Source organism: Ziziphus jujuba, chromosome 8, assembly GCF_031755915.1.
Source record: "Ziziphus jujuba cultivar Dongzao chromosome 8, ASM3175591v1".
Classification (NCBI taxonomy): domain Eukaryota; kingdom Viridiplantae; phylum Streptophyta; class Magnoliopsida; order Rosales; family Rhamnaceae; genus Ziziphus; species Ziziphus jujuba.
In genome coordinates this window covers 10,949,656-11,086,482 of record NC_083386.1, presented here as the reverse complement: position 1 = coordinate 11,086,482, position 136,827 = coordinate 10,949,656, and the positions used below count along the sequence as shown (strand labels likewise).

Here is a 136,827-nt window from a genome sequence, read left to right as displayed (position 1 = left end):
TAAAAAAAAAAAACAAACAAAATCATCAGTGACTAGAAGTTTTTGTTTTGTATTTCTTTTGGAAAAACCTATGTTTAAGATTGAATAAATTTGTGGAAAAAAGTTTTGATCTTTTACATTAAAATTAATCGATAAATACCCTATGAATTCGTTTTGATAAATATATAAAATCAATGCTAATTTTCCTAAAACATGGTGTGTAAATCTAATTAAAATAACAATAAAAGGTCTAAATGTAATTTGACCCCTATATAAACGGGTTTAAATGCCACCTTTTCATTGTTTATGGTTGACACTTTTTTTTCACTTTTTCCCCCTCATTCTCTCTCTTTTATTGTGGGCTGGCCCTGTGGGCCATATGTAATCAATGGGATTTGTCAAAATCCAAGCAAAATTCCATTAAAAAAAACAGATGTCGATCCAATGAAAAATTGTTCCCAAATCTGTGGCTACAAATTTCTCACGATTCAGGCTATGATATTTGGTTAACAAGAACGTATAGGTCAAGTTTTTCTTCTTCTTCTTTTTTTTATTTTTATTTTTATTTTTTTTTATTTTAAATTTTTTTAATGCAATCTTGAAATACAGAAACATTATTAGAGATTGTCTTTTAGTATAAAATAAGATCTATTTTAGATTTTAAAGAAAGAAAACAAAGACAACCTTGAGAAAAAATGGTGAAAGAAATAATGCAATTGTATACTTTTCAGGTATTGTTTTCAAGACAATTTCAAAATTTTTATGATGTATTATTTTGCTTACTTCTCTGCCAGTCATTTGCAGAACATACGGACAATTATTTGGTATGTCTCCCTTTTTTTTCTTTTTATTTTTAATTTAATACGAAATTCGATTTATTGTCTGACAAATCATATATAGTTGGTATTAAAAAAAAGTTTCAACGATGTTTTTATTAAATTCATGCCAATAAAATTTTATTAACAATTTTATAGTTAAAAGAAAAAGAAAATAGAACTTGAAATTATAAATTAACCTTCTATATGTGTTGCATATATATATATATATATATATATATTTTGGGTTAAAATTTTCTAGCAATACATTGTGAGTTGGGTTCAATTTATATATACAGACATCAAATAATAATAATAATAATAATTAAATTATATAATAGACGACTTATTAACCAGTTAATGAATAAGATAAAACTGTCACCTCCCCACGCTTTCATTTCACAGAGAAAAAAAAAAAAAAAACAAAAAAAAAAAAAGATCCCATGACTAAGCTCCATTCAAAAGCAATCATACAAATATCTCATTATGTAACACAAATATTTTAATTACCCTTGCTATTTGACAAATGCGTGATGTGATATACTTTGTCCAAGGCACTGAGCCCAATCAAGTCATTTTCTGGATTTGAATAATTTAATTATTATTATTTTTTTAGATAAAAAATGTTGATCTTTATTAATGAATAGATTTATATTTTTAACTCAAAAATCAATTTTTTTAATGTATGGTTAAACATATTTAAAATTTTGTACTTTCTCATGCCATCTTTCCTTTTTCTACAGTTTTAAAATTTTGTACTTTCTCATGCCATCTTTCCTTTTTCTACAGATTTAAAATTGTGTACTTTCTCATGCCATCTTTCCTTTTTCTTACTTTCCGGTTGTTTTCCTACTCTTGAGTGAAATTATTTTTTAGCCAAAAAAAGGAAAAAAAAAAAACTATTTTATGATGGATTCTCAGGGAATAAACATATAAACATATTAGTCAATTAACATGATTATATTATATATTCAATACTAAATTACCTATGATATCAATTTTTAAAAACAACTTCTAAAATATAAATTCAGTTTAATTAATTAAGTTTAACTATTGTTATAATAGTCTTTAATATAATATTATCATGTCATGAATACCTTTTTGGCCAATAAACAACATATGTCGTTGTTAAAAGAATATATCAGGGTCCTATATTTCACTGGCTTCCACTTCGACTTTGATTTGGTATAATTTATTTGTCTAGTAATATTATTCACATATATATGAAATCTTGAATTTGAATTATTTAGCTTCAAATATACGATAAAGACAATACAGTTCGAAGAGTAATAATGACCATACATTCTAATGCACAAACAATTTCAATCAAACTCAAATAAAAATTTTCAAATCTTTTTTATTGCTTTATGAATTGTCATGTTAATTGTTGTCATAATAAGTCATTTAAGAGAAGTCGACTAAAATGTCACGTTTTGTGCCCTTTGAATTGTAAAAGCAACTAAGCCAATGGAATATTTACTATAATTGACTTAGAGAGCTTCTTAATTCTAATTTTGTTTCACCTAAAATGTTTCTATACGAAAATTCTTATAAAAATAAAAGAGAATAATAAGTAACCCTATTAGCACTCTTGCTTGACTGAAATGTTAATTTTTGAAAGGATTAAAATTTTAAACTTAATGTTAGCATTTAAAGTTTGTTACTTATAAACTACTTATGCATTCAATTCTTCCAAACGCTAGCATTCCTTGTTCAATTTCTCTATCAAAATTATGTTCCTTATAAAAGCAAGCGTTTCTTATGTTACCAAATTTGGATATTTTTTCACTTTTAGAAGTCCTAACTTGAATAATGTCATAAGCTACAAATGGCTTTTACTCTTTGTTATTATAAACGTAGGCATGTTCTATTGGAATAATAATTACATGTGGATTTGGCATAATAGGGTAATTCATTTCTTGGGCTTCTATGTTTCAATGATGAGATTGCATAATTTGTTTTAAGTGATTTTTACAATGAAACCATTCGAACTCACTGTTTTAATGTTTTTGTTGACCTATTAAATCAAAAGACCGTTGTTACCAAATTCTTATGTAAAATTACAGCAGGTTGTATTATCTATCAAGAATCAATATATGATGAAGTTTTCCATTATTTATTTACTTTTATTTGCTATGTTGCTGCAATTTAAATTTTATTTTTTTCGGAATTTACCAAATTTTCACAACAATATTATGAATCCACTTTGTGAGACATATATTTGAAATATTGTTTGAGAGAGATTTGGTTTGTAATTAGATAACCAATTGTCGAAGCGACTTGATAGAAAATAAATAAAGTAACTTTAATTTTGCTCCTTACAACTTAATTAATTAATTAATTAATGATATTCTTAATTATCTCCTAAGTCAAATAATTTACTTTAAATATTATAATAACTTATTATCATGTCACTAATATCTAAATATTACGTGTTATAGTTTTTAGAAGCTTATTGTTGATCAAGATGGAACATATGCCAAATATAATTTGGAAAAAAACACGTATATGTAAAATTTCTAAGTGTGTGTGTGTAGCTGGTGGGGTTAAAATTCATAATTAACGCCAGAAGAAAGAATAAACCTCTCAAAGAGACCAAATTACACATAATAGGTGCATTCGCACAAGTTCTTGACATAAAAAGGGTGATTGTACTTGATTTTTAAGTTTACAATAAATCTTGATTAAGCATATCTTATTTAGCATAATTTTTACTTTTGCCTTTGCTTCTTCTATTTTAAAGATATTTTTCAAAAAATAATTTTTTATTGACTTTAAATATAAATGCTTTTAAAGATAGGAATTACCTATAAAAATTATTCAAACACTTTTTGAAAATGTGCCAAGTTCGGCAACTGTTCTTAAAAAAAGTTTAAAGTGTATAAGAATCTAGAATTAATATTTTTAATACCTCTAACAAAATTAATGTTTATAAAATATATCACATTTAGACATTGTTTCTTATTGTGCAAGATTTACAAGTTTATGTTATTAAATAAAATAATGGTTAGAAACAATAAAATAAAATAATGGTTACCAAAAAAAACAAACAAATAATATATTTAACTATTTTTTTCAATTGTAAAAATTAGAGAGAAATTTATTTATTGGTAGATGAGCACGTTATAGTTATTATTAATATCACTATTATTTTGGTCAGTTAGAAGCAACTTTTTTAGATGGACAAAACTCGCATCAAAACGAACAACGGTATGATTGAAAGGATGGCCCACACAATTCTTTGAGGTCCTCAGGACATCGTCCGAGAGCACAATTGGAAAAACGACACGTGGCTACACATAATGATTGGACATTGGGTTTGAAGTCTACGCGTGGCAAAATATGGTAGCAGACACGCCAGCACCTACTCATAGCCTCTGGAGTCCGAGAAGAACCTGACCTTCCAGAAGCTTCCGGGGAACTCCTGGCTAGCAACGAACGAGACATCTACCGGTCCATATAGCGCCACGTGTCCAATAAACCCACGTGATCATCCTACGTGGCACTTCCATTTTCTTGAAAATGATACGGCCCCTTTTTTATGCCAAAGCCAGAGCAAAGAGTTTAGGGCTACTTTCCAAGAAACGCACTCTCAGAACAACCAAATCTCACCAAACACACACACACACACACACACACACACACATTCACTTTCTCTTTCTCTCTCTCCGAACAGAAAACGCAGGAAAAATCACAAAAAGAAATTCTTTCTCTTTTTTGTTTTTATCTTTTGTTTTTCTTTCCATTTTCTTTTCTTATCTCGGGTGTTTAAGCGCCATGTATGGCGATGGGAATAGAGATGAGGAAGTGAAAATGGAAGAGAAAGAGAGTGCAGAGAGAGTGGTATACATGTGGGGTTATCTTCCTGGAGCTTTACCTCATAGGTCTCCGCTTTTATCCCCTACAGTCGTACGGACTCCTGCTTCTTACTCTTGGAGGGATGTTTGTGGTGGAGGTTGCGGTTTCGCCATGGCCATTTCTGGTGCTTTTCTCGATCTTTGACTCTCGGTGATTATGATTATTATTATTTTTTTCGATTGTTGACGAGATTGTGGATTTCTCGAAATTTAGAATGCTGTTTGCTTGGGTTAGTCGATAGGAGCAATATGCATTCAATGGCTTTTTTATTCCTCTCTTTGGTTGCCGTGATAATGTGGTAAAACAACAGAAAGTAAAAGATGTCTATCAAATGTCTCCAGTTGATTTTTCTGATTAGGAATTTGATTAAGAGTCAAGAGAAAATAAGTTGTTTTCTCTCTCCCTGTATCTGGTTGACTTGGTGGTTAAATTGCTTTAATTAAAGTTGCCTATTTGTTTACATTTTAAAACTGTTGAGATTTTTAATTTTATTGGACTTGAGTTTTTTTTTGTTTATTTGTAAAGCTTACCCTTTAGGCAATACCTGAATCCTTGAAAAGTTTGCTTTCTGAAAATTTTTCTCTGTTTTATTTATCGAGGGAAATAACTTGCGTTTTTCGTTTTTTCGTTTTTTTGTTTTTTTTTTTTTTTTTTTCTTGTTGAATATGTTAGTATTGAGTAATTTAGTTTCTTCTATTGAGTTAATGCTACTGAAACAAGTGTTTCCAATTTTTGGATAATCTGGTAGTCTTACTTTTATTAGGCTGTCTGTATATTTGCATCTTGTAATCTTGAGTTTAGCTATTTCAGTATTCATCCTCCTCTACGTGGATTGCAAAGTAAATTTGTTTTTATTTTCTTTTGGTTTTTCCTATCAGAGTCTGGGAAGCTCATTACATGGGGTTCGACAGATGATCTAGGTCAGAGCTACGTCACATCTGGGAAGCATGGGGTAGTGCAGCACTATATAATACTGTCTTTTATTATTATACTTATTTTTTGAAAAGGAAAAACTTACAGGTGTTTTCTTAATTTACTTTCCAGGAAACTCCAGAACCTTTCCCCCTCCCAACTGAAGCTTCTATACTCAAGGCTGCAGCAGGTTGGGCCCATTGTGTAGCAGTTACAGGTATATTAATTTCCTTATTGAATATTTGGTGAAAACATAGTTTCCTTAAGCTAATGAGTGAAGAGAGAAAACTTAGGTACAATGCTAGTCATCTCTAGGTTGTCAAATGCATCCAAGTGGTAGTTAATTGGACTGACAATTAAGTTCTTTAAGATATGCCAAGGGGTTGCAAACCAATTATACAAGATATTTATGGTAGAATCACCTTGTTCAAGTGGTAGGTAACTGAAATAACAAACAAAAACAAATTGATCCCTCTTTGCTTGTTCTTTAGTTAGTATTGTATTTGCTCTCATTCACCAAGTTTGATGGGCTTTATGCAGACAGCGGAGAAGTTTACACATGGGGATGGAAAGAGTGTGTTCCGTCGGGTAAGGTCTTTGGAGATCCATCTGTGGTAGGAAGCTTTGAAAAGGATGTATTTGAAAGGCAGAGCTCTTTCTTGACAGAGCAAGGTAGTTTTATTTAGCTTCTGTCTTTCTTGAAAATGACAGGAAATTGTAGATTTCTAATGTATCTATGCTTGTGGTGCAGTTAGCCCTCGCTCTCAAGGTTCACGTTCAAGTGGCACTATTGTTTCTAGTACTGATGCTAGAGGAAGTGGAGAGGAAAATACAAAGAGAAGAAGAATATCTTCAGTAAAGCAAGCAGCTGAAAGCTCATCAACTGGGGATGAAACTCTCTCTGCATTGCCATGTCTTGTGGCGCTGACCCCAGGAGTTAGAATAACTTCAGTTGCAGCCGGCGGACGCCATACTCTAGCATTATCAGGTAATTGACTGCGTACTTGATAATTGTGGTCGCTAAGCCACAATTTTGATGCATTGTCTCTTTGCATTATGGTGGTGTCACATAGGTTGGTATGCAGTATGAAGTTAGAAGCTATGAAGATCTATTATGTAACGCAAGACATATGATGTATGCTGATTTTCCCAAGGTTTCAGATATAGGACAGGTGTGGGGTTGGGGCTACGGTGGTGAAGGACAGCTTGGTTTAGGCTCCCGGATACGCATGGTGTCCTCTCCTCATCCCATACCTTGCATTGAATCCTCTGCTTATGGAAAGGACAGATCTGCAACAATGTCTCGAGGAGGCACAGCTGAGGGACCGGGTTACAGAGCTCCTGGAAGTTACGTGAAGGGGATTGCGTGTGGAGGACGACACAGTGCAGTAATCACAGGTAGATCTGTAATTTCATCTTTGTTTTTGTTTCTTTCTTCATCTTTGTGTATAACAACATCAACATCATATAAGTTTTTCAAACCTTTGCATAAGTACATAGCTTGCAACCCATTATCAAGGTTCTTAGGTTTTGGAATTTTGGGCAAAAACATCCAGGCAGAGTGAAAGGCTTCAATTTTTTGTCCTCTAGTGCATTCACTAACGACTTGTATACTGGGATTATGCGGTTGACAAAATATGAATTGTATATGCTATCATGTAAAATAATTAATAAGCGTACTAAGAAAAATTAACAAATCACTTCGAGAAGGATTTTTAAGGCTCATGAATTGATTGAAAATGGTCCCAGAGGGACAGTCCAGTGGTCATGAATCATCTGTCACAACTCAGGCTAAAGGTTCAATCCTGAATTTTAAAAAAAAAAAAAAAAAAAAAAAATTGAAAATGAAAAAAGAAGTTAGATGTTACCTTTAATAATGTCCTAAAACCATTGATCTGATTGAAATATACAGTTAACAATTCTTTTGTCTAGAAATAATTTCTGAACTTATTTATACACGATGACTTGTAGTATTAGGATACTAACTTGAGAAATGGAGTTACTAATTTTTATTTTTATTTTTTAATTTTTTATGAATATTTCACATAATAATAACAACATTTATCTGAATCAGATGCTGGAGCACTTCTTGCTTTTGGATGGGGGCTCTACGGACAGGTGAGTTATCATGCATCTGTGATTTCTCAAGTTAATTGATTCATCCTCTGCAAATTCTACTTGCCTTGCTTTATTCAGAATCTCAAAATGCTTTTTCCTCTCTGCTATTTTTGCTGCATTTCCACAGTACCTCTTTATCTCTGTCTCTGTTTTGGATGGCTTACTCATCCAAGCCTTAACTTTGACCTTTTTTTAGAGAAATATTCACTGTTTAGGTTCTACCATTTCATTTGGCTATTGTTTAATTAGTATATAGAATTTAGTGTATTTTTAGTATGATATGTGTTTTTTTTGTGGATTTTTTCCGTTCAAAGTTCCTTATTGATACTGCTTTCTTAGTTTGGTATACAATTTTTGCTATGTAACAAACTAGATGTGTAAGTTAATTTGTACATTTTGTTAATGTGGACAGAAGTTTGTTGCTTTAATTTGTTTTCTAAGTGGATAATTTGCTCACTGTTGTTGCTCTAAATGGAGATTCATTTATGTGGAAACCTATTCCAGGTGTCCTATCCATACCAACCGACATTTTTGTTCTTGTAATACTTCTTTAACAATGCTTTTGCACATTATATATGCTTACCACTCCTATGCTGATGAACATTTTCTTCCTAATTTGATGACTTTCAATGCTTCAATATGCTGTTTAACTCTTAATAGGGTCAGTCTTAATTATTTTGAAAGTTTGACTCAGGTATTGATTGGCATATATTGATCTCTTCTATACTCTGTTGCTCATTAGAACCTTATTTCCCAACCTTCTCAATTGATGCACAGTGCTTCAAGCAAAATATCATGAATTCTTGCCTGATTCTTGCTAGTAATTCGTTCTCCTGCTCGCTTAAATTCTGGCTTGTTAAACTTATAGACCATTGTTTAGATATTATGCAATCAATTTTCCTGATAATTGGTTTCTTGATTGTGAAGCCGTTAAGGATGATTAGCAAAGGAAACTCATCCATTATCGCTTCAGAGCTTGCAAACAGATTCCTAATTATATGCTCTACTTCTTCGACTAGCATGTTTGACTTTTTAATCCTTTTGTCCATCCCTGACACTTCCTGGAGTTTCCCTACTATTAACCATTCTTCAGGATCAACATGTAGGTAATGTAGAAATGGTGGAGAAAAAGCAGTGATGTTCAAGATGAGGTTCACTCAACAAGGGATAAATCTATTCTATTCCTTTCTAATGTCAACTTTCTCACACTCTGTTGGTGACTCTATGTATTTGGATTATCTTGATAAAGGAGTATAACTGATTTTGTTGTCATGTTGTTTTGGTCAAGTGTGGGCAAGGAAGTACAGATGATGAGTTAAGCCCGACTTGTGTATCTTCCTTACTGGGAATCCGTATTGAGGGTGTCGCTGCAGGACTGTGGCACACTGTCTGTATATCCGCAGATGGTGATGTTTATTCATTTGGGGGGAATCAGTTTGGACAGCTGGGAACTGGAGCTGATCAAGCTGAGGTACACTATATATTAATCTGCAATTTAGCTTGACTGCTTTTTTCCTTTTCCAGATTAGAGGCAACAATGGTGTCTTTATGCCAGAAATCTTAATGCTACCAAACATATGATGCTTTAGTTTACATTTGAAATTGTTTTCATTATAATTTGCCATGCCCTTACTATGGGATGTTAAAGTGGGTAACCAAGTTTACATATGTTGGATTAGTCATGTTTCATCAGTTCTCTGAACTGTTATTTAATATTTACTACAATTTTGCGAGGCTGCAACATAACTGTCAAGTTGACAATTAAATTGGGATTAGTTGATTTTATTGCAATTAACTTGAGTATTCTTGATTTTTAAACCAGACTCTACCGCGACTTTTGGATTCTCCAAGTCTGGAAAATATGCATGCAAAAATTATATCTTGTGGGGCTCGTCATAGTGCCATAATCACAGGTATGTCTAATTTATGCCAGTGCCTCTTAGAATTTGAGTGTGGAATTACTTTCAGTTGACTAAATGTTAAACCTTGGATTTACATCAATTTAATGCCAATTCTGATACTTGTTATTCTTGTTACTGCTTGAAGCGGATGCCAAAGTTTTCTGCTGGGGTTGGAATAAGTATGGCCAGGTAATATTTATTCTGACAGATAAATAGACCAGGACACCATCTTTGTACAAAACAATTTTTCTCTTTTGCTTCTTATATTAACAGTGCCTTGGAAATAGACACAGCAAATTTCATTTCCCATTATTTTAGTTCTCTCATCTTGGTACTTTTTCGGACACATTGATACTTAAAAAATTGTCTTTGTATGCACTTGGCAGCTTGGCTTGGGGGATGTAATTGACCGCAACATTCCTTCTCAAGTTGTTATCGAGGGTGGTATCCCTAGAAACGTGGCTTGTGGTTGGTGGCATACCCTTCTTCTATCAGAATCACCTACTTGAGTTCCTAATAATCCAAGAGGCCTTGGCACAGTTTTGTTAGGTAGCTGTTCTTTGGACTGGTAAACTAGGATTTATATGTATATGTAGATACAGTAGCTTCTATACATATACATATTTGCATTTGCATCTGCACATTCTTTAGTGGTTGAGGTCCACCATGACAGTGGCTCAATCACGAACACCGTTGCAAGAATGAAGCATCGGTTTGATATGTGTATATTTTTTTTAATCTTATGCACTTTGTACTCTTTGATGTAATCAGATGCCTTTAAAATGCTCAGTAATCTTTTTAAGTGCTTTAGCAACTCTGGAACTTTGTGCTGAAAGTGTTACTTGGCTTGTGTTGTTTTTGGATCAAAGCAAAGCGAAGAATGGTTGTTTTTCAATCAAAGTGGAATGAAGCAGAGAATATATAATAGATGTTCCTTATTTCTTCAATGCATTCCTACAAAGAAATGTTGGATGGAACTGATGATTTCAGATTCCTGGCAGCAAGAGGTTATAAATCCAGTATTCGGAACTGTGATTTGATATTTATAATCTGGATGATGCAGCTACGAGATAAATTTATACTAGGCTTTGATTATATTACTGATTTTGTTATTATGGTGGCGGAGGTTTTGATCTTTGTCCCTATTTAATTCCATGTGATTTAAAAGGGTTGCTGGTAGGCAACAATTGTTTCAAGGTTCATATAATAAGATTTCAGCAAAGAAAGAAGTGATATAGTATATAGTATTGGAGCTCCACATGGATTCTTCATTTTTTTTTTTTTTTAAATGTTATTTATTCCTATTGGTGATCATTAGAGAAAAAGATATATCCTACAAGTTCATTTTATATTTAAAATTTTTGTTTTTAATTGATTTAATAAAATATTATATTATGTCTTCATTGATAATGATAAAATATATATATATATATATATATATTTTTAAGAGATAAGTCTTAAGTGAATTGTTTTCCTTTCAAACATTTAAAACATTTTAGGCAAAGGATGTAGAATTGCAACTTTACCTGCCTATCCTCTTGTCGCCGCCACAATTATAGAAAATGAAGACTTTTTTATGGTCTTCTAGATGTTCCCCTATAATAGTAGAATCTTTGATAAAATAATGTCGCTCTCTTTTATTTCCTCTAGTTTTTCCGTAGGGATTTAAAATTTTATTTTTCGTAGCTGTTATTTGTCGGCTTCTTTTTCTTTTTACTTTCTCTAAAAAACACGAGGGCTACAACTCCCAAGTGGTTGTAAAGATGTGTTGATACGTAGGCAATGACTATAAGGCCATTACATAGTTGACATTTTGGGTATGCAAGTTTTTCCAAGTTTGGTGCTTGAAATCTCTTTCTAAGAAATATATAAAAATAAAGACTGAAGATGATGATAAAAAATGAATTCTTAAAATTATCTAGTCATTTTCTTTTATACATACATATATATATATATATATATATAAAGGGGTCTATCGAATAGGATATTAATAACAATAGTACCCTTCAAATCACATGTTCTAGAATGAGATCAAAAGTTCACATGCAAGTAACGCGGATTTTCTCTTAATATATCTTCTTCTTCTTCTTCTTCCTTTTTTCCTTTTTTATTTATTTTTAATTTAAATTGCAAACAGCTCATTAATATGTTTCCAAGACACTCGATCTTAAATGCTTCCTTTTAATTTTATTTTCATCCGTTTATGTTTGCTAGAAAAATATATCATTGCACTTATTCGTCAAAGTATTGTTATTCTTAATTTTGGTGAATTTCATTCTTAATTCTTTATTCTTTAATATTTCTTCTTTTTTGCTTCGAAATCATCAATTTTTTTAATAAACCAGAAAATTAACCAGTAAAATTGGATTTACAAATTACAATAAAAGAGATGGTCTATACTTAAATAGAAAAATATGTTTTGTCAATATTTATAATCATGCTTTACATACCAATACCAAATGTAACACCACAGAAATGGAAGTAAGCTATTTGTTATTAATATGGGATCCATGCTAATATGACTTAACATTAATTGGTATACTTTTAATTGGATTTGACTTTTTTGAAACTAAAAACCAATAGGAAACATAAGGGCATAATAACATTTTGTTCATTGTTTTTGATTTTTTAAATTTGAAATCAAAATCATCATTTAAGGAAACAGTAATTTTTGCACTATAAAAACCCATAATATTAATCAATTAATGATCTTCCAGTCAATATGGATTAATGTAGTCCATAGTTTTCGTTATATATGTCAGAATCCGGAGTCAATGGTAAGATTATGCAAATGGAGAGGGCAATAACAGCAACTCATTACACTAGTCAATTTTCAACAAACAATATTAAGACAGCATCATCTGGAAGAGAAATTAAAAACAAAATAAAAAAATATCCCTACTAGAAACACAAAACTTGTTATTATTATTTTTCCTTGAAAATTTTAAAATTTTACAAATTTTTTTGGCAGCCAAAATTCAAACTTCAACTTTAAACTCAGATATAAAAATTGAATATGACTTTTTTCGCTAAGTTACCACTGCAATTGGTTTGTTGGGAACTGAGGACCATAAATACTGGACTTTCCACAAAGATCTTTATAAAAGGTAAATAGAAGCTTCCAAAAAGAATGAGGTCCTTTCGAAACGACAAACAAGTTTGATCAAAAAAATTCAAAACCTTAATTTTTAAGACGCCCAAAAACCAAACGACCAAAGCGACTCCTCATTTCCTTCTCCACTTGAACTTCCCTCCTCTCTCTCTCTCTCTCTCTATGTCCGATGGCACCACCGAAACTCCTCCTCTTGGCGGTGGCGCTGCTAACGTGCGCTGGGTGCGCATTCCCAGCCAAGCACTGTCCCAACTGCGGCACCACAGCTGTCCCTTATCCCCTGAGCACCGACACAACCTGCGGCGACCAGTCGTACAAGATCCGGTGCGACTCCGGTTCGCAGCTGGTATTCGATTCCCTCAACAATTCCTACCCGATCACCTCCGTCTCTCCCTCATCCCAGCGCTTCGTGATCCAACCGGCGAGCCTCCTATCCAACGTCTGCGTCACGTCGGATATGGTCCACCAGGGCATCCAGCTCAATGACTCTCTCCCTTTCAACGTTACCAGCAGCAACACCATCATCTACCTCAACTGTACCGACTCCATCCTCCGCTCCCCTCTCAACTGCTCCTCCTCCAGCCTCTGCCACACCTACCTCAACCGCTCCGACGAGGCTCCTGCCTGTGACGCCTCCCCCATCTGCTGCACTTTCAGAGCCGGCGGCTCCTCCACCTCCTACATGATCCGCGTCAGGGAATCGGGTTGCAGCGCTTATACCAGCTTCGTGAATTTGGATCCCAACCTCCCGGTGGATCGGTGGCCCGAATCCGGTGTGGAGATCCAGTGGGTTTCTCCGCGCGAGCCGCTTTGTGGGACCCAGTCGGACTGTGACGAGGACGGCGGCGGAGGGAAATCCACTTGTGGACCCGACCCGGTTGTCAATGGTGTCCGGCGGTGTTTTTGCAACGCTGGGCTCGTGTGGGACCCGATTGGAGGGTCCTGTGTGGAAAGTAAGTTGTGTAGTGTGTAACGCTCTTTACTTTTGGCGGGTCAATATTTTGACTCTTTTATAATTGGTATTCGACCTTCTGAAACGTTGACTTTATTTTTTCTAGATGTTACGTGTCAAGACCCTGGAGGTTGCGATTCATCAAACAAGACAGCACTCATAGCAGGTAATTTCTTCCCTTGTTGTCCTTTTTGTTTTATAATCGGATTCTTTGTTCATTGTCTTCTTGGTCAAAGTCGTCTGTGTATTTTTAGCTAGACCAGTAAAAGAGTCGTTGGGGTCATTAATTCATGATCCAATATGAAAGTGATTGATATGCTTATTCGACTATTTTATTAAATTTGTTTATTTGATTTTTTTTTTTAAATAATCTTTTACACGGAAATAGAATTTTTGTCTCTTCTGTTTTCTTTTCTTCTCTTTTCTTTTTTCTGAATGTGATAAGCATTTTAATTTTTAATTATTTGTGTATTAGTATCTTGTAAATGCCATCATGGTAATATTTTTTTTGTCTTCATTTTTTTATTTTTGTCTTAATTTTTTATATTGTCAATGAATATAGCCTCTATCTACGGTCTTCCAACTTGCAACGAGAAAGACATAATGATATTATAAAGTGCTTATAGCTGTCGTATTAGTTTTTAAATTATTAATTGAAATTTCATTCATACAATATTTCACTTGTACACATCACCATAGCTTATATATTATAATGATAAATAATATTGTGTTTGTCAAGTTAAATTAGGACCCAATATATTGTTTTATTTTTCTTTTTAGGAAACCCAACTTATATTTTAAAAAGAAAAATACTTCATGATTTTGTAACTGAGGTGTGCATGCGAAATATGGATCATCGTCTTTCAATATTTCTTTTCGATTATTTTTAATGGAGATCAGTGGAGACTAGACGAACACCAAAATTCCTGAGTGCATAGCAAGCTGAATACTTCATTATTTTCTACTTAATTTCTGTAGCAAAATATCTTATGCCAATTATATTGTTCACTACCGTAGAACCTATATTTTAATTTTTTATTTTAATTTTTTTTTTCATCGATGAAGTTTGGTCATTAGGGGTTGATAATATTCTTCTTAAGATACAAATTTCCTAAAATATCTAACAGTCTTAATAAGCATTGATACTATGCAGGTCTAGTCTCCGGGCTTGGCACATTACTTATCGTTGCAACCATTGCCATTCTACTCTACAAACGCCACAGACGCATCAAAGAAGCCCAAGACCGCTTGACCAGAGAGCGTGAACAAATACTCAACGCCAATGGTGGAGCTAAAGCTGCAAAGGTCTTCACTGGCAAAGAGATAAAAAAAGCAACAAACAACTTCTCTAGAGATCGCATACTCGGTGCCGGTGGCTATGGTGAAGTCTACAAAGGCATTCTTGAAAATGGAACTGTTGTGGCTGTCAAGATTGCCAAGCTTGGAAACACCAAAGGCACTGACCAAGTCCTCAACGAGGTCCGAATTCTCTGCCAAGTTAACCATCGGAGCCTCGTAGGCCTACTCGGTTGTTGTGTTGAATTAGAGCAACCCATCATGGTCTATGAGTTCATTGAAAACGGAAATCTCTTTGATCATCTCCATGGAAAAAGACTACTTTCCTGGAAAAACCGTCTTCAAGTTGCCTATGACACTGCAGAAGGTCTTGCATACCTTCATTTTTCAGCGGTTCCTCCTATATACCACCGAGATGTGAAGTCTAGTAACATTCTACTCGACGAGAAGTTGAATGGAAAGGTTTCGGATTTCGGGTTATCTCGGTTGGCTCATACCGATTTGAGTCATATCTCGACTTGTGCTCAAGGAACTCTTGGATACCTTGATCCTGAGTACTACAGAAACTATCAGTTGACTGATAAAAGCGATGTTTATAGCTTCGGAGTTGTGTTGTTGGAGCTGCTGACATCTCAGAAAGCAATAGACTTTACTAGGGAAGAAGATGATGTTAACTTGGCAGTTTACGTGCAGAGAATGGTGGCGGAGGAGAGGCTGATGGATGTGATTGATCCAATGCTGAAAGAAGGAGCCAGCAATTTGGAGCTGGATACCATGAAGGCATTAGGGTTCTTGGCAGTTGGTTGCTTGGAGGAACGCAGACAGAACAGACCTTCCATGAAAGAAGTCACTGAAGAGATTGAGTACATTATGAGCATTGCCACATCAAAGGTTGTAGAAAACTAGCTTATTGTACTGAGTTTTTCCTAGAGTCAGGAAATGAGAGGTATTTTCCATGTCATAGAGTTTTTGTTTTGTTTTGGTTTTCTACGTGTGGTTGTAAGTATATGGATGCATACCTAGGTTCTCACTGTAAAAATTAAAATGCAGATTTTTGTAAAATCGATGGTTGCGCAGATTTAGATTTACGAGCTATTCTTTTCACCTTCACCTGCATCATTTTTCTCCTTAAATTTCTTTATTGGGCCAGTATGACAATGCCCAACCAAACTAAAATTTAGCAGTCTTGAAAAAAGAACAGTAAAATATTAAATATGAAAATATATATATATATATATATATATGTATTTAAAAGACCATATAAATTGCAATAAAACCTAAAACTTTCTTACTAATTATGTATTCATTAATTATCAAAACTACTTTAAAATAATAATTATAAATTATCAAAGCTATAACAAAAATATCAAAGCAGCCACAACTTTTAGGCTGGAGCAACACATATAGTAATCAAAGTCTAAATGCAAATTTACAGGCTTAATTACATCACTACCACCACAGGACTTCTAGAAAAAATAAGCGAGAAATCCAATGGGCACTGTGAAATTTCTGTTATGCGCACATCCATCACTTTTAGAGCTCTCTGTGTTTCGGAGGCTGCCAGAAACTGCTGTAGCTTGATTACTCAGCATCAGAAAGAAAAAGGTTCTGCATTTCGAATACAAATGTCGTAGTTATTTCTCTGTAACAGACCTTAAATATTTCTTCAAACTTCCAGGAGAATTAATAACAAACCAACTGATATTTTATACTAGGAATGCAAAATTCAGTTATACAAGTTACAGGTTGTAGCCAAATTCACGAGACAGTCAGAAAAATTGTAATGTAAAGTTGACATAAGTGGTAATTTTACATAGAACGTGATCTAAGCAAGTTCACCTTTGAGATATGATAAGAGTCACAAGTCCAAATTTCTTGAAATGAGTTTGTCCCCCTGTAGTGTAATCTTCCAGCAATCAACTTGAAATATAAAGACAGAAACCTTTTTCGGAACAACTGCAAATTGGACACCAGAATGAAATTAATTAATTATCAGCATTTTAGAATAAAAGCTCAAATTGAAAAGATATGCAAAAGATTAAGCAATTCTCATTCCAGAACCAAAAAAATGAACTCTTAGTTTCAAACTTTCAAATGTTTTTTTCACAGCAAGATGACAAAGGGAGACAGCATTTAAAAGACTCAAGCCAGGACCCTGTAAGCTTACTGCCCATCAGACACAAAAACTAGTAGAAACCAAAGCATGCAATTAGACCCTACTGCATATGTAATATGATAAACTAAACAAAATTTATGCAAGCGCTTGGCATCCAAAAAGACAAATTAGACTCCAATTCATATGTATAAAGTTATATGGTAAACTAACCAAAATTATGAATTCCAACTCATGTTTAAGGTTATAAATATCTTTTATATATTTCAAACTTTTGCTTCACTCTCATTACAATTTACCTAAAACATATTTTACCAAAAAACATTAGATAACTCATGAACCCATTTACAGTTTTACACCACCTCAGTTTTGTGAAAAATAAATGATTCCTCAAGGAAAAATTATAGGTCAAGAAAAGCAAACAGAAAATACATGAACAAATTGAGCCCTTAATATCGACTTTTACATCCTGCATGATTACAACTTACCACGCAAATGGAAATTCGATGACAAGCCAAGGTTTGTTAAAGGGATTTTCCAAAAAACGCACCATGAAATCATAACATTGTAAGATGTTCAAATTTTTAAATCAATCAGGCAGCAAACAAATTACCTTTGAATTTATTGTCTTGAGTAATAATTCCTAGCGTTTCGGCTGTTTCTCGAATCATAATGCCGCTCACTCCAGTTAAACTAGTTATTTTACACTCAGCAACTGCCAATAAATAACATAAAGAATATGGTAAGTGATAAAGAGAGATGAACACATCTTTGAACTACATTTGTTCATTTGCTTATTTATTTATTTATTATTATTATTATTATTATTTTCTGTATGTTTGAAAAATATGGTATATTATTGACTCTGTCCATTATTGCAAATGTCTAGAGAGTTTTAAAGACAGACAACAAAAACCAGAAAAAGCTAGAGTTCCATTAAAGAGTTTCCACGGAACAACTGAACATAAAAAAGAATTCTCCCACAACAAAAAGCTATAAAATTTACATCTTCAATGCTAATATAACAAACAGGAAATATTATAACCTGAAATAATTGCACCATGTAGATCTGCATCAAGGAGACATTGAGCCAACTGATCTTTCCTGCAAGGTTTGATAGAAGTGTAAATACAGAATTAAAAGTGCACTTATCAATATATAACAAAAACATTAACACTTATCCAAGGGAATTTTAATGATTATGGAAAAACTGTACGGTTGCAATATCAAGCAAATTAAAAAATTTTACCCTGTTTTTTTCAGAAGTTGAAAAGTGTAGTCTTTCCACATCTCATGCATCGGCCTAAAATGATCAAATCTGGTGGTTCAAATACAATTTGACAAGTATTAGATAAAAATAAATTGAGATATAAGAATATAGCTTGGTAAAAAGATCATAAATATAAAGGACATTGACATTTGCAGCAGTATAGGATTAAACACACCTACAAAGCTCTGGAGGCAAATCAAAAGACCCCTGTTTCTTGTGTTGTTTCATGGACATATGCCTTTTGGAGCGCTTAGAATGAATCTTCAAAGCCCTGACACGAGAACCAGTAGATACGCCACGTCCTTGTATGCAGTTATCCAAGTGAATCCACTCGTCAATTTTCTTGCTTCTGGACCCTTGCATGTACTTTCTAGCCCAATCACCATTTCGGAGAAGCTCATGCAAAATCTTATCCACTTTGCTTTCTTTTCTATTAGAAAGCTGGCAGTGCAAGAAGCAGGTGTGAAGCTAAGTATCTAAGAGTTCATTCAAACACTTTATAGTGTAGTTCTCAATTTTTAATGCAGCTTTGATAGTTTCAATTCAGCAAAGCATATAAGGACTTACTTGGACATTGGTTGTCAGCAGATTTTCATGGATAGGTTGAGAGAGCTTCGCGTAAGTCGGATCATTGTTTTCAACATCTGCACGTAACACATTAACAAAAGCCATTGTTGTCTTCAAAATTACGAAATTACAGACACACATAAAGAAACAAAGACAGACAGAGTCCCCTTTTCATTTTTTATGAATTTACAAAAACATATTTATGGCACAAATTAGGGGTTATCTATTTACCCAAAAAAAAAAAGAAATATATATATATATATATATATATAGGGTTTATGCACAGTCCACAAATTCATCCAAAACAAAATATCATCTTTTTTTTTTTCCTCCATCAAATTCAAACTATTAAGCATACACATCGTGCAGGAATTAAAAAACTAAAAAGGAGGTTTTGGAAGTAAAAAGATAACCTTTTCGTGATGGGGTTTTGACTGATGAATCAGATGAACGTGAAGTTGATGGAACAGAGGAAGAATTTGTAGGATTAGGTTTTTTGGCATCTTCATTATTTAATCCAATTGGTTTAATTTTCTTGTTTTGCTGTTGAACAAGTTCAGCTTTTGCAGCTGCAAACCTTCGCTCTAAGGCCTCCAAAGTGCGCTTCCTTTGATCTTGACCAACTGTATTTGTAGCCATTTGCCAACAAATTGCTTTTAAGGCCGCAGGTCATCGCCGTCCGTCGTGCAGAGAAACGCCGGTGAGAAGCTTCAAGGTTCAGACGTTTAAGACCAAAAAGAGTGAAATTCCCAAATTCAATTAAGGGTTTTTCTAGGTTTTAGATCATCTTGTGTTCGAGGGACTATAGTAACATAGTTCTCCAACCAATCACAAGCATTATGTATATTAAAAATATTGAAAAAAAAATCATATTCTGTTTAGATTTATCTATTTTCCCATATTAAGATCATATATAATATACTTTTTCACCTTCTTTTTTTTTTTTTTCAATAATAGGTTTGAAGTCATTTAATTCTCTTTTTATAATGTTTAGGCTTCAAAATTGTTAAATTTTATTTATCAAATAATAAAACAAATGATGTAAGTATTATTCTATTAGCTTGTTGTTTATTTTATATTAATTTCTCCATTAGTAGATTAATACTACATTATTTGCTATATAAATAAAAAGTTTTTTTATTAATAATATCAAAATTATTAAATATTTATTAAGTTTATTTATGTAATAATATTTAATTGATATCATTTAATTCATTTGTGTGTTTAAGAAATTACTTTTTCACATTTAAGTCTTATAAATATATTAATCAATAATATTTTAATATGTATTGTTTAATAAATAAATTTGATAAATATTTTAATTTTTGTAAATATTATTGTTTTTTATTATTATTTAAACACAAAAGATTGCTAAAGCAAACCATTTTTTTTTTGGGTCTAAATAGATGGAAAAATTAGAGAGAGGTAAAAGGTTTAAAATTCTAGAAGCATGTATATATTTGTGCTTTAATTTAGGAGGAAATTAAACTCCATGATTAGCAACATGATCAAGAGGACAAAGAGGAAAAAAAAAAAAAAAAGAAAGAAAAAGGGTTACAATTCCCTTTGTGTTAAACTGGTGAATAAAAGATTTTTTTGGATGTTTATACTCCTTGAAGCGGTTAAAACTCAGATTTCAAACGATGATCATGATTTTCAAGTTTGAGGAGAATAAGGTAGGTCGTCTTTGTTATGCGTTTAGAGGTAGGTAATGACGGAAAGTAAAGCCTAAAATTCTTGACCCAAAGAAATCTGTTATTTGACCTATTAAAAAAGGCCCACTAATAAAAAAACCCCTATGGATGTGGACAATACAACTGATCAAATTAAAACCCACTTTTGGCTGTGGCCCAAATCTGTTAACAATTAACTATTTTTTTTATTTATTTTTTTCTTTGTAATCGAAAAACACTGAACAAAATGAGTGTTTCAGATTGTGCACTTTCCTAGTATGTTTAAAAAGTCAAAATTCAAATGATCAAATGGTTGCCTGGTTGCTATCCCATTTCTTGAATGATTTCTTCATTTGGAACTAAGGTACCTGGTCTTTGTCTCTATAGCTAATGATTTTGATTATGATTGGATGTTTAGGCCTAAAATCATTTCACCCATGAAATTTGACCCTCTCATCCTTCTTTCTGAGAGAGGAAAAAGAAACATATTACAAAACAGATTTATAGTTCAATTCCATTAAAAGTTAGGATTTTTGTCACCAATTGCCCTTGTAGTTTTAATTTTTTTACACTTTACCCTTTGTAATTTTGAATAAGTATCAACACCTTTTAAAAATTTGTAAGCAATGGAATATCAATTGAAACCTCTACACAATGATATTTTAAAAGCTAAATTATATTGAATAAAACATATTTTTCGTTTTGATTATACCCCTACTCAAAAGAGGCCATTCTTACGATGAATACACTTTTTTTTAACATTTAGAAAATTACAGTGGTTTTCAAATAATGCTGTATTATTTTATAAATTTTAAAAGGTATTGATGCTACTTCGATAATATAAAAAAGATAAAGTGTAATAATATTCAAACTACAAAGGGCCTTAATGTCAAAAATTCTAAAATTTTGTTTTAGCAATTATGATCATTTTGCTTCTATAAGGCTGATTTGTCTACAAATATTGTGTGGTGTGTGTTTGAATGTTTAACTTCTTAGTATCTCAAAAATTAATTAATTATAGGGTAAGTTTTTTGTCATTATTTTTACCAATCGTAGGGTAAGTTTCAAAGGGATAATCACAGATATAAGTACTTAATTGCTCTATGGATAGAAAGTATTCTTCGTTAATCATAAAACCTTTCAATTGATTTCTCTCGTCCATCTTACTTGACCTACCATAAGGTAGCCAGGGAGATCAAAGAGGTTATGGTGCTCTTTTATTCTTATTCTTTTTGCTTTGTAAAAGTTTTATTTTTTCTAAAAATTGTGAAAAATAAATAATGATAATAACAAAAAGAGGGCTCTTTGCCTGATTTAGAAAGCTGTCAATCTACTCTTGGGTAATACATTGCAATTTTGACTCATGCACGTACTCAAAAAAGCTCTAAATTTGTTACTTGAAATGCAAACTTTAAAAGTCTCATATTCCAATTCCTATTTGGTATAATACCACTAAAACGGTGACGATGAAGGAAATTTTCGAAAAAAATTAACAAGTTTTGGCCGCCCAATGCCTTAAAAAAGGAGCATTAACAAGTATATGACTTGCCATTTTGTCAAAGCTACCCAAAAAGGTCAACGCGTATAGTTTGGTTATTTCCAAATAGGCTTCTGGAAAAATGAAAAAGTAAATACCAAAGACGGGCCTTCTTGACCACCATATAAAATAAAATAAAATAAAAGCTCGTGGTTTTGCTATGAAAACCGCAGGCGTTTTATTTATTAATTAATTAAATTATTTATTTATTTTTTAAAGTCTGTTTATCGTGTAATTTACAAAAGAAATAGATGAAGCGTGTATTTGAAATAAACAATTTCTTTTTTTTTTTTTGGGGGGGGGGGGGGGGGGGGGGGGAATGAAATAAAGAAAATAATAAACTTGGAAAAGAAGTATGTTTATTGGAATAACATATATAAAATTTGAAAAGCAGGTCCAAAAGAGTAAGAGACCGAGACGGAGTCGAAGTCGGATGTAATGCGTTGGTGCTAGATTCATGCAGCATTTAATTGCTGCGTGTAAAAGACCCAAACATATAAAAAGCTTTGTTTTTGAGGCATGCCAACGGTTTATAAAGCTTAAAAACAATATGCAACTTGTACATGCGTGTTACATGCAACTGTATAATCTATTGCTTCCACAAACTGTTTTAACTGACAAATATTATGTGTTTTTTTTTAAGGAAAAAAAAAAGAAAAAAAAAAGAAGCAATATGAGATTCGATTTCAAATTATTGCACAAGAAAATAATGATTTTACTATTAAGTTTTCAAAAAAAAAAAAAAAAGTAAAAAAAAGGTGTTAAATTGAGTGATCCATTACTTTTGACAAATCATTTTATTCATGGTTCGTCCAACCGTTCACAACTATTTTATATTAAATAAGTTGCAATTTCTAAATTTTTTAAATAATTGATAAAGAATCCCAAATATACTATATAACTAATTTTTTTCATTAATTTGGTAGAATTTATCACACAATACGTCGTAATTTAATTTTTACTTTTGTCAACGAAATCTTGTAGTTTTTATTAAAATAATTTAATGACAAAATCACTATTATTTTCAAGCAATAATCATAAATTTGAATCTTCCTACATGACCCTGAATTGGTTAAGAAAATACGATTATTGTATTGATTGACCATTTAATATAAACCAGGCACAAGTCAATAAAATAAATTAATAACATGTCCTTTTGCCTAAATGTTGGTAAAGGTCATAGAATTTACCAGAAAAGTAATAATAAAATAAAATAATAACGCTCACAGCAATGGCAAAAATAAAATGAAGAACATTTTATTTTATTACGTCATGCCTATATGTTTAACCTTGATCTTGTGAGCAAGTCACATATTATATTTTATTATTTTATTACGTCATAAACCTTGGCCTAGATTACATAAAATTATAGAGTAGATCTAGCATTGAAAGCAGGTCAAATCCCATTGGCCTTTGTTATTAATAACAAAAGAAGGTTGCATCTATAAAGGAATATGCTGTGGACCCCACGATCGCATATGTACCCATCCGCAGCCAGTTGGCATTTCTTGTCCCTTTTGAAAGCAACTATTCTCATACTTCTCTCTTTTTCTATCTCACTTTTTTTTTTTTTTTTTCCTTTATATATATATATTTATTTATATTTTAAATGTCTTGTTTCTTTTCCCTTGAAACTACTTTCACTTTTCTTTTTTTTTTTTTTGGTTCCCCTAGATAAATTATTTTCACTTATTTTTTTTTTTAACAATGTCTACTCTATATTCTTATTCTTATTTTGTTCTGTAAATTCTTTTAGCGAACTTCATTATTTGTGTTTAATAAATAATATTATGCATTAAATAAAATAATACCATGATATTTGATTGGAAAATGTTATTTATCAATTTTTTTTTGGGTAAATAATGTTATTTGTTAACGATTATTAATAAACTTTATATTTTCACATGGCAAATTGAATTGTTCACTACTATAGTTCACTTTTTCTATACAAGTTTTTAGATGTTAAAAAAAATATATTAAAAAATATACAGTACTCGAGTTCGTACTCCCCTCTCATAATAAACAAGAACAGTACATATAGGTTCCACGTGTGTAAGTAAGAGAGGAATACAAATTTTGGGAAATATTAGAAATTTGCTCAATTAAAAGGATCATTCTAGCATTGCCATATTAACAGTAATTCTTAGTAATTACATCAAAAAATATATATATTTTAAAATGAACACAAATAACAAAATATATATATTTATATATATTACTTTTACAGTGAATTTTATTAGTGATTATGTCAATGGTGATAAATAGTAATAATAATATATTTGATGTCTCTTTTAACTTTTTTTTTTGTCAATAAATTTAAATTATAAATTTTTATTAGGATAACAAAAACTAATTATGAGTGGCTCATGCATTAACTCAAAGCTAATTTTTAATTACTCATTGCTCTTATAACACTAATTTTTTGCATGTCGCCTTTTCATTTTCATTTTTTAATTGTGTAATTACAGGGTTGTTGAGCAATCTCAATTCTCAACCTAGCTGGCCTCTCGAAGCATTAACATTAGAAATTAGAAATGGGAATATTTTGTATCACGAGTCGAATATGTTATTAAATTGGATAAGATTTAATGGAAAGTAGTTAATTATAATTTAAACCTGTCTATGTGTTTGTTGCAGATCTTGATTCTTGTTCTTCTAATGCTATCTCTCTATATATCATTTTTTATTTTTTATATTTTTGAGTTTTCCACTTTTAAGTCTACAAATTAAAAGTATAATTAAAGATTCATTATCTGTCTAATAAAAAAGAATTTCAATGAGTTTTTATGTTAAGTTTTAATATAAAAACAGATTTGACTTGTATTGTATTAATTTAATTCAATATATTATGCCAATATATAAATTTTTAAAAGATAATTTATAGAAAAATAAATAAAACAATAAATGCTGGTAGAAAAAAAAATAAATAAATTGTTGAAAAATATTTTAAAATTTTATTATTTATTTTAAAAAATATTTTTTATCAATAAATAAATTGTTTATTGTAACGAGTGGGATGCTATAAATTGCATCCAGCTTTTATATTTGAAAAAAGTAATTAAAACCAAATATTTTATTTGGGAATATTTAAAAAAAAAAAAACAAAAAAACAAAAACATATAGATTGAAGTCATAACTTTTTTTTTTTTTTTTTTGGGGTTATAGACTGAATCCATAACTTTAATTTTTTATTATACTTTTGGATTAATTCTTTATAATATTAAAAAATGTAAAGAAAAAGAGAAACTTCAGGTTGACTGTGACGCAACCATTATCACAGTCAGCTGTCACGCGATTCATGCCTCTTTTATCTCGACTCTTTCGTGAGTCCACCCATTTCTTCAGCCCATAAAAATATAAAAATCTCATTTTATTTTATTTCTTCCACGACAAAATTTTGTTTATATAAATTATAATTTAATTTTTCCAAACTGATAAAAAAAAAATAATAATAAAAAAATAAACAAGGTAGGTGACACAGTCAGTGTCACAGCCATATATGATTGGTAGACAATTAGACCCCCATCCACATCTCACTGTCCTTATATATGCCAAATAAATCTCCATGGTACTAATCTATCCACAATACGACGACGACAAAATTACGAAACAACCCCGAAACTACACCCCGAATTTCCAAACGAAGCCTAATTAGCGGAAGTGAACCGGTTTCTTCCGCCACAGACCAAAAGAAAGAAAGAATACGAAACATCTGCAAATTAATAAAAAAAAGAAGAAAAATAAATATTATTATTCATTAATTTATTATTTTAAAAATGCGCCAAAAACCACGGTGGTTAAACCGCGCGTCTGTATAAAAACCCCACGCATGAAGTTTTTTCCTTGACCAACAACGTTCTTTGCACAGCTCAGACCCCGACGGAACGGACCGTTAGGGTGTTTGTTATACTCTCTCTCTCTCTCTCTCTCTCTCTCACACCCCACCGACGACCCCGTTTTGACTGAGCGATCGGAATTTTCTTTTGGTTCCAGCTTTCGATTCAACTTCGCAGAGAGCTTTTGATTCGGTGAGATCCGAGGAAATTCATGTCTTTTTGACTTTTTTTTTCTTCCTTTGTTTTTTCTTCCATTTTTCTCTCTCGGATTTTCTTGATCCGTGTGCGTGTGGAAAAAAAAAGCTTTTTAGATTTTCTTTAATTTGTCGTTTTGGGCGGGTTGAATTTCACAATGTGGTTGTGGTTTTGTTGCTTGGGATCGCTAATTACTATGTTTATCATATATTTGATATGTTTGGACTATTGTCCAGTTTTGAGTTATGAGTTTTCATAGTGAATTACTTGTGCTTGATTTGAATTTTTGTTTTAGATCTGGTTAAAGGTTTTTTTATTTATGACTTGTTTTATTTGATTTTTATAGCTATGTGAATGTCACTTCCTATTTAGCTTGGTTGAGGCTCTCTGATTTATGTTTATGATAAAGCTAATGGCTTTTTTTCTTCATTGGCTGGATTGTATTGATTTCATGTTAGCCAGAAACCCCCCATTTGATAAAGATAAGGCTTTTTGTGATTTGAACGATGAAGGATATTACACGTAGGCGATTGAATGAATGGAAACATAAGGTTTTTTTTGAATTTGTCAAATACAAATGAAAACTTTTTTCTTGGGTTGACTTTGTTTATTGAACGCCCCTGAAAACAAAGTTCTTGTCTAATAGTACTCGTAATGCTCTTGTGGTTGAGATATCAATGCTGCTTAATACTATTGTCTTTGTCCTATAGAATTTGCAGAAACTGAGTAAAATTTAGTCTCCCTCCTTGCTATTTATGATTTATCTGATCATTTTCTACCTCCTGTGAATATATGAATTGATAAAAGTTGTCGGTTACCATTAAATCAATAATATAAAGAGAGCTAGCCAAACCAAACCAAATGCGGAAATATGTAAAGTGCTTGCTTTTTGTCAAAAACGCCCCTCTGTAATATTGGTTAAAATTTGCTTCCATCTTTTTTTTTTTTTTTTTTTTTTCTTTTTTCTTTTTTCACGTTGGAAATCCATAGAAATGTTGTACCTTGAGGAAAAAGGAAACAAAGTTTAACTTTACATTAAATTGGTTGAGTCCTTCTAGACCATGTTTAAGAAAGATAATTGAAAAGCATTTGGTATCTACTTGAAGCAAGAGTCATCTTGCTTGTAGGCTCTGGTTTTGGTTCCATATGCTTTATCAAGTAACCGATTATAAAATGTAACCGCTTTGTCGTTCTCATTAAAACCTCCAGCCTGTGGTGCAGCTGGAATTGTTGCCGCTCCTAATACCAGCAAAACCATTTGGGAGGATGTTCACTTTTTCAGCATTGTGATTTATCTTTTGACACACGTATGAATAATTTGTTTTCTTCCCCTGTTTCCGAGCTTTAAAGCTTCTGGTCTTTCCTTCTACTTTTGATATAAATTGGTGTTCCTTCCATTTCTGTGATTGCCATAACTTCCGTTGCAATCAATACCTGTCAGAGCAGGTTAGACAGCCTCTCCCTAGGATATGAGCACTAGTTACTATCATTTTAGATCTATAAATATCTGAGTTCTAATGTGCATCTTTCTTTTTCTAGCATGCTTAGGAGAATACTATTGTATTTTCTTCTTTTGCTGTTTTTGAGTGGATTCTAATATTCTGACTCTCTAGTATTATCTGCTTTTGCTGTTTTTGAGTGGATTCTAAGATTCTGACTCTAATAATCAACAGGAAAAGCAAGGGGCAAATCAAAATGAAGGCACTTATTCTTGTCGGTGGATTTGGAACACGTTTGAGGCCGTTGACACTCAGTTTTCCCAAGCCACTTGTTGATTTTGCTAACAAACCTATGATCCTGCATCAGGTAAAATTATGATCCTGCCCTTTCTATAGAAGTCCAATTGATGTTCATATTGACATGAAAATTTTTCTTTTTATTTTCTTTTTGTTTTCTGGATTCTATGTGTACCCTCTAAATATTTGAAAGCAGCCCTTTCCATTTTCAATTTTGATACCCACAAATGAGAAGCATATCTGTCAAAAATTTGTAAAACCATGGTGCTAAAAAAAGTTGAACTACTTGATCAAGTATGATTGTTTGGAAGTTCCACCACGCTCTTTTAACTATCCTTGTTGTGAAACGTAACAATGAACCAAATGCATTGATAATATTTTTGATCTATCTGTTCACAAATCCCCTTCTTTTTGTGTGTGGTTTGGGTTGACATTTTGTGGTCTTTCAGATAGAAGCTCTTAAGGCTATTGGAGTCAGTGAAGTGGTTTTGGCTATCAATTACCAACCAGAGGTAAAGTGAAAACCCTTATTTCAATATAAAATTCGTTAGCATTCAAGATTGTTGCTTTTAAAGTTTGCTAAACCATTCCTTTTCGTTGCTGCAGGTGATGCTGAACTTCTTAAAGGATTTTGAGACGAAGCTTGGAATCAAGATTACATGCTCTCAAGAGACAGAGCCGCTGGGCACAGCTGGTCCACTGGCCCTTGCTAGGGACAAATTAATAGATGATTCTGGTGAACCATTTTTTGTCCTCAATAGCGATGTTATCAGTGAGTATCCACTCAAGGAAATGATTGAATTCCACAAAGCCCATGGAGGAGAGGCTTCCATCATGGTGACTAAGGTAAAACCTGAATTGAAATATTTATTTTAAATCAGACTATGAGCTTTTTTGCTTCATAGGCATTATGAAACTTTTAGGCAAAGGTATTGGAACTAATGTCCTGTTATTATGTTAGGTTGACGAGCCATCAAAATATGGTGTGGTGGTTATGGAAGAATCAACAGGGAAAGTTGAGAAGTTTGTAGAAAAACCAAAATTGTTTGTTGGCAACAAAATCAATGCTGGAATTTACCTGTTGAATCCCTCAGTTCTTGATCGAATTGAACTGAGGCCAACCTCTATTGAGAAGGAGGTCTTTCCAAAAATTGCTGCAGAAAAGAAGCTGTATGCAATGGTTCTACCTGGGTTTTGGATGGACATTGGACAGCCAAGGGATTATATCACGGGCCTGAGACTCTACCTAGACTCATTGAGGAAGAAATCTTCCTCAAACTTGGCCACTGGTGCTCACATTGTGGGAAATGTTCTGGTGGATGAGACAGCTAAAATTGGGGAGGGATGCCTGATCGGGCCTGATGTTGCAATTGGTCCAGGTTGTGTTGTTGAGTCAGGAGTTAGACTATCTCGTTGTACAGTAATGCGTGGAGTCCGCATCAAGAAGCATGCTTGCATTTCCAGCAGTATAATTGGTTGGCACTCCACTGTTGGACAATGGGCTCGTGTAGAGAACATGACTATCCTCGGAGAAGATGTCCATGTGAGTGATGAAATCTACAGCAATGGAGGTGTGGTTTTGCCCCACAAAGAGATCAAATCCAGCATTTTGAAGCCGGAAATTGTCATGTAATTGTATTAAGATGGTAGAATCTATGTAGGGAGGTAGTAAGTTAATTGTGTCTGAAATGCGTCTGTTCTTTTTTTATTTATTTTATTTTATTTTATTTTTCTCTGCTTCACAGTTTTAAAAGTCAGTTTCTGGTGGTCTGGCTGATGTGAGTTACAAATGTTGAAGGGTCAAGTGTCCTTTTATGAGATCGTTGTTGTGAAATGTGTAATCTTTTAGTGTATATAGAGAAATAAGTAATCAGTTGGTTTCTCTCTGATATTTCTGTAATTTTATAAGGTTGAATTTCCTTTTTTTTTTTTTTTTTTTTTTATTTTTTTAAATCAATGGAATTTATAATTTTGGCAATTTTAAATTGTTTGGTTTGGTCGGTGCAACAATATTTCGTGTTGGTATCTGTACCATCTGTAGAAGATTCCCTTATCATGTGTCGTTAGCTTTGCTTATGAATATATTTATCCACGTCATCTAAACTCAGATAAATCAGCCTCTCATTCTTGTGTGAACTAACACAGCGACGGGGTGATATTGGATTCATTCTTTTATAAATTTAATATAAAATATTTCATCAATTTGAATAAAATTAGAATAATTCTCTAAATATTTCCTTGGGTACACACACACACACATACACATATATACACTAGTAGGTACACAATGGGGCCAGAGTAGTGATTATCAAATAAAAATGAAGAGCAAATTATCCATAAAAGTAAATAGGTGGCCACTAACTAAACACATAATTGCCAAACATAACAAATTCAGAAGTTGTTACAAGCTGCAACATATGAAAGGCCACAAATCAGTGACATGGGTTGCTTTTACTTTTACTTTTTTAATGGTGGAAAATCCTGCAAAATCTGTACAATGATCTTGTTGATGCCAAAGTGTCTACGCAGTGGGCAGATTAAAAAGGAATTCGATGCAAATAATAGTGATTATTTAATGTATTATTAGTTTAGATTTCAAATGATGTGACATGATAATTAATGGATGGAAAATGAAAAAAGAGAGAGCAAATTGAATCATAGGGTTTTCAATTTTTATTTTTTTTTAATTGTTGCCTTTAATATTGAATCAAAGATCTTCTTTTTTATTTATTTATTTATTTTTGTATATTGGAATTGAGAAATTTAAATTCTAAATTAATATCTAAGTAAACAATAAATTTATCATTAAGTTGTTCCTGTTGCGACTACAAACAATACTATGTTGCTTCATTTTTTAAGCTTGAAAAAATATGAAAAATTCTTTTTTTGAAAAAAATATTTTCTTGTTCATCATTGTTTAATTTGTACCAAATTATTCCCACTTTAATAGGTAATAAAAATATTAACAAGAAAGAAAAGCAATTAATTGATAGAGATTAGCATCTTAAGTTGTGATAATATGTGGAGCATTAATTGCCTTGAAAAAATTTATGTGGGTTAGCTCTTTACATATCTTAATCTGTCATAATTTGTTGACAATCAACAGGTTTTAATTATCACTTAGTGGATGGAAATGTTCCGTGTTAAGATTGTTGACACTTTCAGCTGGTCCATATCCTCCAAATATCGCTGGGATGAAATTTAAGTGGTCGAAAGCGACACAAAAAAAATGAAATCATATTTAGTGCCAAAAAATAAAAATAAAAATTGTGGCCCGCCATGTGAGATTGCCACTATTCCCACAAATTTTTATGATAAAAAAGGATGACGGAGAAGAAGAAAAATTGTTACTTGACGGTGCAATAAACAAATTGAAGCCCATGCTGACTTATTAGTTTTGATAGACTGAAGCCAATCAGCCATAATATGATGATTGGTCCTTGGTGGTTTTGGGATATATATATATATTTATCTTTTTATTGATTTTTCTGTTTGAAAAATAATAATATCATAGACATTGAGTTAATTAATTAAAAGTTTTTTTTTGGTGAAATATTTAATTAAAAGATTAGATACCAACTAATGTGTCTCTGTATTTTCTTTTTTCCACTCCATTTAAGGATAAATGTTAAGAGACCTACATAAAAAGTTGGTGTCCTTAAAATAAATAAAATAAAATTCCCATCATATTAAAAGCGGTTGTGTTGTTGTTTTCAGTCCTTGAACAATCATGCTAAGAGTGTTGAATAATTGTTTATCAAAAAAATAAAAATTTATTTTAAAGAATTCAATAATTATATGTATAGAATTGACATTGTGGAGTAAGTTGTCGGTAACACATATTATGCAATATATCGGGAGATATGTAATAATAATTTTTTATTATTGTACGTTTTATGTGATATAATGTGTTTTGTCTATCATTTAGTTGGTAACTTTTTTATAATAGCACTTTTAATTATATGTAATATAAATATATAATTTATAATGTTGTGTAATGTTAAAATTAAATAATTAATTCTTATAAAAAAAAATTGGTAAATATTTAATTATGAATTATTTGTTATAACAGTTTTTTTTTAGCTGGAAATATTTGTTATAACAGTTACGCATAAAACTTTTCTCCTCCGCAATGGGATTGTCATTATTATAACGTTTATATGCAAGATAGCTTGGTGGAGGTATCAAACAACGTTGCCTGTCTCTTTGTGGGACTTTGGATCAAGAGGTCCTCTCTTTAAAATTTAATTTCAGGCATGGTTGCCTCATGCACCACCACAACATATAGTGTGGAACCAGATTAATTGACCCACCTGTTTCATTTTCAAACGCACAAGTTTTATGAATCTTCAAATTCACATATGTATAATTTCACCAATATATATAGGGTAAATCTATGATACGGTCCATCCAAATACAGATCTATACTATTGATGACAATTTAAAAAAAAACTGTTGTTAATGCTGTTATCTATATAACAATATTAACAACGATTTCAACGATGCGAATCCGTATACAGACAGACTACATTATAATATTGTCCTATATATATGTGTATAGATATATACAAGTTTTAAACCATCAAGTCCATTTATCTTTAATTTAAAAAAATTGAAGACTTGAAATATGTGCATGATATTTAATTAAGAAGAAATATTTTTTAAAAAAATTAAAATACTTTAGTTAAGATAAATTTATAACAAATGTAAAATAAAGGAAATAAAAAATGTGTATAATTTTAAAATGTAATGCTACCATAACCATTCCATACATTTTCCTATGAACCAATCATCAAATATGTAATGCTATTTAGAATTAATTCAGGACACAGAAAGTAACTATAATATTAAAGAAAATATATGTCCTATCTTCTATATTAAAACAACTGCTAGAATGGTACAATTTACCAAAACAAAAAAAAAAAAAAAAAAGAAAAAAAAAAGAAAGAAAAAAACTGTTTGAATGGTACAAAGGGTAAACCATTACTCCCCTGTCCCTTGTCACGGTCACTTTTGGTGGGATAAAAACAAAATGTTTAATTGGAACCTTCCTATTGGAAACAAAATACAGCTGTTTCACATAGTAAACATACTATTCGGAAAGCTACGAAAGTAAAAAGTGTTTTGACAACACACACTAACACGTAAAAAAGTTCCAAACCCTCGTGAGTGGAATATTGTCTTTCCCCTTGCTTTTCTTTTTTACAAGTTTGCCTCAATTTCTCTTTTGGGTTCATGGTCAGGCCCACACTTGAACCAAGGATCAAAACGATATTAAGCCCACTTTATACAACAAAGGTAACAATACTACAGGCCAAAACAATACTACAGGCCCTTTTTCCGTTGACATGATTGACTTATTCAGTACCATGCCGACATGTGTGACAGGTTCTCATTTTCTTAGTTAGGTTGTGTGCAACGCAGCTCACTTGGTGAAAAGGAAATGTTATGGAGCCTAGCAACCCAACAAAATCTGAAAACGATATTCTTCAACAAAACTCTTATATTTTCAGATGTAACAAATAATTACAGGGTAAAAATGAAGAATCTGAAGTTTGTGAAGTTGGTGTGAATTGTCATTCATACAGCACCCAACAGCCAAAACATGACAAGTGAGGAAACAGCAAGGAGGAACCATGAGATAAAAGCCAAAGCTACAGAAAGTTGGAACTTCATGCAAGGAAGATATGGAGGTCTAGTGCAGTAATTCAAATCTTTGGAATAGAGAACTGTCACTCCAGCTGATGAGCAAGCAGCTGCCAGCGATAGAATAGCTGTCACCTGCATTTTAAGGTTTTTGTCAAGGCATTAGTAACTCACTACACATTATGTACTCATATTTTCCCCCCCTTCCTAGCAACTGCTTTCCATGGGGGAAATAAAGTAATGAGGAGAAGTATTTAACATTGAAAAGAAAGAAATTAATTACAGTTGTTGTCAACCACTCTCGGAAACAATCAAACTTGGTAATTACTAATTTGTGCATTAGCATGATAAGAGATTAAACTCCATTTTTATGTCATCATTAATCAACTACGGTCATATACTATGACTTGTGAACTATGCGGTATTGCAGAAAATCTGTCTTTTAAATAGTTGTGCAGAATCATCAGTGTTCTGTAGCTGAATAAACAATTACCATGAAAAATGTTGATATTGCATCTGGATTTTAATTAAACATATACCACCACATTGTTTTGAATGGAAAAATTAAGATTCTGGAATTGCTGTGTAAGGTTTAGCGATGGCCATTTGCATTTGAATAGAAGCTGCATCTAACTGCTTTTTTCCATATATGATAGCCATACAAATTAGTGAACATTACTATCAAACGGGTGCATGTGTTAGTTTGATATACATGATTGTGCGACCCCCTAATAGCTTAAGCTTTTCAGATTGGAATTGACATAGCATTAGAGCTCTAGTTGTTGGATTGATGTCGTGGTCATTTATTCTTTTGCAAATGTAAGACCTATGATCTGTCAACTTACGGAATGGACCTAAAAGTGAAAGGGCCATTGACTAAGAATTTGCGTCACCTTTTTTTTTTTTTTGAGAATTTCAAATTATCTCCAAATCCCTATTATCCCCATGACTTGAAACCATACTCTCATAGTATAGGTAGAGGTGCTCAACCACTAAAGTTATCCCCTTCGTCAGTGTCTGTATTACCTAAATATAAATTTTTAACACATTCCCTAAGAGCATAACATTCGGGAATCCACAGTAGCATAAGAATTATAACCAATTTAGCAATTTTACAAGGGTCTGGGAAAAGAAAACTATATAATTCCAAATTGTAAATAGTTTTAGCAGTTATGCATTATTCTGTGGTTGAACAGATTTCCTAACCGGTTGTTCAACAGTTCTACTCAATCAGCAATGACGTACACATGACCTTAAAGTACATAAATTCCCTGATTTCACGCAACATATAAAAATGACTTTAGGCAGTGTAGAGAGATTTACCCAATCACCAACCACGAACAGGCTCACTAGAACAGGGTTCTGCAGGCTTCTCTTTGACCTCAAAGCATGCAAGTCGAGGCATGCAAGTCCAAAACTCCATAGAACTTGAAGTCCCATCGATGCAATTAAATAGCTGGATCCATAAATGTAACTACAAGTTAATACAAGTACCAAAACCTAGAAGCAGAATAGAGTTCGGGGGCTATTTATGGTGGAATTGTATAAGAAGAAAAATAAACTATCAGCAGCAAGATTACCTGTCTAATAACTAAGTTCGGATATAAATCTCTCCAAGAAAAGAGGCCGGATATAAGTATCTCCAAGATAATTAAGTTCAAAATGTTCTGTTTCCTCGAAAAATATAGAGGAATTGGGCATACAAAGATATTGTATGGAAAATATAGGTATAACAATCAAGCAAACAAAGGCATAGATTAACAATACATCAAAATTAGCAGATAACTACTCTCTTTGAATTTTGTCAAGATCTAGTTTACACTTTTCTAGAAAATTGAACAAAGTGTCAGCAACTGCAATTAATTTTTTTGTATATATAGGTGTCGGAATATGCCATATGGGACATTACATGATAAGAATGTTAGTTTTCCATCATTTCATACTCTAATAGTAACATATCTTTTAAGGAGTGCTTTATTTGGATGAATATGACAACCCCCAGCCAACCATGAAAAAAAACAATTGGATTGATACACTTATCACGTTTAGGTTCTTACGATGCAAACTAAAAGTAGATTTCCATGGTTTGCATGAATTTAAGAAGCAAGGGATGGCCATAAGAAAAGCTAATCTAGTCTTTGAACTGTGCAAGTTAAAGGAGATACTTTGACATCAAAACATAGGTTGTGACGATTGAAAGTATGAAAACCCAACATATACCCAAAAGGGATCTAGGAAGAAAGATCTACAATTCAAGCAAAAGATAGTAAATTTAAAACAAGAAAGAAAACGTATGAATTCCGACTTTATAACTTTCAGGTCGAAAGAATGGCCAGAACCATTATATTTCAGAAAGCTGGAAGGCTTGAAACATTGAGCAACCTAGATAATACATTAGTTCCCATTAGCCCAGTGATTGGATAATTGGCTAAAATGAAATTTTGAAACGCATTAGGACATCTGTCAGTAAGTCGACCTGGGCCGATTCAGCAGATTTTGAGATTATCGACCGATTTGCCATATGACCTCAAAATAACAGGGTCAAGTTCGGCCAGTGAGGCAATGAAGTTATGTCATGTGTAATCGCTCAAACATTCACAACCCTCTTGCTTTTTCTGATGGTTTCATGAGACAATTGCTACAATGTATATATTTGGCATCATACTTACGATTGTAAATCAAAGAGTTCAAGATAAAAAAGCGACTGAAATACATAGCACATATTAATTCATACTGACAATTGCCCACCATATCAACAATCAATAAAAGTAGGACCAACAGTAGCAAGCTTTTGTGCACGCCATCAACAAAATAACAAGCGGAGTAAAATCTTAAAAATAATAATAATAAAGAAGAAATAAATAAAACATAACGATATGCAAACCCAGAAGAAAACCCATAAAAATAAGAACAAGTGGCAATGGGTAATGAGGAAAAATTACCAAAAAGCAGTAGAGTTGAAGAAGCCATGAGCAGAGACCATGATTCCAATTGAAGCAGCAGCAAAAGAGCACTGCCCAATTCTGAGTGCCAACCCACTCACCTTCCCTGGGCTCCCAAACAACTCCTTCATACCTTTCTCTCTCTCTCTCTCTCTCTCTCTGTCCAGACCTCCCTCTGGGCTCTTGCTTCGATTACCCTTCCAGAAGGGAAAGAAAGCGCTCTATGGATGAAAAGCCTCTCTCGCTCTCTCTCTCTCTCTCTCTCTCTCTCTCTCTCTCTCTCTATACCTTTCACAAAAACCCCAGCATCAATGCCATCTCTTCAAAAGAACCCATTTTTGTTTTTTTGAAGAAGAAGCTCTTAAATGTAGGATTCTTACAGATTCTGAAGGGAATTTGGGAAGATCTTTGACTAGGCAATTTGCAAATGGGAATGTTCTTAGCTCTCTTACAAACTTTATACGCATATCATAATAATAAAAATTATATAACTATTTTTATTTGTTTTCTCTTTTTCTTTCATATTATTTATCTGGGCCTTGGGCACAATACTGAATAGCAAAAATGTTTTGACTTTTTTTTTCTTTAATTTTTCGTCATTTCTACTAAAATATATATATATATATATGTAAATATTATCAGAAGATCTATTTATGTATGAGTTATAAACCGCTCCTTTAATTTTTTATATAGAAATTTAATTTTTAAAAAATTAAAACTGATTTAAATATAATTAATTACTAATTAATATATAAATAAAATTTTTATTAGTGATGATAAATATCAATATTGTAATACTAAACATATTGAGGCTTTTTTCTTTTTTGTAATTTAGAAATACTTGTTTAAAGAAACAAAAACTCATTATCCAAAATGAGAGAAACAAAAATTCTATAGAAATACGATAAAAGTAGAAAGCCAAAGACTCCTTGACAAAAATTGACAAAGCCACTTTCTTAAATCGGAAATGAAAACGATTTTATATTTCAATTCTTTTTGATGAAAATTTTATATTTCAATTCTATTAATTAAAGAAAACAAAAGTATTTTCAATAAATATTTTGTGTAAAAAGTAAAACTTTGAAAAAGGAAAAAATTGGAGTCCGGGAATAAAAAAAAATTTCGGATATTCCAGAAAACTTCGAAAGGTGAAAAGGGGAAAATAGTGAAATGTAAAAATCTTATTGGTTAATGAAGTCTCTTGCAGGATATTGACCGTAGAGAATCCGAGTCCCCAAACCCTGTATAAAAAACTTTTGGCGCTTTCGGAAAGCCCTAAATCCCTGTTTGGTTGTCCCCTAAAACCCTAAACCCTTCTGTCTCTCTCTCAGTTTCTCTGCAACTCGAAAAGGAGAAAAATGAGCTTCGCTTCCATTCTTCGCAAATCGGCCTCCTCCTTCGCCCCAGTAGCGAGTCGACTCGCCCAGGGCGGCCGGAGACATTACCATTATGCCCTCGTCACTGCCATTAACAACTCAAATCTCTCTCACAAGCAGTTTATTAGCCCCCTGGTTCCCTACTTCCATTACTCCTCTGCGTCGAAGAAATCTAGCTCGGATGAGTCTCTCGTCCGAGTCATCGACTCAGAGATCCAGTGCGCCGCCGAGTCCGATGATCACGAGCGGGTGAGCTTTCTTATTACTATTTACTTCTACGTTTTTTTTATTTCTTGTTTGCTAAGCCAGTTTTTCTCTTCATTTTTGTTTAATGGGTTGTTTGGTTTGTGAGAAAATGTAAAGGAAGTACAAGGAAAATGAGGGTTCAGAAGGTTTTCTAGGTTTCGTCAGTTTGTATATGAAAAAATCTGGAAGGATAAAAAGTTAAAAACTTTATTGCATTTTCGCGATGTGGTTGGCGGATTAAACTAGAAAAAAGTTTAATTTTTTACGTTTTTGCAAATGGATTTATTGGGCATTGAGTGATACGAGGTACTGAACTAGTACCTCATCACAGTTGTGGGTTTCAGAAATTGACACACTTGCAGTTAGGAACGGTTAAGCTTACTGTGAAATAGTGAGCCTTTTTTGGAAGAGTGATGCAGTTTCAAATTTCGTTTTCAATACATTATCAAGTCTGTTTATCAGTTAATATTGTCACAACAAGCAAGTATGGAGGATTATATTTGTTTTTCCCATCGAAGCTGCATTAACAAGATGATTGTCATGGTTATTGTTTTTAACAGGTTGAAGAGGTTCCAAGTGGTTTCCCTTTTGAGATCCTGGATAATCCTGGAGTTCAAACTGTAACTCTAAAGAGAACATATCAAGATGAAGACATACATGTCGAAGTTCACATGCCTAATCTAGTTACCGGAGAAGATGAAGATGATGACAATGGAGATGAAGATGGTGAAAAGGCTAGCCAGTCTAGCATTCCACTGGTTGTTAATGTCTCTAAGAAGAGTGGACCTTCTCTGGAGTTTAGTTGCACTGCTTACCCAGATGAGATTGCAATTGACAGCTTGATAGTAAAACAACCAGAAAATTCAGAAGATCAGATTGCCTATGAAGGACCTGACTTCCAGTAAGTCAATATTATATTCATTTTTACATAAATTATTTGATTATTATGATTTGTTTGTTTTTGGTAATATATTTGAATGTTTTCTGTTTTTGTTCTCCAGTGATTTGGATGAGAATCTGCAGAAAGCTTTTCACAAGTACTTAGAGATTAGAGGAATCAAACCCAGTACAACAAATTTTTTGCATGAATACATGATCAACAAAGACAGCAGAGAGTACTTGGTGTGGTTGAAGAAACTTAAGGAGTTTGTTGAAGCATAATTAATTTTGGTGGAAAAAATCTCGAGAAAACAGACATCTGAGTAGTTACTGGAGATTTACTGTTCATGTCTGGAATAAAGAAGTTACATTTTATTGAGAAAAGTTGTTCCATTAGAGCTTTTGAAGGATTGCTGTTTTAGAAACCAGTTTTGATAGTGATTTTCTTTATTATTACAATTTTGTGTTTGGAATCCAAGAGGCAATCATAATCGTCAAGTGCATTTTATATCTTACTCTTAATTCTTGAAATTCTCTGAGAGGAGTAAAGATCTCCATTTTAAACAGTTTTAGATGTGCAGAGGGGAATGAAGCTGGTTATATAGCACAATTTGCTAAGAGATTTTTGAACCAAATATATTTGTTTTTGCTTATCTCAGAAAAAATAATATGGTTTTAAAACTTTTGAGTGCCGAATGAATCATGGACACATTCGTGCATTTTCGCGAATCCACCATTTCAATACTCGGTAAATGCTTGAATCATGGCCTAAGAGCCGGTACAAATTAGTGCCTTTGCATTCGAGGGCAAACAAGCAGTGATTAAATAGCGACTATTATCCATACCAGAAGGAAGTGTTTCATAAATTATTTCACTATCACTACTACATCTAAAAATTGATGAGACAATCCATTAAACTTGCCAAGTATGTGCTACATTAATATTAAGAATAATAATAATAGTAATAAAAACAGCATCACCCAGCTGAAACCATCTTTTCTCCAATTTCCCCTTTAACCGAGTGTCCCATGAAGGACAAGGTACGAAGGAAAGCTCAATTGTGACTGTGATTTTCCAAACATAGGGACTCAAGCTCATTTGTGAGACTCAGGGGCTCAATTGGGAGATTCTTGTGGGTATAAACTAGTTCTTTATCACCAGCCACTACATGACCACTTCCTCTAAGGATCCTGCCATTGCAACAAGGGACAGCATTAGTTCTCAACATTTAGCATTAAAAACTATCAGATTCCTTACTAAGAAATTAAAATTTTAACAATTATATATAAACATATTTTATCTACCAATGCCTTGATAGATAGATGCTGTCTAAAAATGAAATCATTCTAACAAAATTCTGCTGGATTTTAGATCCTTTTCTATGTTTTTTCTATAGAACAAAAATGTTAGTAATCTTATTAAAACTATTAAATAAAATACCAAAGTGCAAAAGCATCAAAATATGAAGTTTTATATTATAAAGATGAAATATCAGCGGTAATTACCATCGGGTTGTTAACAGTCCTTCAACTCCTACAGGACCACGGGCATGAATTCGACCTGTGCTGATCCCAACCTGCAAGGCAATTGAAGAGTCAAATACAAGAAATGAACGTTGACAAAACCGAGCAATTTCCAGAATCACTATTAAGCAAAATTATACCTCTGCACCAAGTCCAAATCGAGCACCATCACAAAATCTTGTGCTAGCATTGTGGAAAACAGCAGCACTGCCAAAGTATAAAAGCCAATTTACATTACTACCCAAATTTTAGCATTCCATCCTGTTCAAACAAACTATTCCTTGACAACCAATTACTGAGAGAACCTAGCTATTATGTCAAAATCGTATTTAATTACAAATCCAACAAAACAACAGATCACAATTACAGAGGCTATCAAACTGACAAATTTTACATTCTGGAATAAGAGAGATCATGCATTATCACCTATCAACTTGACGTAAAAAAACTTCCACAGTTTCTTTGTCTTCTGCAATTATACAATCAGTATGCGCACTGTGAAAAGCAGGAAAAGCAAGAATAATCATCAGACAACTTCATATATAATTTAGAATTACATAGCCAAATGTGCATTTCAGAAGAAAGAGATTTGACATTAACATGTTTCATCTCCAAAATAAAAACGTTAACATATTTCATCTCCAAAATAAAATGCTAACATGCCTTCCATGTTGATGTATATGATCAATTGCTGCATAAACATCATCGACCAACTCAACAGTGCAAGCCATTGAATTGTACTCATGATGAAATTTACGTGCCTCTGGAATGTTCAGAACGGAACTTGCTCTTGGTCCACCAAATATAGTAACACCTGCAAAAGATAACACTATCAGCTGTACCTTTGTATCCTTCTAGTGGCATGTTTCACTAAGGAGACATGATCAAAGTTCCACAAAGATGAAGGTGAGTTCAAAAGTACTACGAAAGTTTTGAAATCATGCAAGCCTGAATTGGAACTAACTTCTCTCTTCCCTCTACCAACTACTATTTTCCAATAAATGGGGAATTTGTAAGATAACCAGTATTAGAAGGAATAATCTGGAAGTGAACTTAATAGGGCATCTTAGCTATCACTAAAAATTTGGTCTTTTATAGTAAAACGAAAAAAGTTTTAAAAAGCTAAATAAGCAAATATATTAGGCAGAAGTGTAAATTTTGGGGCACAGTTGCACCTAAAGGAAACTCAGTAAGATTTCTCCACACACAATGGGACATTTGAATGACTTACGTAGTGGCAATCCAACAGGTTGCTTAAAATATTTTCTACTAAATGAGGCCAAACGTAAAAATTATTATTGGACATAATAATCGAGTTGAAAAGGTGAGCTTGGGCAGATTTTAGAGGGGTTCAGAATTAGCATATTCAAAAAATCTATTAAACCATTTTTGAGCCTATCTAGCTATTTTAAGCCCTCTTACACTGATTTAACATTTAATTCGACATAACTCACTCCACCTTGGAAAATATGGCTTCGGATGCCTCTCCCTAATTGATAGTTTGCAAGGCCCCAAGGCTTTTTGAGTTAGAAGCTTATAAGGGAGGGAGACGAAGGAGAGGATGGAAGGGAACAAAAAGTTTGGAATTGGCAACATTCAATAGGGAAAAATTTTACCTTCAACACGAAGATCAACAATAAGCTCATCAAATCCACGGCTATGCATTAGATCCTTATGGACAAGAAGTGTTTCCTGAAATATTAAAAAATAAAAAATAAAAAATAAAAAATAAAATAAAATAAAATCACAAATAATGAATAACCAAACATAGTGATTAGGTATGTCCAAAGATGCTAAATGTTTGAAAACCATAAAAGAAAATGTTCAGTAATTGTAAATTAATAAATAATTTACCATTGCATTACAGGCTGCAGGATAATCTACTTTTGCATCTAAAACAATTTGCTTTGCCATAGCCATGTTAGCAGACTTATCAACATAGACATGGCAGATTCCATCTGAGAGCAAAAAGTGCCATTTTTTACTACAACATGAAGCATCATGTTGTACTAGGAAAAGTATATTACTAAACGAAATGCCACAGCCTGTACAATTTATATCCAAGTAAAGCAATGAGTTCAATTCATCTCACCAGCATGACCAAGAACAGGAATCTTGGTTGAGTTCTTGATTTGAGAAACCAGCTTATTACTGCCTCTTGGGATCACAAGATCAATCACATCATCAAGCTAGCACAAAAATGTGAATCTTGAGTTTCAATTTTTTTTTCAATATCAATAATCAACTTAAAGAGCAAAAATAAAGTGATTAGTTATTATTCTTCGCTATAATCACCTTTAGCAAATCAGGAATCTCCTCCCTTGAGGTCACAAGTCCAATTAGCTTTCCACCAACGCTATCTGGGATGGCTTCAGTAATAACCTACAAATTTAAGGATAAGGGTGAGTTGCAGAAATGGTTTCAATGCTAATGTGGAAATAAAGATTGATTTGATGCTACATTCCAGTATATTCAGTATTATTTAGTTTGAACAACATTAGAAACCTTGTGCAGTATAGCATTTGATCGCTTGGCCTCCTTTCCCCCCTTCAAGAGAAGCCCATTTCCACTACGTATTGCTAATGAAGCTATCTATTCAAACAAACGAAACATGGACCAATAATGAGAAAAAGAATCCAGCTTAGAATAGGTGGGGGTAACAGAAAGTGGGAAGGAAAAGTGCAGAACAATAAATTACCACAAATGATAGTTAGTAGGATCGAAACAATACTAGACAAACAACCATAGCTCTTATACCATGTTAAGTTACCATCAATCCCAAAAGCTTAAGCTATTACGAAGCAGGCCTAGCTATGAAAATGATGTCAATACAATAAACAATAACAAGGAAAAGAAGGCTTTTTCCTTTTAAAATTTCTTATAGGAAAAGATATTCTATTTTTATCCTACATTTTGTCATCGTCCCCGAAAATTTAAGTTGAAAGAAGAAGAGAACAGTTGACCATAGAGAAAGCAATATCTAGATGACCCATCCATACAAACCATACCATATAAAACATTTTTATTTTTCAAAATGTGGCACTTTTACCTGTACAAGTGCATCAGGACGAGACTCAAACACAACCAGGAGAACGCCCAAAGGACTTGATGTTTTCTCTAAGATAAGTCCATCTGCAAGCTATAACAGAAAGTAGTCATAAGAAAAATCACATATTAGCAATAATAAGCACAAAAACAAATTTAAGTTATGGAGGCAAAGATGGAAAATGTAAAACCTATTTTAGGTGCAGATTTAAGAAATAAATAAATTATATATTTGGAATTTCATTTAATTTTATTAGGGAACTTGTTTCCTGGTTTAGTTTCTTGTCTTATTTACAGTTATTTTCTTTTCCTAATTGGTTGTGCAACAATAAAAAGAGTTCTTTAAAACCCTAAGAGGTAGACTTTGAATGAATGATAATGAATGAAATTAAGATTGCCTTTACTACAGTGTTTTTCTAGTATTTGTTCTCTCTAGGATCCTGCATTACTCAGTATCTTGCTTAGAACCCACTTTATTAGAACCCTTGAATTGCTGTATTTAGACTATTGACTGATATCCAAAATTTATTATCCTATACCCTTCCCTTACCTGAGTTTTCTTCAAAACTTGACCAATTGGGTCTTCCATGTTTGCAAGTACGCGAATAGATTTTGCAAGGCCTGAAATCTGTCAAGCATAGTAAACTGTTTTAGAAACAACAAGTTAAGCAGTGACACCAGCTCTGATAAACAACAACACTTGGTCCAGTTAGCATAGTATCCACACGTGGCAATATTTGTTTAGAGATAAGAAATGTCGAACAAGAACCATAAGGTAGAAAGCGAGAAGAGAAATAAAAAATAGATGAAAATAATCAATTCATCAGACCTTTCTAGGCCTTAGAAGCAGCCGAGCTATCAAGGATTTTTCATATCCTGCCTGCTGTGCAGCAGCAACATCAGCTTCATTTTCAACACTAATCACTTTCTCATTAGCTTCTAGTGCATCAGCTATATCGAGCAAAATTTTTTTCCTGTCTTGAGAAGACAAGGCCTGTAAAACAAGAAATTATCACATTACTTATTTGCTGAAGTAGAATGTATACTAGAGTTTTTCCTTTTTTTTTTTTTTTTGGGTGAATAAATGTATACTGAGTTATGGAGGCAAAGAGTGTCCAAAAAGATAGAAGAAAGACAATATAGATCACAGAATAAATGTTGAGTTGAACACATTAAGCAACATCACACTACCTGAAGCTTTCTGGAACTTTCCCTGGCTGCAACTGCCATCTGGTGTGAACTAATGTCTTTGAGTGGGCCCCATAAATGTGCATCGTGATGGAAGAGGGTACCAATACGCTGTCCTTGAAGGACTTTAATGATATTTTCAGCAGCATACCCACTTCAAAAGGTAACAATAAACAAATTATTACAGAAGTATGCACATTGGGCTCAAATAGAATATCAACAACTACTAGCTGCTGGGGGGGAACAAACACCCACCAACCACTCAATCAACCAACTACTACCTGCTAAAAGTTCACCGTGGGTTTCAAGTTAGAATATGACATATTAGATTTCTTGAAGTAGAAACAGGAGAAGAAAGAGGCCTGCATCTTTCTCAACCCTGAATTAATTTATACAGTAGGATTTCTTTTACTTGAATAACATCACTTTATCACTCACTGTAAAACTGAAGTTAGTAGACAACTTTTATTATTTATTTTACTTGAATTTTTTAAAAGAAAATGGGATTATAAGAGGGGATTCAAAAAAGTCAGAAGTTCGATGTAACTTTTATCATCTTTTTTCCCTTTAAACAAGAAAATTTGATTAAATTAATTGTATACTCTCATGTGTGAAAACTTTATTAGACACGTAGTTATTCACATGTAAGCATATAGCGTGAGATTATACCTGGTGATAACAACAGGGATTCCAGCATCAGCTGCATTAACAGCAGCTTTAACTTTTGCGGTCATACCCCCTCTTCCCACCCTTGATTTGTCTCCAAAAGTAATTTCACTTTGATGCTTTTCCTTAACGTATGTATGGATAAGCTTTGAACGTGGGTCACTTGGAGGACCGCTGTAAAGACCCTCTACATCACTCAACAGAACAAGAAGATCAGCCTTCAAATCTAATGCCAGTAGAGCCGCCAAGCTGTCATTATCCCAAAATATACCAGAAGAATCCTGCATATTGTGTCCATATCAGACCAGTGAAATGAGTGTATTCTACAGTGACAAAGTAAATAGTTGTTAATGGAAAAAAAATTAAGATTCTAAAATAGAAATTTTCATCCCCATATGCACAAGAAAGATATGAATTCTAGATTTCAATAAAGTCAGGCCAAGATAATATGATTTTTTACTGTAAAGGTAAGGAGATATACAGTCTTCTTCTCATGCTCCAAAATGGCATTCCAGAATAGGAAAAGTGCGTAGGGACAGGTATGTGCACCAGTATTTGCTTGTTAGGAAAAAAGCATAAATATATCAAAACAACCAAATGCCTTCTTATACATGGACCTAATAAATTAGTTTAAGTGCCCCCCAAGTTTGAATTTTGGGTTAACAGGTTAGTTGATTTATAGTCATCAGAACTCTACAGCAGCCACAAAAGAAAAAACATTTAAGCCAATCAAATTCACCCAAAAAAAAAAAAAAAAAAGATTTAGAAAAATTGGTCTGGATAATGGAAAATCACACCTTCATTACCACAAACATTTGGCATCTAATCAAAGTAGTTAGTTTAGTTTATATCCAAGAACTGATATAGCATAATTGTTTGGTTTCCAAACATAAAATCCTTTGAATTCTTATCTTAGAATGGCAAAAGTTTTGATGGAATCTTTTTCATACCTATAATTATCTTATAACCTTGTAGGCCGATTTCAACAGCCATTTTTTAACTTAGACATTCCATTTCTCAACGAGAAAATGATAAACAGCATGTTTAAGATTATCATTCCCACCACAACAAATAAAGCAGAAATAGGCAAGTAACAGACCTCGTACGGAGCTTTTCGGGTACTCACTGCATCATTTTCATTAAATACGGGAATAACCTTCAAGGACAATAATGACTTTACAGTATCATTCATTTGCCTTCTGAAATCTTTATCCATAAAGTCATGATCAGTTACAAGAAGCTGAGCTGATGTTAAATCAAGCTGGGAACAGGAAAAACAAGTAAGAAAGTAAACAAAAGAAATGTATTTTACTATTTAAATCAAACAATAGTCCCAGTACGAATTTAATTATAAATTCCAATCTACTTATGAGGGCTCTAATGAAGTTCTAAAACAGACAAAAACGGACACCATAACCACCTGACTGAACAATGTATCATAGAGAGCCATAAGACTATTCTGTCCTACAGCAGCACATGCTTTCCCATCAATTTCAACTTGTGGTTTTTGGAGATCAGCAAAACTGCAACAAAGCTATAACTATTAATTCGTTTTTGAATTTTTCAGAAGAAAAATCTTCACAACATATGTATCTTAGGTGATCTACAAATTATAAAAATGGCAGCAATGACAATCACAAAGGAACAATGAAAAACCTGCTGTTAACCAGTTTCCTGTATCGAAGCCTTTGGCGACCAAGGCCGACAGCACCTGATGACACCATAATGACCTCATATCCTTGAGAATTCAATTCCTTAATCTGGTTTACATTTTCAAATTCCAAATTGGTAATTATATTTTCAATAAAAACCGTACAAGCTAGCTAACCTCACACATGATCCACTAAATTACCTGCTCACAAAGCGCACCCACCCTTCCAAGCGCTAATCTTCCATCCTTACGGGTAACAACTGCAGTCCCCACCTTCAGTAATTATAGCACAACATAAAAAAATTAGTCACACCAACATTTGCAATTTAATCCAGCTTTTTAAGGTACAAAATTAGGATTTTCTTACATCATTTTTTGTTTACTTTGAGTCCCCCAAAAAAAAAAAAAAATTAAACATTAGAATCTTTTTATGCTTCATGATTTGGTTCCTTCATAGAAAAAAGTCAAGCTGGGGAAATGATGGGAATATACATTATCATTTGCCTCTTCATCCACCAATATACTTATTCTCTTGGAATATACTCAGAATAACCAAAAATAAAGGAAAGCGAATACGAGTTTCTCTTTATTTCTTTACTTTTTCTTTCATAAAATATCGAAAAAGATCATGCTACTGCTAATAATTCTTTCTTCAAAAAGCCAAACAAATATCGGATATGCCATTTGAAATAGACAACCCCCATTAAGAAAACAAAAAAAACTCAGAATACTATCTAAACCAAGAAATGCTCTGCTTAACTGACGAGAAAACGCAGGAAAACAAACCAAAATTACTACATCCAATCAAATAGTTAACGCACTCACAATTTTCCCAGTAAACAAACACAAAGAGCACTTGGAACAACATGGTCAAAATCAAAAACAACAATTTTTTTATTTTTTTTTGGTAGCTTTCCAGCTTCCAAGTACATAAATTTCAAACGTTATCTACTAAATTCACCAGGCAAATTAGGCATTTCAGTAGAAAATGAGAGTCTATTTGAATCTACCAAATAAAAATGAAAGAGAATAAAAAAAGAGTAAAGAGAGACCTTGACGACGATTCGTTTAACGTCTTTGACAAAAGCTCGAGACCGATCCATTTCATCCATATCGGAGACAGTAAATGCGGCGGCGGCGGCGGCGACGAAGACGACGACTTGGTTCAAAGAAATATAAGAAAAAGACGGCGACTCAGTAGGCGCAGCTGTTTTTCTTGTTTAAATATATATATATATATATATATTTTAATTTCCGAAAGATTCAGAAACGTTGCAGCTGATACTGCCGCTTCTTGGGCCTTGGAGGAGGATACTACTAATAAAGAGAGAGAGAGAGAGAGAGAGAGACACACACAAGGTGAGGTGAGGACGTGGAGGGAAAAAAACAAAAAACAGATAATATGACAAAGGACATTTTGGGAATATGAAATATAGACGTGGTGGATGGTTATTGGATATCTGATAAAATTAAAAACGGTGTTCGTAATAGTAAAATTCAGAAAACAGATGGACAGATATTAGAGAAAAAAGAAAGAAGAGAGAGAAGTCTGTCTGGTAGAAAGATACTAACGCAGTCCAGCTGCACGTTTGTCTTTTTCAATCTACAATTGAGGATGACACGTGTCACGTGAGAGGTCCATTTATTTAAATTTTTATTATTATATTTTTTTTTATTGTCTAAAATGGAAATAATGGAGTAGTGGTAGTAGTAGGCGGCGAATGGAATGGGCGTGCATAAAATTGATAGTTTGGGTGATTGGTGATAGATCCGCGTCACATATGGAGGTTGTGGGTTGGTAGAGACGGTCTACCTCCGTCTTTGTCAGCTTTGATAGAAAATGACCAAGTTAATAAGTCATCTCCTTATTGAATTACCCTTTCTTGGATAAATTAAAACATTTAGGTTTTAGGGGAAAAAAAAATGAAAATAAAAATAAAAGATTGTTCTAGACTAATTTTTGTACTATACTTAATATTTCCACTTTGCTGTACAATTTTTTTAAGAGTTTGCTTGCTTAATTTCAATATTTATTAGATTTTAATTTAAAATTATTTTTATTCATAAAGTGAAATGAAATCAACTGAGATAATATAAAATTCGTATTTTACTATATATTTTATGAATAAAAATAATTTTATTGTGGATTCAATTAATGAATTTTCGTGCTATGTGACCATGAATTCGTTAATGATTTTTTTGGTCTGGTGACCAATTTAAATAAATTTTTATTAACAAAGTGTATGTCTAATCTAATTAAATTCATTAAGTGAAAATTGCTAGAATACAAATTATTGATAAAAAGAAAAAAGTGAAAAAGGTATCATAATTTTGGTGCAAAATGTTTCTAAGTCAAAAAAATTATTATACATAATTATTGCCTTTTTTTTGTTTTTTTCCCCTTATGATGACATGGGCATTTTGTCTTTAGCTGGTAAATTGGTGCTGCGTTGGCAAATAATAAAAGATCATTCACCGTCGAATCTGGCTTCACAACGTCCAAGTCATTGAATAATAATGTTGGCAGTTTAATAATAAAAGGAAAGGAAACGGGTCAAACTCAGTAGTTCCCACCGTTTTATCGCCTATTGGGAACGGAGAGAAGACATGATCTGAGCCACATATGTTGTGTACAACGCGTGTCAGATATGATGCTCTTCGTCAGTCGGTGTCTCGTGTCCGATGTAGAAAGCTTGATATACAACATAAAATTCTTTACGGGTTCGCCAAGTATCTTTATAATTGATGTCCGTGATGTATTACCTTTATATACACAGTTACATTCATGATAGTAACAGTTAAATAAATACGAATCATTTGATGGACATAAGAAGGCAAAATCCAAATTTCTATTTTTTTTACAAAAATTAAATGCATAATTGCATCATAAAATGGGATAGTCATATGGCAATTTTACACTTGGAAAGTTGGAACAGATAATGCAGATTGCGATATCTGCTTTACAGTTTTTCTTTGTCCACTGGTATAAGAAAATCGAATGAGAAACTTTGTTTTATGTAATCAATACATGGACAGTATGGAATCACAAATCACTATAAGCGAAAACCTAAATTATTATCTTTGTACGTTATTTTACCAAAAATAGGATAATTATTAAGGATGGCAATGGATCAGATTGGATCGGGTTTTTAAAATCCAATCCAATTTAATTAGGTGCGAATATGCTTAATCGAATATCAAATCGGATCGGATTTTCAAATTTTATACCCTAATCAGGTCAGATTGTGCTCTGATAAATCCATTCGGTATCGTGGTATGCTTGTGAAAAATACGATAAATTCATTTGAATTTTATAAACATTCAAACCGAGTCAGGAAGGGTAACTCGTCAGACCTGATCAGATAAAACCCAACTAACAGAGGAATCCGATATAATGAAGATGGATTTTTATTGGATCGGATCCGATTTATCAGGTTCAGGCATGCCCAACCGAATTGCCATTCTTAATTATTATCTTGTAAGTCTGCTCTGCTACGCTTTATTTTGTCATTTGCATATGCCTGCATACTGTTAGATTTATATTGCGTGTGATAATTGAAAAATCGCAAATGAATGTGAAAGCTTATGATTGCGACAAAGACTACAGGAGTGCTGAAAAAATTTTCCTACAATATCCTGTATGCTCCACTGTTTGTTTCCCTCGTTTGCGAAATTCATGCATTTTTTTCACCGATCAAATTAAAGTTAATAGAAATCTAATTTTTTTAAAAAATTAATAATTTTTTTTATTTAAATATTTATTATAAAGTAAAAAAATATAAAAACAGAAAATTAAATTTCCACCAACATAAAAATATATATAAAAAAATTATTCTTATCTCATTTTAAGAATCTCAAATACAATAATTTTAATTTTTTTTACAATATATATTTATTTTTAATTTATTATACAATATTAAATTTAATTACGTATCTAACTTTTTCACCAACAAACAGAGAAAAATTAATTTTTAACAAACTAAATTCTGAAAAACTAAATTTTAAAAATTAATTTCTCTCCCAACTTTAACACTTTCCAAATGCAATCTTGAGGTAAAGCCGTGTCTACTACTGCAAAGGATTTAATAAAAAAGAAAAAGAAAAATTGCAATCTATCTGGATACAATCTTTATATACAAAACCAGACTCAAATAAGGAATACTTAGCCAGGAGGAAAAAAAAAAAAAAGGTTCTCCCCTCGGTTAGTGTTTTTTTTTTTTTTTTTTTTTTTTTTTTTTTTTTTTTCTCCTTACAAGCTTTTAAACAGACAAGACAAATACATCGTGTGGTATTCATCAGATGCTAAACTCTTTAGATTTCTTTTTCTCGCATTGCATGTTTCAGGCTCTTCACCAGACTTCGGTGCAACCAAGTACGTAATCCCAACATAGACGTCATCACTTCGGGACAAATTCTACTCTAGTTGGTTTCTCAATCCAATACCTTAGACAAATTCCATTCCAGTTGATACCATTGATCAAACAGCACCCTTGATCAAATAGCCCCCTCAACCCCCCAAAAAAAAAAATAATAATAATAATAATAAAAAAAATTAAAAAAAAATCCAAAGTAAAGAGAAGCTGCTGAAATTTCATACTACACAACCCAAGCTCGGTGAGCCTTCATGGAAAGAACCAAACCTTGATGAAGACTGCCAAAGCTAATTGCAAGAAGCATGCAGCCACCACCACTATTGTAACATCATTCTGTTGTAGTTTTGACTTCAGGTTCGTGGAAACAAAGCAAGCTGAGGCAGCTCCACTAACGATTATAATGATCCACCGGAGAATCTCAACCGGAATCAGCAACAGAAACTGAAGATATTTCAGAGTCATGTATCAGATTATTAGAGGAATATAGATTATAACTAATGAACATAAAAAAAAAGTCCATCTCCTTTTCTTGATCATAATAATTGATCACCATGGGAAATGCAAGGGTCCTATAGCCAAATGAAAGGTACGTTGATGATCACAAATGTTTCTCGATGTTAAAATAAAGAAGATGCAGAAATTTATAAAATTTTAGTGAAGTTAAAAGCACAGCAGGATTCGAAGTTCCAGTTAAAGCATATTTGGATAAATAGATTTTTGTCTTCTTAATCAGAAAATTTTTTGCCTTTTGTATCCCAATCATCAAGCCAATTCCAAATGGGATAGAAAAAGATTAAGAACAAAAAGACTAGGACAAAATAACAGAAGGAAGATACTCACAGAGGCCAGAACAAAAATGAAGAGAGAGTATCCCCACATACACCAAAACCGAACAAGATCTGCATATGAACCCATATACTGAAGCAAGAAATAAAATGCCAATGGCACCACAGCTGCATAACCATAGACAGCACATGCTGCTGTATTTATATAGCCGACATTAAAGCTCCAAGAAGAAGTTTTATCAGTGTGCTTTTCCATGAGGTAGGTCGCACAGTTTCCAAGAGAAGCAAGCACAAATACCAATGTAGTAGAGATCCAGATTAGCCCATAGCTAACATAAAAAATACACCGGGAAGAACAAAAATATTAGACATGTCAAATCAAATTGTAAATATTAGAAACCAATATCTTTAGCCCGACAGTCAGGACCCACATGCTTCTTGCAGAAATATATAGTTAATTTTAAGAAATTCACCAGATGGGGATTTCCAGATCAGGAGGAAAGAGAAAGGGAATTGCATATTTATACCTTTGTTGTACATAATAAAACTCTAACAGGCTTAGCGGAGTAAAAGTGAATAAAAGCATGAGACTGACAGCAAACTAGAATGTAACAGCTTATACAAGACAACCAAACTCTTCAAAGCAATGAAAATATTTGCAGCATATCTTCACAAATCACTGGGAGCTACATTCATATTTTCCTTTGAAAACTTAAAGCTATAAAGTTCAGACAATACTACCCTAGTGGAAAACATTTACTAAAAGATCATCATGAAATATGCTCCTTTACAGATTTACTGCCTGGTTCACTTGCTTATACATTCCTTAAAGCCAAAAGAGTTTTCACGAGCCATACTTTTGCACCCATACGCACAAATGAACAGAACTGTGTGGGAAGACACCACATTGGTCCAATTGGAGATACTTATCGACATTTCTAAATTTATCTTTACATCCCCAATATAAAATTTTAATTTAGACTTTATTGCATCAAAGCCCCAGAACTTTTCCCATTCTTACACTTTAGTTCCTTTTTTTAATTTGACAAGAACCACCTAAACTTCATAAATTTTCAGCTACAGTCTAGCTCTTTTGTCATTTGGCAGTGCAAAAAATTACTTCATGCCATTACCAAAAGCTTATATGTGATTTTTACATGCCTCCAATCAGCTAAAAATAGGGGCTAGTGACTGGAACAGTTTAGGGGGTTTTGACCCTTTAGTTTTAGGGCTTTATAATTTCCCACTTTTCTATCACCCTCAAGGATATGCATCATCCTTTACCATAATTTTACAACTTTGCAACAAAAGTTGGAATGTTTGACGAAATAGCTGTCCACACAAAATGTTTTCATACAAGTAACTAAAGTATGTTAACCTGCTATAATATATATATTTAAAAAGAAATGAAAGGATAGAAAACATGAAAATGAAAAAGGAAAAAGGAAAAATAGAACTCACAGGTCAGGATTAGCATCGATCTTATCAAAAAAATCGCCACTGGTGGGATGTAAAGAGCTAAGCAACCTGTTTATGACAATATCTGTATCCACATTGAAATATTGTGTGTATGATGAGATACTAAATACTCCCTTCCAGTTGTTTGCTGGTTGTTGTTCAAACCCTTCTGCTGGATACAAAGAAAAATAGGTCATTGGACATGAAACACAGAAAGCAGTAGGCGGTGGACATAAATGCATTGGAATGAAATGACAAATAACTTAGCTCTAATTTTTATGACCAGTAATTCTGTTTGAATCAGAAATAAGCATTCAAATAATTATCTAAGTTAAATGTTAAGCCTCTGATACAAATATAAGTTCCTTCACTCAAGAAGACTTAGAGAAGTTTCAGAAAGCCAAAAGAACCTGCCAACTGAATATATATGCAGCTTGGATCAGATATCTTACAGTAAGGTTTATTAGAAAGCAAATCTAACATCATATGACTTTGTGAGACAAAATCTCAGATAAGGAAAGAGAACTCTATCACTCGTCAATTCTATGACTGTAAAACAGAATAAAACAGAAGACATAATTAATAAGAACTTTCCCTCCAATCTTTCTGCCCAACTTCCCCTTTCCCAACCAACCAAACAAGATAAAAAAGAAAAGAAAAGAAATTATCTATTATTCATTTTAAAAATAATTCCATGAGGATGTTAAGTATATAAGTTTTCTCACTTGGTAATAATGATTACATATCTCCTCCTAAAAACCCACATAAAGAAAACCTAGAGAACTATGGTGGCAAACCACCTCAACACGGCTTTAAATTTTCTCATGATTAATTGTGCAACAGCATTCTACTAGTTCGAATATCAATCCAATTTTGACAATACAAGATTTGTAAAACTTCTAAACTGTACCAAATTACTCTTAAAATTTTAAATTGACTCAACATTTTGCAAGTCAGTTTACAATTCCTATTCAAAATATATGGAAAATCAGAAGGGAATCCAGAAATTTAGTCATGAAGCCCCAAAAAATTATATATATATATAAAAAAAAAAAAAAGACAATTGAAATCATCAAAAGTAAAGAGTGATAACAAATTATTTTCTCCATTTGTTTCTTCCACCTTAACTCATGCCTATCGGCCAAACTTCTTTGATGGCTGTACAGTTTACAGCATCTCCAAATTAAAAACAAATGGAGGTAGAAGCAAGGTGATCTTTTAGAGGACATATCTAGTTATGGTGCTAAGCTCTACTTTTGACAAGGTTGATTAAAAATTTTGCAAACATGCATGAATAGTTAGTTTTTATCATGAAATAAAATTTTAAAAAAGATATACAGCAAGTCATAAGATTAATTCTTGCATCAGTCAACAAAATGGTACCATTTCATCCACTCAAACCATAGAGCCTTATCTAGACTCACCAAACCTCACATTTCAAATTAATTGATATCCATTACAGTTTTATGTCTCCGTATAATTATGAAAGGAAGAGAAAAATGGCTTCTGCCTTCGATGCTCAATCTCAAGTAGGAATAAGAAAATAAACTAAGGTTGATAAACATATTATAAGGAACCCTTATTACTACAAAGTAAGTTTAATAAATGAAAGAATATCAAGAAATCAGTTCCCTTAAAGATCAACTAGTTTTAATTTTTTTTCCAGCACAAAATATTTCACAAAAGGATAATAATAACAAAATTTTATCTTTTTTTTCTTTTTATATATATATATATATATATATAATTTTTCTGAATTGCAACCCAATAAACATAAGTTCTTGCTACATCTAATAAAATTATTATAAAAAAAAAAAGAGAGAAAAGAATTATCTTTGATAAGAAAATGTAATACATAGAAATTAGTTTATTCATATATGATACCACTTGGACTTTGGAGAGTTTGATAACCCCGTCCTCCTCTGTCCCCTCCATTAGTTGGTGGGAATATTTGCATATTAGCTTCAGGGACTGCATATGAACCAGGACACGAATATTATAAAGTACAAAACAAGAAAAGGCCCAGGCTAAACTACAACTATGTAAAAGAAAAACTGAGCCATTAAAAGAACTAAAGATTAAACCTCGTACCCTCATAGTTAGTGGTATTCTTTTCTTTTTCTTCATTGACAACAGCCTATCCACAAAAAAAGTTGCAGAAACATAAATTACTCGTTCCAGATAATAAAAGGACTGGTTACATACATATGAGCACTTCAAGCAAACTTGGTATAAAGAATAAACACGCAAAAACTTACCAAATGGATTACTCTTACAACTAATTAACTACTCAGATATGGTTTCGTTACAAATGATATCAGCTAACTGAAAACTTTATTTTCCAAAACAGGGGCAATAGTTGCACACGATTGCAAAAAATAATAATACGTTAAAATATTAAATTTCTTTCTAAGAGGAAACCAAAATCTCTCAATTTTCATGGCTAAACAACTTCAGCTAGAGACAGAAATATGAGCGTCTGATTTGAACTTTCATTTTGTCAGGGATGTAATTGCCTACATCCAAGGTTGGGAAAGGAGGAGAGGGACAGGAGAGGTTATACGATTGGAACGAAAACCCCCAATTTTGCACTCACCCTTAGGACAAAAACGTAAACATTATATATATATATAGCCAAACCAAACACCAGAATGTAATTACTCAATAAAAATAATAATTAATTAATTTCCTAACTCATCATTGTCCACTTTCTATAATCCTTAGCTAAAATTCAATCTTTGAGGTCATTGAACATAAAAGGATAATTTATGAGATGCCAAAAAGCCTAAAATGTAGAAAAGCCAGACATTGTATTAAGCACCAAACAGCACAAATTACCCAAACAGTTCACACTTCTTTCACAGCCTTTCCTTCCTTTTCTCAGAAAACAAACAGAATCGAAAAAAATTCATAGATGTTGGCCAATCTCGAACACTACATTTGACAAGATCACAAGACCAAAAAATTAAACAAAAATCGTTACACAAAAAACAGAAAATAATACAGAAATTCAATCATATTTATACTCAATTTACGTGACGATTAAAAAAAAAAAAAAAAACAAAAATTAGCAAATGGAAGCGGCACATACAGGGACTGAACCGAGCAAGTGGCTGGTGGGAAGGTTTGTGTTGTACTCGTCCATTGAGAGGCAAAAAATTCAAACAGAAAGACAGAGATTGAATGCTTTTGTAGCTCGTATAAATCAGAGACTCATTGTAGATTTCACCTCTGGAAGAGATTCGATGCCTTGAGCGAGCCTGAGATCCTTTTTTTTTTTTTTTTTTTTTCACTTCTTCTGGATACGAGCCCTAGACGTTGCTTTTTTCGTAACTTGGAAGCAACAAAACAAAGGACGAGAAGAGAGACTGACTTGACTGGTATGGTTTTCGTCTTCGAGCTCTGTTGGAAATGAGCCCTTTTTTTAATTTTTTTTAATCCCACGCGCCAATTTTAAGGAGATTGTGGATAACGCGTTTCGTTTACTTCACACCATGGCTCACGTGGACGGATGATTGCTTTTTCCGAGGTCTGCTACCCAGTAAGTTAGTAACCAGACTGGCCTGCAGGCTTTTTGAGTTGGGCTTAAAGTTAGACAGGTAGATATGATTCGCAAATACTGGACCATATGCTCCAAATTGGACCGCAACCAAAAACGGAAAACAAAAAGCAATTGTCTGAGCCCAGGTTCGAACTGGGGACCTCTAGTGTGTGAGACTAGCGTGATAACCAACTACACCACCCAGACAGTTGTTGTCAAGTCTTTTAAGATGTTATTAAAATAACTTCTTTCCTTAAAAAGTTAAAATGTTTTCATGCGAACAATAATCTGGTCAAAATTAAGCCAACTTGAAGATGCTTATCATATGTATAATAAAATTTGATGAATGGATCCATAATTATCAAGATTGAAAAATTATAGTTAGTAATGGCCAACAGTGGAGAGATAACGACCCTAGTAAAGAAAACTTCATGGCAACTCTCCTTGATATGTTCTGACAGTCATATATGATGGTATATATCATATGGAACAAGAACTTGAATCATCACTATTCAGATGTCTGTATAAAATTTGAAAATAATGGTTGAATATAGACACAACTAAAGTATGATAGGCAAATTAAGATGCAAAATTATAGAGTTTGTCAATATTGGGAAAAAAGTTTCAATATCGAATGTTTCTGATTATCTCTGGATAAAAGAAAATAGAAAAAAAAAAATATGATTATATTGAAATGCAAAGAACAAAAAAATATAAAACTTCTGATACCTTAACGAACAACTAAGAAAAATAAATATAAACAATGCTAAAAAAAAAAAAAAAAAATCTAAAGCTAACAAATCAGGCACATAATTAAATGACTGGCCTAAGGGTGGGATACATGTCATTTTTCATCTTCCAATCGCCACTGTAAATATTGGTATAAACAGTCAACCGGTAACAAATCACTATTTTTTTCTAATGGAGGACAATCTCTGGAAAGGTTTATAAAATGTGTTTTAAATTCAATATGGGAATTTCAGTATGAAATTACTGATTTGGTTGGCTAAGGAATAAGTTATGAACAAAATAATTTCCTTGAACCATAGGGAGGTTTGGACATCGATTCTGGTCGTAGTAGTGGATTTTATTTTTTATTATTTTTTATTTTCCTTCATTGGGCAAGCATTAATCCTTCATTGGGCAAGCATTAATCGTTGGTAGTTGGGTCTGGCCTCTACAGTTTCTCACTTTTTTCACTTCAACCCCAAAAGCAACTCGTAGCTGACCGTTGCCGAAACCTTTCTTCAACCCTTTCTAAACTCATATACGGAAATTCTTCTTCCGTCCAGTACAAGGTTCTATTTGGCTTGTTGAAAATGTCCATCGCCTTCTTCCACCTCCTTCTGTATATCACTCTCTTCTCTTCTCTCACCATTCGCTCTTTCCCAAGCCCCAACTCACCCTACCTTTCACCCAAAATAATCTTCCCAAATTACCAAAACATGCTCATAAACTTCAAAATCTTCATTTACGAGCCAAACAGCCCCTTAACCTTCAAATCTCCAGCAGAATTGCTCTTCTACACCTCTCTCCGTAATAGTCCCTTCGCAACCCGAAACGCACAAGAAGCTCACCTCTTCTTCGTCCCATTCTCCGCTGACCTATCCACGCGCTCCATCGCGCGTCTTGTCAGAGGCCTCCGCACGGACCTTCCTTACTGGAACCGAACTCTCGGCGCCGACCATTTCTACGTCTCCTGTGCCGGAATCGGCTACGAATCTGATAGAAACCTCGTCGAGCTGAAGAAGAACTCCGTTCAGATCTCTTGCTTCCCCGCGACTCCAGGTAAGTTTATCCCTCACAAGGACATTTCGCTGCCACCGCTTGCGACTCCCCACGCTCCTCACGCGCCGACCAACGAGACTGCGAGTGGGAGTTTTCGTTTTCTGGGCTATTTCAGACACACCGTCGGTACAGAGTCAACTCTGGCGAGGGAATTGATTGGCGATCCCGACTTCGTGATCGAATCCGAACCGTCCGATGAAATGACTAACGCGGAGAGATTATCGAGCAGTAAATTCTGTTTGTTCGACTATGAAATCGACATTTCCGGGATAGGAGAGGCTTTGCGTTTTGGTTGTGTGCCAGCGGTGATTACTGACCGTCCGATCAATGACCTGCCGTTCATCGACGTGCTGAGGTGGCAGGAGATCGCGGTATTTCTGCGAAGGGGAGGTGGGGCCAGAGAACTGAAGCGCGTGTTGGACGGCACGAGTCAGGACCGGTACGTGCGGATGAAGGAATTGGGTGTGGTGTCCAGTCAACATTTTATGTGGAATGAATCACCGGAGCCGTTGGATTGCTTCAATACGTTGATGTATCAGCTGTGGCTGAGACGACACACTATCAGATACGTTCGCAGAGAATGAGATCGGGTTGTGGGACCGAGGTTAGGAACTTAAGTGGGCCCGGTCAAACCAGAATTATAACTATTGCATTATTAAAAGTGGACTTTTTTTTTCTTTTTTCTTTTTTTTGATGGGAAAAAATGAAGTCGACCTTAGTGGATCCCAACCATTGATAATAGGGCTCAAATTTCTTGGAAACAGATGGCTTTGGCCATTTATAAGTAAAGTTTAGAGATAGTGACGTTAAAATTGGGATTATTTTTTAATATTGGGAATGAGTGAGACATTCAAACTTGAAATTTAGTACATTGTGTTTATCTTCAATGAAACCATTAAATTGGGATTATAAAACCTCATATAATGCATTTTATCATCATTAAAAAAAAAACAAAAAACAAAAAACTCAACTTATAATATAAACTTAAACAATCTATATAGACCCTACACAATAAATTCGATCATAAATAAGTTTTGTCTGTGCCACATCATATTTGGGATGGTTGTATGTAAGTTTCTTTCTGGTCATAAAGGAGAAAGAACAGCTTCAAACGCACATCATTTTTGTAATGATTGCTTAAGTGTTTTTTTCTTAAGAAACAAATAGCTTAAACTGGTAAAGAAAGAAACCATTATTAAGGCATTAAAAACCCAATATGGTTCTTTTATTTTTCATTCTATATCAAATAATGATTTATTGGAAATTTCCCAACTTTTATTTTTTTAATAAAAAAAATGTTTTCAACGTTATATAAACATGTGTTAATTAATAATTTTACTTTAAATTGGACAATAATAATCCTTAAAAATTGCTACCTTATACATACCCGTTGTACCTTATAAAATCTTTTTTGGTAATGTATCTTATAAAATCTTGGTTACTGGTACTTTTGCTACATATATATATATTTTTTTTATTGGGTGGTGAAAAGTTAGTGAGCAAAATGGGAATACTTTTGCTACTGAATATATATATATATATATATATTTTTTTTTTTATTGGGTGGTGAAAAGTGAGTGAGCAAAATGGGAAATACCTTTGCTACTGAATATATGTATATATATATATATATATTTTTTTTTTTTTATTGCGTGCTGAAAAGTGAGTGAGCAAAGTGGGAAAATATTAAAATATTGGAATGCGACAAGCGCTTTGTCTTTGGTCTAAAAATATATGACTATGATGTTCCTCGTCTGATACGAAGACGATCCAAGTCCCTCACCTTTCAACCCTTCAAATCCAATCCCATCATCTACGCCGAAACCAAACACGCACACACACTCTCTCTCTCTCTCTCTCTCTATATATATATATATATATATATATACATAAAAATATACTCTTTACTTGTTTCAGGTCCAAGCTAATTCGCCATGGCCGAAGGTATTAACCTTCTCATCGTGTCTATCTTTCCTCCATTTCATTTTCAATTGAATTCTTGCTGTTTTATTTTCTTATTATTCAATTTGTTACTCGTGAAGAAATTTACATATATATATATATATATATATATAACATTGAAAGCTGTTGCTTGATGTGAAGGTGGCAAAGGGTCTCCATACGAAGAGGCATTGGATGCTTTATCGTCTTTAATCACGAAACGAAGTCGTGCCGATAAGAGCAACAAAGGGGATCGATTCGATGTGCTCTTTGATTATCTCAAGGTAATTTTTTGGTTGGTTGGTGGAAAGAAATGCTAAAATTTTTTAATTTTCTTGGAAATGCTATGTTTGATGATTCAAAATTCTGTTTTGAGCTGCTGGGTATTATATATATTGTTTTGGTATTTGTTCTGAGATAATAGATGCTGGATTTGGAGGATGCAATTTCCCAGATGAAGATTATCCATGTAGCTGGTACAAAGGGAAAGGTATTGAATTTCTATTACTGAACAAAGTGAAAATCTGCTTTTCCATCTCTGAACCAAATGTTGCTTGCCCATCTTGTAAATGCTGTTTCTGAATCTGTTAAGTGTTAACAAGTAGGTGTACTGCTTTGTTGGACTGGGCACAATCTTACTGCTGCTGAGTTGTTGAACTTTTGGGAAATTCTGCCTATTGTAAACTGCTTAAGCATTGCTTTCCACTTTTATCCATCGTGCTCTGCAGATTCTTTGACCTTATAAATGATTTTTCTTAGTTAACAAGAATAGTCTGTAATTGGAATTCTCTGGTAATATCTTAGTTTTAGTTTTACTTAAGTTGACTGTCCTACTTTGCAAATCTGGTTCAAAAGTTACTCATCGTCGTATGAACTTGTAGTTTCTTGGATTGTATTAAGAAATAATGTTACTTGTCCAACTTGTCTGTATATGTTATGATACTGATTACTCTTCTCCCTGGGGCATGAAAAGGGATCTACCTGCACATTTGCAGAATCTATACTACGTAATTGTGGATTCCACACTGGACTTTTCACATCCCCTCATCTCATTGATGTCAGAGAAAGATTCCGATTGGATGGGTGAGTTTTGTGCAAAGCATACATAGCTTCATTTTCAAGCAAAAGAAATTAGGTTCATTATTTTCTTTAAAAAACCAGCTTAACTAGCAAAAATTTCTTGTAATGTTTTTGTATTTCCAAGAATAAGGTCTTATGAGTGCTTGATTAGATGCCGTATAATTTATAGTGGGTTCATTCAAATTATAGAATTTCAAGTTCTTTGGTAAACAATTCTAATGCTTGTCTTGAATCGTCTAAGTTCTTAAGTAATTGGGTTCTTTGCAAATGTTGTATTATTATGCTTTTAGGAAATTTTGCATAACCACTAAAGTGCTCCGAGAAAATTGTTTAAGGAATTTAGTGTTTATTGTCATATCTCATCTCGGAAGGTCAAGTAATTAATATATTTCTTGTTCTGGCTGGATACTACAGTGTGGACATATGTGAAGAGAAATTTTTAGCATATTTCTGGTATTGTTTTGATAGGCTAAAGGTACGGCGTTTCATTCTTTAGCAATCGTTCTTGACTTCTGGCTTAATATGTGTTGCTTTATTATTTTGTGATCCATATTAACAGTTACTTTTGGGAGTGACATATACTTGATGATTTCATCTGAAAATTAATGACAATACTCTGTTTCTATGTCTATTTGAATCAATATGTATCTTATAGCTGCATCACTTATTCTTTAGTAGAAGAAATTGAAATAAATGCTTGTAGGGATTGATCTTTGAACGCATAAACATGGTGATAAGAATATTAGACTTTTTCAATGCAGACAATTTTTCCTGACTTCTGGCTTAGTATGTGTTATTTTATTATTTTGTGACCCATATCAACAGTTACTTGTGGGAGCAGACATACACTGATGGTTGCATCTGAAAATTAAAGACAATACTCTGCGTCTATGTGCATTTGAATCAATATGTATCTTATAGTTGCATCACTTATCATTCAAATTCTTTTGTGGAAGAAATCTGAATAAATGCTTGTAGGAATTTATCTTCATTTAATTGTATTCAACACATAAACACGGTGATAAGAATATTAGACTATTTCAATGGCAGATGTAATTTCTCTGAAACTTAACATAACATAGAATCTGGCAGGCCAAAGATTGCAGTCAATAAAATTTGGTTTGCTAATGTAACATTTTAATGTAGAAGTGCAATGTGAAGCTCGCCCATTTTGTTTTTCTTTCCAAATAGCGGAAACAAAAAGATCTAGATCTTGTTTCTTTGATTCAAAATCGTGTCAGAAGTATCTGACATATACAATTATAAGATTGTGGGCTTGCATATCTGTCTTCTTATTTTATGATGTATAGTTGCTAGTAAGTTATTTGGACATTGAATGAAATTTAAGGGTGCGGTATGGATATGGCTAGAAATTTCTCGATAATAAGTAAAAATTAATGATCTGTTGATTGAATTGAGTAGCATATGGCACCAAGCTGAAGTGTTAGGTTATTCTGGTTGAGAACTTGAGAATTCAAGTGCACTTGGCTATCTGTCCTAAATGACTTGATAAAGGATTTCATTTTCTGTATATATATATATATATATTGATATTCTATGCATCAGGGAGAAATGGACTGAACCTGCTTCTTTTGGCACTTAATTTTACCTCTTATTTGATGTGTGTATTTCCATCATTCCTTATTAAAAAATTGAAGAGGAAAATAAAATAAAATATAATCTAACTAATGGTTTTCTTGCTTTAATGTTCTATTGATCATCATAATGTTGTCTGTTCTTCCCTGAAAAACTTTGGTATGATGGTTTTGAAAATTATTTTAGTTATGGTGGTTTTTTCCCTTGCATTCAGGAAAAAACTAATGAGGACATACCAATGCCTACTTATTTTCGTTTCCTTGCCTTGCTTGCCTTTAAGATTTTTGCAGCAGAGCAGGTTTGATGTGAATCTTTTAATTTCTATGGACAGGCTTCTTTCATTTAAGATCGTCCAATAATTAACTTAATGATGATTGCAATCAAGAATGAGGAAGAATATTGACTTTTGTCTGATAACCATGCAGGTAGATGTTGCTATCTTGGAGGTGGGGTTAGGTGGAAAATTTGATGCTACAAATGTGGTATGACTAATTGTTGTGTGAGAAAGAAATCTATTATCCATTTCTTTGGAGAGAGCCTAACTATAGATACCTTAGTGTTTCAGGTTCAGGCACCTGTTGTATGTGGTATATCTTCCCTAGGGTATGACCACATGGAAATTCTTGGTTAGTTTTCTATTTCTGTCAGTAGGTAATTGCATGTAATCATTTAGTACATAGTGTTGCAATTGTAAGTATATTCGAAATCCTTTCATGGATTGCAATGTGATATACCATTATGTGTTGCCTCATAACATTCCAAAGCTTAGTACCAGTTCAAGTATCTATGATAACCGAATCATTGACATTTTCGTACATTAATCGTTATTATATTTGAGTAAATTGTTATATAAATAGATACCTTCACATATTTGTTCTGTGTTGTACTCCATTGCACGACTGTAATATTTACTTTCTGGATGCTGTAAATAGGAAATACTCTAGGAGAAATTGCTGGGGAGAAGGCTGGTATCTTCAAGGTGTTTTTTAAAGCATATGACTAACTGTAAATTCTTTTTTTGTCTGGCACAGTTTACTGTCACCTCTACTACTTTGTCACTGTGTTCTTCTACTTCTTCTTCTTCCATTTTTTTTTTTCTCTGTTAAAAAATATTTATTGTGGTGCAGCATGGTGTTCCTGCATTTACTGTGCCTCAACCTGATGAAGCCATGAGTGTACTTGAAGAGAAAGCTTCTCAGCTGGATGTAAGTCGCACATTTCTTTCCAATTTTGGTCATCCTTTATATAAAACTTAAAAATGCACGATTCAAATCTTGGGTTATTATTGTAAAAATGAAAGCTCTTAGTCTAACAAAAGAAACTTGATGTCTCTTTTAGAATATTAGATTTCAAAAGCGTTTGTATGTTTTTTAGTTGGAAATAATATTATTTTGCTTTGTAATGAATTCAGAATCTTGAAAAGTTTTCTCAACCTGTTTATTTATTTATTTTTCCTTCTTTTGATAACAATCCAGTTACTGATTCTTTATAACTTCATTAGCATCTTAGTTGATTGAGCCTCAACTTGCGCTATTTTTTGGTACTTATTTTTTGGGTAAATACTGCTGGAATTCCTATGATTTCTCAGAATGGATTTTTAAGGATGGCTGTTAAGATGAAAACTTAACGGCTTTCTTCTTTTCTGGTAAGAGATGCAATTCCAGATCTCCCAACATGGCATTGGGCAACATAGAGCTTTTTATTATTGTATGCCTTAACCTTTGGCTGCATATTCATATTTTGTAACATTCTCAAACAATCACCTTTCATCTATCATAAAATTTTGCAAGTTGTTGGAGGGACATGTTGTACAAGTCAAATCTATAGGAAGGAGAAGGAATATCCTTCAATGTGCTGAAAAATTACACTGATTACAGGTACATCTTCAAGTGGTGCCACCATTAGATGACAATTTGTTGAATGGTCAAAAACTTGGGCTTGTAGGTGATCATCAATATCTTAATGCTGGTCTTGCTGTTGCACTATGCTCAACTTGGCTTCAGAAGACTGGTCATAGTGAAGTTTCCTACCTTGGACAAACTGTAAGTTCTACACAAGTGACTTGTTTCTTTCTTCATGCATATTGTGAAAGATAATTGATTCCTTTATATACGTTTATGGAAAAAGAATCCTCTGCCGGAGCAGTTCATAGAAGGGTTGACAACAGCCAGTTTGCAAGGACGGGCTCAGATTGTTTCTGATCCTTATATTGACACTGAAAGGACTGGAGATCTCGTATTCTACTTTGATGGAGCCCATAGTCCAGAAAGCATGGAAGTATGTGCAAAATGGTTTTCTCTTGCCATCAAGGAAGATAGTCAGCAACAGATATTGAATTATCAGCCGCAGGATAATTCTCAGTCCTCTCATGAATGGGTACAGAGGCACCTTGATAAAACAGCTGAGAAGAATTCCGCACAGGTAGAGAGCATAAAACTCTTTATCCTTATGCAGAACCATTTCTTAGTTTGGAATAGGATTTTACAACGACAAATCCGCATGAACATCTTTCCCTTGGAGCAGGATTGATGAATATTTTATTAAATAATTAAATCGCTTATATTTGCCTATGTAATTGGAATACAAAAGATTGTGCCAATTGTTTGGTTTAAAAAAATCCGATGCGTCAGTTTCTTCTGCCTAATGAAAGTGTTATCATATTGCAGATACTGCTGTTTAATTGTATGACAGTGCGGGATCCCAATGTTCTTCTTCCTCGTCTGTTGAAAACATGTGCCATTCATGGTGAGTATATCATGAAGCATGTTTGTTTGTAATATCTTAAATTCTATGGAACGTAATTGTCACATAAGTTTCTACATTTAAAGTGAATTTCTTGATTGAGATACTTCAACAATGGTTAAATTGCATGGAATTTGGATATGCATAGAATATTTCAGTAAAAATTTTAGATTTATAAATTATTGGTATAACTATTTTATTGTGTTTTAAAAAAATAAACTTTTTTACTGGTGCAAAACATTGAAGAGAACTATCTGAGAAGAGAAACATATAAATGTTATGGGACTTTTCAATAAATTCAATTGCTAGAGGAATATTCTGATTTTATGGATTTCATAAATGTTTATTTGATATTTCAGGTGTCCACTTCAAGAAGGCTCTTTTTGTGCCAAATGTATCTGTGTATTACAAGGTGGGATCTCATTCTTTACCACCAACTGATTCTCAAGTTGATTTATCATGGCAGTTCACTCTTCAACGAGTATGGGAAAACCTGATGCAGACAAATAAGGGTATGGATTAAATAATGGTAAAGTTTAATTTTACGAGAGATAAATATAGTAGAATTTTCCATTGTTTTCTTCTGTAGCACTTTTCTTTCTTTGTGCATAAAATTTGTATCAAAGTAAACAAAATATTGTCCATATTCTTGGTGAGTTTACTCATTTTCAAGAGTGAATAGAACCTATAGCATATTGTTGGATTCTTCACTAACTGTGTCAATACTCTTCAATTTACGTATATAGAAATTCTAACGATCGGTACATTTAAGATCTTTGTTTCATGAGCTTATTTCATTTTCTCTGTAGGAGGTGAAGATAAGAGCGCAGATGTTGATGAAGATTTAAAAGTTGATACAGCTATTTGTGTCAGAAATGGTGAAAATAGTGCAGTATTTGATTCTCTCCAGTTAGCTATTAAATGGCTCAGGGACAGTGTTCAACAAAATAAATCTATTCGTTTTCAAGTAAGATGTTCTGTTTTCCTACCATACCAACTGTTGGAGCATTATATACCTCATCATGATTATAAATGTGTAGCTACAAGTATATATCTTTCTTGTTTACAAATTTCAATTTTCTTTTGTTGATTTATCAGGTCCTTGTAACTGGTTCTTTGCATCTTGTGGGTGATGTATTGAGAATAGTCAAGAAGTGAGGCATTGAGCCGAAGAATTGCAGCTACGCAAAGAATGGGATGATCTTAATTTTGTAGTGTTCCAACTACGCAAAGAATGGGATGATCTTAATTTCGGGTTGTCCATGGTATCAAGTTGCTGCAAATTTGCATCGACTGTGCAATGAATTTACCAAAACTGGTGGCTGTACGAAGTCAACTTCTGCAGTTATCAAGAAGATTAATTCCATTTTGTTAGTACGAATTCAATTATGACACATCACCGAGGCAATTCTTCTTGTTTTTGTAACCCAAAAAAAAATCTGTAGTTCCAAAATGGAGAGTATTGCTTTTAAGTTTTACTTTTATCGCACAATTGCTTATATGTTATTTCTGTGAACTTTTGAAAATAAACAGTTTAACAAGAATTTGCTTACAGAAGTAAATTCAAATATTTGTTGGCTTTGAGTATTGAAACACATATGATAAGCTTAATGGTTCGAGATCGATTAGAAAACCAATAAGAAAATTAGCATAAAAGCTTTTTGCAAGTAAATGATTCTAACTGGGCAAGTGTTGAAAGGAGTAAAATAAGTTCTTACCCAAAAATAAAAGTAAAATAAAACAATAAGAAAGCAGAATTAGTACACAAGTAACATTTTCCAGTATTGCAGCTTTCTTAGCAGGTTTAGGCTTAGATGACAGTGCAATACAGGTGACGTGACACATCTGTTCATGCTGACTTAAATTTTATTGCAATGTCATCTAGAAAAACGATATTAACTCACTATTCATCAAATCTACCTAAGAAAGTGGAAACTTATTTGTAACACTAAACAAAAGAAGTGGCTCTAAATTCAAGCAAACAAAATACTCATTTTTTGTCCCCTTGGGCACAGTCCTGTTGATGTTGGCAATGTAAAAAAACAAGACCTCATTTATTAACCAAGCTAAATTGCCAATTCAGCAAATTACAAAGTAAAATCCATGTCTTTAATTTTGTGTGTGTGTACACCTCAGAAACAATTAACCAAGTTATATATCTTTAATTGATCAATATAACTGTTTATCAGTGAAGATATGCAACAATTATGAACAAGCGGCATCCAGATACATGAATCATATATTAATTCTCTAGACAGTCAAAATCTATAACTTCAACCTCTATGTATTTTGGTAACTATTTAAAAAGTTATACTAGAAAAATTTTCAAAACTAAAATCCGGAATCATAACAATTTACCCTAGAAATAAGAAAACTAATATACCTTGTTGAAACATGCAGGCCAAAGGTAGATTAAGCCCAGATATACACCTCAAAGTAAGAATTTTGACATATCACATAATTTGAATATGAACACTCAACTCAAGCTTCCATGTATTAGCTGAACAAAACATTTCTATACATGTCCAAAAAAGTCTAAACTCAAATCATGCATGCAATTTTCTTCACTTTACTCCTTTCCTCTTTCACCCTCTCCCACGCTACCATTGCTAAGAGAAGCAATTCTAGTTGCCTATAAATCAGAAAACCACTAACAACCAGCAAAGTATACATTTATCATTATGGAACAACAGACAAATCCCAAATCCTTCACCAAAACAAAAGTCGAATAATAATGAACCTTCACTAACAATCAGAGCAATTGCCGGAGTTGCTCGTTTTCTTTTCGTAAAGACTTGATTTCTTTCATCAGCTCAGATTGGTTTTCCAGAATGGCACTCATTACATTGGACATTTCCATCTGTGCAATTAGTCCAGAAATGAATCTCTAGAAGAAAACAAAGGAAAAAAATTGAAAAGTAATACAAGACAATACCTCCTGCATATGAAATTGTCTTAAAATTTCTATGTGAAGGTTCCTCATATCTTCATGTATTGATTTCTGAAAAGAATCGAGTGTCTCTTCTAGAGTACGTTGAAAAAGCTGTAGCGTAAAGGAATTTCCCTGCTGTCCATCTTGCTGCGATGCCTTTTGCAATTGCGAGATGCCTCCCTGTCACAAATATGGTGAATTAATGAGCCATTTTAACCAAATAAAAGAAGAACAGAGCTGGAGTAAAAGACATCTTCGATGATCCTCACAAAAGCAATCATAAAACCAAAAAGAGTGAGGACAAATAAGAAGAGAAATCATAAAAACAATCTTTCAGTGCTCACAATCATTTTTGGAAAAGAGAATACATGGCTGATTGAAATGCAGTCACAGACAATAATCATTTAATAAAGAGCTGGTATTCTTACATTAATTGCTGGAAGAATTCCCTTTTCCATGGCAGCTGATGTGTCTGACTTCGTCAACAAGTTGTTTAGAAGTTCTTCTCTGGTCTCAGCTCCAGTTTTCTTTGTTTTTGGTGAGCCAACTGACAGGGATGTTCCATCACTGAAGGAAGATGTGGTGCTTATTCTCTCTGCATAGGTAGAGAATCTACGTGGCAAGGTCAAAGATGACGGTGAATCAAGGCTGGTCTGTCCCATGACGCCTTTCGTACTGAGGGACATAGACAAAGAACTAGAGAAGTGCTCTGGAAATCCAAAGGAAGCCTCTTGACTTAGAGAGACATCTTTGGTACGCAAGTTTGCATAGCTTAAGTTAGAATTTGTTGAGGCAATAATACTAGTCTGACTTGTAGATGAGGATAAATCTTGCAGTCCAGACAAAATTGATCCTGATGTCTGACCACCAGAAGCAGATATCCCCAAGCGAGATGGCAATATTGATTGACGTAGGTGGGTATATTTATCAGATAATCTCTCACCACCCCAAGCTTCTGGAGGTGTGATGGAGTCTTCACTCTTAGAAGATGGAGCAGGAGTTGATCCTGACAATCCGAAAGAAGATTTGGCATCATCCTGCCATCATAACAATGCAAAATCATCATCTAGAGCATGCAGTTAATAACACTGGCATGTGATGGAGTTATCTAAGTTTACTAACCAAGTATTACATATCTAACCCCTGTATTTGTTACATTAACTCTGCATGTTTGTAACCCTGTACTAGGTGATTCATCTAGGGAGTGAGATAATGGCCCAGAGTCTTACAAATTACCCATAGGCATTTAATTACTCATCCAAAAGCAAATGGGAAAAAAACCAAAGTTTTCATTGAAAAGGGATTACTTCAGTAATGGAGATCATTTAACAAAGACTGAAACATAATGCTGCACCTTGACAACATTCAGGAAATTGCAGACTGGAAGACACTTGAAACAAGTAATTTTAGACAATTGACTCTTAAATGCTCCAAGATAAAGCATCTAACAACAGGTGGATAAAATACTATCTTCCAGTAACATTCTACATAATAGGAGCTGATTACGAAAGAGCCAAAAGAAAATGGAAGCAAGCATCCAAATTCAGATTATTTCCTTATCAACACTCAAAAGAAGACTATTCACAGAAAAATATTTCATATTATACAGTCATCCAACTGATTTCAAGGTAGAGAGAGAAGGAAACCTGTTTGGAAGTTGAGCTAGGCTTCCAATCAAATATCGGATGATCACTGCCACTGTCCTCTGCAAAAGGAAATCTCCTACCAGATGAAGGAAACAAAAGCGATGAAGGCTTCTTATCTATCAGCAAGTGCTCCTTCTTTGATCTGTCAGGATCATCCCATATTTTGTCAAGTGATGGTGTGATTGGTTGAACATCTACAAGAGGGGAGAACACCTCCATTTCATCCTTGAAGTTATAACTACCACGAGGAGCATGTAACCTTGACAATGTCCCACCCGGCCACAAATGGCTCCGATGTGGAGTTTCCTCGGCAGCAGAGACATGTAGTGTGCTTGATGTAAATCCACTACCAGTTGTTGTAACTAAAGATGTTTCAACTGGGGGCCCAGAACGACCAAGGTTCCGAGAATTAGACACTGATGTAGATAAAGAAAGGCTTGAGGAAGTAATAGAAGGAAGTGGATCAGGCATAAGAATTGAATCTTCAACAGCATCTCCCATAAGGGCAGTCTCGGCGGTGCAGTTACTTTCATTTACAATAACAGGTTTAGACCTTTGCCAGGATAAGCTTGTAACAGCCTGAAGCATATTGTACATGATTAGCATACACAAATATCTAAATTTTCTTTTTAATTAAGACCAATCTCCTACAATCAGAAGAACAAGCCAACAGTACAAAAAACAAACAAAAGCTGCTGGTGGACATAACTTCCAAATAACATGACCAAAAATTTGGAAAAAAAAAAAATAATTAAAAAAATAATTACAATCAATTGAAACCAAGAATTAAGTGGAACAAAGCAACAGAACAGAACAAAAAATATATCATCAGACTGAATCCTATTGTTTAGAGTATAGATTTACTATTTCCAAGTGTCACATCTAGTTGGAGAAAAGCACCTTCACAAGAACAAATCTAATAATTTATCAGACTAGAATTAGCACCTCTAGAAATTCGCTGATGGACCCTATTAATTTAATCCTCCCATAGAAATAAGGTAAGGTAATAATACTCAAATTTTTAAGCTGAAAATACCAAGTCATCAGATTATAATGTTGGATGAAGGTAAAATCCCAGTACTTAGTGACGAAGGCAAAAATCTGGGTCAGCCATTGACCAAAAAGATGCAATAGAGTGCCTACATTGTCTTTCCCATACTGTCACAGTCTAACTTATTTGAATGCAACTGATTTCACTGAATTTGAAGACACAGACACTACATCAAAAGTGGCCCATAATGGAATCATCCAGATATTTAAGAAGGGTAAATTTCACATATGATAAAGGAATTTAAGAATCCAGATTAATTCCACAAAATCCTTAGCTAACCCATCAACACAAACTTATGATAACATTCAATTCATTATTAATATCCATAACTTGGAGTTTTTCTAATTTTCACATGCATTTGAAGTGGACCTGTGTGCTAAAGGCATGCTAGAAGGATTCCAATGGAGCCGAACGCTAGCAGGTTTCAAGTGAACTAGCATCCAACATCTTTGTTCTGACTATAAAGTAGCAGACCTGCAGCTTATGAAAAAAGTATAGATCGTATCCAGGCTAAGTCCTTTTCAAGAGCTACAACAAATGTGTAAGTCCCTCTGTAATGGTAGCAACATGGTTAACAAGCATGCACAACAAGCATAGTAATTTGAAAACCAAGACACTTTGAAATGGAAATTGGCCGACATGTCCAACCAAAGAGAAATATCTCACAGAACCTTGTCACCCCTAGATGATTATATACAGATGTCACAAGAGGCATACATAACCACGTTTAAACCCTGGTAATAGTAAGAAAAGATTTTCCACTCTCAAAGAAACGAAGTATAATCTGAATGTACCCCAACTTAATTTTTATCCTAAAAAATTTGAAGGTGTAATTCTAAATCCATAATATGACGATCATGGACAAAAGGAATTGGATAATATAGGACTTGGAGTACAGAACAGAGTCAAACATTTGAAGAATAAATATAAATATTTCTAGGCTTCCTGTGACGAGAAAATTCTTTACTACACTACTTGTGCAGAGGAAAACACTTATTCAACAAAGAAGCAACCATGTAAACACAAGCAAAATCTACACTGGAAACTTAGAAACGACCAGATGTTGATGGAGAAAATGATAACAGAGCTGGGGGGGGGGGTGGTCTACCTCTGAACTACTGTAAGCTCGAAGTACAGTGAATGGCTCTGGCTTTCCACGAACATCATAGAAGACCACCCTACCAGTACTGGTTCCGGCTGCCAAAACCCAGCCATCATCTCTAAATGCCAACGAAGAGAAAGGAGCTTCATAAGAAATGCAGGATGATGATCTTCTAGACCCTGAATCATAAGTGTACAGCTTTTTATCCAAACCAACGCTAGCAATTATCTGCCATGAGCATGAAGTAGCAGAATGCTTATTATTTTCCCCAGATATTCTCACTTTTAGGAAGCTCAAGCTTCTATTTCATTGAATATAATTTATGTCTATGTGAAAATATATATGTGTATATGCAACCTTGTCATTGGATGGTGAAAAGCTGATACCAGCAGTTGGTGCTGAATGTTGTTTCAACCAAGAAACCTGAGAAGGTAAAAAAAAAAAAAAAAAAAAAAAAAAAAAAAAAAAAAAAAAAAAAAAAAAAAAAAAGAGAGAAAAGAGATTATATTCCTCAATAAAGAAGAGAAAACTTAAAGAAGTAAAAAACGCTTCCAGAGAAATATAGAAATCACTCAGCCACAATGATTAAGTTTATTTTCAACATGCACTGAAAATTATTATACAATTTAATAGTGAAAACCTTTGGGCTGCGACCGGTGGTGTCCCACAAATGTACCGTTCCATCATCACCTGCTGTGACTAGAAGGTGCCTACTTATCCGGGAATAATCTAGCACTCTCAATACCTGGTCTTAAAATTCAGCAGACAGGAAATTACTTGCTAAATATAGACTCAGAAATACTGCTACAAGAAAGACAGCATGAACATGAAACATTATAAACAACCTGCCCATTTGGATCCTTAAGTTCAGCAGTCCTTGCACCAGATGCAAGGTTGTGAAGTATGAGATCCCCACTAAGACTGATGGATGCTAAATGCTCATCCTTGCAATTGTACATTGCACCTGTTATTGTATTAGTGTGACCCCTTAGCCATTTAATACATCGCTTCCTCTGCAAATCCCAGATTCTTACAACCTGGCCACTTCCACCAGTACATATGTATCTAGAAACTTTGTTGCTAAAGCTGATGGCTGATATAGTTTCCTAAAAAATATGTTTCAATCAGAAGCTCATAAACCAAACCAAGAAAACCAAAGTACTTTAGCTTATACATGATAAAAAGGTTCCAAGTATTCTAAATCCTAATGACAAATGACAAATGATTTCTATCTTTATGATCGACAAAAATGTCTGCAGCATCTAAACGGACAAGAGTCTGCATGGATCAACTAATTACCTCAATACCATCTCCACTGTCAGTCCCAGCCAATGGAATGGTTCCCATGCTCTGTCCATTCTTACGCCACAATGAAATCTTCTTATCATCTCCAGCACTGGCCACCACCAAATCTGGAGGAACCATACCCCACCTAGATTAAATGAAAAAACACTACTTCTAGCTAGCAAAAATGGAGGAAAAGTATAAGAATAGCATAACCCAGTAAAATCACATATTATAACCAATTTCATTGAAGAAATTAGGAAAAATTTAGCCCAATCCGAACCAAGTTCAACTCCGAAAGGCAATTAATTCGGGTACAAATCTTAATTCTACGAAAGGAAACAAAACAACCAAACCCAAAACCACCATTTACATCTTTCTTGAAAACCAAACCAAACCAAAAAAGAAATCAGGAAATTCACAAACCAAAATTCCATCAATAAGTAGAATTATTAAACACTGACGGATTTAGTACCTCCTGAACATAATGCCAAACAAAAAATAAGGGAAAAAAAAAAAGAAGAAAGAGAGAAGAGAAAAACAAAATAATATGACTTACTTGTGTGGTTCCACTTGACAGAATTGACTTGGAAACCAGGAGAGGGAGAGTAGCTCAATGTGCAGGGATCGCCAGGCTTGACCGAGACATCGAAGAGCTTCACGGTGTCGCCTCCGCTCGCTGCCAGTAAAGCCGCAGACGGATCGGCTAAGTTCATTTCTCGCTCTCTTTTCACCACCAACTGAAAACAAAAAAATCAACCACAATTCCACCTACCACGAATTTTCTCGTAAATTTTTCTCGGAAAATTCATTAAATCATGATTCTCCAAAAAATTTCGAGTCTGAGCTCGAAGAAATTTGAGACATTTTGCTTCTCCTTCTTCTACTTCTCCTTTTTTTTTATTTTTATTTTTTATTTTTTTGTGATTTTTTTTTAAATTTGTTTTTCTGATTTTGGAAACCCTATAAGAAAAGAGAAAATGGGGGGCGAAAAAATTTAAAATGTGCGAGAGAGGTAATTAAGTGGGCTCCTTATTTGGTGGGCCATGGCCCGTCTTCATTCAGCCCACACCATAGCGTGTGTTCTACTCCTAAACTTTTTTTTTTTTTTGGGTAAACATAAACTCTTAATTTTCCAGAAATTATTAGAGTATAATATAATGAAATAATTTGCTAATACTTTTTGTTTTAATTTTCTTTGTTAAATTTCCTAATTTTTGTTTTGTATCTAATGTGAGTATTTCCTTTGATATAAATTTTAAAGGAAAAAAAAAAAAATTTGAGATCGACAACAAAAACTTTAAATATAGTACGATATGCCTTTTTTCAAAAAAAAAAAGAAAAAAAAAAAGCAATTTTGTATTTTATTACCCTAAATGTCTAAATTATATTATACAATATACTTCCTAGCCAATCATGCATTTGATAACATTTAAATTTTAAGATATAAATTGCGCATATATGCATTATTAATTCCTAGCCAATCATTTCATAATGAATCATTTCAGTATTATGAATTACGTAATTTCATAATTATTTAAGTATTCTTCACCAACACAGAACATTCTCACTTAAATTTTAAACAATATAATTTCACATTATTTATACGTATCTAGTGTCATACATTAAAACAGTACATATACAATTTTAAAAAATGTATACAATTAAACAACTTTAAACTTTCATCTTTATGAAAATATGAATGTTATATAGATATTTGGGTGGCCTTGCCGTTGTGCCACCAATCACAGTTGACCATCATTGAACCAAACCCCCAAAAAAAAAAAAAAAAAAAAAAAAAAAAGATCACAGTCGACCATCTCTTAACATAAAACAAAGCCTAAACCCATCAATATATAGTTCAATTGAAAGAAAAAGAAAACATTAAAAAAAATAAAAAAAATAAAAAAGTCAGAAAAACTGGATATCTCTTCTGAAGATTGAACAAGGCCATTCTTTTGACCACAATTGACAGCGTTACTACCATTTGCCACATACCTACACATCTGATGCACAAATTAACTACTACCAAGAAAAGATAAATGGGGAAAATATGATAAAATCTTTCTGCCTTGTTTCTACTCCGAAAAAGATCATCCCCACGCACTTGAATTTTCTCGGGTTAGAACATTGCTCCGGATGATGCCTGCACAAAGGAAAACGACACATGTTATATTGACAATTAATTAGAGAGCTAAATCAAAGATTGGAATTGAAATAAATGATAAATAAATGTAAGTACACACTATAAATGTATATGGTAAGGATCTGTTTTAAGGATGATCTTTATGCAGATTCAATGCAAAATACTTCTCAGTCAGAGCTTTTGAGTAAATGGGTACCAATTATAATTTTTCTTAGTTGTCCACGCTACATAAGCATCATTGATAAACAAATAACACTCATGAAATAGATCAACATCATCAAGACTAATTCACCATAATCATTTCAAAACTATACTCAATAATTAAAATCATCTCAAGTTGTGAACCATTATGTACCTATGTGGAATTCTAAACCAACAAATGCCAGAAATGAAAATTTACTACCAACGATTCGCTACAATTTAACAAAATTCTTTCCTTGAGAGAAATCACATACAGTTTAATTAAAAAAACAATGCAATTCTGGTATCCCTTAGGAACAGTGAAAAGCAACCTATCCCAGATATATTCTTCCTTATAATGTCTCAGTTACATGAACTTACAGTCCATAAGGCATATAAGTAGCAATACAGCAAAGAAGGGCAGGTGTTTCACAATAAATCCATTCATCCATCACTCAGAGGAACTCCAAATCAAACAGTAAAAAAGATTGTTATGGTTTAACTCTCAAAGACCTCCCAAAAAGAAAGGTATGACTAATTCCCCTAAGGGGAAAAATTGCTACAGAGTCCAGCCTATTTTGAAGAAATCCCTATTTCATCAAATCCTTTACAATTATAATTTTCTTTTAGTTTTCTAAAAGTTGCAAAAGTTTCACTTCACCTTTGATCTTTGATCAATAACAATAATTCTGATAATCAACTATAATTTATCACCAAGTGAAAAAAATACAAGAAATTGTTACAAGGAAGACCTTTAACCCAGAATATTACCATAAAAATACTAAAGTTGACACATAATGGGGTTCATTGGCACATCAACGACAAAAAACATATTTCTTTCAATACCCAAATAAGGAATTAAACAGATATAAAAATATTCTGACCTTGGATAAATAGGTAGCAATAGTATTGCAAACATCACATTTTTGTTCACATCATGAACCTATTTTTTTTCTCTGCCGGCTTAAGAATCTGGAAAGAGCACATCAGGTTTTCATCAACAATCATCAATGCACCAGCATTATCAAATTCACCACAGTAGTTAGGGGCCGAAAATATTGTTACAAGTTTCCTGTCAGCAAAGAACTCATACCCATCCTCCACAACCTAGACCATAGCATTTATTTTAGTATCCAAAATCCTTAAAATTTGACTTTTAAGTGTAGAATAAGACAACACTAGAGAAAAAAGAAAAGTAAACCTGATGGGCACGGCAAACAAGGTCCAAATCATGCTGCACTAAGAATTCTGCCACCTTATCAGGACCAAAGGTATATGAAACTCCTCTATCATTCATTCCCCATCCCTTAACATCTCTACCAGGATCCGACCAAAGCAAATCACAGAGCAAACCAGTGTCAGGAACAGCAGTTGGACGAGCTAGGTTCCTAATTTGATCTAAGTTAGCCAGATCAGGAGAGAGACCCCCATGCATACATAAAATTTTGTCATCTATAAGAGCTGCCACAGGAAGGCAGTTAAAACATTCCGTAAATGCTTTCCAAAGTCTCACATTAAATCGCCTCTTACACTCATCATAAAATCCATATATCCGATTTATAGAAGCACACTCATGATTTCCTCTAAGAAGGAAAAAGTTCTCTGGAAACTTAATTTTATAGGCAAGCAATAAGCATATTGTTTCTAAACTCTGCTTGCCACGATCTACATAGTCACCTAGGAATAGATAGTTGGCACTAGGAGGAAAACCCCCATATTCAAAAAGCCTCAACAAATCACTATATTGCCCATGGATGTCACCTGAGGATGCAAAGAAAGGTCAGGAATAATTAGATCCAGCAGGACAGGAAAACCACAAGAAGAAACTCAGCGGGGAAAAAAAAAAGAAAAAAAATTAAAATAACAACAACCATACGATATGAGAATCAGAGGACAAACAAGTCAACAGTCTAAACGTGAAAACACCTGGAATGAACTCACCCTGAGTTCTCTAGAGCCTTAAATTGATGTACTTACTTAAAGCTAACTAGAGTTGGAATTGGATAGGAGAAAAATCTAGCCTCAACCCTCATGCCTTATGTTTGGTGAAGAAAACAAAATAAGAGTTCATGATCTACATCACCATTTTCCCATGGTTCCTTGACATACTCACAAACCCCATGGCGGTAGACCTAGCATTTTCTAATGGCTCAATCACAAACAACACCGGACAACAACCCCCAGGCCTCCCCCAAGAAAAAATAACAACTACCCCACACTACAACTGTTACTAAATAAGAAAAGAAAAGCAAATGTTCTTCTCAAATAAGTTCACTAAAACAATAGCAATTCTCAATTTACCATATTAGATTTAGAACCAAACATTGTTTATAAAAAACATAACAAATGGACATGCTCATCAAGGAGAACAAAAGGGTTCGATAAAGAAACAGACTTGATAAATAAGACGCTGTATACAGACAACCCTACTGCTTTCCCACGTTGTTTAGCAATTAAGCATGAACGAGTTGCAGCAGCAACAAGCCCAAATAAATACAAAAATAGCCCAAAAAAATCATGGTTCAAATACAACTCTGGGAATACAAAGCCACATCAACAAGGCAAAAAGCATTCGAACCCGGAAGCTTTAAGTGACACTAAAAGCGACAATTTAAAGCGACAATTTAAAGCGACAGAGAGGAAAAGAAGAAGAAGAAGAAGAAGAAGAAGAAGAAGATTATTCAGTAGTCACATCTTTGACTGTCTCCACGAACTATTACCCTTGACAATGGATTCGTGCACTATTTTTCTACTTCTTATTGAAAAAAGGAAAAAAAAATTAAAAAAAAAATCACCTTTGAAGATGTGGATTTTCGTATGGGTGCTATTATATAGAAAATGGAAAGTACCTCAATATACCTGCTTTTGCATAATCTACATAAAAGCAATTTCATATCAAACAAACATATAAATTGAGAGTACCAGTTCAGAAAATCCCCGAAAATTTTTTAAAAAAAAAAAAATCAGATGGAATCCCCTTAAACTACAAAACACCATATAAACAAAGACTTCCCAAATCCAATTTAGCACTTTTAAAAAACCCACTCATAACTATAAAAATAATTCCAAAACAAAGAAAAAGAAAAGTTAAAAGCATACCACAAATTTTGATAGGGGCTTCAAGCTCAAGCAAGTTAGGCTGTCGAAGGAAGATTTCTCTGGAAAAGATACAAAGCTGCTTGATCTCAGACTCGGAAAGTTGAACCTGCTTACCGGGTCTGCCTGATCGGACCTCCGTTAACCTTCTGATTATATCATCAAGAACGGCAGGGTCCATTCCCTGCCCTTGCGAGGCCATTTTCCGATTCTTATTCACGAATCCTCCCTTTTCAAAGGCTCAGATTTTCTCTGAGCTAAGGGAAAAAATAAGAAACCCTAGAAATCCCAAATAAGAAATAAAAATAAAAAAAAGATTCAAAAAGAATTACTTTCTTTTCGTTACTTTTAAAATTCTCTTCGGTCTGTTTATTGACAGAGAGAGGGCGAGCGAGAGAGAGAGAGAGAGGCTTCGTCGTGTTTTCGCCTCTGTCACTGGGTTTGGTGGGTCTCTATATTTTCTGGGTTAATATATTGTAGGAAAAAAAAAAATATAATGGGAAAGGCTGAAAAGGAAAATAATAATAAAATATAAAATATGGAATTTTATTATTTTTAATGGATAGAAAGAAGAAAATGTCAAAACGTTGAAGAAGCAGTCGGCCGCAACCCCCTATGACCTTTTTTTATGATAAACGGCGTACATCTATATAACAGAATCTGAGTTTACGACACCGCGTTTTAGTTATCATCTGACGCGGTGAGGTAACCGTATGAATATATTTTTTTCCACATGTATTAGAATTTCTTTTTTTTGGTAAATTTGTATTATAAATTAATTAGTAAAGTGTAAAAGTTCAAAAAAGTTTTTTTTTTTTTTTTGGGGGAAAAAGCTTACTTATCACATTGATTTCATCTAATTAATATTAAAATTCAGTCGCAATAGGAACAGTACTTCCTATGTAAATGTAAGAGTTCAAATACACCGATTTTCAATAGCAAACAAAAATATATATATATATATATATTAAAGTTGAAACTTATGCCATTTTTTTTTATTACAACTTTGAGAGTTATGTCATTCATATTTGATATTTATTTTTCCTTAATATTCTATTACATTATTCTCTTTGTTAAACACCTTTTACTTTTTTATCAAAAAAAAAATTCTTTGTAAACACCTAATGGCAAAACCACTACTTTCTTATATGAAAGTACAAAGTTTGAATCCCTTAATTTAATGTCAAAAACGAAATGGTATCACATTGATAATTGTACATAACCAAGGTCTATTAAACTCAGCCAAAATAGTGAAAATAGACATCTCTTTGCACAATGATCATCCAAAATTTTCAATTTCCACCAAAAAAGACAAAAAAACAAAATCATCCAAAATTTTCAAAAGAAGACAACTCTTTACAATTCAATTCTGAGTACAAGAGCTTAGTTTCAATTGTTTGGAAATTTTAAAAAATATATAAATATAGAAAAAATATTTATTTTAAAAAAAAAAAAGAAAGAAAATGTATACATTTTTAGGTATTTAAATTTCCATGGCAACCGCTGATTATTCTTTTATTCTTTTTTAACTTAATTTGTCCCCTTCCAACATACTATCTGATGCTAAGGAACTAAAAAGGGAAAGAAAAAAATGTATATTAATTTCTATAATTTAGATTAACTTGATTTTACAGTTCCCTATCCCAAGATTAAGAAGAAAAAAAATTACATTAATGTTCTGTAACAAAAAAGTGCCTACATTTATATATTTTCACGGTTACACATCAAATTTATTTTTTCAAAATTTAGATATCAAATGATGTATGAAAGATGTTTTTTTGGTGACTATTCACATGACAATGATTTCTTGTGTTCAAGCCCTAAGTTCTCAACTTTGGATTCTATCAGGCTGTGGCTAAAATATCTCCTCCCTCAATTTGTCATACAGCCAGAGTGAACGAAACTATGAATGAAGCCTGCATGAGGAGCAAAATATACGAAGGTGATTAAATCGGAGACTGAAACTTGCATGATTAAACTGCTAAATATACGAACCTGTAGACATTAAAAATGTTTAAAAAAAAAAAACAAAGAATGCAACCAGTTTATGTTTAATGCAAAAAAATGCAAATCCTTATATGCTTGAGGAACAAACAAAACTGATTGATCAATAGCATATTTATATACAACAAACTTTTCAGCAGCATGGGTTTTTATGATTCAGAAGGGTACATATTGTCACGGGCCTAACTTTTCCAACACTCCCGTGCGGCACTTAGCACCTCCCTTGCTAAGTAAGCCTTGCCCACAAGCTATGAAAATGCGGAAGCTAAGAGTGAGAGAGTAGGAAGTAGGAGAGTTTGAGAGAATATGGAGAATACTTGTATTGCTAGAATACTTGATGTGTTACAAATGAGAGACCAACCCTTTATATAGAGGGCTTGGCATGTAGGAAAGTTCTAGATATGGACACATGTCACCCATCTAGTTAGGGTTCTAGATTATTCTAGGGTTATGTACAAGATATTTACATGGAGCATTCTAGAGAGATTCTCATCTACATTAGTCTAGGTTTCTCTTGAATCCTCTAGAATATTCCGGACTTCTCATGGATCTTCATGGAGAGTGTAGAACCTTCCAGCCCAAACCTCAAGGTTTTCACCTCTTCTGGACGGGACGTGACACCCTCCCCCACCTAATCTCGCGACGCCCTCGTCGCGTCTTCTTCCTTGAACCTCCGAATGTGGTCTCTAAATTGCCATAAAGCGTCTTCATGTTCCCAACTAGCTTCACTATCCGGTAGGTTCTTCCACTTCACTAGGTATTCGGTATAGTTAGGCACCCCTCTACGTCGTATGACCCGATCTGCAAGTATAGCCTCTACGTCCTTATCAAACGAAGTCACAACCGCCGTAGGTGCCCTATTTGATTCCCCCCGACTAGGGTCTTCCATGTCTTGATGGTAAGGCTTCAAGACACTCACATGGAAAACAGGGTGAATCTTCAACTTAGGAGGAAGTTGTAGTTGATAGGAAACCTTACCCACCTTCCTCACAATGGGAAATGGTCCTTCATAGCGTCGAACCAACCCCTTGTGTACCTTCCGTAGGGCCTTGAATTGTTGGGGCAGTAGCTTCACCATGACCAACTCCCCTTCTTGGAATGCTACATGCCTTCTCTTAGTATCTGCCCACTTCTTCATCTTTTTAGATGCCTTGTCCAAATATGCTCTAGCCAAATCGGCTTGTTCCTCCCAGGACTTGGCAAACCTGTAGGCAGCGGGGCTTTTGCCTCCATAGCTTAAGGCTAGGGCATTAGGAGTCATTGGTTGTCTCCCCGTCACAATCTCGAATGGACTCCTATTAGTTGATTCACTCCGCTGTAGATTGTAGGAGAATTGGGCCACATCTAGCAACTTAGCCCAATCTCGTTGGTTGGCACTCACATAGTGCCTCAAGTAGAGCTCCAATAAGGCATTCGTGCGCTCCGTTTGCCCATCACTCTGTGGGTGGAAGCTAGTGGAGAAGTTTAAATCTGAACCAAGAAGTTTGAAGAGCTCGGTCCAAAACCTTCCAGTGAATCGAGGGTCCCGATCACTTACTATGTTGTTAGGTACTCCCCACAGCTTCACCACGTGCCTTAGAAATAGTCGGGCAGTCTCCTCTGCCGTGCAATCCGTAGGTGCAGGGATAAAGGTAGCATACTTGCTAAACCGATCCACTACAACGATAATGCTACCATAGCCCTCCGACTTAGGTAAACAAGTGATGAAGTCCATTGAGACACTCTCCCAAGGTCCGTCTGGAATGGGCAACGGATCTAGCAACCCTCCTTGTTGCTTTTGCTCTATCTTGTCTTGTTGGCACACAAGACATGTCCTCACGTAGACTTCCACATCGTCCCTCATATGGGGCCAATAGTATGTGGCTCCTATAAGGGCTAGGGTGCGTCGAGTGCCCGGGTGGCCGGCCCACTTGGTGTCATGGCACTCCTTAATCAATTCCTTTCTTAAATTCTCCTTCTTGGGCACATATATACGGTCCCCCGTAGTGTAAAGCAGGCCATCTCTTACCCAGAACCTCCTAGTCTTTCCCTCGTTGACTAGGGCCATGATGTTCTTGGCTATAGGGTCTTGTGGGAGTCCTTCCTTGATACGCTCCAGCAAGGTACACTCGAGCCGACTTATGGATGCAAGTTCGGCCTTCCTGCTAAGTGCGTCTGCCACCACATTCCCCTTCCCCGGCTTGTACTCCATCTTATAATGGAACTCCGCCAAGAAGTCTTGCCATCGAGCTTGCTTGGGGGTGAGTTTCTTTTGGGTTTGGAAATAACTAGTGGCAACATTATCCGTCATAATGGTGAAGAAGCTCCCTAAAAGGTAATGCCTCCACGTGCGCAGACAATGGATGACCGCCGTCATCTCCTTTTCTTGCACCGTGTAACGTCGTTCCGTGTCGTTGAGCTTCCTGCTTTCGAAAGCAATTGGGTGCCCATCTTGCATTAGCACTCCACCGATGGCAAAGTCCGATGCATCCGTATGCACTTCGAATGGCCTAGAGTGGTCGGGCAGGCACAACACCGGTTCCTCCGTGATTGCTTTCTTTAGGTCTTCGAAGGCTTGTTGGCACTTCTCCGTCCAACCCCAAGCTTGGTTCTTCTTCAACATGTTGGTCAATGGGGTAGCCCTCGTCGAGTATCCCTTGATAAACCGCCGGTAGTAGTTGACAAGGCCTAAGAAGGATCTTAATTCATGCACCTTGGTTGGTGGTTCCCACTTCTGTATGGCTTGTACCTTTGCTTGATCCATCATAAGTTTCCCATCCTTGATCTTGTGCCCCAAGAACATAACTTCTCTTTGTGCGAAGGAGCACTTCTCCAGCTTGATGTATAGCTCGTTATCTCGTAGTACTTGGAAGACTTGTCTAAGGTGTTGTAAGTGTTCTTCCATAGTATTGCTATATACGACAATATCATCCAAATATACTACTACGAAACGATCAAGATATGGGTGGAAGAGCTTATTCATCAAGGTGCAAAACGTTGCAGGAGCATTTGTCAAACCAAAAGGCATCACTACAAATTCATAGGAACCATACCTTGTAATGCATGTGGTCTTGGCCTCATCACCTTCCGCTATGCGCACTTGATAGTACCCGGAGCGAAGGTCAAGTTTGGTGAAGTACTTTGCCTGGCCAAGTTGATCGAAGAGATCCGCAATAAGAGGGATGGGATACTTGTTCTTGATGGTGATCTTGTTCAAAGCTCGATAGTCGATACACATCCGCAGCGACCCATCCTTCTTCTTTTGGAATAGCACCGGTGCACCATATGGAGCTTTCGAAGGCCTGATGTAACCCGCATCGACAAGGTCCTTGAGTTGCCTCCTAAGCTCTTCTAATTCTGGTGGTGCCATGCGATAGGGGCCCATGGCGGGTGGCTTAGACCCCGGCTCCAGCTCGATCTTATGGTCTACCTCCCTCCTAGGTGGTAGTTTCTTGGGCAGCTCCTTGGGCATCACGTCCTTGAACTCTTCCAGCACTGTTTGCACTTCGGGAGATATTAGGACGTCCTTATGGCCATCAAGCTCTTGAACAACAGCTAGATAGCTTTGTTCCTTCTTTTTAATGCCCTTCTTAAATTGCATGGCCGACAAAGCTTTGGCCTCCATCTTGCTAGCCCTTTCCGTAGGCACCATGCAAGTCATCCCTCCATCCATGATGCACATAGAGTTTGCAAATGGAAGGGGGAAGGCCTTTACTTGGTCTAGGAACTCCATGCCTAGAACGACCTTGAAGTCATCCATGGGAACTACCGATAAGTTTAATTGGCCTACCCATTCTCCAATGGTGGCTTGTACACCTCTAGCAACCCCATGGATGAGCTTTGCAGCCGAGTTAACCGCCTTCATTGATCCACCCTCTTTCAAGGGTTTAACGCCAAGTCGTCGTGCCTCTTCTGCCGACAGGAAGTTATGCGTAGCCCCCGTGTCCACCAATGCTTTGGTGAGCACTCCATTGATCTTTGCTTCTACAAACATTAGGCCACCCTTCTTTGAATCCTTAGGAGTGGCTTTGATGGCATTCAACAATTGTATGGAGCCCATGTTGGCCTCTTCCTCTTGTCTCTCCTCGTATTGGGTAGTCATGGCATTCAAAGCCTTCCTTTTCGGACAATCCCTAACCCAATGCGGTCCATCACACAAGAAACAAGAGTTTTTAGGTTTGGAAGCATCCTTACCTTCTCTAGGCGGCTTCCATTTCGAGCTTTGAGGTTTGTGTGCACCTTCCTCTCTTTTGTGTTCTTTGGGCTTGCTTGATTCTCCCCCACCTTTTCCATGGTTGGTCTTCTTCTCCATTGGCTTCGAGGAGTCCCTTTGGATGGTGTAGTCGATAAAGCTTTCGGCATGTGCGATGGCACTAGCTAGATCTTGTACGCCACGCCTCTTCAACTCCGTCTTGGCCCAAGGTTGGAGACCATCCATGAAGTAGAAAAGGGAGTCTTTATCTGATAGGTCTGGGATCTCCAACACCAAGTTGGTGAACTCCTTGATGTATTCCCGGATGTGGCTTCCTTGCTTGAGTCGTCGAAGGCGACTCCTTGCCTCATCTTCGGCATTCTCCGGATAGAATTGCCTTTTGAGATCCTTTTTAAAATCATCAAAAGTATGGAAAGTGCACGTACCTCGCTCAATGTCGCTATGCCTCCTTCTCCACCATAACATTGCTGTGTCGCTAAGGTAGAGAGTGGCAGTCCTTATCTTTGAAGCATCGTCCGCAATGCCCATTGCTTCAAAGTATTGCTCCAAGCCCCAAAGGAAATTCTCGAGCTCCCTCGCATTCCTTGCCCCGGAGTAGGACTTGGGCTTTGGCACATCGATACGTGGCCCCTCGCGTATGGTGGTCGTCCCCGACGTCACCGCCCTCTTGCAAAGAGCCCAATCACCCCGCATATCCTCCATTTGGGTGCGGATAGCATCCAATTCTCTCTCCAACATTGCACGAAGGTCTGCTACCTCCCCCATGCATTGGTCGCGTGTCGCGCGGAGCTCCCTCCTTAAGGCATCATCCAGCCCATTGAGTAACCCCCTCACGGCTTGATTGATGGCAATGTCCTCCGACTCTAGCCCATCTAGGCGACCCTCCAGCGCCTCAAACCGTTCCTGTACTCGGGATGCATGTTCCTCCAAGCGCAACTCTACGCCCATCATCACATCCTTGGACTTGGACTTGTGCCTCTGCTTCCCCGCATTGGGGTTGCGTTGCTCTTCACGACCTCGCACCTCGATAGCTCCCTCCACATTGATGGTAACATCCGAGCTAGCCATCTTGCCTACTTCCACGTTACACCAACGATATGCTTGAGCAGCAATTGGCTCTGATACCAACTGTCACGGGCCTAACTTTTCCAACACTCCCGTGCGGCACTTAGCACCTCCCTTGCTAAGTAAGCCTTGCCCACAAGCTATGAAAATGCGGAAGCTAAGAGTGAGAGAGTAGGAAGTAGGAGAGTTTGAGAGAATATGGAGAATACTTGTATTGCTAGAATACTTGATGTGTTACAAATGAGAGACCAACCCTTTATATAGAGGGCTTGGCATGTAGGAAAGTTCTAGATATGGACACATGTCACCCATCTAGTTAGGGTTCTAGATTATTCTAGGGTTATGTACAAGATATTTACATGGAGCATTCTAGAGAGATTCTCATCTACATTAGTCTAGGTTTCTCTTGAATCCTCTAGAATATTCCGGACTTCTCATGGATCTTCATGGAGAGTGTAGAACCTTCCAGCCCAAACCTCAAGGTTTTCACCTCTTCTGGACGGGACGTGACAATATGCTTAGCAATAGGGCAGAGGAGAATTTTGACAATCCATTGTCTTAGAAATGCTAAACAATACAAGTAATTCTAATATGCCTTCATTCTAGAGAAAAGAAGTAAATAAAGGAGCAAATAGCTTCATGAATAAATTACCACCAAAAAAATAAAAAATAAAAAAAAGACGAAAAATAAAAACATTTAATATGAGATACAAGTTAAAAACTGAGAGAAGATGCTACAAGAGCTGACAAGGACACATCTACAACAAGACACCTACATTTTCATTGATAAACGAAATTAACAAAATTAAGCAGCAAAAAATATTTTCCAACCTTGGATAACCAGGCAAACAACCAATTCCTGTTGACTGAACTTGGATTTTATCTGCCGGCTTAAAAATCAGAAAAGAACACAACAGGTCTTCATCAACCGACATCAATGCACCGGCATTATCAAATTCATCATGGTGGCAAGGAGCCGAAAATATTGATACAAGTTGCCTGTCAGCAAAGAACTCATACCCATCCTCCACAACCTAGACCATAGCATTTATTTTAGTATCCAAAATCCTTAAAATTTGACTTTTGAGTGTATAATAAGACAACACTAGAGAAAAAAGAAAAGTAAACCTGATGGCTACGACAAATAAGGTCCAAACCATGCTTCATTAAGAATTCTGCCACCTTATCAGGACCAAAGGTATATGAAAATCCTCTATCATTCATTCCCCATCCCTTAACATCTCTATCAGGATCCGACCAAAGCAAATCACACAGCAAACCAATGTCAGGAACATCAGTTGGACGAGCTAGGTTCCTAATTTGATCTAAGTTAGCCAGATCAGGAGAGAGACCCCCATGCACGCATAAAATTTTGTCATCTATAAGAGCTGCCACAGGAAGGCAGTTAAAACAGTCCACAAATGTTTTCCAAAGTCTCACATTAAATCGCCTCTTACACTCATCATAAAATCCGTATATCCGATTTATAGAAGCACACTCATGATTTCCTCTAAGAAGGAAAAAGTTCTCTGGAAACTTAATTTTATAGGCAAGCAATAGGCATACCGTTTCTATACTCTGCTTGCCATAATCAACATAATTTCCTAAAAATAGATAATTGGATTTTGGCGGAAAACCCACATGCTCAAAAATTCTCAACAAATCACTGTATTGCCCATGGATGTCACCTAAGAAAACAAAGAAAGAATCACAAGAAGCAGAGGAAAAAAACCAATTGTCATCTCAATCAAATATGCCTTGAATGAGCTACTCAAATATGTTCCATTGTCTAAGCTTACTTAAATCTTCTACATATAAATAAGATATTATCATTGTTTTCAAACAACTTAACATATGAAAATGCTCATCAAGGAGAACAAAAAAAAAAAAAGAAAAAAAAAAAAGAAAAAAAAGAAGGGTTTGACAAGGAAATACAGACAAAATAAGATACACACATTCTTTAGAAATTAAATGTAACAAAGTAACAGAGAGGATGTTTGATCATGTCTTATGCAGAAAAAAAAAAAAAATGCAAAAACAAAACACAGCGAACAAAAAACAAAAGCAACAGAAGTTCTCTAGAGCTATTGTTAGCTTACGCGAACTCAAGGAACACAAAGCATCAGCAACAAGCCAGAATTCATTTTGACCTGCATGCTTTAACCATATCTCCATCCAATCCAACACTTTAGAAGTACAAATACTGTTTAATAACAACATAATTAAATTGGCAAAAGATCTTTAAGACAAACTAGGACATAAGATTTTAAAGTATTCATTTCTTCCACAATTTTGCATTCAAGCATAGCGTGCAATGGGATGCATAATCATGCTGATGGTAAGAAACAAGAAAAATCCAACAGCAAAAGCCATGTAACTTGCAGAGTGCATGCACTACTTTTAGTGTCAATGACCACCAAAATTTGGATATGACAAAGAATTTTTAACAAGAAACCAGAACCAGTTCAAAAATCATCAGAACATTTAGAGGAAAAAAAAAAATTATATATATATTTTTTTCATAGTATATCTTTTGTAACAAGGTCAAATTCATAAACTATCACAAGTAGCTCAGTAACTCCAAAAGAAAATGAATTTAAATAGAATGTTAATCACACTGAAGCAACACCCTATTTTGGCAGAAGTTGTATATATGAGAGAGAAATAATCCATTGGACGACTAGACATTAATTTCTCTAACCAATCAGAGAGCTGGGGGGAAATAGCAACATGAGTGACTGAGAAGGAAAATTAATAAAACATTTTCAAGCTTTGATAAGTTTGTACTTACATTTGTGCATACAACATATTCATGTAAATAGCTTACCGCAAATTTTGATAGGGCTTTCGAGCTCAAGCAAAATAGGCTGCCGAAGGAAGATCTCTCTGGAAACATAACAGAGATACCTTATCTCTGACTCACTCAATTGGACCATCTCGCAACGCCTTGTTGGTTGGGACTTTGTTGTGAGCTTTGTGATTATATCATCCAGTGGGGTTGGGTCCGAACTTCCCTGCCTTTGTGATTCCGCTACGTTGGATGTGGCAACACTCTTTAACGGCTGATATTCAACAAAGCATAATAAGCAGGAATAGAAGTATTTCCCATCTTCAAAATGCAAATATGGTTTTTATACCAGTACCAAAAAAAGAACAATTCAACTAACGTATAACAAAGAAATTGAATGGAAATCCTTAGCCGGCTGTTTACCATATCTTTTTTCAAATCTTGGCATTACAAATAACAAGAAATTTTTTTTTTTTTTCTCTCTTCAATAAAAAGAAAGTATTAACTACACAATAGTTACATTACAAGCAGAATGTATATTAAAAAAGGGTTGGACTTACCTCCTTTGAAGTTGAAGCAGTCCCAAGCCTTGGGAGGCAAGGAATATTCTTACCATCCCCGCTAGGCTGATCACTTGAGGCCGTACTCGTCTTTGGCAATAAAGATAGATCTTCAAACGGCTTACCCAAGCCATCAACCACCGCCACCGCCGCTGCAGGTGCAGGTGCATCCACACTAACATGCTTCACAAATTTAGTTCGTCTCACCTTGTTTCGAATTCCACCACCCATTGCCAAAAAAAGCTCAAAAGATATTTTTGTTTTCCCTTTCTTTTTTAGTTCACAATTTCAAACCAAAACCTGAAAACCATTATAAAGCCAACCCAATTCAGAAGCTGAAGTATGACTTTCGAATTTAATGGAAAAAGGGTGAAAAACTTGCGTATAATTTCAAATTCCATTGATCAGTTACAACAATTTTGAAAAAATATAACAAAATTTTTAAAAAAAAAAGTTACTAAAAAACACTTCGAAATTTTAAGCATTCACGACGATCTAACAAATTTTTTTTTTTCTTTCTCACCCTTCTTTCCATTTCAGTATTCCAGTCTACAAGCACTAGAAAGAATAACTCTGCGAGATTAATAAGTGCAAAAAAAAAAAAAAAAAAAGAGACTCACCCAACTATCGCAAATGAATTGTGTCAACTCTGACAAACCAAAGCTACTATAAGGTGGTCGTGTAAGCAGAAAAGTCAACCAGGTTCATGTTCTTACGTGGTTGCCCTTTGAACGGGTCGTGTTGTGCATTATTTATTTATTATTATTTTTTACTGTAAATGGTGAGTTTCTCCATTACAAATTGCATTTTAATCTTTTTTTTTTTTTTTTTTTGGGTATTTTGCACCTGAACTAGTCATAAAGTCGCACTAGTCGCCATTAATTATTCTGTTAAATTATTTAACAGACTTGAACACGTGGCACTAATTTATGGGTATAGATGTCTTTTTACACTCGTTGACCCTCCTCCTTGATTTGACCGGTGTCCTTTCTTGTTTCCAAGGATTTTTAACCACTTCACGGTTTCCCCTGAACCTTCAACATAGTATTTGACCTGCCTGGTTTCTGACCCACATTGTAAGCAAAAACTTCCGCTGTTGCCGGCTAGGTACTGCCCGAAATTGATCGGCCGATGCTCTTGAACATGTCTTTGTAGAACCGATCATCCCCAATGCATAGCACAAAATCTGGTGTTTTCCCCTTCATCGCTCACTCCCTGCAATTTATTTACCCACTAAAATTTTATGGGAAAATCTTCTCTTTTTTTACTCCTAATTATGGAGATGAAATTTGGAAGATTGATGACCTGGGTTTCAAATCAAGAATGTATTTACCCATTTTAATGCTAATACTACCAAAGCCTTGCTCTGAGGAACCATTTGCTAGAGAATATTTTGCTCTGCCACTCAAAGTGAAAACTGTGTTCTTTGAGTCACCGCACAAGCGATTCAACAAGGAAATAATCTTTTGCTACAGAGGCAGTGTAATCAAAGGAAAGCATAAAACAAATTTTAGATGAATAAAATATTTTTCGGATCGTATTTATCTTTTGCTCCATTGAACATTCTTCTTAACCTTCTTCAATTTGTTTTCTTTTTTCATTTTTATCTCATCATTTCACTTGTGTACCACGGCGGTACCAGGTCACCTGGTACCACTCCAAGTGAAGTGATACTATGACATGTATAAACAATTTGTCACATCATTATTACAGTAAGCTCACCTTTTCAATTTAATTTTTTATTTATTGAAAAGGTAGGTATTTTGAAGTTAACCTTATTTTTGTTTTTGGTTTTTGTGCTGCCCAGAGCTTAAAAATGACAAAACAAATAATTCAATTTCTTTTTTATGTGAAACTTTAAAATACCACGTGGGATTATAATTTTTTTTTATATTTAAAGAATTATCACTCTATATAATAAATTATCCATTAATTTTAAAATCAAATTTTTTATGAAAAAAAAAATATTAAATTTTATAATACATGAGAGAACTAATTCACTAAAACCCACATTAGTTTTTAGAAAATACCATTTAAATAATTAACAATTTAGAAGGAGACGGAGGAGGAGATGGAGAAGAAGTTGCAATATCATTCGCCAGACAATTTTGGAGTGACCTAATAGGGTACACCTCAAGCCAAACATAAGGAATTACAAGAGAATATTTAGCTAAATAGTCAGCCATATTGTTTGCAGTTGTTGAATTGAAATTGCAGCTAAAATCTCTATGGTTCTAAAATAATAGGAGGTGGCTTTAAGCTTTTGTTCACTTTTCTGGAAATGGAGAAGCCACGGTTGAAGACCAAAAAGAGGAAGAAAGGTCTATGGGGCAGCACAAAAACCAAAAACAAGGTTCAAAATACTTACCTTTTCAATAAATAAAAAATTAAATTAGAAAGATAAGCTTATGATGATAGGAATCTGGTAAATTATTTACACATGTCATGATATCGCTTGGAGTGGTACCGGCTGACCTGGTACCACCGTCGTACACAAGTTTTCGGGTCGTGTTGCGCATTGTTTATTTATTAGTGTTTACGGTAAACGAGGTGGCACAAGGAATATTAACTCTTATATTGCATTTTAAATAATTTTTTTCTAACATTTTATATTGAAATAATCATAAACTTACCCCCTATTAAATATTCTGTTAAAATATTTAACAGACTTTATATACGTGTATAGATGTCTTTTTACACCCGTTAACACTCCCATCATTTCACCTGTGGCCTTTCATGTTTCCAAGGATTTTTAGCAACTTCACCGTTTCCCCTGAACCTTCAACATGGTATTTGGCATGCCTGGTTTCTGATCCACAGTGTAAGCAAATATTTCCGCCGTTGCCGGCAAGGTCCTGCAGGAAATTGATCGGCCGATGCTCTTAAACATGTCTTCATCGAACCTATCATTCCCAATGCATAGCACAAAATCTGGTGTTTTCCCCTTCATCGCTCACTCCCTGCAATTTATTTACCCACAAAAATTTATGGGAAAACCTTTTTTTTTTTTTTTTCTTCTGATGAAATTTGGGAGATTGATTACCTGGGGTTTAACTTCAACAATGTATTTACCCATTTTAATTCTAATTCTACGATAACCTTGCTCTGAGGCAATACCCAAATTCTCACACAAAGTGAACCATTTGCTAAGAGAATTTTTTCCTCTGCCACTCACAATGAAAACTGTGTTCTTCGGGTCACCGCGCAAGCAATTCAACAAGGAAATAATCTTTTGCTCCAGAGGCAGTGTAATCAAAGGAAAGCATAAAACAAATTTTAGGTGAGTGAAATATTTATCGGGTCGTATTTATCTTTTGCTCCATTGAACATTCTTCTTAATCTTCTTCAATTGGTTTTCTTTTTTCATTTTTATCTTATCCAACAACTTGTGAGTTCCTCATATACTTCAATCTCTGGGTGGGCTTCTGAACTTTCAAAAATTGTTTTTTGTTTTTTGCATGGTATTTATAAATCTGCATTCATTTTTCTTTGTTTTTGCCAATTTCAAAGGAAAAAAATCTATAACTCACATGGTGGCTCATTGGCTTTCTTCTTGAAAATCTTTAGCGACCATGGCAGCCACTTCTTTTTGCGAAAATTGAGAATGCGTACTTTTTTTTTTTTTCTGTTAATAGGAGTTTTTTTCCAACTGGAAATTTTTGTTTTAGCATTTTTTTTTTTTTTTTGCAGATAAGTTCTGCATAATTTTGAGAAAAGGGATAGAAAGCCATGGTATAGAATTGTTCCAGAAGGGAAAAAAGAAAAAGAAAAAGGAAAGCTTCCTTAAATTCAATCCCAAAGCCATGACTCTGAATCCCAAACCGAAATTCATGTCCCAGAACCTCTTGCTGTAATGTTCATCACAAGTCCCCTGGAGGTCTAGATCGATCGAAACTCAAACCGAGAAGGGAACAGAGAGGTGGGAGAGTTGGAGAGATTGAGGGATGAGTGTGAAAAGACTTCAATTGCCCTTTGTGTTAAAATTATGTGATAATTTTATTTTTTTTTTGGTAGAAAAAATTATTTAAAATACACAGTGCAAAAAATAAATTATAAGGTTCTGGTGACAAAATTAGGATTATACCGACTGTTTAAGTACTACGGTTCAAAGTTCAAACGCACCAAGATCTTCATCAACTATGGTGAGAAAGAAGACCAAAAACAAGAAAGATTCTGACAACAATTCCGACTCCGACGACGATACCTTCTACTACCGCTATTCCTCTGCCCCTGCTCCTCCTTCTTTTTCCGCTGCTCAATCCCCTCGTCAGAAGAACCCGACCACCACCACTACCTCCATCATCAATGGCGGCTCAAGCTCTTCTTCTTCCTTAGCCCCATCCAAATCAACCATCTACGTCTCCAACCTCGATTACTCCCTCACCAACTCCGACCTCCACACCCTCTTCTCCACCTTCGGCAAGATCGCACGCGTCACCATCCTCAAGCACCGCGACACGCGCCTCAGCCGCGGAGTCGCCTTCATCCAGTTCGTCTCCCGAAACGATGCCGCTTCCGCGGCACGCCAGATGCACGGGAAGATCCTTAACGGCCGTAAGCTCGCCGCCTCCATCGCCGCCGATAACGGCAGAGCGCCGGAGTTCATACGGAAGAGGGTTTACAGGGACAAGAGCCGGTGCTACGAGTGCGGAGTGGAAGGGCACTTGTCGTACGAGTGTCCTAAGAACCAGCTTGGCCCCAGGGAGCGTCCGGTTCCCAAGAGAGGGAGGAAGGGTGGTTGGAGTGGTGGTGGCAAGAAGGAGGATGAGGGTGAGGATTTGGTGGATGATGGCGGGGAAGGTTTTGAGGATGATAATTGGGCTTCGGTGGTGGATGGCGGTGCCAATGAGAGGTTGTTGAAGGGGAGTGATAATGGTGTTATGGAGGAGAGGAAGAAGATGAAGAAAGCTAGCTATTTCAGTGATGAGAGTGATGGTGACGAGGAATAAATTGCTCTCAAATTGGGGATAATTTGAAGTGGGCTTTTGAAGGTATGGAATTTTATTCTTCTTCTGATTTTGTATTGTTTATAAAGTTCTTTTTTTTATTTTTTATAGCTTGTTGGGATGTTAGAGAATGATATATTTCGCCTATGATTAAGCTCTGCTACATTAATTTAGTTGATAGTTTACAAGCTCTTTGGATTAAGAGGGTATTAGTCACTTGCAATAGACAAAATGGAGTACTTGTTCCACTTGAAGGTTATGAAAGAATCAATTTCTCGTGGCTTTTACAAGTTGCTTGGATACAGGAATATCATGATCAAATAGTTTTTCTGATTTTGTATTTTATGACATTTAGATCCATCTAAAGAGATTGAAAAACAAAACAATAATGTGCTCGGTTATAACTTAAGGGTATATATTTCATTAAATGGTTGTTTAAATTTATTTTGAGGTGCTTGACAACGCTCCCATCTTAGCCTTCCTTCCTCTTTTCCTTCCTGTATAGGAAGAGGATTGGCATGGTTTTTCCTTAGGTGACAGGGTTTGTCTCATTTTCTGGTTTTAGCATGCAGGCCGGAGTTTTTGTAGCTTTTTTTGGTTCAGGGATGGTCAGAAGTTGTCTTATTTTGTATTTCATCCATTCTAGGAACCATCTAAGCAATGGTTGAGTTGGTTTTTGTTTCACCTCTTAAGTTGTAGGTCATCCTAGAGGGATACACATACATAACATACTCAAAAGTTTGGTTATAGTATATGGATTTTTGTGAATTCTATTATAATTTATCTGCTAGTTTCTCCTTTTTAGTTTCAAAGCTTAGAATATAGAGGACTCATGTAATTTCTTGATGGCGTTGGTGGTTGGGCAAGATATATTGATATCTAATAATAAGCTTATGAAATGCACATATGCCTTTTTCCTTTTTACCTGATAAAATTATTTAGATGATTTCAGCAAAATAATTTTTTTACCGGTTTAATTTCCATGAATTTTATTTTCAACATCTGCAAGGTCAGCTGACTTGAATTCCTGAGCTGGTCAATAGGGCCATTGATTCGACCGTGCACGGTATTTGAAACTAATAATATTTGGATAAATGATTGCAGGGTGTTCTATATGTAAGTGGTCGTTACCGCTTCTCAAAAGTTGTATTGGTTTCGAACTAGTCACCAGGGAAAGGTGCCAGCATGTTCTCCAAGACACAAGAAATGTGCAACTCGTGGTAAAACTGTCTAATCTTAGAATATTAACTTTTCCGACATCCCACATAGTTTTTTTTTTTTTTTTTTTTTTTTTTTTTCCTCCTCATTTGCAGAAGCAGTGCATTCTTTCCCTTTGCTCTTTCCTATTTCTTAGATCAACTAGGAACGGTGCATGTGAGATATCTAATTATATTTTAACATATAAAAAGGCAAATGCTCTTTATGGGTGAATGTATATGGCTATCCAATTTCTAACTAATCTGAGGTTAGGAATCTCAGATGACATTTGGTGGCATTCATTTGAAGGAAAGGGATAATAAGTATAGGGAAACAGTGTAGTTTTGATGTTCCTTTGTTGCCATTTCAGCTTCCATGGGTGGAATTAGGAACTGAAGTCAGTCGTCCAATGTGCCATAGATGTGAAATTAGGAAAATGATCTGTTAATTCTAAGTTTAATTGGTGATCTTATGGGCCAATATGAAAGTTATTTTTTGGCCTGTTGAAGGATAAAGAAGGTTGATTTTTGAAAGTCTAGGCTTTGGTTTTGCAGTAAGAGTAAAATATTTGTTCAAATCTGGATAATAGAAGCCAACCATTTCATAGTAACGTCTAATGATGTTAAGCTTAATGGTAAAATTATGAAATAGACGTCTAATGATGCTTGGAGATCTAGGTGCCGATTCTTAGATTTTAGGAAATCTAGTTTTGTTTGGAGACTTAAAACTCATCTAGTCCTTGTCGGTAGGAGGAAATCAGAAGCCATGCGATGCCAAGGCTTATATTAGTGTTGGCATGGAGTTAAGCTTTAATGCAGTCATTTGGATGCTGAACTTGGCTGGTCTATTTACTTTTTTGAGTCATGATAATTTTTCTTACTTCTGATTCAGGCCAGAAAAATTCTAATGGAAAAGAAAATGAATAACAAATGAAAAGGGAACTAAATTGAACTCAATGCAAAACTAATATTCATATTTCAATCACCTCCTAAAACAATGATGCACCCAAGATGGAGGTTGATGGACCAGGCTGAAAAGCCAAATAGAGAAAAGGTAAAAGGGACAGACATTTATTTTCCAAGAAAGCTAAAAATTTTAAAACTCTGTAGTTTTATTATCATTGTTAAAACAACGTGAACTAAAATACCGTCCACACGAAAAAAAAAAAAAAACCTACTAAAATGCATTTGTTCTTTTTCTTTACAAACTTTACCCTAGTGTCAATTTAATCCCTTTTCCTTTTTCTTGCAAGTTACTAAAACAACATTATTCATATACATATTACAGCATGCAGGGGCGCATAACATTCATTCTTTTTATGTACTTATATTTATGTTTTTTTGTTGGAATGCATAGTATTTATTTTTATATCATCTTGAGTGTACTTCGAATTGGACATTGTATTTATATTTATGTTTGACCTTGTTAATTAATTTTTTTCTTGTATTTCAAAAATTGATAAGGGGATACTCTTTTTTTTTTTTTCTCATAGAATAAAAAGATTATTTTGGTAGAAAAATATGTAGATATTAATGTAGATTTGTTATATATATATATATATATAGTCGATATATGACTCTTTCTCTCTCTTTTTTTTTTTTTTTTTTTTAATAGGAAAGTCAATATTTGTTTTTTGGGAGAATGTCCAGGAATGTCTGTACCTTTCGAATTAATTGGAATGGAATTTTTTTGAACAAAAACATAAAGATAAGTTTACCAATTATTCTAATTGGAATGAAAATCTTATGAATAAAAAAATAAAGATATGTTTACCAATTATTAACAGAAAGATATGTGCCGTATTAATCTAGTTAAAAGTACTTAAATTACAACAAGCATTCCTTTTGTTTTAATCCACATTACAAATGATATATAGAAATTACTAAGCAATTGCAAAATTTGTTACTGTAACTTTCTTTTTTTTTTTTTTCATAAATCTATTATAATTAGGTACTTGTTAATTTATGTTTATCATTCACGTAATGGTGATATAAACTTTTATATGTATATACATAAATATATATATATATATATATATAATTTTTTTTTTTTTGATATTCAAAATATGAATTGTTTTATTTATTTAGTGGATTTATAATAATAAAAATAATAATATAATAGCGACACTTATTCATGCAACTTGTGTTATAAGGCTTGAACCTCGCCACCTTCCTTTAGATTCTTGGTTTAGCACTTGTACGCATCAAACCCCACTAGATGGCAGATTCAACATGCGCCCCTCCTGATTTTCATTTTTACTTATAAAGGTTATTTTAATTTCCTTTTTATTACAGAAGTTGCCTCAATTAATTAGTTTTCCATAATTTATTTTCATTTTCTTTTCTTTTTTTTTTTCTGGTTATGCTAAAAAATATTTAATAATTAATTTATTATATAAGTGTTTTTAAGTTATATCTTTTTGTTAATTTTATATCTTAATTGCTAATGTTTTTTAGATTTTGTTAATTCTATATAATTTTATTTTGCTTCAAAAAGCATAATTTTTATTTTGCCACTGCCACTACTCTTTGGTATTGGTAACCAAATTCACTTCTAAAATCATTGAAACAAGATTCATTTATCTAAAAACAAATTTGGATAAATTAATTTAGTCATGTGTTTATATTAATTAACAGAAATGATTATAATTATATTATATAAAATTATTTATTTATTCTTAAATCAATCAAATGATTTAAATTAGATAAATGCTCCCCGATTGGACTATTTTCACCATAAGACTAAAAAAGTTGGATAATTAATTATTTTTATTTTTATAAATATAAATATTATATATATAATTTTTTAAATCATATCAAATTAATATACATAAAAAGAAAATCAAATGAAACCCATGTTTACAAAATTATACACTGTCAACTGGCAACAATTGAGTGGTGAAAGCGTAAAAGCACCAAGTTTTTATTGTATTGTTTTTAACCGTTTTCCTTTCTCTGTTTTTTTTTTTTTTTTTTTTTTTTTTTTTAATTTTTAATTTTAATTATTATTTTTCTTGGAGGTATAGTTAATCATGATGACGATGATAGTAATAATAATAATAATATCAAATTGTTGTCTTTTATCAAAAAAAATATCAAACTGTCGTCATGCACATAAATATTTCACATAGAATGAGCGCGCTTAGCACAAGAGCTTTGCTGTTTATCCACACCCAAAAAAAAAAAGGAAAATAGAAAAAAAAAAATGAGCTTTGCTAATATGTCATGACAAATATTTTTCAACCTGAAAAGTAAAAAAGCTCTTAGGTTTTCTCACAAAACAAATTAAAAGCCAAAAAAGATTAAAAAAAAAAAAAATTAGAGTGGTGCTGCTTAATTTGGTTACCACAAAAAAAAAAAAAAAAAAAGGAAAAAAAAAGAAAGAAGGAAACTACCAAATAATAATTTGCAGTAAATATGTTCATCAAAATATTTACTATAATTTTTCGCCTATTTTATTTTCCGATTTTATGTAATGCATTATGCATGAATGCTATAACAATAGTAACGTTTAACTATTAGATGTGGCATTAAAATAACGTATTCTTAGCTCTGTAATTTCTTCTTCTTTGCCTTTTTGGTTCTTTTGCTTAGTTTTTGGATTGCACGGGGTTTTGGCAATATAGGCTTAGCCTGTTTGTTTTTTTGTTGACCTAAACTCTGGTTTATTATTATTATTATTGTTTTTATTCCTTCCCTTTTCTGTAAATACTTACAATTACAACAACAACAACAACAACAACAATAATAATCAACTAACTCCTTGATGCCTGTTGTTATAGCTAATGACACCTATCTAACATTATGCTATGCAGTCTTGACTTATAGGCATGAGCTTGGAATGAATTACAACTTCAGTTGTGGGATCATGCCTACAGGTGGTGCTTCTTAAAGTAATTAATTATATTAGCAAAGATCTATAATTTCTAAAATGATACATATTTCTTTTCTAAATTTCAGACTCCTAATGATGTTGACAAACTTTGTGCTATTGGAGTGGATAAAACTATATTTTGCCTGCAACAAAATCCAGATTTGGAGTATCCTCAACATATAGTCTTTGAACGTCCACTCCAACTTATGATAATATTCATATATGTTGTTCTTTATATAGGGTAGTATTTTTACGAGATTGTAATAATTTGTAATGTCTATTGGTAAGTTTATTTTGGGCGTGAAAATATTACTGTGAACTCGTACCATCATTATGTTTTTATTCGGAGAAATGGTCATATTCGTATGTGAAATATAATTTGAGACAACTTACTGGCTAGTTTCTTTGGGTGCCATTACGATACTGTGAATTTCTTAACTGCTACATCCAGATATTATATTTTGGGGTTTGGGGTTGATATTGAAGCAATACGAGACTATGCCAAGACATTTGATGACATTTTGAACACTTGGGCGCTGAGATGAGTTTGGTAAAAAGCTATCTTTTCATATAATGAAGCATTACTTGTTTTTCATTCCTAGAAAAAGTTACAGGCAAGGGTTTCTTTTAGCTTCATTGTATGGTTGTTCTTTATAACATAGTTTTACATAAATTATGAACAATGTTCATAGTGTACCATTATTTTATTGTTTGGTGGTATCGATCATAGAGCACACACTCAAGTCTTTGAAGCAGTTCTAGGCTACCTCTTTTTTAAGTACATAATTTCTTTTAACTCCCACCTATTGAACTGCTACTTCGTTGACAAAAATCGATATTTTTCTACAATTATGATTAAATTTCGAAAAAGAAAATAACACATGCATTATAGCTATTTAGTTTTCAATTGTTTCTCTCTTTGGCGGATTCACCCTTGTTATCAACACCAGCATTCTCGGATTTTGAACCCCAACCAATGAAATTGCCATCTGGGACAATTATTCCTTGTACCTGGGAAAATTATCCAGAAATACAATTATTTGGGCAAACCTTTAGTTAATTAATTAATTAATTACCAGAAATAAACATATCTAGAAGCTCAAAACTTTTGAAACAAATTAGCATTTCAGGATAAAAAAAGAATCTACTCAATCATACCTCACAGAGAAAGATAATTCACACAGATAACAATAAAATCTAGAACTTAGAAATGAGATAAAAGCCATGCTTTTTTTTATTATTTATTATTATTATTTTTTATTATTATAACAAGTGCACCAACAAATTTAAGGCACTAATTTGAAGTGGCATGAACATTATTGGAATGATACATAAGCACTATTGGAAGTTAGGAACAAAAAGTTAAAGCGCTACAATAAAAAAACCCAGCAAACTAAGGTAATTCAAAACAACGTAAAAGTAAAAGTAAATTCAATTGCATTGTTTGCAAAATTCAGCAAGTAAAAGTAGTTCAAAAACATGTCCTCACTTTGTCAAAACAAACTCCCTTTCTTTGCTTCTTTCTTCTCCAATCTACGCTCTTGCATTTAATTTCTGGATCACCAAATGGTCAGAACCTGCAGAATACTGATAAAAATAAGATAAATAGTTCACCCTGAAGTAATGAAGGATTCACCATTTCCTTTTTAACTATAATTTTTGCCTTCAACAATATTATTTTATTGTGATGAGCAGGAAGCCGTAGTTTGGTAAATGATATTTATGTTCCAAATGGAATTCAGTTAATGCTTTTTGCTCTTTTTCCTTACAAACTTTACCCTAATGTCAATTGAATCGAATCGCTTTTCCTTTTTCTTTGATTTGTATGCCATTAACAAGTGCTTTTACAAAAACAAAATTTGTCTGAAATTAAAATCAAAGTTCACAATCATCCGATTCTTTGGCACAGTGTGCCTTATTGTTAGAAATCATAATCTCACATGTAAATATGTCTAAAACTAATCACTTACCTGTTAAAATTTAATTTTCAGCAGCTAATACGATTACATCCTATGGGAACAGCTTAGCGGCACAATCTGCACCCCTGAGCTTACCTGATGAAGACAAAGGCTTGGAAGGCTTGAAACATTGTTTTCTGTGTATGAATCGACTCTGACCGTTGGGAAGATTTGATGAAAACGTCATCGTGCGAAGCCTTGGTTTCATTAGTTTGTGCTTGATGCTTTATCTTGATATACTCTGTTTCATTTAAGTTCAGTATTGTCGTTTTGGCTAGCTTTTATCCTCCATTGTAATCGTTTAGAAGCTGTGTTTTCAAGCATGGTTATGAGCATTTGACACCCATTAGCTCTCTCAAATTTTAGTCTCGGTTATTTCTTTGATTTTGTGACATTGCTAAATCATTACCACTCTAAAATTCAAGGAGCGGATTTTCATTTACTTATTCATTACAAATACAAGAAACACAGAATTGCCAAAGCAAAGTAAAAATAAGAAAGCTTTGTTCAAAATAAATAAATAGAAATGAGAAAGCCATTTTCATTGATTTCTTTGATGCTGTAGGCATCCTAGTCCTATGTTATTCACTGTCGGCGTAAATAATGCATCCGCCAAATATGGATGGTACAAAAAACCATTCAGTTTCTATATTTCCAGTTCCCTATCAATAAATGAGGGTTAAATAATTTTATCAAAGGTTGACTGTAAAGAACTGTGTTTGAATATTGCAGGCAATGCTGTTAATACTTCTCTTTGTTCTGTGATGACTAGTGTCTACAAAATTGGAGCGGAGGTAGCAGCAGTTCATTCAATTGTGTCTATCCAAGAACTTCTCTATAGCGACTGAGAATGCCGCAAATCCAGCACAACCCATACATGCTGCTTTAGGACCGCCTAGGACAAACACAACAGTCTAGGTGGTGAGGTAATAACACAGAAGGGAAATAGGCAAAGAGAAAACCATGATAAGAAAACAAGGAAAAGAATGTTAACTAGTCAGTTGAGTTCTAGTCAGGTTTCATTTCATTATCTATTCCACATATCCTTTTATCTTCATAAATATTGATAGCTATACATCAACTATAATGGGAAAAGCAAAACTAAATGATGACAAACCCCTACATAATGAAAATTGGTACAGAGACATGATACCAAATGGCCGCCCTCAAGCCTTGGGCAAGACAAGGGGACATTGCATTGTATAGAGCTACAGATTTTTTTATTTTTATTGACAAGTATATTTTCACAAATTTTAGTCTGCTGATTCTACGGTTTAGACAATAAATAGGATTCTGATAACTAATATCCACCAGCATAATAATGTTAAAACTCCCAGGGATTAATAATAGTGAGCGGTTCAATATCATTTACCCAACAATTCTGTCTTGCAAATCCAAGCCGGAAACAATTATACAGTTATTTTCCTGAATGCAAAGTGAAGGTCGCCAAATAGATTGCAGAAGGCATATTAAATAATAGACTTCACCCAAATTATAGGGCCTCTAACTTGGTTTGAAGCATCAAACAAAATAAGTAAATACATGCTCTGGGAGAGATAAATAAAGGGTCAGAAATAGAGAAGAAGGTTACCTTTTGCTGACATTGTTCCTCCAGTTACACAGCCAGCAACAACAGTATTCGTTGTATCGTGCTTTGCTCGTGCCTGAAAAGAAAAAAAAAAAAAAAAAATAATGATCAGAGAAAGCCAGAACATCAGAGAAACTGAACCTCAAAACATCACATACAAATCACTTTGATATCTATAATTGTGGCAATACCTTTTCGACAACACACTCAGCAGCTGAAAAAACCAAGCCCATTACCGCAAATGTTTTTGCAGAACTCCAGCTTCTTCTCCCCATCTGCTTTGCTGTATAAATGAATTGCTGCCTAGCAGTCATTGTATCTTGCATAATAGGGTTGTCCAATGAACCTATAAGCAAACCCATGAACAACCCAAGTCCACCGCCTACACATTCCACACGTTCAAATAAATAATCGGCCATCAACATAACCAGACTTCATATTACTCAAAGCCTTAAACACAGAACAACTCCAAACAAATGGGTTTGGTAGAAAAGATACATGTTTTAATCCAAATAAAAAGCGAAAGCAAAATACAGTGGTATCTGTTCCTAAATGAAAAAATTTGACCACAATAAGTTGTTAGAATTATCAAAGTTCGATAAGATTAATACATCATTACCAAATCAGTATCTAATTCTTTTGCCAGGCAGTTTACCAACCCCAAACGAATATCTAAAGGACTACATTGGATGTTAAAAAGAACAATTATGGCTGTAATTTACATCTCCTTTTCATCAGTTCCAAATCAACTGTTTCCAGAAAACAAACTTAAAATGCAAAGCCAGTTTGGAGAGTTTACTAAAAGTAAAATCTAACAGACCGAATGCTTTATTTAAAAAGTTAGCCTATGATAGCAAGTAAATGCAGAATATCCATCAAACAGCCAAAAAAGTTAAAAAATAAGGGTAGCAAAGAGGTGCTTCAGCCATACCCATGACTCCACTGACGACACTTCGAACGCCACAATTGTTCCAAATATCTTGGCCACGAATTTCCTCGATAGTAGGCAATCTTATAGGCTCAATCGGAGGCTTCTCAGCTTCTTTTGAACTCGAAGAACCATTTTGTTCAATTTCATTCTCCGTACTAGCAGACATTGTTGCTCGAATCCCAAAACCCAAATTACCGTATCAAACAAACAGCTCAACCAATAAAAACCGACCCAAAAAAAAAAAAAAATGTGCCAAGCGTCTGCATTGGGAAATAGTTGAAGAAGATCAAACAAAGTGGAAAATCTGAAACTCATTAAAGAAAAAAAAAAAAAAAAAAAAGGAAAAACCGTTGGGACTATGGAAACGAGAAGTGGAATCTTTGGGGGTCTGGAAAATTACCGGCGGAGAGGGCGTCGTTTTCCTTATGTTTCGCCGTCGTGAAAGGGACCCACCGTTCGGACTTTTGGGTCGGCGTGGTAAGAATCGCCGGCGGCTTCAGAGTTCAAACATAGGACGGTATGTGCGTGTGGCACAGTTGAGTTGTATAACTTGTATTAGGGGTTTTTCTAGGTTTTTAGACCGGTGCCGCAAGGAGTTTAGTCACGTAAAATTCCAACCAATCAGAAAGCCTTATACTACAATTAAAAATAATTGAAAAAAAAAATATATATATATATAATATTATAAATATTACATAATTGTTTAATAAATATTTTTATCTTTTATTTAAAAATAAATATGTACAAAAATTTCACGCTCTCCAGAAATTTATTAACAAAGCCGCTAAGACCTGCAAAGGACCGACCTCCATCTCCGGCGGCGGTGATTCCACTACGACACTCTGAGTAACGCCGGTGGACTCACCCTGAAACGCTAGCCCGTGTTCGTCGTTGGGAGGAACTCGGGCTTCTTTCTTGCTTTCATTGTTGATAGCGGTTGGGGGCTTCCATTCCATTCACAGATTGTTGCCGCAGCAGCGGACGACGTCGTATAGCTGCGGCTGATTGATCCTACCTTCTAAAGTCCATTTTTCTTCCTTTTTGTTTTGCTGATGGTTCACGAAACCAGCGGCTCATTGGCAATGGAGTTGGAGAATGGAGAACAACCTCTGAAGTAAAAATCTCTCTCTTTTTGGTCTAAAGGACTAGATTTTGCTAATTTATATATCTATTTAGAAATCGAGTTTGCATGTAACTTGCTTGGCTTGTAATGGGTATACAAAAAAATTTGTTCTTTGTTAAGTTTAGTGATTGAAATTATGTACTGCCTAATTCATAGTTTGTACATAGTAATTTGAGTTGAAAGAGTTGAAGGATTCTTCTGTATGCGATTAAATTTGTTTTTCTTTTTGTGTTGATAGTTTGGGAGATGGGGATAGCAACGCTCTAATCTTGACAAATAACAAGAGGAATAAGAAGAATGACATGAAGCAGGTATATATATGTGTGTGGTAAATATGTTGTGCTTCCTTTTACCTTTTGCTATATTTCAATGAGACATTTCCTTATTTTTATTAATTTTTACTTAGTGTAAAAAGCTGAAGAAAAAGGAAGCACCGAAGTTGAGTAAATCCCAGAAAAGGAAGCTGAAGAAGTTGGCGGTATGTGTTTGTGTGAGCTTTTGTATCCGAGGTTTCTGTTGGGTTATTGTGTTTGAACCAATTTGGAATTGCTTTTTTTATCATTTGTGCAGGAGGACAAGGAAAAAGAAAGTTTGCTCTTAAAAAGTATTGAGAATTTGAAGTAAGTTTTCTTTTTTCTTCTTTTTAATTTTAATTTTATTGTTAATATCTTTATGTATATCTTCTATCTGACTAATTGATGGATGAATGATGAATTCTTATGTATACGTAACAGGAAATATGAAATTCCAGAGAATGCATATTCTCTTCTGCGGTCATCTCATAGTATTGGTCAGGTTTGTAATCAATATAGACGTTGAGCAGTATAGTAAAGTTATGCATTTTTTCTCCTGCATTCATCTCAAAACATTGCTTAGTTTTATAAGTTTACTTTATGCAGGTCGAATCTAAGAAGGAAAAACGTAGGAGGACTGTAGAATTTTCCAAAGCTGGCCTAGAAGTTCCACATAGTGATCAATCATCTAAGAAAAGGGATGCTGAGAGTTCTTCAAGTGAGAGTGAGAATGAGTTAGACCAGGTGCAATTGATGTTAGAACAAAGAGTAGTCCTAAACACTGCTGCTTTTCAGTTGGATTCACCTCAAAATGTGAACAGTGGATCTCCTGCTGCCTCACTTGTTGAAAATCCTTTGAATGAGGATAGTGGTACTTGTTTGAGAGAAGACAAAAATTTTATACCCGATGATAACACAACAAGCACAAACTTAATGGTATGTTTATGGCAGATATATTTTGACTGAATGGAATAATTGTGTAGGAATGTGGTTGATGAGCTAATGGCCATGAAGTTGGGATTCTATCAACTTATTCTGTATTTTATTTCTTGAAATCTCATTATACATTTTCAACAGCACAGGCACTTAACGTTAACAACATTGGGAAAAAAGAACTGTCCAAAAACTAAAAACATTGGAATGTATATAAGCAAATAAACAGATAAATTTTATGGAAATTAGTGGTAATTTTGTATTCTGATGTATAATATTTCTATAGATATTTATTTATGGTTTGCACACGGTTAGGTTCCAACTTGTACATATGATTTCTCTGAAAAAAATGTTAGTTTGTGGCCACTCCTTATATACCTTGTACAAATTAAGAAGGAAGAGTTATCTGGTCCGCCTTTATTGTAAGAGTATATAAACTTTTGACTATAAAAGTATGGGACAGTTGATTGATTGTTGTAACAGGAATTGGATGTCTTGCAGTGGTTTTAGGATTATAATAGTTTACATTAATTGCTGAAAAGGAGGCCAGCTGTGGTAAGTTAGTCTTGAGGTATTTTCCTAGACATTGCTTCCAAAAATATTATGATAAGCTACAGCTTAGTTTTGAAGCCCATTTGATGGGGGGATAAAAGGTGGAAACTGCAGGTAGCCAACATTAACAATTTGGAGCAGAAGTGTACCATATAATATTGATGCAATCTATTTGTTGCTTTCAAGTGCAATGTATAATTAATTGTTCTACACAGTAGTGAGAACTGTGATACTTCTCATTACCTTTCATTATATGGCTATTGTTACTAATTGGGTCATTGCTACGGAACAGGATGGGTTAACTAAGAGTGCTAAAACAGATGAGGTTATAAAGCCAACTGTAGTGCATGTATCAAGGCCAGATGAGGTTGAGAATAAGAGAAAGGACCTTCCAATTATCATGATGGAGCAGGAGATTATGGAAGCTATTAATTACCACTCAACTGTGATTATATGTGGAGAAACTGGCTGTGGTAAAACAACCCAAGTTCCTCAGGTGAGTTTTGTTTTTTTTAACCTTCTTGTTGCTTAAATAACAACTTCCCTTGAACCCTCCTAACATATCAATTACTGTCGACATTTTGCAGTTTCTTTATGAAGCTGGCTTTGGTTCAACACAGTCTATTACTCGAAGTGGTATCATTGGTATTACACAACCTCGCCGGGTTGCTGTTCTTGCTACTGCTAAGCGAGTTGCATATGAGCTTGGCCTATCTTTAGGTAAAGAAGTGGGTTTTCAAGTTAGGTATGACAAGAAGATTGGTGATAGTTGCTCAATCAAGTTCATGACAGATGGAATATTACTACGAGAACTTCAGGTTTTTTTTCTCTAACTATCTCTACATTTCCCTTACGTGTCAGGTATGAAGATATATGCATATATATTCTATAATTTATGCCAATAATTTTGTTTTTAAAATTTCAATCCCAAGTCCAACCTGCATGACTCTTATGTGAGTTGAAAAGGTTTAATCAAAGAGGAACAGAATGGTTCAAAGAAAGAAATTGAAGTATTAGTTATGGTAGCTAATTTCTAAGTAACACTTTGACAATGCCAACTTATTATTATGCTAGAGGGTTAATGAACTTTTTGTTTCATCCTGCATGTGTGTGATAAGACTTTTTATTTCTAGTTCTATACTTTTGCCCCCACCCCCTCTCTCATTTGGGCATTGAGTGCATTTTTAAACTATTGACCATATTTGATAGATTCTGGTTATCACCTGTTATGATAATTGCTTTTGGTGTGCTTTTTAGGCAATCTCTTTGTTTTCTCTGCTTAATATTTAGCTTTGCAATTGGGATATATGGGTACTCTTAGAAAAAGGGGAGGGTGGGCTTCTGATGTATCTCAATATATACCTTTTGTTGTGCAGAGTGATTTTTTGTTGAGGAAATATTCTGTCATAATTCTTGATGAGGCTCATGAGAGGAGCTTGAACACAGACATTCTTATTGGAATGCTGTCGCGTGTTATTCAAGGCCGTGAGGTAATATTTAGACTGATTTATTACTGCCATAAAATTGAGGCTAGTATGTATTTTTACTGTTCCTCTTACCAATAACATCTTATGCTTGATGCCAGAAAATATATACACAACAGCAGAAATTGGCACTTTCAGGACACAATACAAGTCCTGAAAATAGGATTTTTCCATTGAAACTTGTGCTGATGAGTGCCACATTGCGAGTGGAGGACTTCATTTCTGGTCAAAGGTTGTTTTGTGATCCCCCACCTGTACTTGAAGTCCCTACCAGACAGTTTCCAGTAACTGTACACTTCTCAAAAAGAACTGATGTTGTAGATTATATTGGCCAAGCATATAAAAAGGTCCTGGCAATACACAAGAATCTGCCACCTGGAGGGATACTTGTCTTTGTCACTGGACAGAGGGAAGTAGAGTACTTATGTGGGAAGCTACGTAGAGCTTCAAGGGAATTGTTAATGAATACATCTAAAGGCAAAAATGGGAACGATGACACTCCAGTATCTGAAATGAATTCTGTTGAGGGAATAAACATGGAAGATATTAATGAAGCTTTTGATGTTCAGGTACATTCAGCGGAACAGCAAACTGACAGATTCAGCTCAAACGATGATGAAAATCAGTTTGATATAGATGAGGACGAGTTGGACTTATCATATGATTCAGGAACAGAGAGTGAACTGGAAATTATCAATGATGATGGGGATCCAATGCACCATGGTAGTGATATTGTAGATGTGTTTGGGAAGAATGGGAATCTTGCATCACTGAAGGCTGCTTTTGAAGAGTTGGCTGGACAGACTACTTTAAACTCTGATTCTAATGGGATAAAGCCTCTTCCTGTTGCACATGATGGTTGCTTAGACCAATCCACATCAAGCACATGCAAGAACAGTCAGGCTGAATGTGGTCCCTGTGCTGTTGCACTGCGAGTCCTTCCTCTTTATGCCATGCTGCCTGCAGCAGCTCAACTTCGTGTATTTGAAGAAATAAAGGAAGGAGAACGGCTTGTAGTTGTGGCTACTAATGTGGCTGAAACCTCTCTAACTATACCTGGGGTAAAGTATGTTGTTGATACTGGAAGGGAGAAAGTGAAGTATTACAACTCTTCCAATGGTATGGAAACATATGAAATACAGTGGATAAGCAAGGCATCAGCTGCCCAAAGGGCAGGACGAGCTGGAAGAACTGGTCCCGGCCATTGTTACCGTCTGTACTCTCCTGCAGTCTACAATAATATATTTCCGGATTTTTCTCTTGCTGAAATATCAAAAGTACCTGTTGATGGAGTTGTCCTCCTCATGAAATCCATGCATATTGATAAGGTAGGATCCCCGTGCATTTGGTGCTTTGATAATATTACATTTGTTGCTTCTTGTTGTAAAATGACTTTACAATGGCACAAGGTGTGGAGCACATCTGATCACTTAACATGTTTGGGGGTTGTTGCTATTCAATGATGACAAATACTGCCAGAGTCACTTGTTTCAAATTCAATCTATATATTTTTTCTTTTCGTTTTGTTTTCTTGTTTGGGTTGGAGGGCATTTGATTTTATATCAATTAGGGATTACGATGGAATTTGCAGGGAATGGGGAATTCTACCTAGAATTCGTTTGCTTTTCAGTTTTCCCTAATTATCAGAACATTTCTCCTGAGAGAATATTGACTTGTCTGGTTGACGTTAGATAGGGTACTGTAAAGGTGATTTTTTAATCCTATTATTCTGTCAACTTTATCATACATAATTTTTGTTTTCATAGTTTTGGTATTCTAGCTTGGTTCTCAGGCAGCAATTGGTCTTTATTTTGTTGGCAAGTATGTTTTTGGACTCTTATTGGTACTTAAAAAAGTCATACGCTCAGAAGCTTTTGGGTTATTGGTCATTATGTTCCAGCTTATCAGCCCTTTTTATCTTCTTCATCGTTCTGTTCTGTTCTTGCTTTCTTCTTTTCTGTTATTTGTATTTTCCCTTCTGCATTCCCTTTATTTATGGCTTTCTTGTCTGCATGTTCCCAGGTTGCCAACTTTCCATTTCCAACTCCTCCTGAGGCTACTGCCTTGAATGAAGCAGAGCGTTGCCTGAAGGCCCTCGAGGCACTTGATAGTAATGGAAAACTAACTTATTTAGGAAAGGCCATGGCTCGCTACCCCATGAGTCCTCGCCACTCCAGGATGCTCCTTACGGTTATTCAAATAATGAAGAAGAAAAGTGATGCTCGACCAAATCTAGTTCTAGCATATGCAGTGGCATCGGCTGCAGCCTTGAGCTTGTCAAACCCTTTTGTCTTGCAGTTTGAAAATAGTGACAGTAAAGGAGGTGACATAGAGCAGGATAAAAGTTCTGAAGCCTTGGAGAACAAGAAAGTAGACAAGCAAGAAAAAATGAGAAAGAAGAAACTAAAAGAAACTGTAAAAGTGTCGAGAGAAAAATTCTCTAATCCTAGCAGTGATGCTCTATCCATTGCCTATGCTTTACAGTGTTTTGAACTATCCAAAAGCCCTGTGGAATTCTGCAATGAGAATGCTTTACACCTTAAAACCATGGAGGAAATGTCGAAGCTGAGAAAGCAGCTGCTTCAACTTGTCATTAATCATGGTAGTAGTTGTGGTCTTGAGCAGGATTTTTCATGGACATATGGAACTCTGGAGGACATAGAACAAGTTTGGAGTGTATCCTACGATAGGAATCCTCTTTCATTATATGAGGAAGAGCTCTTAGGCCAAGCTATATGTGCTGGTTGGGCAGATAGGGTTGCCAAGCGCATTAGAGGAAGTTCTGGGTCATCAGAAGGAGATAAGAAAGTTAATGCAGTTCGGTATCAAGCGTGTATGGTTAAAGAAACTGTGTTCCTGCACCGTTGGTCCTCTGTTGCTAATTCAGCTCCAGAGATTTTGGTGTACAGTGAATTGTTGCAAACAAGACGACCATACATGCATGGGGTGACAAGGGTGAAGTCAGAATGGCTTGTACAGTATGCTTGCTCTTTATGCACTTTTTCTGCACCTTCTGCTGATACCAAACCTTATTACGACCCTCAAACTGACCGAGTATTACACTATGCGATTCCAACTTTTGGGCCTCATTTATGGGAGCTTCCTCCACATAGTTTACCAATAAGTGACAAAGTTCTTCGTGTGGTAGTTTTTGCTTATGCTTTGCTTGATGGCCAGGTGTTACCGTGCGTAAGATCTGTCCGTGAGTTCATGGCAGCCCCTCCTGCAACCATTTTGAGGCCAGAGGCATCAGGCCAAAGACGGGTTGGCAATCTATTAAAGAAGATGAAGAACAAATTGATAGACAATTGTGGTATGTTGAGAGAGGTCTGGATGGAAAACCCCAGGGAACTGTATTCTGAAATATTGGGCTGGTTTCAGGAGAGTTTCTGCAAGAACTTTGAAGTGCTTTGGTCACAAATGCTTAAGGAGGTTGTTTTGGAGGCCCATGATCGCTTCCCCAAAAGGTTGAAGAAAGTTAAATTTAAAAAGTAAACTGCTTATTTGGATGCCCGACTGGGACGACGACATAACTGAACTAAAAATTCTGTAAAATACAGAATATTTTCTTCACCCAGAAAAGGAGAAAAGGAAATGATCCAAACACTTGGACAAGCAAAGGTTGGAAGTTACTTCCTTTAGGAGGCATCTCTGGATTTAGATTTTTCAAAAGAAACATTGGAATTTATTAGTATTATGGATAAAGTTTTGTTCCCTGTTCCTGGAATTTTTTTATTTTTATTTTTTAATTTTATTTTTTTGTGTTATTTGTAGATAAGTGTGATGGAAATATTTCTTGTTATATAATTACTTACCTATTTCCTTTTTGGCATTCTTCAACTTAGGACATGAATTTGATCGTAATGACTGACTTAAAAAGGACTGATATGGAGGGAAAAAGTTGCAGTGAGGGTTGTTTCAGAATCAAAATTGGGTGCTTCAAAGGAGATTGTGCACACAAAAATCACAGTGCTTTTATGGCTGCATTATCTGTTATGGGTTGAATGTTGGAGTTGATATTGAAGGCCATTTGTTCAACAATTGAAAAATGAAGGCCAATCCCACCCTGGTTGCAAATTGGTAAGCTGAGGCAGACAGTAATCTCTAGGATTATTGAATAAATCTTTGTGCGACCATCTTATGTTACAGTAATGATAGAGGCACCAAATATTTACCAAACTTAGTGAACTGGTCTACCCTTATTATCTCAATATCTAGTCAATATCTTCCCCCGCTATTAATTTGCCTGATCATGAATTCTTCAAATTATTTACTGTTAATTTGTTTTATGCAGTATGCAAGGATGTCCATGGGGTTGCATGATTGGAAGACAGCAAGGCAAAAATGTTGACGCAACACATGCAAGATTAATGGGCATACGAAGATAATGCTGTGATTCTACTTGGTAACATTGCAAAGGTTTGCAATTAAATTTTATAATGAGTGTGTTGTTGGTGCTATTCCCTTTGTTTTAATGTTGGATAATTCTCCCTGTAAGACAGATCCATTTGAATATATAGACTTTTTTGTAAGTAATGAGTACAATGTTTCTCATACACCCTTTGGCTGTAAAAGGTTCTAAAACTCACCATTTCAGCTCCTTAATTTTCGATTTGATTCAGTTTAGTCCAATTTGCTTTTTGACTGACGGGAGGAGTTAACAGTTCATCACATAACTGTTATTAAAAATGCATGTATGCCAAATTAGAGTTACTAAATTGCAAAAAAATTGAAACTCTTTAAGAACAGCAAAAACTGAGAATCTGGTTGCTTTCTGCTACATAATAAGGAAATATTTAGCTGAAATTGAGCAGCTAATTAATACAAATATACAATATTTAGAAGGAAGGCAGGTCAATTACAACTGGTGCCATAGCTTTCTGACAAGTAACTTCTAAAGCGTAAAAAATAAATAGACAAACAAAGGATGTATTTGCTCTCTCAACTACAACAACAAAAGAGCTACAAATGAAAACTAGATCTTCTCAGCATCAATGCCTTGTCTATTCATTTTTGAGGAAATTCTCGGACGGATGTCTTGTTCATTTATTTTGCAGTCTACATGGAAATCACAACATTGGTAAAGTGATAAACAAATTAATATGCCGGTGGACAGGAACACATATATAACTAACAAGGACTCACCAACATTTCATGGTCCCCCATAATTTCCTCTATCAATTCACGAAGAGGTTTATCAGCACTGTTTGGAACAAGAGCAGCAAAGACAGCTGGTTCTAGTCCTGTGACCCAAACAACAACTCAATGAATTCAAATTACTAACATTGCCTACGCTACAAACTCTTTCAACATGACTAGGAAAGTGTTGGTTGCAAATTGAGACACTGGCAGATTGACACTTTTCAATTCTATTTGATTTTTATTCAATTTCTGACAAAGAAAAATAAAAAAATGAGGTGTACAAACAGATCAACTAGTTAGAACACCACATTGATAGCCTCTATTCATGTCCCAGCTCATCTAAGAGTGGACTGGCTTCAATTGTTAGTCTCTTGCCTTCAGCTTTATTGAAATTAGTTTCAGCTATTCGAGTTTGCTGACCTTCTTGTGGATCAATGTCACCACTAGGCCACCTTGCTGGTGGAATACAACATCCAGCAGAGCAAGTCCATGCAGGTTGGCAAGTCAGTTTGTGGAAAGAGAACTGTAAAACTCCATGGTCTCTCTATAACAGTCCTTATAATTGAGTAGAAGAGGGATAACTTAAATGGGTTTTTTACCGTCAACGTCTAGAAGGGGGATGAAGAGAATTACTCAACTGGCTTCATCTAATTATTGGAACATGAAGATCGATTCAGTTAATTTGGCCACAGGGAAACCCTAAAGCATCCACTTTCTGGGTTCATTCTCACACTCATAGACAATATATGCCGATTTGCTACAAATTGTAAGATAAAAGTAACTGAAATAAAAGGATTGAGGTGATGATCATCATAACTGAAATAAAAGGATTGAGGGATGAAGAGAATAACTATTCAACTGGCTTCATCTAAATATTGGAATATGAAGATCGATTCAGTTAAAATTTGTCCACAGGAATCCCTTAAGAATTCACTGTTTCTCACGCTCATAGACAATATATGCTGATTAGCTACAATTGTAAGATAAAAGTAACTGAAGTAAAAGGATTGAGGTGATGATCATCATAATTTCAAAATTTTTTACTTCTTTGTTGATCCAGAAATTAGAATTCAAAGTATTTCCAAGATGAAATATTAGTTAAAAAGAAACTTCTGGTACCAGTCTCTGGAAAAGCATCAATGAACATCATCATCTCCTCCCCACTAAGACCGGAAAAGAAACAGATCCGTGGCAGTGATTTCGCAATCTGCATAAGAAACATATCCGTAAACAGATAGACATATGCATACAAGTCAAACTTAACAATGAAAAATAATTATCCTAACATGAAACATCAATATTTGGGAAGGCTATGAAGAAATTTATAATCAATGTAACAGCTCTATATTATTGTTTTACTTAGATGCAATGAAAAGCAACTTGTATGTGATTCTAATGCAGTAAGTTTCAATTTGATTATTCAGTTTTCTGCAATGTCCATGTGTCCTACATCTTCCTTTAACAAGCTCAACATAGTGATTGAAAAGATATCCTCAAACCAAATGTTAAATGTTAAAATCATTAACCTTCAACTATTACATCTTGACCGAGGCAGCAAACGGCAAACATTCCCAGACAAGAAGTATAAAACATAAATTAAAATAAAATTTTGAACAAGAACTAATCACTAGCAAGGTCAAAAGTTCGACCTTTACAGCTTCCAGATTCGGTTGCTTAGTATTCATTGCTTCCCAAAGAGAACGATCAATCATGTCTTCAGTACAAAAGATGACCTAAAATAAACAAAGTTAAAACTCAAACATGAGTAATTTCCTAATCATGTTCCAATTATCCATCAATGGTAGTATGTTTCTAACTGTGCTTAGAAGAAATAACTATCAATACAACTGAAATCCTTTCACCCAGAAATGAAGAACTTAACATGGAAATAGGAATATGACAACAGCAATGGTATAAGCAAGTGTAGGCCAGATAAGACACACTACACCATTTATGGAAAGACCTTGCCATTAACTTAAAACATCAGTTTGACAATTTCCAAGCATTCATACACACAGAAGAGAACAAGAGAACGGATTGCATATCCATTGGCAACAAAAAATGTTATTTTTCAGAAAATCATACTCAAAAGTCTTTTAGATTCATCATTTATCATCATGCAATCTGTAAGTCATCTATGGATGTTAAATTGATATACAAATTCAATTTTCAACTTCTTTTGGAAATGCCTGCTGAGAAAATTAATTTCATTTTTCTACCTGTTGCTCCCTCAAAGGCAATGAAAAATACAAATAAAAAAAAAAAATTATTACCTCAAGGAATTCACCATCCAACTCTTTCAAAAGCTGTTTTATCTGCATTACACCACAAGACAAATATAAAACCAATTTCCTTGGGTGCCTTTCAAGTTAAACCTATGAAAACGAAATTCCAATCTGCTTTCAGATGTAAAAAGCATGTTTAACGAATTCACATTTTCTTTCAAAAAAAATAAAAGCAAAAAGAAGAAACTAATCAAATTTAAAGCATCCAAATCAAAATTGATAAGTACATAAAACGTTCATGTATCACCTTTAAAACTTCCTCCACTTGAAAGCCCAAAAACAACAAAGCCTGCAAAAATATGGCAAATTAAAAATCATCAACAACAGTATTATTCAGGATATCTTGCATCTATCCACATCAAGGCATCGCTAAAAGCACAGAAATTTATGTTCCTATGTCATAAACTTGTTAATCATGTCTGTCAGTACAAACAATGAATTAGCATCCCATTATTTGGAAAAAAATACAAGGATTGCTCATTTGCATCATTAAATAAGAGTATTTAGGCACAAGAATTACAGCAAACATTGACTACAACTAGAACGAAACTAACCAGAACTTACAGGTAGACCATATTCGGGATCATCAGCATTTAAAGGAACAAACTTTGAATCTTCAGCTAACTCATGAGGAATTCCTGTAAGGTGGGAAAGAAAATTATAACAAGTAAAAATTTTTAAAGGAAAGAAGACACGGTGAGTAGCAAGCAGAAGGAGAAGGGTATATTTTCACAACATAAGCAACCAAAAGCATACCTCCTCTTTCTCAAAAGAAAGAACTCCATGTTTAGAAGAATGCTTTTATTGGAACAATGGTGATTTCTACTGGCGGAACTTCTTTTAGATGAAAGTATCATTGTAATAATACTTTAAAGATAACATTCTATGCTTGTTGGTCTTCCGGAAGTTGTTAATAATTCATTGATTTGCAAGCATTTAATTCAATCGCTAGATTATTTAAGAATCTCTCACGGTGATTAACACTGTAATATAAGAAGACAAGACAAATTTTAAACAATAAATCCTACGATATTTTTCTTTCTTTTTCCTTCTATGAAAAAAATCAAAAAGAGTTCAAATTCCAAACTATTCTTTAGTTCAAATGGTTCCTTAGGAAACCAGAAGCTAAGCATTACACCCTTTCACTAACCCAACATCCTCTGTTCCCAAAATTAAAAGACCACGACGCAGGCTATATGCTCTACTTGAATTAATTAATTTATTTTTTGCAATCCTTCACTTCTATTTTGAGGAAAGGAAAATGCATATTAATCAATGAATTTTCGCATTAGAAAAATATTAATATGAAAAAAAAAAAAGGGGGTTCATCCAAGAACTAAAACAATGTATACCCCTATACGGAGTGCATGATATAACCCAGGTTTAAGCAGAATTAGCAAGCCTTTGACATGAACGAGATGCAAAAAATTTAAGTGGCAACAAAAACCAAATACAACAACCACAAAAGTGCCAAAAAATAAAAAGACCAGTAAATGTTTGAAAACTTACTTCAGCAAAAACTCTTCTAAATTAAACTCAAAAATGAAAATTGAAAATTGAATTTGAAATGATGGAAAAGTGAAGAAAACAGTAAAAAGGGTATGAGAACCTTCAGAAGAAGTTCTGGGAGGATGGTTGAGCTTCAAATGGTGAAGAGCCTTGTTAGCTGGTGAAGAAGGAAGTGTTAAAATCTGTGAAACTGCACAAGGGTATGGCGAAACAACTGAAGTGAGCAAAAGCAGACGATGATTAAGAGCATGGTTTCGAGAGAAGCAAACAGCAAAATCCATGAAGCCTCTATCCCCCGTATTCCCCAACTACACCCGTAGGCCACTATATAAATGATGATTCCCTTATCATTTATAATTTTTTTGGACCCGTTTATGATTTTTTTTTTTCTGTTTTCATTTTATGTTATCGTTTTTTACAAGGCATATGGAAACTTCTCTATTGAAATTTGTTCTATTGACAAAAGGCCCTATTAGGCTGATGATAATTTCTGCTGTTTAACTTCCAAATCCCTTTTTCTACCATTTATCCAAACGGTATATATTCTGTCTTTGAAGAAACAATTTTGGTAGCCATTATTATTATTATTTTACTAAATCTACGTTTATATATTTATTTATGTTAAGAATGCAATACATAAACATATAAACGATTTAGCGACTAATACGAATATTTCGGAACCAGACAATTTTGAACCACATCAATCGGTCTCTTTTTCCTCTTTAAAAGGTCAATTTGGATAATAATAATAAATTTGAGTTCTGGCGAAAAACTAAAAACCGAAGTCCGAAACCCCGTGTAGAGGACAAATTCTGAAAAAAAAAAAAAAAAAAAAAGGTTTTTCCCATAAATAGCCACCTTACAACTCCATTTTAGAAAAATAGCAAAATTTTTTTTTTTTTAAAAAAACTAACCACCTTGGGACAAAAATACCTTTGATAAAATTGAAAATTACACAAAAGTTTTCCTTTCTTCTACACAGCCATTCGTTCGTGGAGGTGGGGTTTATACAAAACTGTTCGTGGGGTTTCTCTAAACTCTTTGCATCTCATCGCCTCTCACTCTCATTTTTTTGTATTTTCACTAAAATCAGGTAAAAATTTTATCTTTTTTCTTATTAGATGAAAGTAAGGAAATATGTGTTTTTTTTGTTTTTTCTCTTTCTATTTTTTCTTGTAAGTTTTATTAGTTTAGGGTTTTTTAAGCTTTTTATTTGATATGGGTATGCAAGAAATTGATTTATAAGATGTTCTATGTGATTTTAAAGATACTTTAGGTGGCATATGGTTTGAAAATGGGAGAAATTTTGTGTAAAACTGAAAAATCGTGAAAAATAGTAAAAACGGAGGAAATTTGGCGAAAAAGATGAATTTCCGCCAATTTCCTCCAGTTTGTCAGTTTTCGCAAATTTCCGCCAGTTTTCCGCCATTTTTCCGCCAGTAGGAAAAAGCTATATTTGGCCCAAAAAAAAAACAGAATCAACTTTTTTAATACAGTTAATATGTTTGTTTAATATTATTCAAAATTTTATATATTTATTGATTTAGTTTAACGTTATTCATTTAATTTTGTAGTCAAATGGAAGATGATGACATTGTAATTGCGGTTTTATACAATGGAACATTGGTACAAAATGATAGTGGTGATTGGGAATATCGAAATGGTAAAAATGTAATGGTTTCCGTCAGCAAGAGATGCACAAAATCAGAGTTAGAGGATGAGATTTTCAATTCTATTGAGATAGATCGAAATGAATATTTGCTAAAGCTAAAATGGATATATGGACGATGTGCAGAAAAGTTGGATCCTACAGAAATACGATGTGATAGGGATGTGAAATGCTTTCTTCAAGAAGTGAGGAATGGAGGGATGACAATGATGCGGCCTCCATTGTATGTTGAGGTGATTTCAAAAGTTGAACATGTATGTAGAAATGTTCATCAAATAGCATTTGCTTCGGATAGTGGGAGTAATCTTCATTCTTTTTCTTGTCCTCCAATTGGCGATCGTCTACCACAAGCTTCCGGTACTGAACCAATTCAGGCTACATCTCAGGAAATTATGGTTCAAGAAACTCAGTTTAGAAATCAAGTTGATGTTCGTGGGGGGGCCTGGACATCATTTAACATTCACGAAGGAGTTGATGTTGGAGGTGACTATGCTGAACGGTTTCCTAACGACGAGGAGTATGAGCAGTTGCATCATATTGATCATGATGAGAATTACAATGCAGCAGGGGATGATGTTGGTCATAATGATGTAGATTTTGATCATGAGTTGCCGGATAATGATAATGATATGCATCCTGAAATGAACAATGAAGGAGTTGATGATGTTAGGGTTCATCGTGCTACAAGTGACCACATATCATCGAGCAACAGAAGTGGTTCTATGGCCATATTTTCGTCAAAGTTCACTGGCTGTGAGAGCATAGTAGTTGGACAATTATTTCGCAACAAACGTGACCTACAGAATAAACTGAGTATCTATTGCATGCGAGAAAATAAGGAGTTCAAGGTGACACGATCAACTACACAACGGTATGAGGTTGTATGCTTGGAAAATACTTGTAAATGGCGACTACGTGCAACCACATTTAAAAATGGAGAAATATTTGTTGTGAGAATTTTTGATAATGTACACAGTTGCTCGTTAGATATCGTGCATCGAGAACATAAGCAAGCCAGTAGCCGAGTTATCGGGCAATGTATCAAATCTAAATATGAAGGTATTGCACGTGTTTACAAACCCAAAGAAATTCAACATGATTTTTTGCAGAAATATGGGGTGAATATAAGCTACAACAAAGCATGGAGAGGTAAAGAGTATGCACTTAACAGTGTTAGGGGATCTCCAGAGGAGAATTTTGCTAAGTTACCTGCCTACTGTTTTGAGTTAGTGTCGAAGAACCCTGGGACTGTTACACGTATCAAAACAGACGATAATAACAATTTTGTATATTTCTTTATGGCGATTGGAGCAAGCATTAGGGGATTTAAATCCCACATAAGACCCGTATTGGCTGTTGATGCAACTACATTGAAAGGGAAATACAAAGGGTACATGTATATTGCATCGGGCATGGATGGCAATAAGCAAATATATCCTTTGGCTTTCGGCATTGGAGATGGAGAGAACGAGCAAGCATATACATGGTTTTTCCAAAACCTGAAGGATGCCATCGGAGATTTTCCAGATTTGGTGTTTGTGAGTGATAGACACCCCGCTATTGAAAGGGCATTACGCAAAGTTTTTCCCAATGCATACCATGCGTTGTGCACGTACCATATAAGCAGAAATATTAAAGCAAATGGACATGCGAAAGATGAATCAATAATACAATGTTTCATGCTCGCAGCTAGTGCATATTTGGTTGAAGATTTTGAGTTTTATATGGGGCAAATTGAGGCAAAAAACAGTAGGGCTGCCCAGTACATTCGATCATGTGACCCTACAAGGTGGGCACGTTCTCTTTGTCCATGTAGAAGGTACACTATCATGACCACCAATATTGCAGAAAGCTTGAATGGCATTCTGCTAGATGCTAAAGAGATGCCAATAGTAGCATTAATAGAGCACATACGGGATTTACTGCAAAGGTGGTTTTATGAGCGACGTACTGCAGGTGCAAAATTGACAAAGCCTGTGACTGACCATATGGAAGAGCAACTCAAACTACGAAATTTGGAGTCCATCGGACTACGTGTGAAAGCCATTAATATGCATGAATTTCTTGTGGAAGGTGGGAGTTTGAGGGGTACAGTTAATCTCCAATCAAAAACATGCTCATGCAAAGTCTTCGATCTTGATCAATATCCTTGTAATCATTGTATTGCCGCTTGCAGAAACCGAAAAATTGCTCCTTATGGCATGTGTTCTCATTACTACACCGCGGATGCATATCGTGCAGCTTATGCTGAGTCCATTTATCCTTTGTTAGATGAAAAACAGTGGCATGTCCCGGATGACGTGGCAAGTCGCATTGTTCTTCCACCAAAATGGACACGTAGGCGAGCCGGTAGACGGAGGATGCAACGCATACCATCCGAAGGTGAAGATGTTATTGGACGTAGATGTAGCCGATGCGGTGGTGTTGGACATTATAGGCAGAGATGTACGAATCTATTGTCTTATGCTTCGAATTAGAAAGTTTTAATTTAGTGTTATGGTTTAATATGTTTTGATAATTATTTCATATCTTTTTTTTTTTTTTTTGAATTTAATCCTAAATGAAAAGATGCTTTCTAGAATTGATTTTCAATCTTTAGTTTACATATCATTTTATGAAATGTCCAAATGATTTTGAAAATAAAAACAAACATATATCAATTTTATTTTTATTTAAAATGATTATTGATTTTAAATGTCACTACATTTTTTGTTAATTCCATCTTCATCTTATATAATATTTGTCTCCACTCCCAATTTTTGTTACCCTACTATTAACTTATATAATCTATTAGAAATTGATTTCCCAAGTAGAGAAAATTAGTTTCTAATAGGAGTAAAAATTATTCAACGATTTCCGCTTGGCCCTCGATATCTCCGAGTCCCAAAACCTTCGTTGGTAATCTGAATCCATTTATCTGCAAATCAAATACAACAAAACATAACAGATGGAGGAAACGTTTTTTCCGACACGAGAAAAGCCTGAAGGACAATTTTTCCGCCTGGAGGAAAAGGTTTGCCGCCTGGAGGAAAAAATTTCCTCCAGGAGGAAAATGTTTTCCTCCTGGAGGAAATTCGCCTGGCGGAAAAAATTTCCTTCAGGAGGAAAACATTTTCCTGTTTTCCTTCTGGAGGAAATTTTTTCCTCCAGAAGTAAAAAAATTCCCGCCAGAAGGAAAAAAAGAGAAAATATTTTCCTCGGGGTGGAAAATTTTCCAAAACCAAAATAACATACACCTAACGGGATTTTCAAACCAGCGCAGCGCATAATACATTATACATTAGTAGTGTACATTATACATTGCTTCGTAAAGATAACCTATAGATATATTATGGTTTCACATTCAAACCTCCCATTAAGTTCGTTACATTAAAGCGAAATTAGTTTGCAAAATATTTTCTATGTTGTACAGAGAAGCAACTTACATTAATGGGGGACAAACCACCACCAATGCTTCTCTATCTATTTATATATATCTCTCTCTCTTTATCTATCTCTGTGAGTGTATGTGTAATTTTATCAGCTTGCACTTGTAACTCCACGATTGCAAATTTTGTGCTTCAATTTTCTGCTCAGTCCATCAGTTGCTCCTCCAATGCTGAAAGAAATAGAAAATCAATATTAGTAACCATGCAGCAATCAAATTTAGCATATTATATGTGTAAAATGTGCATATGAACAAGAGCATATGAGAAATTTGGAAATTTTCCACCAACAGAAAAAAACCACAAGAAGCATAAACCCTTTTAAACAAATATAATCCATACACTTAGTTATATCTAACCAGTCATAAGCCAGATCTCAACATGAACACCAAGAAAAACAACTAACACTCCAGTTAAAATCTCTGTTCTGGTTGCCTAAATATGAGCTATCAGTATCACAATAATGCAGCCTAGATACAAGTGAATCAATAGCCTTGCAAGAAAGAAAAATCAACCTCCCTACACATAAGTTCACATAAACAATTAGGTAGGCAGATTTCCAATCTTCTCCTATGCCACAAACAGCAAAGTGAAGCCACATTTCAGAAATCCAATACACAAGTCCAACCTCAAAAGGAAAAAGGTGAACTTCACAGAAGTACTCATCAAGCTGATCCATGATCCATCTATGGCCTAATCACATAATAACATGCAAATTATACCATGATCATCTTATATCACAAAAATACAATGTGTATCACAGCAATCGAATATCAAGTTAGTGTCCAGGAGAAATTAAATTGTTGAACTCATCTATATTCTGAAAATCGTTGCAGAATACTTTCAATCCAACTACAGTGACCCCTTTTGTCCTTTAAAACCACAGCTATAATTGATTTTCAGCTAGCCCAAACATCCGATCATCCATTACTTCTCCATAAACTCATCGGACCAAAAAAAGGATGCATATCATATATCAAGTAAAAATCATAACTGGGTATACAAAACAAATTATCCGAAAACCACAAGCACTTGCTCAAGCACATATTTTCAAACTGGAAACCACCTAAAACCGAAAACTTGAACCTACACAAATCAAAAACTCCTCGATCGGACACCAACAAGCTTAACGATCATCCAAAAAAGCGATGAAAATACATCGCCCAAAAAAAAAAAATGGAAAAGAAAAAAAAAACTCATACAAACATCTCGACCCACGAACACAGATTCATAGATACCAAATTACCAATGCACCATAACCACAAAAACATCAAAAAGAGACCCAAACAGAGGGTAGATGGTGTTTTGGGAAACTGGTAAAGCATCATCAAACACGTACCTCGTGGGATAAAAATCTTGAGTCTGAAACATCCAATCCAAATCGAACGTTTCTGAAAAAATAAGAAATGAAGACAGAGAAAACAAAAAGCAATGAAATTTAAGTAAATAAAAGGCTTTCAAACGTTTCTGGACGAGGACGAGGACGTGGCCGGGATGGTAAGATATGCATATGCCCTAGCTGCGTTTTCAAATGTTTTCAAAGGGAAAGTGAAAAAACAAAACCGAAACCAAAAAAAATAAAAGGCTTTTTGATAGAGAAAAGAACCAAAAAAAAAAAAAAAAAAGAAAAAATATAGATAAGGGTACTTTAGTCCAAACGGGTAAAATATTGGTTAGTTTTTAAAAAAATAAAAAAATTTGCTATTTTTCTAAAATGCAATTGTAAAGTGGCTAGTTATCGAAAAAACCCAAAAAAAAAAATATTCAAACTGAATGAAAACAAAAGAGGACAACAGGAATATACAAATATGGGCTTTCAGAAAAACTCTTTAGTTCATTCGTAAAAAGTATTATAACCCATCTTCAAAACCCACAAAAGATTGTCTATAAGCTATTTTGCTCCCCACAGGGGCTTCCGCCACCCGGGGAATCATATTTACACGAGCTTTATGAAACCATAAAATCCATAAATCAGCAACCCATAAAAGCCAAACTCCAAGTATATGAAGTCAAGAGAGGCAGAGATCACATCTCAGCAACCAACATTTCTGCATCATTTGTGCCTTCAGAAAGTGAGCTCTGTGTCCACCTCTTCAACATCTCTAATGCAGCCTTGGGCTGGTCCATCGGGACCATGTGACCCGCATCTTGAACCTGTTTGTTGTTTCACAAAACCAAGCAACACATCATCAGAATTATTTATTAGAAATACAAATGTAAACGGGGTTAAGAGTGTGTGTAAGGGATCGAAGAGACCTTGAGGAAACTGAGTGGTCCGTAGCTCTTCAGTACTCCTGCCTCTGAACCATCAACCAAGAAAGGAACTTCAGGAGAAGCTACAAAATGTTTTTGACCAGACCATTCCATGGCATGAACCCATCTTGAATTCCCTGTTCATATCAATTCAAAATCACTTTTTGTATGTGGGGGGGGGGGGGGGGGGGGAAGGGAATCATAAAGATGATCGAATCTAAAATACAGTAGGACTAAGTAGCTTTTTATGTGCTACCAAGCCAGATTACTTACCGAGCCAATTGCAGATTAGATCATATTCTCCAGCATATACAAGTAACTTGATTCCATCTTCAAGAAGGCCAGGGATGCCCACTTCAAGATTCCTCATCCAGTCCACCAGCATGGCCACATACACCGAAGTACTACAAGACACAAAATCTATGTCCCCGACTCCAAGAGCATCCCTAACGGATTTCTTGTTCAAGAATTTCTCCATGTTTGAGAAGTCATAGCAAAGGCTTCCCTCACATTTTTTTCTGATGTCATAGTACTGCATAATGAACATCACTTGTCAAAATTTTAAGATTACTTACAGTTTCTAATACAATGCTCTCTTAAGATGTCTGGATCAACAGATTTTCACAACTAGCATAGCAACAACAATTATTGTTCTGGATATTACCCAAGATTAGAATTTGTTCAATATACTTAAAAAGTAAGCACAAGCATTTTCTGTTCAGCAGAAATTAAGCCTTGGAGAGACAAAATATCTGGCATTTGTCGGAGAGATACTAAAGAAAGTATGTTACAGTGGCATGGAAACAATAAAACTACAGGAGGAAAGAGCAAATTGAGTTGCAATTATCCAAATTAATATATATATATATATATATACACATCATATCAACCAAGTTACATGGTTTTTGGGGATGGAAAAAAGTTATGACTTATGAGGGTCACATATTATAAGAATAAGTTTCCCATTCTTTTGCTGCAATCAGAAAATGGATGTAAACATGCATACCATAGATCATCAATCATTTAATATAGGACATTGTTATGGAAAACAACTCCACTGCTTTAAAAGTTATTCATGTTTGAAATAGGAATTTCTGTAACTGTTGAGAAGATAACTTCCTGTCATTTTTTGGTAAAAAACAGGTTATCTTCAGAATTAAAAAAATACAGACCAATCATACTTGTTACTCAAACACCAGGACGAAAGAAAATGGTCATCTTACATTTATATATCCAGCATGTGACATGATGCTGATGAATATAATATTGCAAACGAAGTATGCAGCCATGCAAGAGACTGTACCATCAGTTCCTGAAAACATAAAAAATATGTTCACAAAAGTGAAAATGTTCACTTATTTTAAGATGATCAGCACAACAGTAAATTCTAATTTTCATTCCTTAAGGAATAATTTTTTTAAGGGCAAAGAAGATAACCCAAGAAGAAGGACCAATCTTGTGTGTTGCTTACCACAAAGCTTTATTGCTGTTTCACAAACCGGAACCACCTTGTTGATGCGACTATATTCAGAGTTTGTTAAAATGCCCATATCCAATGCATAATCTGTGTATGCTTTATACTGAATTGCAGGATCAGTATTTCCATTACCAATGGCAAATCCCTGTCCAAACGTTTTTTCAGAATTCAGTAAACAGTAAGATGGCCCATTAAACCGATAAGGTAGGAAATAAAAGTAATACCTTTAAATTTATATGCATTCCTTCTTTAGCTTTATTTCCTCGGTGGACTCGAGCAGCAAAAGCAGGTATGTAGTGCCCGGCATATGACTCTCCAGTTATGTAGAAGTCATTCTTTGCTAACTGGGGATGTTCAGCAAAGAAGGCCTGATTTTATAGAGATTGCATGTTAAGAAATGTCAATATTATTGCACAGATAAATCTTAATAACTTAATAATGGGCTTTCTTCTCAAATTGCAAAGGTCAAAGGATGAGAACACAGTGTTTTCTCCAAAATATTGAATCACACTCCATATAAGTTTAAGCACTTTAGAAAACACTAATAAGAGTAATTATTAATGGATCAGCAAATGGAAGAAAATTACAAACTGATCTTGGATACAATGGCAAAGGATTAAAAACAAACCTGTAAGAAGTCATAGAGGTCATTACTAACACCTTCTTCATTGTGACGGATATCACGTCTATCAGTACTATAACTAAATCCAGTTCCAGTAGGTTGGTCAACATACAGAAGATTCGACACCTGAAAAGTAAAATGAAAATAAATTATTGTTATCTCTCCTCCAAAGTACAATGAAAAGTGGACCAAGAAACATCTTTTTCTTAAAAAAATCACCACAAGGAAAAGGAGGAGGAAGAAACCAGATCCAGCATTCCATCTTGCTAGAATATTTATGTTTCCTTATTAACTAACTTGGTGATCTTACCATTCAAAACAAGAAATATAGAACATAGTTAAATGATTTCCTGGTTATGAACCAGTTGATGCTTGATATATTCATAACAAGTCCACTAGACTTAGGTAATTGATGTTGGCTAAAAATAATCCAATCCATTCCCAACCATAAAGATAGAGGTTGAAAGGATCAAAAGGAAAAGAAAATACCTTATCCCAACCATAGTCATTCCACACAAGAGACAAGTTATTTGCAATAGAGAAAGGACCATTTTCGTAAAATACAGCCAATTCACTGCTGCACCCTGGACCTCCAGTCAACCAGATTACAACAGGGTCCTTCTTGCTGTTTCGTGATTCAAAGAAAAGGTAGAACATCCTACATACAGCAACGGAACAGCAAATAGAAACCATGAGCCCCAAAAAAACAAAAACAAAAACAAAAAAAACAAAGAAAAAAATCCATCAAAGCCTACTTATATAGACTGGGGAAAAAAAAAATCAACATAAATATGATTGAATTTAAGCTACCCAAGTAAGTGATTGTTAATATCCAAACCAAGCCAGTATTATACTATACTAAGCAACTCTGATATCAATCTAAACCACACTTCCTCATCCCTCCCCCCGCCAACAAAATAAAACACAGAAGGAGCTTCAAAATGGCATTGTAACAGTAAATTAACCAGTAAAAAAAATAAAATAAATCAAAACCTTGAAAACTCAAATCAAACACATTAAAAGTCACCAAAAAAACCCTAAAGTACATGCAAAATTCGGTCAGTTTCTTTGAACTAAAGCAGAAACATAATAGGGCAAAAAAAAAAAAAAAGTCACACTATGTTAACCGTGAAACAAAAAGCGTCGAAATTAAGAAACCAAAAGCCCTAGCATTTGGAGGCACAGACCTGGCCGCGTGAGAATGCTCAATCTTGTAGTAACCGGCGTGGTGACCGAGGTCTTCCACAGACACTTCTCCAGACTCAACAAGGTTGGGCATCTTGAACCGCTTCTCCACGATCTTCTTCGACTCGGTAGCCGACGAATCGATTGAATCAGCGGAATCAATAACATTGACATCGTGTTCGGGGAACAAATTGAGGTCCTTGATGAGCCTCTTTGCTTGTATGGAAGGGAAGCTGGACCTGGCAAGTCCCATGCCATCCATGAACGTCGCGGAAGAGAAAGGAGAGAGAATCAGAAGAAGGAGTAAGAAAGAGAGAGATTTTGAGGACTCCATTGTCCAATTATTTTCTCTGGCGTGGTGTCTTGGAGAGAAAAAAACCAGAAAGAAATGCATATAACATGTTTGCGAAAATGAAGAAGAAGAAGATATTTTAGACAAAAAAAAAAAAAAAAAAACTGAGAGAGAAACTAACGGTCCGCGAACGATTTAAGTGGAAAAACTGTTAGTTGTGGCCATTGTGAGACAGATAGACGCCTAGTTAACGGAGTTTCTCCAGTAAAAAAAAATTTAATTCAACAATTACCACGTTATCTCGCCCGTCGGATTATGACCCAGAGATCTTGACCGTTGGTATAGTGGAATCGGTGTGGTTTGAAATTACGAGTTACCGTGATCCTCTTTGCAGGTTTGATTAATAATGATTTTACCGTCAACATCTAGAAGGGGGATGAAGAGAATTACTCAACTGGCTTCATCTAATTATTGGAACATGAAGATCGATTCAGTTAATTTGGCCACAGGAAAACCCTAAAGCATCCACTTTCTGGGTTCATTCTCACGCTCATAGACAATATATGCCGATTTGCTACAAATTGTAAGATAAAAGTAACTGAAATAAAAGGATTGAGGTGATGATCATCATAACTGAAATAAAAGGATTGAGGGATGAAGAGAATAACTATTCAACTGGCTTCATCTAAATATTGGAATATGAAGATCGATTCAGTTAAAATTTGTCCACAGGAATCCCTTAAGAATCCACTGTTTCTCACACTCATAGACAATATATGCCGATTTGCTACAAATTGTAAGATAAAAGTAACTGAAGTAAAAGGATTGAGGTGATGATCATCATAATTTCAAAATTCTTTACTTCTTTGTTGATCCAGAAATTAGAATTCAAAGTATTTCCAAGATGAAATATTAGTTAAAAAGAAACTTCTGGTACCAGTTTCTGGAAAAGCATCAATGAACATCATCATCTCCTCCCCACTAAGACCAGAAAAGAAACAGATCCGTGGCAGTGATTTCGCAATCTGCATAAGAAACATATCCGTTAACAGATAGACTTATGCATACAAGTCAAACTTAACAATGAAAAATAGTTATCCTAACATGAAACATCAATATTTGGGAAGGCTATGAAGATATTTATAATCAATGTAACAGCTCTATATTATTGTTTTACTTAGATGCAATGAAAAGCAACTTGTATGTGATTCTAATGCAGTAAGTTTCAATTTGATTATTCAGTTTTCTGCAATGTCCATGTGTCCTACATCTTCCTTTAACAAGCTCAACTTAGTGATTGAAAAGATATCCTCAAACCAAATGTTAAAGATTAAAATCATTAACCTTCAACTATTACATCTTGACCGAGGCAGCAAACGGCAAACATTCCCAGACAAGAAGTATATAACATAAATTAAAATAAAATTTTGAACAAGAACTAATCACTAGCAAGGTCAAAAGTTCGACCTTTACAGCTTCCAGATTGGGTTGCTTAGTATTCATTGCTTCCCAGAGAGAACGATCAATCATGTCTTCAGTACAAAAGATGACCTAACATAAACAAAGTTAAAACTCAAACATGAGTAATTTCCTAATCATGTTCCAATTATCCATCAATGGTAGTATGTTTCTAACTGCGCTTACAAGAAATAACTATCAATAAAACTGAAATCCTTTCACCCAGAAATGAAGAACTTGACATGAAAATAGGAATGTGACCACAGCAATGGTATAAGCAAGTGTAGGCCAGATAAGACACACTACACCATTTATGGAAAGACCTTTCCATTAACTTAAAACATCAGTTTGACAATTTCCAAGCATTCATACATACAGAAGAGAACAAGAGAACGGATTGCATATCCATGGCAACAAAAAATGTTATTTTTCAGAAAATCATGCTCAAAAGCCTTTTAGATTCATCATTTATCATCATGCAATCTGTAAATCATCTATGGATGTTAAATTGATATACAAATTCAATTTTCAACTTCTCTTGGAAATACCTGATGAGAAGATTAATTTCATTTTTCTACCCGTTGCTCCCTCAGAGGCAATGAAAAATACAAATAAAAAAAAATTTATTACCTCAAGGAATTCACCATCCAACTCTTTCAAAAGCTGTTTTATCTGCATTACACCACAAGACAAATATAAAACCAATTTCCCTGGGTGCCTTTCAAGTTAAACCTATGAAAACGAAATTCCAATCTGCTTTCAGATGTAAAAAGAATGTTTAACGAATTCACATTTTCTTTCAAAAAAATAAAAGCATAAAGAAGAAACTAATCAAATTTAAAGCATCCAAATCAAAATTGATAAGTACATAAAAAGTTCATGTATCACCTTTAAAACTTCCTCCACTTGAAAGCCCAAAAACAACAAAGCCTGCAAAAATATGGCAAATTAAAAATCATCAACAACAGTATTATTCAGGATATCTTGCATCTATCCACATCAAGGCATCGCTAAAAGCACAGAAATTTATGTTCCTATGTCATAAACTTGTTAATCATGTCTGTCAGTACAAACAATGAATTAGCATCCCATTATTTGGAAAAAAATACAAGGATTGCTCATTTGCATCATTAAATAAGAGTATTTAGGCACAAGAATTACAGCAAACATTGACTACAACTAGAACGAAACTAACCAGAACTTACAGGTAGACCATATTCGGGATCATCAGCATTTAAAGGAACAAACTTTGAATCTTCAGCTAACTCATGAGGAATTCCTGTAAGGTGGGAAAGAAAATTATAACAAGTAAAAATTTTTAAAGGAAAGAAGACACGGTGAGTAGCAAGCAGAAGGAGAAGGGTATATTTTCACAACATAAGCAACCAAAAGCATACCTCCTCTTTCTCAAAAGAAAGAACTCCATGTTTAGAAGAATGCTTTTATTGGAACAATGGTGATTTCTACTGGCGGAACTTCTTTTAGATGAAAGTATCATTGTAATAATACTTTAAAGATAACATTCTATGCTTGTTGGTCTTCCGGAAGTTGTTAATAATTCATTGATTTGCAAGCATTTAATTCAATCGCTAGATTATTTAAGAATCTCTCACGGTGATTAACACTGTAATATAAGAAGACAAGACAAATTTTAAACAATAAATCCTACGATATTTTTCTTTCTTTTTCCTTCTATGAAAAAAATCAAAAAGAGTTCAAATTCCAAACTATTCTTTAGTTCAAATGGTTCCTTAGGAAACCAGAAGCTAAGCATTACACCCTTTCACTAACCCAACATCCTCTGTTCCCAAAATTAAAAGACCACGACGCAGGCTATATGCTCTACTTGAATTAATTAATTTATTTTTTGCAATCCTTCACTTCTATTTTGAGGAAAGGAAAATGCATATTAATCAATGAATTTTCGCATTAGAAAAATATTAATATGAAAAAAAAAAAAAGGGGGTTCATCCAAGAACTAAAACAATGTATACCCCTATACGGAGTGCATGATATAACCCAGGTTTAAGCAGAATTAGCAAGCCTTTGACATGAACGAGATGCAAAAAATTTAAGTGGCAACAAAAACCAAATACAACAACCACAAAAGTGCCAAAAAATAAAAAGACCAGTAAATGTTTGAAAACTTACTTCAGCAAAAACTCTTCTAAATTAAACTCAAAAATGAAAATTGAAAATTGAATTTGAAATGATGGAAAAGTGAAGAAAACAGTAAAAAGGGTATGAGAACCTTCAGAAGAAGTTCTGGGAGGATGGTTGAGCTTCAAATGGTGAAGAGCCTTGTTAGCTGGTGAAGAAGGAAGTGTTAAAATCTGTGAAACTGCACAAGGGTATGGCGAAACAACTGAAGTGAGCAAAAGCAGACGATGATTAAGAGCATGGTTTCGAGAGAAGCAAACAGCAAAATCCATGAAGCCTCTATCCCCCGTATTCCCCAACTACACCCGTAGGCCACTATATAAATGATGATTCCCTTATCATTTATAATTTTTTTGGACCCGTTTATGATTTTTTTTTTTCTGTTTTCATTTTATGTTATCGTTTTTTACAAGGCATATGGAAACTTCTCTATTGAAATTTGTCCTATTGACAAAAGGCCCTATTAGGCTGATGATAATTTCTGCTGTTTAACTTCCAAATCCCTTTTTCTACCATTTATCCAAACGGTATATATTCTGTCTTTGAAGAAACAATTTTGGTAGCCATTATTATTATTATTTTACTAAATCTACGTTTATATATTTATTTATGTTAAGAATGCAATACATAAACATATAAACGATTTAGCGACTAATACGAATATTTCGGAACCAGACAATTTTGAACCACATCAATCGGTCTCTTTTTCCACTTTCCTATTTAGCAAATAAAAAGGTCAATTTGGATAATAATAATAATAAATTTGAGTTATGGCGAAAAACTAAAAACCGAAGTCCGAAACCCCGCGTAGAGGACAAATTCTGAAAAAAAAAAAAAAAAAAAATTCAAACTGAATGAAAACAAAAGAGCACAACAGGAATATACAAATATGGGCTTTCAGAAAAACTCTTTAGTTCATTTGTAAAAAGTATTATAACCCATCTTCAAAACCCACAAAAGATTGTCTAGAAGCTATTTTACTCCCCACAGGGGCCTCCGCCACCTGGGGAATCATATTTACACGAGCTTTATGAAACCATAAAATCCATAAATCAGCCACCCATAAAAGCCAAACTCCAAGTATATGAAGTCAAGAGAGGCAGAGATCACATCTCAGCAACCAACATTGCTGCATCATTTGTGCCTTCAGAAAGTGAGCTCTGTGTCCACCTCTTCAACATCTCTAATGCAGCCTTGGGCTGATCCATCGGGACCATGTGACCCGCATCTTGAACCTGTTTGTTGTTTCACAAAACCAAGCAACACTTCATCAGAATTGGCCCTTATTTATTAGAAATACAAATGTAAACGGGGTTAAGAGTGTGTGTAAGGGATCGAAGAGACCTTGAGGAAACTGAGAGGCCCGTAGCTCTTCAGTACTCCTGCCTCTGAACCATCAACCAAGAAAGGAACTTCAGGAGAAGCTACAAACTGTTTTTGACCAGACCATTCCATGGCATGAACCCATCTTGAATTCCCTGTTCATATCAATTCAAAATCACTTTTTGTAAGGGGGGGAAAAAAATCATAAAGATGATCGAATCTAAAATATACTAGGACTAGTAGCTTTTTATGTGCTACTAAGCCAGATTACTTACCGAGCCAATTGCAGATTAGATCATATTCTCCAGCATATACAAGTAACTTGATTCCATCTTCAAGAAGGCCAGGGATGCCCACTTCAAGATTCCTCATCCAGTCCACCAGCATGGCCTCATACACCGAAGTACTACAAGACACAAAATCTATGTCCCCAACTCCAAGAGCATCCCTAACGGATTTCTTGTTCAAGAATTTCTCCATGTTTGAGAAGTCATAGCAAAGGCTTCCCTCACATTTTTTTCTAATGTCATAGTACTGCATAACGAAAATCACTTGTCAAAATTTTAAGATTACTTACAGTTTCTATTGTTCTGGATATTACCCAAGATTAGAATTAGTTCAATGTACTAGAATGTAAGCACAAGCATTGTCTGAAAATAAAATATATTTCCAGCAGAAATTAAGCATTGGAGAGACAAAACATCTGGCATTTATCAGAGAGATACTAAAGAAAGTATGTAACAGTGGCATGGAAACAATAAAACTACAGGAGGAAAGAACAAATTGAGTTGCAATTATCCAAACTAATATATATATATATATATATATACACACATCATATCAACAAAGTTACTTGGTTTTCGGGGATGGAAAAAAGTTGTGACTTATGAGGGTCACATATTATAAGAATAAATTTCCCATTCTTTTACTGCAATCGGAAAATGGATGCAAACATGTATACCATAGATCATCACTTATTTAATAGGGGACATTATTATGGAAAAGAACTCCACTGCTTTAAAAGTTATTCATGTTTGAAATAGGAATTTCTGTAACTGTTGAGAAGATAACTTCCTATGTCATTTTTTGGTAGAAAACAGGTTATCCTCAGCATTAAAAAATACAGACCAATCATACTTGTTACTCAAACACCAGGAAGAAAGAAAATGGTTATCTTACATTTATATCTCCAGCATGTGACATGATGCTGTTGAATATAATATTGCAAACAAAGTATGCAGCCATGCAAGAGACTGTACCATCAGTTCCTGAAAACATAAAAAATATGTTCACAAAAGTGAAAATGTTCACATATTTTAAGATGATCAGCACAACAGTAAATTCTAATTTTCATTCCTTAAGGGATAATTTTATTAAGGACAAAGAACATAACCCAAGAAGAAGGACCAATCTTGTGTGTTGCTTACCACAAAGCTTTATTGCTGTTTCACAAACAGGAACCACCTTGTTGATGCGACTATATTCCGACTTTGTTAAAATACCCATATCCAATGCAAAATCTGTGTATGCTTTATACTGAATTGCAGGATCAGTAAGCCCATTGCCAATGGCAAATCCCTGTTCAACCATTTTTTCAGAATTCAGTAAACAGTAAGATGACCCAATAAACCAATAAGGTAGGAAATATAAGTAATACCTTTAAATTTATATGGATTCCTTCTTTAGCTTTATTTCCTCGATGGACTCGAGCAGCAAAAGCAGGTATGTAGTGCCCGGCATATGACTCTCCAGTTATGTAGAAGTCATTCTTTGCTAACTGGGGATGTTCAGCAAAGAAGGCCTGATTTTATAGAGATTGCATGTTAAGAAATGTCAATATTATTGCACCGATAAATCTTAATAACTTAATAATGGGCTTTCTTCTCAAATTCCAAAGGTCAAAGGATAAGAACACAGTGTTTTCTCCAAAATATCGAATCGCACTCCATATAAGTTTAAGCACTTTAGAAAACACTAATAAGAGTAATTATTAATGGATCAGCAAATTGAATAAAATTACAAACTGATCTTGGATACAATGGCAAAGGATTAAAAACAAACCTGTAAGAAGTCATAGAGGTCATTACTAACACCTTCTTCATTGTGACGGATATCACGTCTATCAGTACTATAACTAAATCCAGTTCCAGTAGGTTGGTCAACATACAGAAGATTCGACACCTGAAAAGTAAAATGAAAATAAATTATTGTTATCTCTCCTCCAAAGTACAATGAAAAGTGGACCAAGAAACATCTTTTTCTTAAAAAAATCACCACAAGGAAAAGGAGGAGGAAGAAACCAGATCCAGCATTCCATCTTGCTAGAATATTTACGTTTCCTTATTAACTAACTTGGTGATTTTACAATTCAAAACAAGAAATATAGAAGATAGTTAAATGACTTCCTGGTTATGAACCAGTTGATGCTTGATATATTCATAACAAGTCCACTAGACTTAGGTACTTGATGTTGGCTAAAAATAATCCAATCCATTCCCAACCATAAAGATAGAGGTTGAAAGGATCAAAAGGAAAAGAAAATACCTTATCCCAACCATAGTCATTCCACACAAGAGACAAGTTATTTGCAATAGAGAAAGGACCATTTTCGTAAAATACAGCCAATTCACTGCTGCACCCTGGACCTCCAGTCAACCAGATTACAACAGGGTCCTTCTTGCTGTTTCGTGATTCAAAGAAAAGGTAGAACATCCTACATACAGCAACGGAACAGCAAATAGAAACCATGAGCCCCAAAAAAACAAAA

At 34.5% G+C, this 136,827-nt stretch overlaps 20 protein-coding genes and 1 non-coding gene across 38 annotated transcripts in view; 8 read left to right on the top strand and 13 right to left on the bottom strand.

Moving 5' to 3' along the window:
* Positions 1-4,349: 4,349 nt before the first annotated feature.
* Positions 4,350-10,841, top strand: LOC107413196 (ultraviolet-B receptor UVR8). 3 transcript variants are annotated; one of them, XM_016021084.4, is made up of 12 exons: positions 4,351-4,776; positions 5,531-5,604; positions 5,697-5,781; positions 6,105-6,236; positions 6,316-6,552; positions 6,726-6,962; positions 7,639-7,682; positions 8,971-9,153; positions 9,505-9,595; positions 9,729-9,772; positions 9,970-10,132; positions 10,458-10,841. In XM_016021084.4, the coding sequence occupies exons 1-11, from the start codon at positions 4,572-4,574 to the stop codon at positions 10,090-10,092; spliced, it is 1,455 nt and encodes a 484-aa protein (XP_015876570.2). In that variant the 5' UTR covers positions 4,351-4,571; the 3' UTR covers positions 10,093-10,132; positions 10,458-10,841. The 3 variants fall into 3 exon arrangements, with proteins under 3 accessions (XP_060675685.1, XP_015876570.2, XP_015876568.2); XM_016021082.4 differs by having other exon boundaries at positions 4,352-4,776; positions 10,453-10,841; XM_060819702.1 differs by lacking the exons at positions 9,505-9,595; positions 9,729-9,772; positions 9,970-10,132; positions 10,458-10,841 and having other exon boundaries at positions 4,350-4,776; positions 8,610-9,113.
* A 1,869-nt stretch (positions 10,842-12,710) lies between these two features.
* Positions 12,711-16,031, top strand: LOC107413198 (wall-associated receptor kinase-like 20). The gene is made up of 3 exons (XM_016021086.4): positions 12,711-13,648; positions 13,754-13,813; positions 14,801-16,031. Exons 1-3 carry the CDS (start codon positions 12,865-12,867, stop codon positions 15,847-15,849), a joined length of 1,893 nt encoding a protein of 630 aa, XP_015876572.3. The 5' UTR covers positions 12,711-12,864; the 3' UTR covers positions 15,850-16,031.
* Positions 16,032-16,208: 177 nt separating this feature from the next.
* LOC107413204 (ribonuclease MRP protein subunit POP4) lies at positions 16,209-19,689 on the bottom strand. The gene is made up of 8 exons (XM_016021094.4): positions 19,307-19,689; positions 18,894-18,970; positions 18,502-18,767; positions 18,306-18,374; positions 18,102-18,160; positions 17,670-17,771; positions 16,783-16,899; positions 16,209-16,551 (listed from the first exon to the last, which is right to left on the bottom strand). The coding sequence occupies exons 1-7, from the start codon at positions 19,530-19,532 to the stop codon at positions 16,802-16,804; spliced, it is 897 nt and encodes a 298-aa protein (XP_015876580.3). The 5' UTR covers positions 19,533-19,689; the 3' UTR covers positions 16,209-16,551; positions 16,783-16,801.
* Positions 19,690-25,812: 6,123 nt separating this feature from the next.
* LOC107413212 (mannose-1-phosphate guanylyltransferase 1) lies at positions 25,813-29,759 on the top strand. 3 transcript variants are annotated; one of them, XM_016021103.4, is made up of 5 exons: positions 25,813-26,131; positions 27,808-27,940; positions 28,320-28,382; positions 28,477-28,716; positions 28,832-29,759. In XM_016021103.4, the coding sequence occupies exons 2-5, from the start codon at positions 27,830-27,832 to the stop codon at positions 29,501-29,503; spliced, it is 1,086 nt and encodes a 361-aa protein (XP_015876589.2). In that variant the 5' UTR covers positions 25,813-26,131; positions 27,808-27,829; the 3' UTR covers positions 29,504-29,759.
* Positions 29,760-33,355: 3,596 nt separating this feature from the next.
* On the bottom strand, positions 33,356-36,943 carry LOC107413202 (CASP-like protein 5B2). Its single transcript, XM_016021091.4, has 3 exons — positions 36,459-36,943; positions 34,840-34,972; positions 33,356-33,651 (listed from the first exon to the last, which is right to left on the bottom strand). The coding sequence occupies exons 1-3, from the start codon at positions 36,587-36,589 to the stop codon at positions 33,451-33,453; spliced, it is 465 nt and encodes a 154-aa protein (XP_015876577.1). The 5' UTR covers positions 36,590-36,943; the 3' UTR covers positions 33,356-33,450.
* A 783-nt stretch (positions 36,944-37,726) lies between these two features.
* Positions 37,727-39,474, top strand: LOC107413211 (uncharacterized protein At2g39795, mitochondrial). The gene is made up of 3 exons (XM_016021102.4): positions 37,727-38,083; positions 38,641-38,981; positions 39,082-39,474. Exons 1-3 carry the CDS (start codon positions 37,817-37,819, stop codon positions 39,239-39,241), a joined length of 768 nt encoding a protein of 255 aa, XP_015876588.1. The 5' UTR covers positions 37,727-37,816; the 3' UTR covers positions 39,242-39,474.
* Positions 39,475-39,777: 303 nt separating this feature from the next.
* Positions 39,778-48,338, bottom strand: LOC107413210 (delta-1-pyrroline-5-carboxylate synthase). 2 transcript variants are annotated; one of them, XM_060819453.1, is made up of 20 exons: positions 48,085-48,338; positions 47,234-47,305; positions 47,038-47,141; positions 46,802-46,904; positions 46,508-46,642; positions 45,385-45,662; positions 44,719-44,869; positions 44,357-44,521; positions 44,078-44,155; positions 43,532-43,621; positions 42,988-43,074; positions 42,778-42,864; positions 42,575-42,671; positions 42,337-42,440; positions 42,099-42,174; positions 41,146-41,296; positions 40,909-40,977; positions 40,623-40,689; positions 40,465-40,535; positions 39,778-40,149 (listed from the first exon to the last, which is right to left on the bottom strand). In XM_060819453.1, exons 1-20 carry the CDS (start codon positions 48,142-48,144, stop codon positions 40,014-40,016), a joined length of 2,181 nt encoding a protein of 726 aa, XP_060675436.1. In that variant the 5' UTR covers positions 48,145-48,338; the 3' UTR covers positions 39,778-40,013. The 2 variants fall into 2 exon arrangements, with proteins under 2 accessions (XP_060675436.1, XP_015876587.1); XM_016021101.4 differs by having other exon boundaries at positions 46,481-46,642; positions 48,085-48,337.
* A 2,742-nt stretch (positions 48,339-51,080) lies between these two features.
* On the bottom strand, positions 51,081-57,091 carry LOC107413217 (uncharacterized). 2 transcript variants are annotated; one of them, XM_016021111.4, is made up of 6 exons: positions 56,740-57,091; positions 55,740-55,785; positions 55,533-55,619; positions 53,652-53,820; positions 52,246-52,519; positions 51,081-51,846 (listed from the first exon to the last, which is right to left on the bottom strand). In XM_016021111.4, exons 1-6 carry the CDS (start codon positions 56,791-56,793, stop codon positions 51,655-51,657), a joined length of 822 nt encoding a protein of 273 aa, XP_015876597.1. In that variant the 5' UTR covers positions 56,794-57,091; the 3' UTR covers positions 51,081-51,654. The 2 variants fall into 2 exon arrangements, with proteins under 2 accessions (XP_015876597.1, XP_015876598.1); XM_016021112.4 differs by having other exon boundaries at positions 53,652-53,817; positions 56,740-57,086.
* A 231-nt stretch (positions 57,092-57,322) lies between these two features.
* TRNAV-CAC (transfer RNA valine (anticodon CAC)) lies at positions 57,323-57,396 on the bottom strand. The gene has a single exon. It is a non-coding gene; the product is annotated as a tRNA-Val (tRNA).
* Positions 57,397-57,999: 603 nt separating this feature from the next.
* Positions 58,000-59,901, top strand: LOC107413200 (probable glycosyltransferase At5g20260). The gene has a single exon (XM_016021089.4). It carries the CDS (start codon positions 58,509-58,511, stop codon positions 59,559-59,561), a length of 1,053 nt encoding a protein of 350 aa, XP_015876575.3. The 5' UTR covers positions 58,000-58,508; the 3' UTR covers positions 59,562-59,901.
* Positions 59,902-60,716: 815 nt separating this feature from the next.
* LOC107413199 (folylpolyglutamate synthase) lies at positions 60,717-67,906 on the top strand. 3 transcript variants are annotated; one of them, XM_016021087.4, is made up of 16 exons: positions 60,720-60,921; positions 61,081-61,202; positions 61,343-61,408; positions 61,892-62,001; positions 62,413-62,473; positions 63,809-63,892; positions 64,020-64,076; positions 64,160-64,220; positions 64,527-64,573; positions 64,722-64,799; positions 65,472-65,636; positions 65,722-66,015; positions 66,261-66,339; positions 66,696-66,848; positions 67,146-67,303; positions 67,435-67,906. In XM_016021087.4, the coding sequence occupies exons 1-16, from the start codon at positions 60,912-60,914 to the stop codon at positions 67,492-67,494; spliced, it is 1,605 nt and encodes a 534-aa protein (XP_015876573.1). In that variant the 5' UTR covers positions 60,720-60,911; the 3' UTR covers positions 67,495-67,906. The 3 variants fall into 3 exon arrangements, with proteins under 3 accessions (XP_024927322.1, XP_015876573.1, XP_024927323.1); XM_025071554.3 differs by lacking the exon at positions 63,809-63,892 and having other exon boundaries at positions 60,717-60,921; XM_025071555.3 differs by lacking the exons at positions 60,720-60,921; positions 61,081-61,202; positions 61,343-61,408; positions 62,413-62,473.
* An 855-nt stretch (positions 67,907-68,761) lies between these two features.
* LOC107413215 (protein NEDD1) lies at positions 68,762-75,310 on the bottom strand. Its single transcript, XM_016021107.4, has 10 exons — positions 74,911-75,310; positions 74,367-74,479; positions 73,913-74,173; positions 73,708-73,812; positions 73,425-73,490; positions 73,074-73,295; positions 70,915-71,493; positions 69,697-70,305; positions 69,272-69,448; positions 68,762-69,196 (listed from the first exon to the last, which is right to left on the bottom strand). The coding sequence occupies exons 1-10, from the start codon at positions 75,065-75,067 to the stop codon at positions 69,089-69,091; spliced, it is 2,397 nt and encodes a 798-aa protein (XP_015876593.3). The 5' UTR covers positions 75,068-75,310; the 3' UTR covers positions 68,762-69,088.
* Positions 75,311-76,174: 864 nt separating this feature from the next.
* Positions 76,175-80,354, bottom strand: LOC107413213 (serine/threonine-protein phosphatase PP1 isozyme 4). Its single transcript, XM_016021105.4, has 4 exons — positions 79,777-80,354; positions 77,879-78,438; positions 77,562-77,784; positions 76,175-76,497 (listed from the first exon to the last, which is right to left on the bottom strand). The coding sequence occupies exons 1-3, from the start codon at positions 79,973-79,975 to the stop codon at positions 77,608-77,610; spliced, it is 936 nt and encodes a 311-aa protein (XP_015876591.3). The 5' UTR covers positions 79,976-80,354; the 3' UTR covers positions 76,175-76,497; positions 77,562-77,607.
* A 994-nt stretch (positions 80,355-81,348) lies between these two features.
* LOC107413205 (serine/threonine-protein phosphatase PP1 isozyme 2) lies at positions 81,349-90,716 on the bottom strand. Its single transcript, XM_016021095.4, has 5 exons — positions 90,383-90,716; positions 89,862-90,096; positions 88,163-88,722; positions 87,866-88,068; positions 81,349-81,689 (listed from the first exon to the last, which is right to left on the bottom strand). Exons 1-5 carry the CDS (start codon positions 90,611-90,613, stop codon positions 81,677-81,679), a joined length of 1,242 nt encoding a protein of 413 aa, XP_015876581.3. The 5' UTR covers positions 90,614-90,716; the 3' UTR covers positions 81,349-81,676.
* A 2,679-nt stretch (positions 90,717-93,395) lies between these two features.
* On the top strand, positions 93,396-98,098 carry LOC107413216 (U11/U12 small nuclear ribonucleoprotein 31 kDa protein). Of its 3 annotated transcripts, none has more exons than XR_009640376.1 (4): positions 93,396-93,662; positions 94,073-95,373; positions 96,433-96,548; positions 97,813-98,098. XR_009640376.1 is itself a non-coding variant. In XM_048469739.2 (3 exons), exon 2 carries the CDS (start codon positions 94,522-94,524, stop codon positions 95,329-95,331), a length of 810 nt encoding a protein of 269 aa, XP_048325696.2. In that variant the 5' UTR covers positions 93,396-93,662; positions 94,073-94,521; the 3' UTR covers positions 95,332-95,373; positions 96,433-96,813. The 3 variants fall into 3 exon arrangements, 1 of the variants encoding a protein (XP_048325696.2); XR_009640375.1 differs by lacking the exon at positions 97,813-98,098 and adding an exon at positions 96,896-97,790; XM_048469739.2 differs by lacking the exon at positions 97,813-98,098 and having other exon boundaries at positions 96,433-96,813.
* A 3,030-nt stretch (positions 98,099-101,128) lies between these two features.
* LOC107413203 (mitochondrial import inner membrane translocase subunit TIM22-4) lies at positions 101,129-105,473 on the bottom strand. Of its 4 annotated transcripts, XM_048469741.2 has the most exons (6): positions 105,276-105,473; positions 104,876-105,135; positions 104,136-104,326; positions 103,948-104,020; positions 101,888-101,975; positions 101,129-101,409 (listed from the first exon to the last, which is right to left on the bottom strand). In XM_048469741.2, exons 2-5 carry the CDS (start codon positions 105,039-105,041, stop codon positions 101,932-101,934), a joined length of 474 nt encoding a protein of 157 aa, XP_048325698.2. In that variant the 5' UTR covers positions 105,042-105,135; positions 105,276-105,473; the 3' UTR covers positions 101,129-101,409; positions 101,888-101,931. The 4 variants fall into 4 exon arrangements, with proteins under 4 accessions (XP_048325698.2, XP_015876579.2, XP_048325699.2 ...); XM_016021093.4 differs by lacking the exon at positions 101,129-101,409 and having other exon boundaries at positions 101,610-101,975; XM_048469742.2 differs by lacking the exon at positions 101,129-101,409 and having other exon boundaries at positions 101,610-101,985; positions 105,276-105,472.
* A 124-nt stretch (positions 105,474-105,597) lies between these two features.
* LOC107413214 (ATP-dependent RNA helicase DEAH13) lies at positions 105,598-113,796 on the top strand. Of its 2 annotated transcripts, XR_009640374.1 has the most exons (13): positions 105,598-105,989; positions 106,237-106,309; positions 106,405-106,476; positions 106,569-106,618; positions 106,733-106,793; positions 106,898-107,227; positions 108,069-108,272; positions 108,364-108,594; positions 109,153-109,266; positions 109,362-110,588; positions 111,283-112,881; positions 113,106-113,340; positions 113,555-113,796. XR_009640374.1 is itself a non-coding variant. In XM_060819659.1 (11 exons), exons 1-11 carry the CDS (start codon positions 105,928-105,930, stop codon positions 112,753-112,755), a joined length of 3,897 nt encoding a protein of 1,298 aa, XP_060675642.1. In that variant the 5' UTR covers positions 105,598-105,927; the 3' UTR covers positions 112,756-112,980. The 2 variants fall into 2 exon arrangements, 1 of the variants encoding a protein (XP_060675642.1); XM_060819659.1 differs by lacking the exons at positions 113,106-113,340; positions 113,555-113,796 and having other exon boundaries at positions 111,283-112,980.
* A 217-nt stretch (positions 113,797-114,013) lies between these two features.
* On the bottom strand, positions 114,014-118,619 carry LOC132799118 (uncharacterized). Of its 2 annotated transcripts, XM_060819660.1 has the most exons (8): positions 118,297-118,612; positions 117,252-117,325; positions 116,935-116,976; positions 116,676-116,717; positions 116,052-116,135; positions 115,522-115,609; positions 114,406-114,503; positions 114,014-114,318 (listed from the first exon to the last, which is right to left on the bottom strand). In XM_060819660.1, the coding sequence occupies exons 1-8, from the start codon at positions 118,475-118,477 to the stop codon at positions 114,307-114,309; spliced, it is 621 nt and encodes a 206-aa protein (XP_060675643.1). In that variant the 5' UTR covers positions 118,478-118,612; the 3' UTR covers positions 114,014-114,306. The 2 variants fall into 2 exon arrangements, with proteins under 2 accessions (XP_060675643.1, XP_048325697.1); XM_048469740.2 differs by lacking the exon at positions 116,052-116,135 and having other exon boundaries at positions 118,297-118,619.
* A 6,485-nt stretch (positions 118,620-125,104) lies between these two features.
* On the bottom strand, positions 125,105-129,300 carry LOC132805152 (serine carboxypeptidase-like). Its single transcript, XM_060820056.1, has 9 exons — positions 128,830-129,300; positions 128,132-128,300; positions 127,649-127,768; positions 127,245-127,388; positions 127,015-127,165; positions 126,767-126,855; positions 125,817-126,075; positions 125,547-125,680; positions 125,105-125,444 (listed from the first exon to the last, which is right to left on the bottom strand). Exons 1-9 carry the CDS (start codon positions 129,219-129,221, stop codon positions 125,316-125,318), a joined length of 1,587 nt encoding a protein of 528 aa, XP_060676039.1. The 5' UTR covers positions 129,222-129,300; the 3' UTR covers positions 125,105-125,315.
* LOC107413208 (uncharacterized) lies at positions 128,927-133,155 on the bottom strand. Of its 3 annotated transcripts, XR_009640532.1 has the most exons (8): positions 132,829-133,154; positions 131,783-131,856; positions 131,466-131,507; positions 131,208-131,249; positions 130,587-130,670; positions 130,057-130,144; positions 129,412-129,544; positions 128,927-129,066 (listed from the first exon to the last, which is right to left on the bottom strand). XR_009640532.1 is itself a non-coding variant. In XM_060820058.1 (7 exons), the coding sequence occupies exons 1-7, from the start codon at positions 133,007-133,009 to the stop codon at positions 129,570-129,572; spliced, it is 525 nt and encodes a 174-aa protein (XP_060676041.1). In that variant the 5' UTR covers positions 133,010-133,151; the 3' UTR covers positions 129,412-129,569. The 3 variants fall into 3 exon arrangements, 2 of the variants coding, with proteins under 2 accessions (XP_060676041.1, XP_060676040.1); XM_060820058.1 differs by lacking the exon at positions 128,927-129,066 and having other exon boundaries at positions 129,412-129,583; positions 132,829-133,151; XM_060820057.1 differs by lacking the exon at positions 128,927-129,066 and having other exon boundaries at positions 129,425-129,693; positions 132,829-133,155.
* A 462-nt stretch (positions 133,156-133,617) lies between these two features.
* Positions 133,618-136,827, bottom strand: part of LOC107413373 (serine carboxypeptidase-like) — a 4,179-nt gene continuing 969 nt past the window's right edge. The window contains exons 2-9 of the mRNA XM_016021305.4: positions 136,605-136,773; positions 136,122-136,241; positions 135,718-135,861; positions 135,488-135,638; positions 135,240-135,328; positions 134,336-134,594; positions 134,082-134,215; positions 133,618-133,972 (exon numbers count right to left, since the gene is read on the bottom strand). Of these exons, the coding sequence (XP_015876791.2) occupies positions 133,844-133,972; positions 134,082-134,215; positions 134,336-134,594; positions 135,240-135,328; positions 135,488-135,638; positions 135,718-135,861; positions 136,122-136,241; positions 136,605-136,773 (1,195 nt within the window). The 3' untranslated portion in view covers positions 133,618-133,843. The remainder of the gene's footprint in view (positions 133,973-134,081; positions 134,216-134,335; positions 134,595-135,239; positions 135,329-135,487; positions 135,639-135,717; positions 135,862-136,121; positions 136,242-136,604; positions 136,774-136,827) is intronic.

Coding starts and splice junctions, on each gene's coding strand:
- LOC132799118 (XM_060819660.1), bottom strand. CDS start 118,477: ATGGATTTTGCTGTTTGCTTCTCTCGAAACCATGCTCTTAATCATCGT. Junction 116,136..116,675: donor TGGATGGTGAATTCCTTGAG/GTAATAATTTTT, acceptor TGTTTATTTTAG/GTCATCTTTTGTACTGAAGA. Junction 114,504..115,521: donor TGATGCTTTTCCAGAGACTG/GTACCAGAAGTT, acceptor TTTGGGTCACAG/GACTAGAACCAGCTGTCTTT.
- LOC107413204 (XM_016021094.4), bottom strand. CDS start 19,532: ATGGCTACAAATACAGTTGGTCAAGATCAAAGGAAGCGCACTTTGGAG. Junction 18,375..18,501: donor TTGCCTCCAGAGCTTTGTAG/GTGTGTTTAATC, acceptor TTGAACCACCAG/ATTTGATCATTTTAGGCCGA. Junction 17,772..18,101: donor ACATGGTGCAATTATTTCAG/GTTATAATATTT, acceptor ATTTATTGGCAG/TTGCTGAGTGTAAAATAACT.
- LOC107413215 (XM_016021107.4), bottom strand. CDS start 75,067: ATGAACTTAGCCGATCCGTCTGCGGCTTTACTGGCAGCGAGCGGAGGC. Junction 74,174..74,366: donor ACAGTGGAGATGGTATTGAG/GTAATTAGTTGA, acceptor CATATTTTTTAG/GAAACTATATCAGCCATCAG. Junction 70,306..70,914: donor CTAGCTCAACTTCCAAACAG/GTTTCCTTCTCT, acceptor TTATGATGGCAG/GATGATGCCAAATCTTCTTT.
- LOC107413213 (XM_016021105.4), bottom strand. CDS start 79,975: ATGGCCTCGCAAGGGCAGGGAATGGACCCTGCCGTTCTTGATGATATA. Junction 78,439..79,776: donor AGCCCCTATCAAAATTTGTG/GTATGCTTTTAA, acceptor TTGCATCCTCAG/GTGACATCCATGGGCAATAT. Junction 77,785..77,878: donor TTGTTTGCCGTGCCCATCAG/GTTTACTTTTCT, acceptor GCTATGGTCTAG/GTTGTGGAGGATGGGTATGA.
- LOC107413210 (XM_016021101.4), bottom strand. CDS start 48,144: ATGGATGAAATGGATCGGTCTCGAGCTTTTGTCAAAGACGTTAAACGA. Junction 46,643..46,801: donor ATGATACATTGTTCAGTCAG/GTGGTTATGGTG, acceptor TCCTGTTCCCAG/CTTGATTTAACATCAGCTCA. Junction 41,297..42,098: donor TGTTGATCTTCGTGTTGAAG/GTAAAATTTTTC, acceptor TATCTTTTGCAG/GTGTTACTATATTTGGTGGA.
- LOC107413202 (XM_016021091.4), bottom strand. CDS start 36,589: ATGAAGGAGTTGTTTGGGAGCCCAGGGAAGGTGAGTGGGTTGGCACTC. Junction 34,973..36,458: donor TTCAACTCTACTGCTTTTTG/GTAATTTTTCCT, acceptor TTATGGATCCAG/CTATTTAATTGCATCGATGG. Junction 33,652..34,839: donor TGTTCGTGGTTGGTGATTGG/GTAAATCTCTCT, acceptor CTTAAAATGCAG/GTGACAGCTATTCTATCGCT.
- LOC132805152 (XM_060820056.1), bottom strand. CDS start 129,221: ATGCATTTCTTTCTGGTTTTTTTCTCTCCAAGACACCACGCCAGAGAA. Junction 125,681..125,816: donor TCTAATCTGCAATTGGCTCG/GTAAGTAATCTG, acceptor TGATATGAACAG/GGAATTCAAGATGGGTTCAT. Junction 125,445..125,546: donor GACCACTCAGTTTCCTCAAG/GTCTCTTCGATC, acceptor AACAACAAACAG/GTTCAAGATGCGGGTCACAT.
- LOC107413199 (XM_016021087.4), top strand. Junction 61,203..61,342: donor TGCTCTTTGATTATCTCAAG/GTAATTTTTTGG, acceptor CTGAGATAATAG/ATGCTGGATTTGGAGGATGC. Junction 64,800..65,471: donor AGAAAGCTTCTCAGCTGGAT/GTAAGTCGCACA, acceptor CACTGATTACAG/GTACATCTTCAAGTGGTGCC.
- LOC107413198 (XM_016021086.4), top strand. CDS start 12,865: ATGGCACCACCGAAACTCCTCCTCTTGGCGGTGGCGCTGCTAACGTGC. Junction 13,649..13,753: donor TGGAGGGTCCTGTGTGGAAA/GTAAGTTGTGTA, acceptor TATTTTTTCTAG/ATGTTACGTGTCAAGACCCT. Junction 13,814..14,800: donor CAAGACAGCACTCATAGCAG/GTAATTTCTTCC, acceptor GATACTATGCAG/GTCTAGTCTCCGGGCTTGGC.
- LOC107413211 (XM_016021102.4), top strand. CDS start 37,817: ATGAGCTTCGCTTCCATTCTTCGCAAATCGGCCTCCTCCTTCGCCCCA. Junction 38,084..38,640: donor AGTCCGATGATCACGAGCGG/GTGAGCTTTCTT, acceptor TGTTTTTAACAG/GTTGAAGAGGTTCCAAGTGG. Junction 38,982..39,081: donor TATGAAGGACCTGACTTCCA/GTAAGTCAATAT, acceptor TTTGTTCTCCAG/TGATTTGGATGAGAATCTGC.
- LOC107413212 (XM_016021103.4), top strand. CDS start 27,830: ATGAAGGCACTTATTCTTGTCGGTGGATTTGGAACACGTTTGAGGCCG. Junction 27,941..28,319: donor AACCTATGATCCTGCATCAG/GTAAAATTATGA, acceptor GTGGTCTTTCAG/ATAGAAGCTCTTAAGGCTAT. Junction 28,717..28,831: donor CTTCCATCATGGTGACTAAG/GTAAAACCTGAA, acceptor TTATTATGTTAG/GTTGACGAGCCATCAAAATA.
- LOC107413208 (XM_060820057.1), bottom strand. CDS start 133,009: ATGGATTTTGCTGTTTGCTTCTCTCGAAACCATGCTCTTAATCATCGT. Junction 130,671..131,207: donor TGGATGGTGAATTCCTTGAG/GTAATAAATTTT, acceptor TGTTTATGTTAG/GTCATCTTTTGTACTGAAGA. Junction 129,694..130,056: donor TGATGCTTTTCCAGAAACTG/GTACCAGAAGTT, acceptor TACAATTTGTAG/CAAATCGGCATATATTGTCT.
- LOC107413216 (XM_048469739.2), top strand. CDS start 94,522: ATGGTGAGAAAGAAGACCAAAAACAAGAAAGATTCTGACAACAATTCC.
- LOC107413214 (XM_060819659.1), top strand. CDS start 105,928: ATGGTTCACGAAACCAGCGGCTCATTGGCAATGGAGTTGGAGAATGGA. Junction 106,310..106,404: donor AGAAGAATGACATGAAGCAG/GTATATATATGT, acceptor ATTTTTACTTAG/TGTAAAAAGCTGAAGAAAAA. Junction 109,267..109,361: donor GTGTTATTCAAGGCCGTGAG/GTAATATTTAGA, acceptor GCTTGATGCCAG/AAAATATATACACAACAGCA.
- LOC107413196 (XM_016021084.4), top strand. CDS start 4,572: ATGTATGGCGATGGGAATAGAGATGAGGAAGTGAAAATGGAAGAGAAA. Junction 5,605..5,696: donor TCACATCTGGGAAGCATGGG/GTAGTGCAGCAC, acceptor TTTACTTTCCAG/GAAACTCCAGAACCTTTCCC. Junction 5,782..6,104: donor CCATTGTGTAGCAGTTACAG/GTATATTAATTT, acceptor GGCTTTATGCAG/ACAGCGGAGAAGTTTACACA.
- LOC107413203 (XM_016021092.4), bottom strand. CDS start 105,041: ATGTCTGCTAGTACGGAGAATGAAATTGAACAAAATGGTTCTTCGAGT. Junction 104,327..104,875: donor TGTCGTCAGTGGAGTCATGG/GTATGGCTGAAG, acceptor TGGAATGTGTAG/GCGGTGGACTTGGGTTGTTC. Junction 103,252..103,947: donor AGGAACAATGTCAGCAAAAG/GTAACCTTCTTC, acceptor TGTTTGTCCTAG/GCGGTCCTAAAGCAGCATGT.
- LOC107413205 (XM_016021095.4), bottom strand. CDS start 90,613: ATGGGTGGTGGAATTCGAAACAAGGTGAGACGAACTAAATTTGTGAAG. Junction 88,723..89,861: donor AAGCCCTATCAAAATTTGCG/GTAAGCTATTTA, acceptor TTGTTTTCTTAG/GTGACATCCATGGGCAATAC. Junction 88,069..88,162: donor TTATTTGTCGTAGCCATCAG/GTTTACTTTTCT, acceptor GCTATGGTCTAG/GTTGTGGAGGATGGGTATGA.
- LOC107413200 (XM_016021089.4), top strand. CDS start 58,509: ATGTCCATCGCCTTCTTCCACCTCCTTCTGTATATCACTCTCTTCTCT.
- LOC107413217 (XM_016021111.4), bottom strand. CDS start 56,793: ATGGACGAGTACAACACAAACCTTCCCACCAGCCACTTGCTCGGTTCA. Junction 55,786..56,739: donor ACTTGCTCGGTTCAGTCCCT/GTATGTGCCGCT, acceptor TTTTGTGGATAG/GCTGTTGTCAATGAAGAAAA. Junction 51,847..52,245: donor TCATTTTTGTTCTGGCCTCT/GTGAGTATCTTC, acceptor AAATATCTTCAG/TTTCTGTTGCTGATTCCGGT.